Here is a 144,179-nt window from a genome sequence, read left to right on the forward strand (position 1 = left end):
ACCTTCGCCCTTCCTATCAACTACGTCTGCCTGACCGGGTCCTTTCTTTCACAACGTCCTTCCTACGTCACCATCCATAACACGGATTCCTACACCTTCTACCCCTCCGCTGGTGTGCACCAAGGTTCTGTCCTCTCCCCTCTTCTCTACCTTCTGAATACGGTGGACATGCCGCCGCCTTCACCCCCCATCCACCTTCTCCTGTACGCCGATGACACCGCCTTCCTTGCCCTCGCCCCCACCCTGCAACGCTCCCAACACCTTCTCCAATCCCATCTTGACCAGTTCACCACTTGGTGCAACCAGTGGTTGCTCAAGGTCAATTCTTCTAATACCCCGGAGATCACTGTCGGCAAAACCACCCCCTCCTTCCGTCTCCTCGATTTCTATATCACCATTTATGGCCATCCTAACGACCTAGGCCGGCCGCGGTGGTCTCGTGGTTAAGGCGCTCAGTCCAGAACCGCGCGACTGCTGCGGTTGCAGGTTCGAATCCTGCCTCGAACATGGATGTGTGTGATGTCCTTAGGTTAGTTAGGTTTAAATAGTTCTAAGTTCTAGGGGACTGATGACCACAGATGTTAAGTCCCATCGTGCTCAGAGCCATTTGAACCTAACGACCTCACCCCCACCCTTAAGTACCATGGCGTCACCCTTGACCATCGCCTCTCCTGGAGCCCCCATCTCCGGGCAATCCAAGCCAAAGCATGCTCCCGACTCCGTCTCCTCAAGCTCCTTTCTGGCCGCATATGATGTCTGGCCCCTCCACCATCCTCCACACCTGTAAATACCTCATCCGCTCTATCCTCTGCTATGCCCACCCTGCCTGGATCTCCACCCCTCCTACATAGAACACCATGCTCTCCACCTCGCCTATAGCATCCATGTCCCCTCCCCCACACGGATCCTGTATGACTTTATTCCGTTCCCACACTTCCTTCTTTTCCTCGAATGGGTACAGAGGCTCTGCAACTCCCATAAAATTGATCCTCCCTACCCGCTTGTCTCTTCCATCCCCTCCCATCCCCATCTGCTGCCGCACCTGTATTCCCATATCCCACCTGTTCTCCATCTCTCTACTCGCCATATCCTCTCCCAATGTGGCTTCCAGCAACTCCCTCTCCCTGATGATGCCCTCATCCTCTCCATCTACCCCTCCTATCAACTTTGATCCTCCCTATGCCCTCCCTTTGTTCTCTTAGGGCACCCTCTCTCCCTTCTCTATATCCTCCCTTCCTCCCTCCCTCCTCCCTCAGGCTTCCCCTACCCCCATACCTTCTTTCCTCCACCTCCCATCTCCACTGTCACTGGCATCTACACTCTCCCCTCTCCCTCCTCCCCCACCTTTTCCCCTTTTGGCAGGTCCCCAGACTCGCACATGTCAAGTGAACATTTACCCACCGGAGATCATCGCCATTGGTTCTGTGTATGTGCCGTCATGTTAGGGCTTCATTGTTTTCACCGCACCACGCTCCATCGTTCACGTGTGTTATATCAGTCATCAGTATTCGTGTGCAGTGCCTGTGAAGGGCTCCATGTTTTTACTCATGTGTCTACTGTTTTTTGTCCACCATTATGTTATATTTTTCTGTGTCTTCATTGTTTCTCTTTGTACTGACTGTGGCCGAAGAGCGATGAAATATTGCCCCTGCCAGCCCACCTTTTGTATAAGGTGTCAAATTAACAATAAAGAAAAAAAAAAGCTGAGCTAGTCAGTACCAACCACCTGGAGTGGGCTAACAAAGTGGTCTGCCTGCGGCTGGACGACCAATCGGCTTGGTAAGCAACGAAAAGCTTCCTATGGTACTCCCAGAGGATTCCTTCACTTCGTAATGGACAATACATCGTCTGCGACCCTGACGAGAAAGCTAACCTACTTGCCGACGCGTTCGCTGAAAACTTCCGCCCTATTGACGACCCTGTTGACGATTCTACCTTCCACGAGGTCGCCAACAGGCTACCGGTGTTCCTCGCTCAGCAGGGGGAGGGGGACGAGATCGACCGCACTACTACCAACGAGGTTGCCGCATCTCTGTGCCATCTCAACTACAGGAAAGCGGGAGGCCCGGATGGAGTCCCAAATGTGATCCTCAAGCAGCTTCCATCTCCCATCCATGCCCAACTTGCTGCGACCTTTAACGAGGTACACCGCTCTGGCTGTTAACCCACTGCCTGGAAACATGCCGCGATAGTGGCCATTTCAAAACCTGGAAAGGATCTCCGGGTTGCAAACAACTATAGGCCAATTAGTCTTCTGCCGTCTGTCTCCAAATGCTCTATCTGCGTTGTCTGCTGCACCATGTTGAAGCAGAAGCCATTCTCCCCGAAGAGCAGTTCGATTTTCGAAGAGGCCATTCTACAGAACATCAATTACTTCGTCTCGTTGAAGAAGCCTTCTATGCTGTGGGTCGCCACGAATACTTCGGAGCCATTTTGTTGGACGTCTCGAAGGCGTTCGACAGTGTGCGGCACAAGGGACTCCTGTACAAGCTCTTAGTGCAGGGGCTCCCTGTGCCACATGTTTGCCTCATCTGCAGCGACCTGGCACATCGGACGTTCCATGTGTGGACCCAGACTGGGACGTCCACCGACCGCCGCATCCGGACAGGCATGCCACATGGGTCAGTCCTTGGGCTGAACCTCTACACCCTGTTCACAGTGGATACTCCGAAGACTGACTGCGTACAGCTGGCTCTGTACGCGGATGATACTGCTGTCTTCACCCAAAGTATGGGGCCCTATCTTCTGCAGCAGAGGCTCCAGCTCGCATGCGACGATATAGTCCGTTGGGCGGTGAGATGGTGTCTCCTATTCAATGCAGCGAAGACCCAAGCCCTCATTGTTACATGCCATCGTGTTCCCTTGGACCTCCGACCACCGCCAATCGCCGGCAGTGCTGTTCCATGGAGTGACACCGCACGATACCTGTACGTCACGCTCGACCGCCGTCTTACGTGGCGCCAACATATAGCGGATGTCAGACGAAAGGCATCAGGAAGACTCAGTCTTCTATATCCCCTCCTTAACCCAAGCTCATCGCTACATCCTCCTCTCGGGATGACTCCCCTTCAAGGAGCGGCTCCGCTCTGTCCTTGAGTACGCTGCGGTGGTATGGGGAAATGCTGCTGACGATCACGTCCAGAAGCTGCAGACCCTGCAAAATCGAAGCCTCCGGCTTGCACTCCACGTGGATCGCAACTTCCCTTTGGCGGCTGCACACCAGATGGCCAGAGTCAACGACTGCGCGAACGTTTCCGCGAGACAGCGCAACTCTTCTATCAGAAGACGCAAGTTTCGCACAATCCAAAACACGGGTGCTTAGGAGGAAAATTCACTTTCGAGCGTCCACCCGATGGCCGGACCTGCTAGTCGACCGGATCGATTAGCCAGTGATGACCTCCACTGACGGATCACCCAGAAGACAAACATCCCACGACGCCCCCATATCTCACCAACTCAGGCTCGGGAGGGGAAGCCGCAAGACTGGTCATTCTTTACACACACGGGTTGAAGTCCACCCCCACTGAAGATCCATGGCGCGCTGAGCTAGGCAGTTTGAAATTCTAGGAGTCTATCGGCATCTCGGCAACAGACATCGCGTTTACAGTAGTTTGTTTTCGTTACTAGCAGACGTTGTGGATTCATTTGGTTGTCTCTTGTCACACCATTGCTTCTTGCCTGTTGTCGTCCGTCGTTGTTCATGTCCGTCCTTTCCCGTTCGTTTGTTGTTCGCGGGCCTCTCCCGTTTGTCCCCGCCGTGCTTCGTTCTCGGAAACCACGCGACCGTTCCCGTCGCGGTTACAACAGACAGAAGGGTGATTACTTCTGTTTGTGCAAATCAGTGGATCTCATAGATTCTTATTATGATAAAGCCGTCAGGTAGGTTGCATCTTTGTGCACATTTTAGGTCCACTGTTGATGCACAGATGGTGGAAGACCCCTTTCCACTCTCCAGCCCTCATTAACTCATGGATAAATTAGGTGCCGATTGCTTCATTTCAAAGACTGACGTACGAAATGCTTACATGCAGTCCTCATTATACGACCTGCCATTTGTACTTCATTGTCATAATCACCCATGTGGGGTTGTTTCAGTTTAAAAGATTGCCTTTCGGCTTCACGTCACCTCCAGTGATATTCCAACGCTTGCTGGAACATCTGAAAGCTTAACGGAGGTAAATGTTGCTTTTTTCAGACGGAAATAGAATATCAGACATGTCATGAACGCTCAAGGCATTCACCCGTTTAACTGCTATTATGCACATCTCCCCTCTCAATGTTAGAGAACTACAGCAGTAATGTGTACGCTGGCTTAATACATTAAGTTCATAACTTACACAGCGCAAACTCTAGCACCAATGCACCAGCAACACCGGAAACATATGCCGCTTATTTGATCTCAGGATTGTGAAAAGGCTTTCCATCACTTCAAAGTTAACCTGTTTCGTGAAAGATGTTTCTCTCATTATGATCCATAAAAAGCCAGCCATACTCGCAGTTGATGCATCTTCATACAGACAAGAGTCTTGCTATCCCACACAATAACATCTACAGAGAGAACTATTGGTTTTCCCTCAAAGCATCTTAACAAGGCTGAATGCAGCTATTATCCGCCGGAAGAAAGGCGCTCCCTGTTGTCTATGGTGCAATAAAGTTTCATCAGGACCTATAGAGACTAATGTCCTTCCATGATAGCTAGGGAGACAGATATCGACTCTGATCTCAGGGTGTTATTACAGTAACGGTATATTAGTGATGGATGACCTCGCAGTAAAAAGGGTGTTCGAAGTCCTCTAATTTCTCATATTTGGTGCAGAAGCATTCTCTCTCTCTGTCCACCATGGTGTTATCGTGGTCCATACGGATAACGACGAGTCACGGATTATTATTCCTCAGTCCCTCCAGCAGGAAGTGCTCCACTTGTTCCACCACGGTCATTGGAGCACCATATACACAAATCAATTAGCTAGGTGCCCATACACGTGGCCTGACATGGAGGCATAGATCGAACGTTTGACTGCCCACTGCACAGCATGTGGGGTACATAAATCCTCTCGTCCACAGTGTTTCTTTGTGTAGCCGTGGCCAAGTGGCTCATGTCGAAGACTCATGCTATTTACTTAGGAACTTACCGTAACTGTCATCGGCTAGTCACTGTTGATGTATTCACCAAACTGCGTTTCGTAGTTCACATACAGTCCACATGATGCGTGGGAGATAAATACCACATTATATCACCATATGAACCATCCGTAACATATCAAAGAGCTGCCTACAGACATATGTCATATTTCATTAGTAAATTATTTCTCATACGTGGCGAAAATGCTGTAGCATCAGGAGGCGTATTACGAGAAATATGTGTAGCACCAGAAGAAAATGTTTCGCGTATAAATAAGCAATCCATGTAAAACGGAACAGGCTGGTTTTAAAAAAGGCTATTACAATCGCTTCCTGCAGGTGACTATTACATTATGCATAAGGATATAATGCAAGTTTTTAACAAAATGGATATGTGTGAGTACTTATTACCAAACCGATACTTCAGTGTGTGCAAAAGGAAGACTGCTAGGGTTCAAACGGCTCTGAGCACTATGGGACTCAACTGCTGTGATCATCAGTCCCCTAGAACTTAGAACTACTTAAACCTAGCTAACCTAAGGACATCACACACATCCATGCCCGAGGCAGGATTCGAACCTGCGACCGTAGCAGTCGCACGGTTCCGGACTGCGCGCCTAGAACCGCGAGACCACCGCGGCCGGCTAGACTGCTAGGGGTAGAGAAATATTACTGCAGACAACGATGAGACCATTTAACATGAGTGAGCTCCTATTGTAAAGATAAATAACAACATATTTCATATGTCAATGATGATGATGTTTGGTTTGTGGGGCGCTCAGCTGCCCTGTCAGCAGCGCCCGTACAAGTCCCAAATTCTTCACAGTCCACTTTAGCCACTGGCATGAATGATGAGAATGATAATGAAATCATGAGGACAACACGAACACTCACTCACCGGGCAGATAAAATCCCCAACCCAGCCGGGAATCGAACCAGGGATCCCATGATCCAGAGGTAGCAACGCTAGGCACTAGACCACGAGCTGAGACCTTTACATGTCGATTAACAGGCATAGGTGTGAACAAATTTATCGGTAGCCATTTTATAACTCACTCACATACGCATCTACACTCCTGGAAATTGAAATAAGAACACCGTGAATTCATTGTCCCAGGAAGGGGAAACTTTATTGACACATTCCTGGGGTCAGATACATCACATGATCACTCTAACAGAACCACAGGCACATAGACACAGGCAACAGAGCATGCACAATGTCGGCACTAGTACAGTGTATATCCACCTTTCGCAGCAATGCAGGCTGCTATTCTCCCATGGAGACGATCGTAGAGATGCTGGATGTAGTCCTGTGGAACGGCTTGCCATGCCATTTCCACCTGGCGCCTCAGTTGGACCAGCGTTCGTGCTGGACGTGCAGACCGCGTGAGACGACGCTTCATCCAGTCCCAAACATGCTCAATGGGGGACAGATCCGGAGATCTTGCTGGCCAGGGTAGTTGACTTACACCTTCTAGAGCACGTTGGGTGGCACGGGATACATGCGGACGTGCATTGTCCTGTTGGAACAGCAAGTTCCCTTGCCGGTCTAGGAATGGTAGAACGATGGGTTCGATGACGGTTTGGATGTACCGTGCACTATTCAGTGTCCCCTCGACGATCACCAGTGGTGTACGGCCAGTGTAGGAGATCGCTCCCCACACCATGATGCCGGGTGTTGGCCCTGTGTGCCTCGGTCGTATGCAGTCCTGATTGTGGCGCTCACCTGCACGGCGCCAAACACGCATACGACCATCATTGGCACCAAGGCAGAAGCGACTCTCATCGCTGAAGACGACACGTCTCCATTCGTCCCTCCATTCACGCCTGTCGCGACACCACTGGAGGCGGGCTGCACGATGTTGGGGCGTGAGCGGAAGACGGCCTAACGGTGTGCGGGACCGTAGCCCAGCTTCATGGAGACGGTTGCGAATGGTCCTCGCCGATACCCCAGGAGCAACAGTGTCCCTAATTTGCTGGGAAGTGGCGGTGCGGTCCCCTACGGCACTGCGTAGGATCCTACGGTCTTGGCGTGCATCCGTGCGTCGCTGCGGTCCGGTCCCAGGTCGACGGGCACGTGCACCTTCCGCCGACCACTGGCGACAACATTGATGTACTGTGGAGACCTCACGCCCCACGTGTTGAGCAATTCGGCGGTACGTCCACCCGGCCTCCCGCATGCCCACTATACGCCCTCGCTCAAAGTCCGTCAACTGCACATACGGTTCACGTCCACGCTGTCGCGGCATGCTACCAGTGTTAAAGACTGCGATGGAGCTCCGTATGCCACGGCAAACTGGCTGACACTGACGGCGGCGGTGCACAAATGCTGCGCAGCTAGCGCCATTCGACGGCCAACACCGCGGTTCCTGGTGTGTCCGCTGTGCCGTGCGTGTGATCATTGCTTGTGCAGCCCTCTCGCAGTGTCCGGAGCAAGTATGGTGGGTCTGACACACCGGTGTCAATGTGTTCTTTTTTCCATTTCCAGGAGTGTAGTTGAAGCATTTGCATCTTCCTGCCCTTACATGGATGGCTTCTGGCTGTGATTTGTACCTACGAAATGCATTGTTCGAGTTTGACGCTGTGAAGGGCTGTTTACATGTATTGAACGCTAGCGATATGCAAGTGTATTATTAAAGCAAGGGAAACACTGAAGTCAAATAGAGAACTTATGATTAACACCTCCAAGCAGTATTATTCCGTACGTCTTACGGAAAGAACCAAGGTGTAGAACAGACTTAAACCACTCGTTATTAAGTATTCAGAATACACAAATGCGTATATAGCACTACAACTGTATCTTGATGTTTCAGTAGCAGTAAAAATAAAATAAAATAAAGTATATACTAATCCGCCAGAACACTATCAACACCTACCTAATAGCCGGTATGTCCAACTTCGGTAAGTATAATAGCGGCGACACTTCGTGGCATGAAAGTAATGGTCAGTCGCTGGAGGGAGCTGCCACCACATCTGCACACACTTGGAACCTAATTCAGGTATATTTCGGGGAGGGGGCGATGAGTTCTGATGTCACATTCAATTGCCGGCCGCGGTGGCCGTGCGGTTCTAGGCGCTGCAGTCCGGAACCGTGGGACTGGTACGGTCGCAGGTTCGAATCCTGCCTCGGGCATGGATGTGTGTGATGTCCTTAGGTTAGTTAGGTTTAAGTAGTTCCACGTTCTAGGCGACTGATGACCTAAGATGTTAAGTCCCATAGTGCTCAGAGCCATTTGAACCATTTTTGAACCACATTCAATTACGTACCAATGTGTTCCATCCTATTCGGATCTGATGAGTTGAAGGACCAGCACATCAACAGGAACTCGCCACTTTGTTCCTATAACCACTCTATTACGCTCCTGGCCTTGTCACATGTCGCATACGTATCTTGTTGAAAAATGTCACTGCCGTCGGGAAACATGATAGTCAGGAAGTTCTGTACGTGGTCTTCAATCAGTGGACGGAGCTCCTTGGCCATCATGGTGCCTTGTACGAGCTCGTCTGGACCCATCGATGCCCGCATGAAAGTTCCCCAGAGAATAATGGAGCCCACACCAGCATGTGTCCGTCCCGCAGTACAGTTGTCAAGGAGATGTTCCCCAGGAAGGTGACGGATTCGCTCCCTCCCACTAACCTGTGAAGAAAGTGGTGGGATTCATCAGGTTACGCAACGCTTTGCCACTGCACCAACGTCCAGTACCGATGGTCACGTGCCCATTTCAATCGTAGTGGCCGATGTCGTGGTGTTAACATTGGCACATGTATAGGTTGTTGGCTGTGGAGGTCTATCGTTAGAAGTGTTCCGTGCACTGTATGTTCAGACACACTTGTACACTGTCCATCATTAAAGTGAGATGTTAGTTCCGCCGGAGTTTACCGCCTGTCCTGCCTTGCCTATCTACCCAACCTAAGACATCGGATATCTGTTACCAGGGGTGGGCGCCCAACTGCACGACGTTTGGACATGGTTACATCTTTGTTTCGCCACGTGGTGGAGACACTCACCATAGCACTACTCCAAAATCCGAAAAGCCTTGCAGTTTCCGAAATGCCCTTGCGGAGCCTTCGGGCCCTCACATTCCTCCGTCGGTCAAACTCGGATAGATCTCGCGCCTTCCCCCTTCTACACACTGACAGCACGCTCACTGATGCTGCGTGCACGGTGCGTGTGTCTGACTAGCGGTCATTCCTCTCCAGGTGACGCTGCTATCGCCTAGACGGCTTGATATGGATAGTAGATCGATGGTCATGGTGCTCGATCAATGTGTATGGAACCTTTGAGGTATCGAGTGACAGTATGCACGTAATGGCAGTCGCAGTGTATGCGGATTCTGTTTAGTAAATCTGTCATTTGTTCTAAGTGTCCTGGTAGTAACACACGGTACCGGTGCTACGGAAATACACAAACATACTCTCTCTCTCTCTCTCTCTCTCTCTCTCTCACACACACACACACACATGGGAGATAATTAGACAATTTGGGTATTCTGCATTGCTGTATAATTTTATACGTCTAAATGATGTAGGCGTTTTTCTGTTCAGGTAATAGATCATCATTCCATATTGTGACAAGTTATATCTACACTGTGTTACACAATTAAATGCTCACTTCTCCGAAACACCGTAGCTGTCTCCCATTACGACGCAGAAGTTTGAAAGGTTTGTACAACCTTCCTCTGTAATGTTGCGAAAGCGTGGTGCCGTGGGACGTCACCCTCGGGCTCGGTGACCGTTCAGACAGCAATTTGTTAACAAACGTGAAAAATGCCAGAGCACAGAGGCTCATGTGAGCTCTAAGGTCGGTTAATAGCTTGGCACCAAGTTTCACCACAGTTCAGCCGAACATCATTTAAGACGTGTCATGCGTTGGGTGGGCAATCACACGTCGTCTTACCCACGCCTCTATGATAGAGGTCAGATATGCAATTCGTAGCAGCTGTTTCAGACAAACAACCACCACGTAGAATCGACATGAAAAAGCGTCAGAGGGTGGCTTAAGGGGTGTCACTGAAAGTACCCCTTTCCTTAGCACATTTATTCCCACACATTTTGCGGTCGAAATCGACAGTTTGTTGCTCGATAAGCAACAGGGTGGCGTTGTTGTCAGTATTCCACACTGCTGACACACCCAGGACAATTGAATCCTTCCCTAAGGACATCGTGTGGCTTCAACCCCATTGAACGTGATGTGACCTCTCAGGAGTGTACTGTGACCACAGTGTGTGTTCCGGTGTAGAAGATGGAACAACTAGGATCCGTTCAAAACCATGGACGATATTTGAACGTGATCCAAATCAGCAAAGGATATTAACGTTTTTTTCACCCATCCGTTTTTGCGTTATACTGGGGAATTATCACGGGGTGAGGGGTGCATCATTTACACGAGAACGGTTGAAAAGACAAAGGATCCCTCTGAGACTACACCAGGTTCAGAAACATTCTTCATGATACACAGTCGCCTTTATTTAGCGCTTTAGAAATGTAGCCGTACAGACATAACGATACACATTGAGTGGCGCTCCACTGCTGCTCTAGCACCTGATGGCAGGCATTCCCTTTGACACCCCTTAGATTCTGCTTGCCCACATGCAGACGCTAGAGCAACAGTGAAGTGCCACACAGCTGAATGGGTGTTCCGATACAGGTACATCATCAAAGGGCTCAACAAAATGTTATGGGTGCTGCTGAGGGTGTTTCGCACTGAGATGGCTAGAGTAAGAGCACTTCCCGTTTTATTCAAGCATGTCTCAATGTTGCCTCCCCCATGATCACACAACACGAAGATACTAAACAGGAGCGTTGAAAGAGCATTGACAGCCATTGGTGCTTTGGGTCAAGTTTAAAATCGTCAAATGGTTTTGAATGTTGTCCAACATATATAAAACAGCACATATTTTGGTCGTGCTTCAGCCCAAATACATTTGATCATGTTCTATGGGGTTGCAGCCCCACAATGTCCTTAGAGAAAGATTGAATCGTCCTGGGTATGGCAACCAGGCGCGTTCGCAGTGGGAGCGGGGGGGGGGGGGGGGGAGGGACAAATGGGTGCAGCTTCCCATAGTAGTGAGAATTCATTTACTTTACGAACATGAAAAAGGATCAGTAGCGGCGCTGTCTAGATTTTTATGCTTAAAATACTTGGAAAATATAAATAAAATGACCTGAAGATATAAATAAAATATCGTTAAAATTGATGTCAAACTTTTTTAAAGTGAATTACTAAATGAGGTAGTGTAATGATAAGCTTTATATGAGGTTGGCACTGAAACTGCAAATAATAAAATTACATTAAAATCACTACGTTTTGTATGTAGGAAACTTCATTCTTTGGAGATGTACAAAAGTTGTTGTGCAGTCATTTTAGAGTATTGGAGGTTATGACAGTCAGCATGCGGAATTTCTCGAAAGTGAAGGAACGTCCACTGCTGCTCTAGCAGCATTTCCTGAAACTAATGGAGCCTTAAATTTGATAATTTACTTTACTTTAAAAAACGATTATAAAAAACAGATGCACGGAAAGGATAGTACACAAGCGAACATCACATACGGTACAACATCGGTACAAAATTATGAAGCTGCATACCCATGGTACAAGTTAACAACAGTAAGTGAGTTGACAATGACAGCATGCAGATCAACCATCAATTAATCTTCAGCATGTATGAATACACTCTTGAGCATCGTTTCTGTATCTAGAAAAAACTGTAGTTCTTGTGAACATGAGTACCTCATAAGGAAAGAAAAATCGTCTGTGAACAAACTACTATTAAGCTACATTAAAACATTATAAAGCTGCGGATCGACAGAGTGACGAAACTACACGGCCTAGTAGCATTAATGTGACCACCGCCTATGATCAGCGTCAGCGCACAATAATATGTCAACGAGAGCAGGTGGCAGTACTAACAGTGGAGGGTACATAAAGCTCGTCGGGGGCATGTAGAAAGGAATGCAGTCGTTGTCACAATGCCGAATCGGAATCATTTATCTGACGTCCAAATACGTATGGTCATTGCCTTTGCGGCATAGGGTGCGGCCATTTCCAAAACGGCTAAGCACATGAACTGTTCGAGTGCCGCCATGGTTAAAGCATACCATGCTACGCAAAATGGCATTATTCAAAACCAACGCCGAGGAAACTGGGGTGTACCACGTGACACAGATAACAGGAGTAAACGTTGGCGGAGCAGATGTTGTTGTTGATGATCTCTTCAGTCCAGAGAGTGGTTTGATGCAGCTCTCCATGCTACTCTATCCTGTGCGAGCTTCTTCATTTCCCAGTAACTACTGCACCATACATAGTTCACAATCAGCTTAGTGCATTCATCTCTTGGTCTCCCTCTACGATTTTTACCCTCCACACTGCTCTCCAACACTAAATTGGTGATCCCTTAATGTCTCAGAACAAGTCCTACCAGCCGATCCCTTCTTCTTGTCAAGTTGTGCCACAAATTCCTCTTTTCCCCAATTCTGTTCAGTACCTCCTCAATGGTTGCATGACCTACCCATCCAATCTTCAGCATTCTTCTGTAACACCACATTTCGAAAGCTTCTATTCTTTTCTTGTCTAAACTATGTGTCGTCTACGTTTCACATCCATACCTGGCTACACTCCATACAAATACTTTCAGAAAAGACTTCCTGACACTCAAATCTACACGTGATGTTAATAAATTTCTCATCTTCAGAAACGCTTTTCTTGTCATTGCCCGTCTACATTATACATCCTCCCTACTTCGGCCATCATCAGTTATTTTGCTCCCCAAATAGAAAAACTCATCTACTACTTTAAGTGTCTCATTTCGTAATCTAAAACCATCAGCATCAACTGATTTAGTTAGACTAAATTCCATTATCCTCATTTTGCTTTTGTTGATGTTCATCTTATAGCCTCCTTTCAGGACACTGTCCATTCCGTTCATCTGCTCTTCCAGGTCCTCTGCTGCCGCTGACAGAACTACGATGTCGTCGGCCAACCTCAAAGTTTTTGTTTCTTCTCCATGGATATTAATTCCTACTCCAAATTTTTCTTTCGTTTCCCTTACTGCTTGCTCAGTGTATTGATTGAATAACATCGGGGATAGGCTGAAACCCTGTCTCACTCCCTTCCGAACCACTACTTCCGTTTCATGCCCGTCGACTCTCATAAGTGCCATCTGGTTTCTGTACAAATTGTAAATAGCTTTTCTCTCCCAGTATTTAACCCCTGCCACCCACATAATTTGAAATAGAGTATTATAGTGAGCATTTTCAAAAGCTTTGTCTAAGTCTACAAATGCAAGAAACGTAGGTTTGCCTTTCCTTAATCTGTCTTCTAAGATAAGTCGTATTGTCAGAATAGCCTGACGTGTTCCAACATTTCTACGGAATCCAAACTGATCTTGCTCGAGGTCGGCTTCTAGTAGTTTTTCCATTCGTCTGTAAAGAGTTCATATAGTATTTTACATCCGTGACTTATTAAAACGATAGTTCGGTAATTTTCATAAATGTCAACACCTTCTTTCTTTCTGATTGTAATTATTATATTCTTCTCGAAATCGGAGGGTATTTCGCCTATCTCATACATCGTGCTCGCCAGACGGTAGAGTATAAGGGTAAATCAGCAATAGCATATCATATAGAAGGACCACGGAACCACGAAATTCGTTTATCTTGTACTGCGGTTTTATTAAGACCTAATCAGTTCTATGCTATGATATACAGAGAGTATATAGAATCTCAGAGAATAAAACCCTTCAACAAGAAGGATTGAAAATAGACAAGTACTGAGCCTTAGTGCTAAATAAAGCAACCAGTGCCATCTCTTCCCCATTAAAAGCTCCATAACATACTCTCTAATACACATGGTATCATGCGAAAGGGGTCTTAAGGGAATGAAATCCACCTACGAAAGAAGTTTATGAAATACTGCAGTTAATAAAACTTGATTATCTGAGTAGATGTGGCTGACCTGCTAAGCGGTCGCATCAGTATAAATGGTGCAGTGGGTAGCTCTATTACACTGTAACATTACTAGGAGGGTATTACGTTGGTAGATGCGGTGCTTTCAACCGAGGCTTTAAACGAAGGAAGTTGAGTAACCAATGTCACCTAGTATCTTTTACGGCTTCCCAAGATTTTTTAAACTTTTCCTTAACTACAATAATGACAAGATAGTAGTCCACCTAGTATCCATTGAGTGCAGAGTAAGTCTAGTCCCATTGCATTTCATTGCTCAATATGTACTTACTTAGTTGAGCTGATCTAATTACGTAACTCAGAATTTTTTTTTATTATGAAATACTCTGTACTGAATAGGTTCATGCAGTACATACAGTACGGTCTTACACATTTAGTAAGCAATAGGGAAAATATTTCGGCATATTAACGCCTGTCAGTTGAAACCATTTATCTCCTACTTTTTCGTAAGATGTCTAAAATTATCTGAAACTAATTACCGTCCGAATTAATTAGCATTAAAATTTAGATCACTGCTGATTCTAGTTACAAAATTTGTCAATGTTGTTGTTACATTCTGAATTTTTGCAATATAATTTTGTTGATACATTATTTATATTCCATTTAATTTGCAACATTTGTTGATCAGCTCAATAACTAGGAAATTCAATGTTTTGAAGGTCACAAAATATTTTGTTTAAGATGGTTGCGGTCAATAATGAGTATCGTAAAACATATTGTTCATAGCTGAAACTAATAATGACGTACCACATTTGAGGTCATGCAGTCTGAGGCTGAGAGTAAAGGGAGGCAACACCAATTCTCTTGCCGTGACCAATTTGCCGTAGTCAGATAACTAACATTCTGAAATACTCGCATGTATTGCGCACAGTCCGTTCTTTCACTCTTGGTTTTATTTCATTACTCTTGTGACGGTTATTACTAATTAGTTCCGAATGAGAAGTTATTAAATGAACGCAATGATTTTTGACTCCTATGAACACTGACTTGTTAGCAGGGCGATGTTGACGTACTTAGTGATTATTTTTGTGCCCTCTCTTAATTGTTTCGAGTTCCTTAAATGTTCTTGAGGACATGACATGATAACCTAATACGTTAAATTTTTGCCGTATGTGAATCATTTTGAACCACTGGACTGTGTTGTATGATTACTGCACTAGGACACATTAATACTCTATGAACTAGAGTAGTAGGGAGCAATTCACTTTCCCTTAATTGGAACTATATGTGAGATCCGAAACTGGACATATCAGTGAATTCTTTATTCTAAGTGGGCAACTAAGGAGTTTTAAATCTACCTCTGGTGTCGACCACAGTATTGCTATAGACTGTTGGTTGAACTAAGACCATTCAACCAGTTTTGCAGCCAGCGTAGCTACCGAACAGAAGAGAAGAAGCTTATGCAGAAGGAAGCAGGTTTGCTCCAGGCTCAAACTGGTAATTCCATATGTAGAGTCATGCTCAAAAGTATCCGAACGACCTGAATTGCATTTCGCCTGATTCGCATGAAACCCACATAACGCAGCTGCCTAGCAGGTCCTCTAATCGCTCCTTGGTACAGTCGTTTGACTATTTAAAATGGTTCCAACAAGTCACCACTAGAAAACACTGCTCTGTATCGTAATAACTCAAGATGTAAACTAATACTACGATACTACAAGTATCAGGGAACACCTTATCACAGGTAAGACCGTCCTTAAGGCTTGTAAGCTCACATTTATTACAATAAATGACATACCTGAAATGTTAACACTCTCATTATTACGTCAGATAGGTAATGCACGTAGTAAGTTCGTCGTAATCATGATTTCCTCTTCAAAGAAACATACCGTACTTACTATTTAACACAAAATGACATTAAAAATTTACGTTATTCACGAGCAGCTAGTTGAGAATATGTATGAACTTCTAATGACACGACGAACCGTCTCCTTCTGCATATGGATTCAAACTCAGGTCATGCAGACTAAGCAAAGATTTTGTGACTGACGGAAAATAACAGTCATTCCTGATTGGGCATACAGAGAGTTATATACCTCGATTTTAGACAATATCAGTTAGCAAATACCAACTTTAAATTACACATCGCAAAAATTTCTAACGGACGCGAATTCCTACCCAGCACCTATTGTCCCTGTTAACGAACTACGAGAGATGTTAAATATTGCTTCTTAACAAGTAACTTATTTTAAATGCCGTGAGGTAAAGCTATGTGTTGGACAGGAATTCGAACCCAGAACCTAGTAAGATAGATATCGAAGCACAATCAACTGTGACATATCGGATTTTCTCGGCAGTAGCTAGATGCTTTAACTGAAATGACGAGACGAAACGTTAATTTTTTCCTTCCCAGGACTCTAACCCGGCACCTATCGCTGTTATATTCAAGAGAAAACGAACGTTAAATACGGGTTTGTCGCACCAGCAGCGACATGTGAGCATGTTTGAACTAGAAATAATATGACGAAGAGTTCAGTGCTGACTGGGAATAGAGCTCCACGCATATCGTTGTTGACTACACACAAAGAGACGTCAGCTACCGAATTTTTCTCCACCAGCAGCTCGGAATAACATCTTGAACTTACAGTGATCCCGCAAATAGTTCGGTGTCTCACTGAGTGTCAAAAACGTCAAATATCGTAAGTGTTGACAACGAATGAAAATACATTAAAAATCGAAAATATTATCCACCAGCAGATAGGTGTCCTCATGCTAGAGCTTCATAATACACAATGAAATCTTTAGTGCCAGGACTCGAACCCATTCACGCGCAATATGTGGAGATGTTGAGGAATCTGGAGTTTTGAACAAACAACAAACTGTAGCCGAGCTGTATTGTCACGAAGGGATCAAATTCCGCGTTAAGGGCGGTCTGAGTTGCATTCCCAGTTCAGAACCAATATTATCGACATACAGAAGCTCAGATAAAAGACGGAATAAGGGTCCTGTGAGCCTACATAGCGTTTATTTCGTCACTAGAAATAAATAACTAGTATAAGAAAGGTTAACGGTGATAGAGTTTCTACATGTCGCCACTCCAGACTTTATTGTGGGTCAACCTAACGTCTACTAGGTAGAGAACGAATATCATTTTTAATGTGAATTTCAGACCACAATGCCTTTATATCTTCTTCACTTGGTGTAGCCAGAAGAGAATGGAATCTGTCTCTCCATATCTAAAATCATTGACCGAAGTTGGAATCGAACCCAGACCATAGATATATAAACATATCACGAGCCCAACACACCACCAAATCCTCTTCTCAGGTGGGGCACATTTTTCTATCATAACGCCGTTGTACCACACTGGCTGAGAATTCTGACACACAGGCTCCCTGTATCAATTTGCAGCATGCTCAGTAAATTCATTTACTTGGTTGACCAAATCACCATGAACTAGCTGCCTCGGCCACCCAGTGCATGCATTCATCTTTATTTTGTAATCACCAAAATAAAATCACGTAACTGTCACCAACACTGAACTGCCAACAGTGTAGGATGCATAAATTAAAATAGGCAGTGTTCCTTTACACTTGAGCTACTCTATTGCGCTATCAGTTTGTTGCAAACGTCGTGCAGTGCAAAAGAAAAGGTATAACTGCTTGTCTCTCAGAAGTATTGACCTGGCGATATGCATTATCCCACAGCGCTGTGGAATGCAGAAGTTCTGGAGGAATTGTTCTTTACTTCTAGAGGTGTTTCGTCCACCTGTCAGCTAGTGGCGTAATGGTAAGTATCGCGCACAGTAGATAATATGTCGCGAGTACGAGTACATTCACTGCTACATTTTTTTAAAACGCAATTCTGTATTGATGACATCAGAGAATTCACATACATCGTTGATGATTAATTTCTCTCTCATGTTTACTATTGTTTTAACAACATTAAAGGAAACCTTACGAAAATTGTGAACTGTATTATAAAAAATGAAATAAAAATACCCACGATAACCTTACGACGAAAGTCTGTTTTAATAAAACTGAGTATCTGTACACAAGCATGCCACTATCGTCACGAATTGGTAAAATACTACTCACTTAGATATTGATTGGGTTTGTGTTTAATTGGTATGCTGTGTCATACTCAAGAGGTACGCAAATGTGGCATTTCATAAATAAAGTTATGTATTTCTAGAAACCCAAAATTTGCTTGTCAGCAGCGGAAAGAGGCGTTACCTGTTGTGCAGCCTTGTAAGTTTTTCGCCATTGCACTATGAGCCGAAAGTATTTTCTTGCGATTTTCTTATCGATGTTTGATCTGACTGCTCGTAGCTCTTTCAAAGAAGTGATAAAAACACCACACTCAGTGAGACTGGAACTGCGAACCGTATCAGACGCCGTTTCATAAGTCAGCACGTTACCACAGAGCTGACGAAGAAGTATGTGCCTTAGCTTCCTCTTACGAGACCAATAGTGGCTACAACTCGTAAACCGCTATTTGAAGGGCGAGATAAGTTGCGATTTCCACGTGTAACGACTTTCCTGGGCTTTAAACCGGAAATTTACAATCTTTTGTTACACCCCATCGATAATAACTCAGATTATTCAATGGAAATGACAGGTAAAATCAAGTGAACTTTGAGGCTGAATTCCGTGCACACCAGGAAATAACTCGTCGATCACAGAGTTCCCAACATACATTGCCTTGTTGCCAAGTCTCAGTTACAGTACCAGCAGGAAGAAGACGAACCGATGTGATCTTACAGCGGGCTGGGAAGTGACCACAGCTGGTGTCTCCAAGTCGCGGCTGCTACGGCCTGGAATACGTAATGCGTCTGATTCGCATTTCTGTAACTAGGTTTAGGGACTGGAGCGTAGTTACTAATAATTCCCAGAACTGACTGCAAACTAAGCATCATAAATCAGTAACTCTCATAGTTGTTTTTATATTTCATTCGTAAGTGTACTCAAAACTAAAACATGCATTCACAGACGTTTTCGTGCCTCGCCGATAGTCGAGCACAACAAACAAATAAAAATAAAAAAAGAATGTGTGTATGCGTGTGTGTGTGTGTGGGGGGGGGGGGTTGCCAAAAGGCAAAGAGATCTTACTGCCTTCCGATATACGTCGCTGTCAGTTCTTCCATATGATTTGGTCGACTTGACCTGTTTCAAGTTGTGTATGACAGACAATGTTTTAGAAAATCAATTGTTTTCCTTTGCAATAAACAGAAAGATTTTCATTCTAAGCTATCCAAGTACAAAATTTTCGCAATATTAGTTCAAATTTAATATTCGCTTCCATAATGTAGGAATGTATTTCACAGTTGCAAAACTCGCATCCGACTCATTGACCTTATACTTAGTCGCTGACCATAAATTCTAGCTCAGAGTGACACCAGTTTAAGTAACGTAATGTAGCGAAGACTGTTTGCCAGTGATCTCTCTCAACGGGAAATACGCAATTCACTCATTGGGCTCCATAAGTACACTGTAACAGTAATTTCTGTATGTAGGCAATGCATATGGATTAGAATTTAGTGGTGCTCTCTCTTCCACTTCTGCATACAATATGCCTGACCTAAACGGGCCCTTTGTCATTACAGGCCCTGGGCAGTGCAAAATCATAATGACAACAGTAATGTGCTTATACTGACAACCTGACTGTTCGTTTTACCTGATTTTGTAATAATTTAAATAAAACAACAAGACCTTTCAGTGGGAGACATTTCGTCCATCTTTTCCTTCTGGGAAATTTGTCAGTAAGTTTTTTGCCTTTCAGCCAGCGTAATGCTGCAGAATACGGCCGGTAAACGATTCACATACGACGATTTAGTGCCGTTAAGACGATTTCTTTAAACATTGTCGTAGCTGAAGAAATTTAGTTTCGTCCTAAGTCATCTCAAGCAGCAACGTTCACAGACATCTCATTTAGGAAAAAGCTCATTATCCAAGTACGAAGGTTGTAAAACAAACATCCCACAGTTTGAGTCAGGTTGATCTTTTCGTCTGTTAGGACTGCGTAAGTCAGAATCCATGTCCGGCAATATGCTCGATCTGGCAACATTGTAGACTGCGGCACATCCCAGAGGAAGTCTTGACTTCAGTCTTAGTACTTTAGTCTTGACTACGACCGTAGTCTTGAGGTAAAACGCGAGACTAGCTAATACGACGACTGGTAACTAATAGCACATTTCGACAAAGATTTTATCGCCCCTTTCCTCTCGGTGCTGCCGGCCGCGGTGGTCTAGCGGTTCTAGGCGCTCAGTCCGGAACCGCACGACTGCTACGGTCGCAGGTTCGAATCCTGCCTCGGGCATGGATGTGTGTGATGTCCTTAGGTTAGTTAGGTTTAAGTAGTTCTAAGTTCTAGGGGACTGACGACCACAGATGTTAAGTCCCATAGTGCTCAGAACCATTTGAACCATTTGAACCTCTCGGTGCTGAAGCTATGAGTGTAATTCAAGAGAATCTACAATAGATTTCGCTTTCTCTCATACTGGTAATAATAGTTTGGTCCAACAATGTTTTAGCGAAAGATTTCTTTGCCGACCATCTGCCTTTGAACACCGCATGCGTCTGAGTTCTCTGGGACCCGTTTACTGCCTACCGACGGGGGCTGAGGCACTGCATTGTCTCGCCTTTTTGCCGACAACATCTGCTCCACTCCGCACTCTCGACCAGGTAAAATGCTTTAATGTTGTTGAGTGGTGACCCATAAAATCTGTCTAAGATTTGTGTTTCACTCTTGATAGCAAAGGAGGCACAAAACCGTTTTTATTTGATGATTATTTTATTATACTAGAATGCAATACATCAATGTGGCACAGAATTAATTTCATTGTATCTGATCCAGTGCGCTACAATTAAAGCGGCACATTCTGTTCTTTTTCCTTTCACGGGAGGTTCCTCAAATAATTTATTATTGTCATGGATTCATATGTGTTAGTCAAGGCACAGAGAGTAAATGCAATGTAATGTGTTTGGTTTCTTTCTTTGATTCTCTATGGTAAATGGATGCAAAAGATTGTGTCAATACCTATCAGAACATGCTCTATAGCTACTCAGGCAAATTGCTTGTTTTGAGGTCTATACCTTAATTGATGCAGAAGTGAACGCTGTTCACAAGTGATATTTAAAATATTCAATTGGATTTAAGGCGACAAAATTGCCCATATTTGAAGCTATCTAGAGAAAAAGAAAAATGTTAGAGCCGCTGTTAGCAAATGTCTGCAGGGAGTTCCTAATTGCTACTGTGGAAATTTAGCATAGAGGCCCTATAGTAATCAAGAGGTTCATTTCCTTCATACTTATCACCCTGGCATGTGAGTCTTAAGTGAAAACGATATTGAAATCCCTATCGTTGATGGTCGATTTCTTCAGAGACGCTGGTATTGCGAAGCAGCTTGGCAGTCACAAAGCCAAGATCTATGACCCTTAACACAACTTACTGAGTCGAACTACCAAGAGGATTTCATGTGTAAAGGTTTTCTCCCGATTTCGATACAGAATTTTTTCTGGAAATTCGAAGCTCCATAAAATATATCAGAAAAAAAAGCTCGCAAACTCTGGCCCCTACCACGGTTAGAACTGACGACTGATTGAGCCGTTCTGGCCCGAGACACGGGCGGTACCACCGGGCTACGGACACACTGCTATCTGGAATCACTCTGGAAGCAACTGGAATCACTCAACAGAGGAAAGTCCACTGGACCTGACGGGATACCAATTCGATTCTACACAGAGTACGCGAAAGAACTTGCCCCCCTTCTAACAGCCGTGTACCGCAAGTCTCTAGAGGAACGGAGGGTTCCAAATGATTGGAAAAGAGCACAGGTAGTCCCAGTCTTCAAGAAGGGTCGTCGAGCAGATGCGCAAAACTATAGACCTATATCTCTGACGTCGATCTGTTGTAGAATTTTAGAACATGTTTTTTGCTCGAGTATCATGTCGTTTTTGGAAACCCAGAATCTAATATGTAGGAATCAACATGGATTCCGGAAACAGCGATCGTGTGAGACCCAACTCGCGTTATTTGTTCATGAGACCCAGAAAATATTAGATACAGGCTCCCAGGTAGATGCTATTTTTCTTGACTTCCGGAAGGCGTTCGATACAGTTCCGCAATGTCGCCTGATAAACAAAGTAAGAGCCTACGGAATATCAGACCAGCTGTGTGGCTGGATTGAAGAGTTTTTAGCAAACAGAACACAGCATGTTGTTATCAATGGAGAGACGTCTACAGACGTTAAAGTAACCTCTGGCGGGCCACAGGGGAGTGTTATGGGACCATTGCTTTTCACAATATATATAAATGACCTAGTAGATAGTGTCGGAAGTTCCATGCGGCTTTTCGCGGATGATGCTGTAGTATACAGAGAAGTTGCAGCATTAGAAAATTGTAGCGAAATGCAGGAAGATCTGCAGCGGATAGGCACTTGGTGCAGGGAGTGGCAACTGTCCCTTAACATAGACAAATGTAATGCATTGAGAATACATAGAAAGAACGATCCTTTATTGTATGATTATATGATAGCGGAACAAACACTGGTAGCAGTTACTTCTGTAAAATATCTGGGAGTATGCGTGCGGAACGATTTGAAGTGGAATGATCATATAAAATTAATTGTTGGTAAGGCGGGTACCAGGTTGAGATTCATTGGGAGAGTGCTTAGAAAATGTAGTCCATCAACAAAGGAGGTGGCTTACAAAACACTCGTTCGACCTATACTTGAGTATTGCTCATCAGTGTGGGATCCGTACCAGATCGGGTTGACGGAGGAGATAGAGAAGATCCAAAGAAGAGCGGCGCGTTTCATCACAGGGTTATTTGGTAACCGTGATAGCGTTACGGAGATGTTTAATAAACTCAAGTGGCAGACTCTGCAAGAGAGGCGCTCTGCATCGCGGTCTAGCTTGCTCGCCAGGTTTCGAGAGGGTGCGTTTCTGGATGAGGTATCGAATATATTGCTTCCCCCTACTTATACCTCCCGAGGAGATCACGAATGTAAAATTAGAGAGATTAGAGCGCGCACGGAGGCTTTCAGACAGTCGTTCTTCCCGCGAACCATACGCGACCGGAACAGGAAAGGGAGGTAATGACAGTGGCACGTAAAGTGCCCTCCGCCACACACCGTTGGGTGGCTTGCGGAGTATAAATGTAGATGTAGATGTAGACGTCGCTCTCACCACGGTATTGGTCGCTCTGCCTCATAACGCATCGTGAAAGATAATAAAAGTTGTCACTTATGTGAAGGATAGCATTTCTTTAGGCAAAAAACTGAATTTTCTGTCTCAGTGTCTTAGTTTACATGAGGATTATATAGCACGAGTCATTCAAATGGAAAGGGAATATCAAGCGAATTTAGCGAGTCAATTCAGTACCATACGCGGAAGTGATTGCCCTGTCACACTGTTGCCTAATTTTTGTGGCGATGTTGCCAATTCTCAGATGTGCTAGGAATAGCTCTGTAGCAGTATGCGAGGAGAATCCCGTGCGCGTGTCATAGGAGGATACGAAAAGCAGGCGCGGGATTTGGTTAATATGCAACGTTTTCTCCTACCAGTTATGTCAAACATTCAGGTGTATAATCTTCCATCACGATTAAAGTTTCCTACAAAATAAATACGAATAAAATACTTACCTTGTTATTTTGTGACAAAAGATTATTTCAGTACAATAAAAAGTCTTCGCAAATCACTTATTCCCACCTGTCACAAAAGTAAGATAACAAACACTTTGCACCTCGAAATCAATTGCACCTATGTACAGTCTTGTAACGTTTAAATAAATCGTCTTAACGGCACTAAATCGTGGTTTGTGAATCACTTACATCTACATCTACATCTATACTCCGCGAGCCACCTTACGGTGTGTGGCGGAGGGTACTTATTGTACCACTATCTGATCCCCCCTTCCCTGTTCCATTCACGAATTGTGCGTGGGAAGAACGACTGCTTGTAAGTCTCCGTATTTGCTCTAATTTCTCGGATCTTTTCGTTGTGATCATTACGCGAGATATATGTGGGCGGTAGTAATATGTTGCCCATCTCTTCCCGGAATGTGCTCTCTCGTAATTTCGATAATAAACCTCTCCGTATTGCGTAACGCCTTTCTTGAAGTGTCTGCCACTGGAGCTTGTTCAGCATCTCCGTAACGCTCTCGCGCTGACTAAATGTCCCCATGACGAATCGCGCTGCTTTTCGCTGGATCATGTCTATCTCTTCTATTAATCCAACCTGGTAAGGGTCCCATACTGATGAGCAATACTCAAGAATCGGACGAACAAGCGTTTTGTAAGCTACTTCTTTCGTCGATGAGTCACATTTTCTTAGAATTCTTCCTATGAATCTCAACCTGGCGCCTGCTTTTCCCACTATTTGTTTTATGTGATCATTCCACTTCAGATCGCTCCGGATAGTAACTCCTAAGTATTTTACGGTCGTTACCGCTTCCAATGATTTACCACCTATGGCATAATCGTACTGGAATGGATTTCTGCCCCTATGTATGCGCATTATATTACATTTATCTACATTTAGGGAAAGCTGCCAGCTGTCGCACCATTCATTAATCCTCTGCAGGTCTTCCTGGAGTACGTACGAGTCTTCTGATGTTGCTACTTTCTTGTAGACAACCGTGTCATCTGCAAATAGCCTCACGGAGCTACCGATGTTGTCAACTAAGTCATTTATGTATATTGTAAACAATAAAGGTCCTATCACGCTTCCTTGCGGTACTCCCGAAATTACCTCTACATCTGCAGATTTTGAACCGTTAAGAATGACATGTTGTGTTCTTTCTTCTAGGAAATCCTGAATCCAATCACAAACCTGGTCCGATATTCCGTAAGCACGTATTTTTTTCACTAAACGTAAGTGCGGAACCGTATCAAATGCCTTCCTGAAGTCCAGGAATACGGCATCAATCTGCTCGCCAGTGTCTACGGCACTGTGAATTTCTTGGGCAAATAGGGCGAGCTGGGTTTCACATGATCTCTGTTTGCGGAATCCATGTTGGTTATGATGAAGGAGATTTGTATTATCTAAGAACGTCATAATACGAGAACACAAAACATGTTCCATTATTCTACAACAGATTGACGTAAGTGAAATAGGCCTATAATTATTCGCATCTGATTTATGACCCTTCTTGAAAATGGGAACGACCTGTGCTTTCTTCCAGTCGCTAGGTACTTTACGTTCTTCCAGAGATCTACGATAAATTGCTGATAGAAAGGGGGCAAGTTCTTTAGCATAATCACTGTAGAATCTTAAGGGTATCTCGTCTGGTCCGGATGCTTTTCCGCTACTAAGTGATAGCAGTTGTTTTTCAATTCCGATATCGTTTATTTCAATATTTTCCATTTTGGCGTCCGTGCGACGGCTGAAGTCAGGGACCGTGTTACGATTTTCCGCAGTGAAACAGTTTCGGAACACTGAATTCAGTATTTCTGCCTTTCTTCGGTCGTCCTCTGTTTCGGTGCCATCGTGGTCAACGAGTGACTGAATAGGGGATTTAGATCCGCTTACCGATTTTACATATGACCAAAACTTTTTAGGGTTCTTGTTTAGATTGTTTGCCAATGTTTTATGTTCGAATTCGTTGAATGCTTCTCTCATTGCTCTCTTTACGCTCTTTTTCGCTTCGTTCAGCTTTTCCTTATCAGCTATGATTCGACTACTCTTAAACCTATGGTGAAGCTTTCTTTGTTTCCGTAGTACCTTTCGTACATGATTGTTATACCACGGTGGATCTTTCCCCTCGCTTTGGACCTTAGTCGGTACGAACTTATCTAAGGCGTACTGGACGATGTTTCTGAATTTTTTCCATTTTTGTTCCACATCCTCTTCCTCAGAATGAACGTTTGATGGTGGTCACTCAGATATTCTGCGATTTGTGCCCTATCACTCTTGTTAAGCAAATAGATTTTCCTTCCTTTCTTGGCATTTCTTATTACACTTGTAGTCATTGATGCAACCACTGACTTATGATCACTGATACCCTCTTCTACATTCACGGAGTCGAAAAGTTCCGGTCTATTTGTTGCTATGAGGTCTAAAACGTTAGCTTCACGAGTTGGTTCTCTAACTATCTGCTCGAAGTAATTCTCGGACAAGGCAGTCAGGATAATGTCACAAGAGTCTCTGTCCCTGGCTCCAGTTCTGATTGTGTGACTATCCCATTCTATACCTGGTAGATTGAAGTCTCCCCCTATTACAATAGTATGATCACGAAACTTCTTCACGACGTTCTGCAGGTTCTCTCTGAGGCGCTCAACTACTACGGTTGCTGATGCAGGTGGCCTATAGAAGCATCCGACTATCATATCTGACCCACCTTTGATACTTAACTTAACCCAGATTATTTCACATTCGCATTCGCTAATAACTTCACTGGATATTATTGAATTCTTTACTGCTATAAATACTCCTCCACCATTGGCGTTTATCCTATCCTTGCGGTATATATTCCATTCTGTGTCTAGGATTTCGTTACTGTTCACTTCCGGTTTTAACCAACTTTCCGTTCCTAATACTATATGCGCACTATTTCCTTCAATAAGAGATACTAATTCAGGAACCTTGCCCTGGATACTCCTGCAGTTTACCAATATTACGTTAACTTTTCCTGTTTTTGGTCTCTGAGGACGGACGTTCTTTATCAACGATGATAATGTTCTCTCTGGTAAGCCGTCAGGTATTTTATCGTTTCGCCCAAGGGGGGGTCCCTCTAACCTAAAAAACCCCCGTGTGCACGCCACACGTACTCTGCTACCCTAGTAGCTGCTTCCGGTGTGTAGTGCACGCCTGACCTGTCTAGGGGGGCCCTACAGTTCTCCACCCAATAACGGAGGTCGATGAATTTGCAACCATTATAGTCGCAGAGTCGTCTGAGCCTCTGGTTTAGACCCTCCACACGGCTCCAAACCAGAGGACCGCGATCGACTCTGGGCACTATGCTGCAGATATTAAGCTCAGCTTGCACTCCGCGTGCGATGCTGGTTGTCTTCACCAAATCAGCCAGCCGCCGGAAGGAACCAAGGATGGCCTCAGAACCCAAGCGGCAGGCGTCATTCGTTCCGACATGTGCTACTATCTGCAGCCGGTCACACCCAGTGCGTTCAATAGCTGCCGGAAGGGCCTCCTCCACATTACGGACGAGACCCCCCGGCAAGCACACCGAGTGCACACTGGCATTCTTCCCCGACCTACCCGCTATTTTCCTGAGGGGCTCCATAACCCGCCTAACGTTGGAGCTCCCTATAACTAATAGGCCCGCCCTCTGTGACTGTCGGGACCTTGCCGGAGAATCGGCCACTGGCCCAACAGGCGAGGCATCCTGTGGTGGCTCGGAAACGATGTCATCACCACTAGGAAGCACCCCGTACCTGTTGGAAAGGGGTAAGGCAGCCGCCACGCGGCCAGATCCCACCTTCGCCTTTCGGCCAGGCACGCGCGAGCCCACCACTGTCCGCCATTCACCCTGGAGTGATGGCTGACCGGTAAGATGCTCACTGCCGGAAGACGCAGCGACATCAGGGGTTCCATGTGATTCCAAGGCCACCGAAGTAGGCATAGGTCTCACCACAGTTGCCCCAACGCCACTACGAGCCGACGCCTGCGCCTCGAGCTCGATGAGCCTAACAGACAAAGCCTCCACCTGTCCCCGAAGAGTGGCCAATTCTCCTTGCGTCCGCTCACAACAACCACAGTCCCTACACATGACTATGTTTACCCTACTCTATACGGTGACAAATTCCCAAGATAATCTTCTGATGAGCTACTCTGATAATCAAGAAACACTCACTGAAATACGAGACGCGAAAACTACGCTAGGTTTTCCCAGAAAAACTATTTAAAAGCTAAGCGCAGCAAATAAGTACAAAAACACTGTTATTGAAATAAAAGGTTCTACCTAGTAAGCACTCGAACACGTACTCTACCGCATTTCACTGGTTGAAAGGCAAAAAGCTTGCTGACAAATTTCACAGAAGGAAAAGGGGACGAAATGTCTCCCACTGGAAGGTCATGTTGTTTTATTTAAATTATTACAAAATCAGGTAAAACGAACTGTGAGGTTGTCAGTATAAGCACATTGTTGTTGTCAGTATGATGTTGCACTGCCCAGGGCCTGTAATGATAAAAGGCCCGTTTAGGTCAGGCATATTGTATACAGAAGTGGAAGAGAGAGCACCGCTAAATTCTAATCCTTATGCATTGCATACACACAGAAATTACTGTTACAGTGTACTTATGGAGCCCAATGAGTGAATTGCGTATTTTCTGGTGAGAAAGAGCAATGGCAAACATTCTTCGCTACATTACGTTACTTAATCTGGCGTCACTCTGAGCTAGAATTTATGGTCAGCTACTTAGTGTAAGGTCAATGAGTCGGCTGCGAGTTTTGCAACTGTGAAATACTTTTCTGCATTATAGAAGCGAATATTAAATTTGAACCAATATTGCGAAAATTTTGTACTTGGATAGCTTAGAATGAAAATCTTTCTGTTTATTACAAAGGAAAACAATTGATTTTCTAAAACATTGTTTGTCATACACAACTTGAAACAGGTCATGTCGACCCAATCATATGGAAGACCTGACAGCGACTTATATCGGAAGGCAGTAAGATATCTTGTTTTTTGGTTTGGCAGTACTCGATAGCCATTTCTAGGCGCAAGTAAATGAAGAAACGCAGCGCGTTTTTATTATCAAGTAACGTCTTCATCAATTACTTTAGTTTTAATGTAATCTACGAGTTATTACTGATGACTGATATTGACATGAAAAGGATTCCGTCGACAGGGAAAGAACCTGTTCTTGGGAAACCACTTCCATAATGACCAAAAGGCATCAAATGATCTTCAAGTACAGTGTTCCAGCAGCGGTATGAAGAAAGTGATAGTAATAGTGACGCTAATAATCGAATTATAAGGTAACTTTACACTTCCCAGTGGATTTTCTCGAACTAAGAAATTTGCTGAATTTTTGAAAATTTCAAAATGGCTTCACATCGAGCCTATGATGCCTATAAGAGTCTTTACATCCTGCTGACATGAGAACAGCCTAATCTCCGCTTCAGAAGCTTGCTTCTACTTAAGCATTTAATAGTCTCGCGGTTTTTCACCTTGACTAATTTTGTAAGCTAAGCACATCACCTGTTACAGCACACTCCTGGGGCTGGGAAATGTGGCCACAGTGGTGTGGGGGAACGAACTATCACAGGTGCAATGCATGGGTTCAGGCATTTACTTTTAAGAGGCACAAACAGATTTACTTTACCCCCGGTAACATCAAGACAAAGACGTTATAATCCAGAATCCGCATTAAACATCACGTTCCTTCATTACCAACTGGGCAGAGCCGGTTTACATTGGGAAATGACATGGCGGAAGTCACGGTAAAGAGAAATACAGTCGCCAGTAAACTTACTTACATTAGAAAATTTTATTTTATTTGATGAACCGATAGCCATTTAAAGGAACAGGGCTCTTACTTTCTTGTACTTGATTGAACTAGAGACGTTGAAAAATTTGGTGCTGGACTGTGATTCGAATTCGTATCTCCTGTTTCGAAGATCTGAATCTCTCGGAACTGTATAGTTCAATCATTTTGTTCCTTTTCTCAAGACTGCAGTCTTCTGTAGGTCTGCTCCAAAGGTAAGTGGGTCCCAATCCTGATCCAGTACAAAATTATTCATAATTTCATTTCAAGCCCTATCAGGTGCACACCGGCCTGTTAGTGAAAATTAACGTGCATTTTTAAGGTCTGTTCATGTGTTGCCAACAATCGCAATAGGTGTCGTTATTTCTGGTCAAACACGCACACATCTTACTTACTATTGGTGAGTAAGTAACTGATACTTAAGCTATATTCGTGGATGCACGGTAGATGAGCGGTTCGATTGTCACTTGGGCACAAAAGTTTGTATCCTTATTTTAGAGTCAAGCACCTAGCAGATGATCAGAAAAACGGATACGTAACATTTGATTTTACTTAGTTAACAATCCGATCACGTGTTGGGTTCGTATCTCCGTCACAGAACTTCACATCATGCACTTCATCTTTAAATGCATGTACACTTGGTTACTTCAGAATAGAGGTATATCAGACATCTTTCGTGGTTCGTTAACAGGGACAAAGGGTCTTGATAGAAGTCCCGATTTATTACAAAAACTGTCGTCCTTTATTTTCAAGTTTAGATTTGGTTACTGGTATTGGCAAAATCTTTGGTAATTCATGACCCTTCATGGTTAGACATCAATATGATATGATTAGATTAGATTACATTAGATTAATTCATGTTTCATAGATCATGAATACGATATTTCGTAATGATGTGGAACGTGTAATTTTAATTACATATTTCCTTACATACCATGATTCAATTTCTTTACAATTTTTTACTCTCTCTCTCTCTCTCTCTCTCTCTCTCTCTCTCTCTCTCATCCTTTTTGATTTTTATATCTCTCTCTCTCTCTCTCTCTCTCTCTCACTCTCTCTGTCAGACACACACACACACACACACACACAACACACACACACATTCTTTTTTTTTATGTGTCTGTTGTGCTCGACTATCGGCGAGGCACTAAAAAGTCTGTGAATGAATTTCCTAGTTTTCAGTACACTTACGAAAGAAATATAAAAACAACTATGAGAGTTACTGATTTATGATGCTTAGTTTGCAGTCAGTTCTGAGTATTATTAGTAACTACACTCCAGTCCCTAAACCTAGTTACAGAAATGCGAATCAGACGCATTACGTATTCAAGGCCGTAGCAGCCGCGACTTGGAGACACCAGCTATGGTCACTTCCCAGCCCGCTGTAAGATCACATCGGTTCGTCTTCTTCCTGCTGGTACTGTAACTGAGACTTGGCAACAAGGCAATGTATGTTTGGCAACTCTGTGATCGACGAGTTACTTCCTGGTGTGCACGGAATTCAGCCTCAAAGTTCACTTGATTTTACCTGTCATTTCCATTGAATAATCTGAGTTATTATCGCTTGAGGTGTAACAAAAGATTGTAAATTTACGGTTTACAGCGCAGGAAAGTCTTTGCACGTGGAAATCGCAACTAATCTCGCCCTTCAAATAGCGGTTTACGAGTTGTAGCCACTATTGGTCTCGTAAGAGGACGCTCAGGCACATACTTCTTCGTCAGCTCTGTGGTAACCTGCTGACCTGTGGAAAGGCGTCTGATATGGTTCGCAGTTCCAGTTCCACTGAGTCTGGCGTTTTTATCGCTTCTTTAAAAGAGCTACGAGCAGTCAGATCAAACATCGATAAAGAAATCGCAAGAAAATACTTTCGGCTCATAGTGCAAAGGTGAAAAACATACAATGCTGCACAACAGGTAACGCCTCTTTCCCCTGTTGACAAGCAATTTTTGGATTTCTAGGAATACATAACTTTATTTATGAAATGCTACATTTGCATACCTCTTGAGTATGACACAGCATACCAATTAAACACAAACCCAATCAATATCTAAGTGAGTAGTATTTTACCAAATCGTGACGATAGAGGCACGCTTGTGTACAGATTCTCAGTTTTATTAAAACAGACTTTCGTCGTAAGGGTATCGTGGGTAAGTTTATTTCATTTTTTATAATACAGTTCACAATTTTCGTAAGGTTTCCTTTAATGTTGTTAAAACAATAGTAAACATGAGAGAGAAATTAATCATCAACGATGTATGTGAATTCTCTGATGTCATCAATAACAGTCTGAAAATGCACATGCAGTTTATTGACTACACGCATGTAGAAAACTAGTTGTGAGTTAAAGCTGTCAAACAATGTTTAAAGACGAATAAAATGCCACTACCAGACGACAGCTAATGTAGAAAATACTTTTCCGGCGTATTTTCGTACGATGCGCTCTACCCATACATAATACAAAAGTTTCGAGATGCATCTACTGTCTGGCTGTCTATTAACCTGAAATGAACAAAATGTCGCAGAGGTTAGCCCTTTCTACACATACGACTATTTTGGGTAAAGAAGTGAAGGAAATTATGTTACAAGTTCCATTAGATCGATAATTTTAGCAGACAGCAGAATTGCGATTTAAAAAATATAGCAGTGAATGTACTCGAACTCGCGACATATTATCTACCGTGAGCGATACTTACCATTATTTTTTTTTAGGGACTCCTTTCTCCCCTCACAGCCCTTCCAAACGCTCACCTTGTTTTGCCTTCTTCGGCTAGCTTCTTTGCTTTTGTCGTTTCTATTATTATTATTATCATTATTATTATTATTAAGAGTCCATCCTTCTATCAACTTTCTTTTACTTTTGTATTTTGTGTACTTTTTTATGTTTTTCATGCCAAATCTCATTTTTCTTACTTTTTGTGAGTGCTCGACCACTTTTTTTTTGGTCGGCTTCCTATTTTTTTCAGTAAGCTGGATACCTAAATTACCTTTGCTAACATAAACGAGAATAAATATTTTTTATTAATATTAATTAAAGGAAATGCTAATGGAAAGACAAGCATATTTAAAAAAACTGAAACGTGAAGTCTCTCATCTTCATAAGGAAACATAAAATCTTGCATTCCCTTGAAAAACGTTTTTTAGAACTTAAAACTTCTCTGCGTATGGCATAAGATAATTAAAACAATAAAAAATAAAATAAAATTTGATGTCTAATTTCTTCATGAGTATGTAGTCCGGTGCGTCTTGCAACGGACTTGATTTCTTTTCTGTAGTGTCTCGTGAAAGGATCGAAGACATTCCGGTTCCAGTTATCTGTAATCGCCGGCCGCGGTGGTCTCGCGGTTAAGGCGCTCAGTCCGGAACCGCGTGACTGCTACGGTCGCAGGTTCGAATCCTGCCTCGGGCATGGATGTGTGTGATGTCCTTAGGTTAGTTAGGTTTAAGTAGTTCTAAGTTCTAGGGGACTGATGACCACGGATGTTAAGTCCCATAGTGCTCACAGCCACTGTTTTTATCTGTAATCGTGCAAGGCTGACATCTCTGAATTCCGTACCAATCTTAATCTGTTATTGTTCTGTGTATAATTTTATTCCATGATTCTATTTAGGAAGTATGCATAATTTTTTGATGGTGCTGAGTCGTTAGATACACCCAGTAATCTTCTTTGCTTTTATTTTCTGCCTTCAAGGTATAGTGCACTGTGTGCCCTTTTAGCCAGTTAACAGCATTTCTTTTCGTATTAGGATATGACACTGCGTCTGGAGTCAGAAAATCTGCGGCGGTGAAAACAGTTGGAGATGTTCTGTTAACGGTCGCTAATTTCTGCTTAACTATATGCCATATGTCTCTTACTCTTTCACACACGAATCGGTGTTCTTCAGTGCCAAGAAGGTTGCATGACGCGCGCAAGGGCGAATTTGTCTGATGTATAGCATGCAATTTGGAATTAGTTGATATTTTCCTGTTGACTGCATTATACCAAATTGCTTTCACCTTAGAGGGTAAGTTCCGAACGTAGATATTTTTCCAAATTGCAGACCAGTCGTTGTTGGGGTATTTTCTTTCAATAATATTTCCTTCCTTAGCTTCCATCAAATATGTATAGATGTCCTTTACTTTCTTCAACTGCTGTTCTGAGAGCCTCGATGAGATATAACTGTACTCAACGAGAAAAGTTTTTAGGTGACAAAGACCAGCTGGTATATGCTGCACATCTATTGGCGGCTGCATGCTTGCTGGTTGTTGGAGCAATTTCATTGAGCAAGTGGGCCGTTAAGCTGTCGGGCATCTGTTTCCATTGCTTGCACATTCGACATCAACAAGGTTTCAACCTCCTTTCCTTGTTGGGAGTGTTAGTGTATTGAACTTCACTTTGAAAATGTAGCCTTGGCTTACAAAACTTCCTATCGCGGATAAAATTCTTCTTGCTGTTTCCAATGGCATCGGAAAAGCTTGGACAACATACTGAAGTTTGGGTGTTATATACACATTTAATAGTGTGGTTTTCTGTATCTCGTCCAGTTGCCTCATACTGTTTCCTTGTACAGATGCTCGTATGCTTGCAAGTAGTTTTTTATAATTGACGGCAATAGTGTGTTGGATGTTGCTCCTAAATTCTATACCCAAGCATTTCAATGTGGATACTTCCGTCAATTGTCCCCGATTTTGCATGCATATTCCTCTGCCTAGGTTCATGATGCCTGACTTCCTTTTATTTAGTTTGGCACCAGAAGCAAGTTCATATGTGTGTACAATCTGAAGAGCTTTCGCCACTTCATCTTCATTTATAACCAGGACGCCCACATTATCTGCGTAGGCGTTGCACACTATTTTCTTGCCGTTTATATACAATCGTTGCAGGTGATGCGTGAGTGTCGCGAGGAGAGGTTCTATTGCTATTGCGAAAAGGGCCATTGACATTGGGCAACCTTGACGTACGGATCCAGTCAATTCAATCTCTCTACTGAGTTGTCCGTTTATCATTATTCGTCCTACACTGTTTTTCAGAATTTGTTGAATAATCCTCAAGAACCTTGATGGGAATCCCATTCCACGGGGATACCACCAGGTCCTGGAGACTTATTTTTAGGACTCTGTGCTATTGCGTCTTTCAATTCGTCCTCTTCTATGTCAGATGTGAGATTTTCTACTTGCTCTGTACTAATTCGTCCTGATACTTTTCTAACAAGATCACGCCGCGCCTCGTCGACGGTAGGTTTGGTGGACATCATATCTGAGATATATTTATGAACAGCGTTTTGAATTTCATGCTGTTTTGTGTGACGGGTCCCATCAGGTAACTTAACTTCTGTCAGTATTTTTCTGTTTCCTCTCTTATTCTCACGCATTACATGGTACATAGCTGTTTCTTCCCCTTCTACAATGTTTTGCATTCTCGCTCTGACTTTAAAACCTTCTGACTGTCGCCGCTTCAGTGCTAAAAGTTTTGCTTTAACTTTCTAAATCCGGCTAAAGTTCTCCATTAATCGTGTGTCCAGGGTGTACAGGTCTCTAAGGCAGCTAAAATAAAATTCAGTCGTCTTTTTAATCCAGAAACTTTTCTGTCGTGAGTAATCGATCAGCATTCTTTTTATTTTAGGCTTAGCACATTGTAACCACCAAGCTATGGCAGAATCGTTTCTCGCATTCTTGCCACACATTAATAAATGCTACGCGACATTCCTCATTTTGTAGATGTGTAATGTTGAGTTTCCATATGCCCCTCGCTCGGTAAGTCTCTTGTTTTTCCAAATTTACTGCAGTGATGTACGCGGTGTGGTCAGAAAACATAGTGGGCCAGACTTCAGACTGGAGCACATGGTTCTTAAGGTCGGACGAGACGTAAATTCTGTCTAGCCTGCTTGTTGAGTGGCAGGTAAAATATGTGAAACCGGGCTGTGCGCCATGGGTATGTTCCCAGGTATCGGTTAACTGAATTTGGTGGATTATTCGTTCCAGTTCTAAGGACTTGTTAAAATTCGGTGTCTGGTCCTTCGGGCTAAGTACAGAATTAAAATCGCCGGCTAGGATTATATAATCTTGACGTGTACCGAAGAGATGAACGATTTCACTTTCAAAAAAATCACTCTAGCACGCCTGTTATTGTTGCCTGACGGTGCATAAACGTTGATGATGCGGGCATTATTAACAGTCGCTGCAGCCCCTCTGCTGTTTTCAAGTTTTGCTATTTGTGTGACACGGATGCCTTCTTTCGTGAGAATTGCGGTTCCCAGCTCTGCACCGATACCGGGGTTTATCATGGCGTTGTATCCACGTATCTTTTGTAATTTAATATCTGTTACTTTCTGTAACAGTAGTATATCAACGTCAGCTGCGTATAGAAAGTCTTTCAGATGTAAAATCAGGGAGGAGCGTATCTTATTAATGTTCAACGTAGCGATTTTGTAGGCTTGTGCTGCGTTCATATTGTCCTATTCATTACCGAAGTCAATATTCGTCATACTATGTGCTGTCGGAGGAAAATCCTTTTTCACATGTATGTTCCGGCAATGATGTATCCAGCGTGTTCAGTTGATCTCTTGGGGCAGGAGTCTGTTCCGTTCCTCCAGTGTCATTCAATTCTTCATCTTGATTCATTTCATCCGATTCATCGGCCCAGGTTTTGTGTTAATTAGCTTTCGATGTCTCTCTAGTATCAGGGAAAACCTTGTCTGCATCGAAATTTGCTATCAGCTTCAATCTCTCGTGTGACGAATGGTCCGTTGACATGGGGCATGGTGTATTTGATTTGGCTTGCAAGGGGTCAGGTGCCTGCATACTCAGAACCGGATTACAATGTTGTTCTTCATGCAGTTTGTTGCTAATCTGCTTTGCTTTTTTTCGCAAAGGCGGTGCTAGTTGTTCAGCGCCCTTATGAGCTAGTCTCCTCTTTTTATGTTTCCTTGGAGGACTGACTCTTGGGGAGGTTTCATCGTTTTCCATTGCCTCTTGGGTTTCTTGCGCTCCATCCTGTTCGCTGGCAAGTGATGGGTTGGTTTCCTTGTGGTTTTCAGGAGACTGCTCATTCTGAAGGACTATAATCGGTTCAGGAGTTTGTTCTGTTTGAACAGAGATATTTGGTTCTTTTTCTTGACTCTTTGGCTGTGTTGTCACCGTCGAGTCGCTAACTTCCATTATCACTTCATTGTCGCGAGCTACATCATCCTGAGTAGCGTCCCGATAAGCGTCAGGAGCGTCACGCGTATGGAGTTGTCCAGCGACTGCCGCTACATAAGTTAGAGGCAACATTGACATGGCTGTGGGTCTCACTGCTTTGCCCGCAGGTAGCTGGGCCACTCGGCGTTGTATACATGGCGAGCGGACATGGCCTGTACCGCCGCAAGACGCGCAGGTTCTTGGCTGCCCATCATATATTACTATAGCCCCATAACCACGAAAATTTATATACGAGGGTATGTGCTTCTGTATATCAACTGGCAGTTGCCTGATACCATTCAAGATGGGGAACTTGTGAGCAGGAGACCACTTTTGTGCAAAATTGCTAATTATTCTCCCATAAGGAGCTATCACCGAATTGATCTGCTCAGCGGAGATTTCAAAGATACGGACAGTCCTTAATCCAAAGCCAGCATGCGTAACACGAACTTCACTAATATTGCCATCGTGATGCATGAACTTAAATGTTCCGCCACTAGATTCAACAATTTTGTCACACAATTCCGTGTTTTTAAGCTTGACATACACCATGCTACTCACAATTGAAAGGTGAATACCTATAATATCGTCAAACGAAATTTTCACAACTTCCTCTAACCACGTCTCAATTTCGAACGAATTCGGTCTCTGCCCTTTCTGGTCAAAAACAAATTTCAACGTGTCTCTTCAATTAGGCTGATCCTTCTCTCCTTCTAATATGAATCCATCAAGAGTCTCAAATAACGCAGCTAACTACTGCAACAGGCGCTTGACTTACCGAGCGGGGCGCAGCAGACCGCAGCGCACAGCACACGCCGCAGGTCCACACACCACGGCCGCCAAAAGTCGACTGCCATTACGCCACTAGCTGATAGGTAGCTGTAACAGCTCCAGAAGTCAAGAACAATTCCTCCAGAACTTCTGCATTCCACAGTGCTGTGGGATAATGCATATCGCCAGGTCAATACTTATGAGAGACAAGCAGTTATACCTTTTCTTTTGCACTGCACGACTTTTTCAACAAACCGAAAGCGGAATAGGGTAGCTCAAGTGGAAAGGAACACTTCCTATTTTAATTTCTGCATCCTACACTATAGGCAGTTCTCTGTTGGTGGCAGTTACGTGATTTTATTTTGGTGATTACAAAATAAAGATGAACGCATTCACTGGGTAGCCGAGGGCAGCTAGTTCATGGTGATTCGGTCAACCAAGTAAATGAATTTACTAAACATGCTGCAAATTGATAAAGGGAGCCTGAGTGTCAGAATTTTCAGCCGGGGTGGTACAACGGCGCTATGATAGAAAAATGAGCCCCTGAGAAGAGGATTTGGTGGTCTTTTGGGTTGATGATAGGTTCATATATCTATGGTCTGGGTTCGATTCCAACTTCGGTCAATGATTTTAGATAGGGAGAGACAGATTCCATTCTCTTCTGGCTACACCAAGTAAAGAAGATATAAAGGCATTGTGGTCTGAAATTTTCATTAAAAATGGTATTCCTTCTCTACCAAGTAGACGTTAGGTTGAGGCACGATAAAGTATGGAGTGGCGGCATATAGAACTCCATCACCGGTAACCTTTCTTATACTAGTTATTTATTTCTAGTGACGAAACAAACGCTATGTAGGCTCACAGGACCCTTATTCCATCTTTTATTTGAGCTTCTGTATGTCGATAAAATTGGTTCTGAACTGGGAATGCAATTCAGACCGCCCTTAACGCGGAATTTGATCCCTTCGTGACAATACAGCTCGGCTACAGTTTGTTGTTTGTTCAAAGCTCCAGATTCCTCAACATCTCCACATATTGAGCGTGATGGGTTCGAATCCTGGCCGGCACTAAAGATTTCATTATGTATTATCAATCTCTAGCATGAGAACACCTATCTGCTGGTGAATAATAAATGGTTCAAATGGCTCTGAGCAGTATGGGACTTAACATCTGAGGTCATCAGTCCCATAGAACGTAGAGCTACTTAAACCTAACTAACCTAAGGACATCACACACATCCATGCCCGAGGCAGGATTCGAACCTGCGACCGTAGCGGCCGCGCGGTTCCAAACTGTAGCGCCTAGAACCGTTTGGCCACTCCGGCCGGCGGTGAATAATAATTTCGATTTTTAATGTATTTTCATTCGTTGTCAACACTAACGATATTTGACGTTTAGCCGGCCGGGGTGGCCGAGCGGTTCTAGGCACTACAGTCTGGAGCCGCGCGACCGCTACGGTCGCAGGTTCGAATCCTGCCTCGGGCATGGATGTGTGTGATGTCCTTAGGTTAGTTAGGTTTAATTAGTTCTAAGTTCTAGGGGACTGATGACCTTAGAAGTTAAGCCCCACAGTGCTCAGAGCCATTTGAACCCATTTGACGTTTTTGACTCCCAGTGAGACACAGAACTATTTGCGAGATCACTGTAAGTTCAAGATGTTATTCCGAGCTGCTGGTGGAGAAAAATTCGGTAGCTGACGTCTCTTTGTGTAGAGTCAACAACGATATGCGTGGAGCTCTATTCCCAGTCAGCACTGAACTCTTCGTCATATTATTTCTAGTTCAAACATGCTCACATGTCGCTGCTGGTGCGACAAACCCGTATTTAACGTTCGTTTTCTCTTGAATATAACAGCGATAGGTGCCGGGTTAGAGTCCTGGGAAGGAAAAAATTAACGTTTCGTCTCGTCATTTCAGTTAAAGCATCTAGCTACTGCCGAGAAAATCCGATATGTCACAGTTGATTGTGCTTCGATATCTATCTTACTAGGTTCTGGGTTCGAATCCCTGTCCAACACATAGCTTTACCTCGCGGCATTTAAAATAAGTTACTTGTTAAGAAGCAATCTTTAACATCTCTCGTAGTTCGTTAACAGGGACAATAGGTGCTGGGTAGGAATTCGCGTCCCTTAGAAATGTTTGCGGTGTGTAATTTAAAGTTGGTATTTGCTAACTGATATTGTCTAAAATCGAGATATATAACTCTCTGTATGCCCAATCAGGAATGACTGTTATTTTCCGTCAGTCACAAAATCTTTGCTTAGTCTGCATGACCTGAGTTTGAATCCATATGCAGAAGGAGACGGTTCGTCGTGTCATTAGAAGTTCATACATATTCTCAACTAGCTGCTCGTGAATAACGTAAATTTTAATGTCATTTTGTGTTAAATAATAAGTACGGTATGTTACTTTGAAGAGGAAATCATGATTACGACGAACTTACTACGTGCATTACCTGTCTGTCGTAATAATGAGAGTGATAACATTTCAGGTATGTCATGTATTGTAATAAATGTGAGCTTACAAGCCTTAAGGACAGTCTTACCTGTGATACGGTGTTCCCTGATACTTGTACTATCGTAGTATTAGTTTACATCTTGAGTTATTACGATACAGAGCAGTGTTTTCTAGTGGTGACTTGTTGGAACCATTTTAAATAGTCAAACGACTGCTAGACAGCTGCGTTATGTGGGTTTCATTCGAATCAGGCGAAATGCAGTTCAGGTCGTTCGGATACTTTTGAGCATGCCTGTACATGTTCGACCTGTGTTTATACCAGATAATCCTAGCCACATGCCGCGTATATGTTCTAAAATACAATTCGCTTCCGTCTTGAGGTAGATCTGTTACGTTTCTTAAATTATGCGCATGGGCACCGCCGATATGGTGACGTTGGGGGGGGGGGGGAGTTGGAGTTATACACAAGCGTGTCCTTAATATGGCATCGGAGATCCCTGATTTTGCGGAGGTTTAACGATGATTTGGCACCCATCGCCTCTTTGTAACTGCGCTGAGTCGCATTACTTGAAAGGCTTAAGTATCTGTTTTGGCTGGTCGGGTTCATGTCACGCCACAATGTTGTACAATATTAGTCCCCCAATCGTGATTCTGTGTCCCACGACTATAGGGTACCGAATCACACAGCTCGTATCTCCAAGGACTGTTGTTGTGAGCATGAGGATGTATTTTGGCATGTGCGTTCGCCACCTTGTCGCCAGATGACAATATTATTGAGCCTTTGGAGAGAAAGGTGCAAGAGCACTATCCACCTTCACCTTCACTACCTGTTCTTGCATCTATTCTGGAGGAGGAATGATACAAAATTCACTTAATAACCACAAAGAAGGTATATTTATCCATTCCGATACGACTGGAAGCGGCTTTGAATGACAACGTGTTCCGACATCGATTTAGGCATGATAACGTGTTGTGTTGTTAGTGTTAAATTTTTCCCCGACCCCTGGAGAATGTGCTAGAGATAGTACGTTCTACCTTGTGATAATTTTGTTTACTTGCTGCGAAGATGTACAGACCCGACTAAGTGTCTGTGGCCATTGTAGTTACCAAACCTTCAGCAGCGGTGTGGCCTGGCGACAGTATAGGGAAACCGTATATAACTCGATCTGTGGAACAAAAAACAGAAACCAGATATAATTATTGTGACAAGCTCTATGATTAAGCTCTGATGTAGTGACTGCGTCTGCATGTCAATAAAAGTCAGACATGTTCACAGTATATTAACAGCATGGTTTGATGACAACCTATGACAAGATTCGTTATTACACCTAGTCCTGCATTACCCAAATTTGGTCCTGTATTTATAACCATATGCTCACCTGACCAGAAGTGCTGTTCATCCTTCCATCAAACTCCGCCAATCCTCCATATATTTTACTTACACCTATCCATTTCCTTTTTAAGTTTCGTAACCTATCTTTTCGATGAAGGGATCTAACATTCCACACTCCGACCTGTAGACTGCCATTTTCGTTTTTAATGATGACGAGATCCTCCTGAGTGAAGCAGTGTTTGCATAACAGAAGGACCTGATATTAAGTAACTTTGTCTGAAAACACGGCTACAGCAAAAGTTTCAAAATTATGTATACATTATACATAATTTTATTTTCTCACAAGTTACCGACTTTTGAGTACAGTTTAACAGATGGTTGTTAGCAATTACAAAATCAGGTAATAACTTACTATGAGTTGTATTATCTAAACAGCTAACGTGTTTTCATACATTTTCCGCCGAGCGAAGTGGTGTAGAGGTCAGCACAATGGATATGCAATCGGGAGGATGACGGTTCAAGCCCACGTCCGGTAGTCCTGATTTAGGTTTTCCGTGTATTCCCTAAATTGCTTAATGTAAGTGACAGGATGGTTCATTTGAAATGACACAGCCCATTTTCTTCCTCATCCTTCCCTAATACGAGCTTGTGCTCCGTCTCTAATGACCTCGTTGTCGATGAGACGTTAAACACTAATCTCCTCCTCCCCGTTATTTTCCCTGCCACTTACAAATTTCGCACTAGGTCAGTGAATTTACTGTGTTGAAATCAAGAGACAGTGAGAATATTTCCAGTTTAGATCCCTTTGATTTGTTTGGACTTAGCATCCACCAGAACGTACTTTCCATATCATCTTGTGATCCAAAAGACAGTGTCTCTAGTTTTTTTAACAAATTTCCTGAAGTATTTTCAGAATGAATAGAAAAAGCTAATAATTTTGTAGGGCATGTAACATTGAAAGGCAATGCACAGCCTAATTATTTTCAGGCCTGCCTCGTTCCAATTGCTTTAACAGAAAAAGTAGCCGGGAAATTGAAAGAACTGCAAGATAATGGTATAATTGCTCCTATTCAACATAGTCAATGGGCAAGCCCTCTCGGTTTGTTGTCTAAGCTTTCTGGTCGCATTCTCATTTGTGTTGAATTCAAGTCTACAGTCAAACAACAGACAGTAGTTGACACTTATCCGTTACCTCGCCCTGAGGAACTCACTGACAGGCTTAGTGCAGGACGTTACCTTTCTAAGATAGATATGTTCTACGGCGTAAAGTCAGCGCCAGCACACCAGTCGGGAACTACCGGGAAGTGAGAAGAAGTCAGCCATTCGTACGCTGACCGTCCTCCCTTCCAGGGCGGCAACGCGACAGCAGTGGCCATTAGGTGAAGAGAACATAAGCACCGCGCCCGGCTGGTGGGACCCCACTTCGATAGCAGCGTCAATGTGTTAGGAATCTCTATGCAGCACAGACTTGTATTTGTGTATGCTGAAGAAGACTGATTATTTTGTATGTCACCCTTTGCTGGCGACACAATATCAGAATTAAGTATTTTTACTGTCTTTTTGCAGTGAAACTCATTAATACAAGTTCTTTGATTGTTTGTCTAGCGAACCGAGTATGCTTGCTTCCTATACACAACAACAATGACGACGAGGACGTACAAACAGCATTGGCGACGAGGTGAACAACTACCAACGTGACAACCTGTTAACGTTTCGCATCCAGAGCCGCTACCTGCTACAGCTTTGTTTTGTCGTGGGCTTTTGTGTTTTGCTGGCGCCTTATTTCTACTTTGTCTTTTCTTTGCAGGGGTGTGTTTACATGCTTTAACAGTGTCTGTTATGGTTTTTTTTTCTATTCACTGCTTTCAGGTGTGTTTGTGGGCTAATTTTTTTTCTTGCATTGTCTGTTTATTGCATTGGCCTATTCCAAAATGAGCAACCCACCTCTCCCACCTCCTGCTCAGGCGCCTCAGCTAGAAGTGATAGATGCAACGCAGCTAACACAAATGTTTAAGTTTCAGACACACCAGATTGCAACCCTTCTGAATGCGGTAGGGCAATTACTCGCAAACACAGCAACGAATTCTGCGCAATACGCAAGAACTGTAGCTCCGAGTGCCATACCGCCTTTTCGCCAGTTTAATGAAAAAGAAGAGGAGTGGCTCGAGTGCTTGAAACAGTATGAAACCCACATCATTGCTCATAAAGTATCAGGTACTGTGAAACTACGTTACTTTTTGTCATCGGTACAAAGTGCAGTGTTTCGCCTCATTCAGAAACTGTTTCCTAACGCCAGTCCCAGTGAACTTTCCTATGATCAGGTTGCAGATTCTCTAAATATGATGACCAACAAGTGAATGTGGTGGCAGCTAGGTACCAATTCTCTCATTGCAAGAAAGGATCAGAACAAACTTATCGCGAGTGGGCATCAGATTTGCAGGGTATAAAATGCAAATTCAAATGTGCTTGTGGTGCTTTATATTGAGATGTTATGTCGCGTGATACGATCATGTACAGTGTAACTGATGTCAACCTTAGGGAACAGATTTTGAAACAGTCGGATCCATTATTTCATCACATAGTTCATATTCTAGATCGGTATGATTCATGTACTGTAGCGGCTGATAAATTTGGGCAGCTACCAATTTGACGGGTGGAGTCAGCCCTTGCTCACAACCAGCCTAGTAGGCAGCTACAGCATGTGCATGCCAAGCTGCATAAATAGATCTCTGATACGACGGATACATCGGTGAACAGAAATAAGTCATGCCCTCGATGCTTTTCATGGCACACATACCAACATTAACATTCCAGACAAGGACAGTGTTACGCTTTTGACAATAAAGGTCACGTAAATCCATATGTTTGCAACGGAACAAACATAACAATTCTACCCACTCACAAATATCTAGTCACAAGACCCATGTAATCAATAAAGGATATTCAAAGCCTGCTGCGGGCATTAGCAAAACTAGCAACTAAACGATTTCTTCAGTGCTATGCCAGGCCGACTAACTTTTTGTTCATTTGCATTTTAGTGGCAAAAGTGTGAAATTTCAGTGGCATATGGGTGCCTCTGTTACATTGCTGATTCGTAACACATATGAATTGTTAGGCTCCCCACACCTGTCTAAAACTAGTACCCACCTAAGGGCTTATAATGGACAAGACATTCCCGTTCTCTGAAAATGTACTTTGCATGATATGTATCGCTCGCATACATGAACAGACACTTTTACGGTGTTACAACCACGCAATTGTGAGAACATATTTAATCTTGATTCGTTTGATGTGTTTCGTTTTAACATTCAGGACAATGTGTTGTCTGTGTGTATATTTCAGGCAAAAGACAGTGTAGCTATAGCTAAACGAATTCTCAGAACTCTTTTCTGAAGGTTTAGTCAAGGCTAACAACTTTCTTGCATGTATTATTATATAACACAATTCTCAGCCGGTATTTTGCCGGGCCACAACTGTTTCCATTGCATTATTGGGACGATGTGGCTGCTGAACTTTAAGAAGTGCAAGAAAGCGAAGGTATTGCGCCCATACAAGCTAGTCAGTGGGCAAGTCCACTGGTTTTGCTCCCCGAACCTTCAGGTCGCAGTCGCCTCTGTGTTGACTTTAATTCTACAATCAACCCACAAACTGTGATTGATTCTTATCCATCGCCACACCCAGAGGATCTCATGGACAGATTAGGCGCTGGTCGCTACATTTCAAAAATTGATTTGCGCAATGCATCTATTGAAATACCACTAGATGAAGAATATCAAAACGTGTTTGTTGTGAACACTCATTTGGTCGTGTTTAAATATTTACGTTTGCCTTTTGGCAGTGCTTCCGCACCCGCAATTTTCCAGTAGTATTTGGAACAGCTGACTGCTCAGGTACCAAACTCTTCAAACTATTTAGACGATACTGTCGTAGCAGTCTGATGCAGGACAAAGTCTAGACTGCACAAGTGTGATTTTTTTAAAACCTGAGTTGCAGTATCTTTGTCGGGCTATACAAAGTCAAGATTTACATCCTCTTCAGTCGCATATGTTAGCCATACGTAACCTGCCAGTTCCCCGCAATGTCACAGACTTGCAGTCAATCTTAGAGAAAATGAATTATTATATTCGGTTTAACCGAATGCTGCACAAATCGCAGCTCCTGTGCATCGCTTGCGTCGCAAGAATGTCCCCATTGTCTGCACAGGTGGGTGCCAAGAAGCTTTTCAAAAACTTAAACATGGATTGCTCGGTGATCGATGTTTGGTTAACTTTGATCCTGAAAAACCAGCTGTGCTGCAAGTTGACGCTTCCCCTTACGGAATCGGTGCAGTGCTTTTGCACGGATTTGGTGATAAAGACAGACCAATTACGTTCGCATCAAAAGTGTTATCCAAAGCTCAGTGTGAATATTCACAAATAGAAAAAAAGTTACTCGCTATTAGGTATGATGTCACCAAATTCCACCACTACTTGTATGGCAAAAAAATCTACTTAGTAAAGGATCACCAGCTATTGCAGGCCTTGTTTCATCCCAAGAAGCCGGGTCTTGTACCAACTTCCCAGTAATTGCAAAGATGAGCTTTGTTGTTGTCTTAGTACCGGTGCAAGATTGTGTATCGTCTGACAGCTCAACATGGCAATGCGGACGCATTTTCACGTCTTCCGATTGGCTCTGATACAGACATTGACGCTTCTGCTGCATTTTGTTGTCACATCAGTGCTCAGGATTCTGAATTGCTTCAATCCATTCCTCAGAACTATAGAAAAATTGCGCAGGCCATAGAAGCTGATTCAGATTTGAATTTTTTCAGATATCTCTGAGCACTATGGGGCTTAACATCTGAGGTCATCAGTCCCCTAGAACTTAGAACTACTTAAACCTAACTAACCTAAGGACATCACACACTTCCATGCCTGAGGCAGGATTCGAACCTGCGACCGTAGCGGTCGCGTGGTTCCAGACTGAAGCGCCTAGAACCGCTCGGCCACAGCGGCCGGCGTTGAACATTTTGCTGAAATACATTAGTACATTTTGACCTAGCCCATTGCACAGCATTAAGAATTCTGTAGTCCGCCGATACATTGCACGTCGGCATATTAACGCTATACAGCAAGGTGTGATTCTTGTTCAGAATGACAGAGGAAATTCACGTATGTTGATCCATAAAGCTTTGCAAAAAGAAGTGTTGCACTTGCTTCACCAGGGACACTGGGGGATTGTTCGTCACGGAAATAGAACACATGGCGTCATAGTGTTACGCATGTGCGGAAAATCAGTCCGATCCGTCACAAAAATTCCCTGCTTGGCCTAAGTCACATTCACCATAGCAACGTGTGCACATACACACTGCGGGACCTTTTTGGAACATTCGTTGGTTGACTGTGGTACAGTCCAGTTCATTGGTAACGCAAAAGGAAACTTACTATAAGACTGTACCACAGTCAAGCAACGAATGTTCCAAAAAGGTCCCGCCATGTGGCGTAATATGGATCAGGAGTTGTCTTCTATTTTTTGCCTCGAAGGTTTCCCTGAAGTCCTAGTGTCGAACACCGGCACTCAGTTCACGTCAAATGAATCTGAAACATTCTGTGAACGAAATGGCATACAACATCTAACTAGTGCACCGTTCCATCGACAGTCCAACGGCGAATCGGAACGTTTTGTCAGAACCTTCAGGCAGCGGATGGCCAAACTTAGCACCGCACACACCAAGGATCAAGCACTGCAACTTTTTCTCCTGCCGTTCACGTCCATGAGGTGGACCATCGCCAGCGGAATTGCTTCACAGCCGCCGCCGTCGGGCACTGCTCCACCTGTTCCACCCTCCTCAGCAGCCGGTGCCGAAGGAAGGCCGCAAGTATCGCTTCGCGCCTTGTGGTATTCTGTCTTTCAGGGTTTTAAAGGCAGCAGACGGTGGGTGTGAGGTGAAATCCTTCGTCGATTTGGTGCATGCATGTATGTCATTGCAGGCCCAGATGGATTGTAGCTCGTGGATGGTAACTACCCTTGTGAGAGGGGGGGGGGGGGGCTTGCAGGCTCCACCGAAGCACCTTATTCTGCAGGCGCTAGAGGGACTGCATCCAGGGTGAACTAATTGTAGCCAACGCAGTGGAGTCATAGGTGAGGGAAGGGTGGACAACCATCTGGCACAGCCGGTCGTTCGTGTCAAGTCTCCTGCTGGTGAGCAATGGGTACAGCGCTGTTAACAGCTTGTGTCCTTTTTGGGTGATGTATTCTGCATGTCGATGGAAGAGTAGCTTTTTATCTATCCAGACACGTAGACATTTAATATCAGGGGACCATGGGACCTTGACACCTGCAATAGTGAGGTTCTGGCGGAGGATGGGTCTCTGTTTAGTGAAGTACGCTGCTGTAGTTTTGACGGTATTAAGGGCAATCTTGTTTGAATGACACCAGGTCACTGTGTTGGTGGTGGGGTTCATATAAGATGCCATCAAAACCTGGAGCCCACTGCCCATACTTCCATTGGAGGATCCATTGGATTTTAGCTGGGGACGTAAGGTAAGGGGCAGCCAGATGTAGTCTTTGTCTTAAAGTGGCAACGGCCGCTAGAGTATCGCTTTCATCGTGGACTTCATCAGGCGTTAGGTCCTGGATGAGCAAATGATTCTGGGCCCCAAACACACTGATCACGGTTTCTTCTACAAGACAGTCATCATAAGTTAAGCTATCAACTGTGTGAACGAGATGGTTGGTCTTCACTGTGGAGTGCCATAGGGCTTGGTCAAAAGCCCTATCAGATTTATGTTGGAGGAGGAACATGGACATACTGTCCTCCCACTGTTCTGTTTTCCAAACTGTGAGCCAGTAGCAGAATTCACGTTGGAGTTGCTTTGTGCGATGCTTATCCTGAGAATCACAGAACTGCTTCCACTGCCTGCAGTAGTGGTTTCTCTGGATCTTGATTTCGCACAGTTGGGGAGGCAAGTCATCTAGTGTGGTTAAAGCCCTTGGGAAAATGGAAGTAATGGCCTTCATTGTCTTTTTGATTTTTATGGTAAGGTAATCAACAGCACTGACCAGATTGGGAGGCGTTGTCAGGCCGAGATGTTGAAGAGTGGTGTTATTAAGCATCATGGAAAATTTGTCCCAATCAGTGATGGTCAAGGTAGAACAGACATCTAAATACAGAGCGACTTCGGTAAGGTGCAGGAGCATGGGGTCGTGGTCAGAGGCCAGTTCGTGGAGTGTTTCCAACTAAAACTGCACCACAATGATGTTGAAAATGGCCACATCCAGCATGTCCAGCTGGCAGTCGGAGCACACTGGTATATGGGTGGGAGGGTAGGGAGAGGGTCATAGACCGACAGTACCACAGGATCTTCCAGGTCAATGAGGAGTCTGCCCTTGGGATCAGCAACACGAGAATACTATGCTGGATGCTTGGCATTGAAATCTGCCCCAAAAATGAGTTTGTCAAGTGATGTCAAGGTACTGAGGTCTGATTCAAGAAGTGGTAGGTTAGGCCTCAAATACGCTGCAGCAAAATTTATATCACCAAGGCAGGTAGAAACAGTGACTGCCGTAGCCTCCATACTTTCGAATGTTTTGAGAACCTCATGATTTTGGATTAGTATCTTATGTGGAAACACTGCTGTGCCCCCACTGCAGTGATGGAGTCAGTCAGTGCAATTGCAAACCATGTTGTGAAGACAAAAATCGTCGGTGGGTTTCCGGTGGTCTCTGAGACAAGTAAAACGTCCACAAGGTGGTCATAGAGGAAAGTGTTCTGTTTAGTCTTCATACCTTGAAGGCCATTAGCATTAAAAATATAGACAACTAGATCTCAACGGGGCTGATGGTTGTGTGGTGGGCGATTCACCATATAATAAAATCTGGGTGGGCCCATCAACAGGGCCTGTCCTACAACCGATGGATCTTTTGAGCCGTTTCACGAGTGACAGCACTGATGTGGGGCCACGTGAACTGAGGATCTGTGATATGTCACCCCAGAAATAAGTATGTGTCTCCAGCACTGGAGTAATTTCCCAGGTGGACTGCTTGACCCTTTGACAGGTGGGTGTGGTGGCTGGTGCAGAATGTGCCTCAACAGAGATTTGTTGCACTTCAGTAGGTGGGTGGGAGAAGGCCACAACCACTATTTCAGTTTGGTGGATGTTGGTATACATCACATAAGATTGATGAACAGGAGGAGACGGAGCTGCAGCAGCGAATATGGTCGTAGGGGTTGGAGCCAGTGGGGGCTCCTGTGTCGCAGATGTGTCAGACGCTTGGGCATCAGTGGTATACCCCATTAGACAGGGAAATGGGTAAGGTTCCGTGATGGTGGGGTTCGCCAATTCGTCCTTGGTTTCCTTCCTAGAGCGTGGAAAGACTTTGTAACCTTCTGGTATGTAGAACAGTCCTTCCAGGAAGGCACATGGCGGATATACTGAGAAGTGCCCAAACAGCAGGCACATGTGGGTTTCTCTGAGACTGGTAGTTTACAGCATCTGATGGATGCGAGCCAACACCCTTGACACACCAAAAAGGCCGTGAACCGTAATAGCCGTTGTGACGCAAACGTTGACACCTGCAGCAAATGGAGGGGCCATTGCGGCATTCATTTGGTTTAATACGCTCCTTGGTGCACAGGAGAGACCTGATTTGGTAAAAGCGTTCGACGTCCTCTCTCCTAATAAGGAAGACAACATGAGAGGGCATAGGAATTAGTTTCCAGGACTCAGGGTCCCTCTTGTCGTATTGGTGAACCGTAAGGTCCAGGAACTTCAGCTGGAGTAATTCATCCCTGATTTCTGTTTCTGTAACTTCGCAAGGAAGGTCTTTGATAACGATTTTGGTTCCCCTGTCGCCAGAAGCCTGGTTAGTGTAGTAGTCCATAGCCCTGGACTTCACAAAAATGAGATAGTCATCCGTTGTGTCAAACAGATTCTTGACATGGTCCTTCTGGTATATTGCCCGCAGTTGGCCCACAATGATGTGTTGCAGTTGAGTGTTCAGTTTAATGTAATTTCTGGGTTTGTAAACAATGACAGGAGGGATCTTCTCCTTCTTTGGTGGTGGTGGCGGTGTATTCTGAGAAGTGTGGTCGGCTGGTGGACCCACGTCCTGGTCCATGGTAGCAACAGATCTTAGACTGTCGGCCACGGGGGAACCTACAGGGTCGGAATCGCAGGAAGGTCCTTTGGGCTGACGAGATGGTGTAAACAAAGCAGCGCCCGACGCGGTGCCCACGTGGTGATCAGTTGTATTAATGCTGGGATCTAACAAGACTTGACTGTTACTAAGTCAGAGGTATATCACCAGGCGGGCATGGAAATCTTTGGAGGATGAATAGGAAGATCGGTCCCTCACACGAAGCTGTGTGCAGGGTTCACGTGTATTGGTATCCCTGTCGGCCGTTGAGCGGCCGGTGGCACATTGCCGCGCGCAGGGCCGGCGCAAGAGCAGCCTAGCCACGGATTCCAGTCCTTGTCCCTATTCATGCTTTGCCTCGGACCGACCAACGTAGTCAGGACGCTGACAAGCTATATACAATAACGCCTGTAGCCTATATACACCCGGTACAACGGGACGCGTACGAAACAACAACGCCGCCTTACAAGGTGAACAACAAATCAACGTCGAATCAGACACTACGACTAAAGAACACTGAGCTACAATCTTGACTGTAACGAACAACGCGCACGTACTCGCAAGTAAACACTGTCAGGGATCCAACCTGAATGACGGCCGGGGCCAATCGGGAGCGGCGCGTAAGTCCTCTTAGCATAAAGGCCGCTGCTGTCGCGTTGTCGTCCTGGAGAGGGGTCGGTCAGCGTGCAATTGGCTGACGTCCTATCACAGCCCTCTCTGCTCTATCGTTCCCGAATGGCGTTCCAGCGCTTGAATTTACGACGTAACTGATAAATACCTAGCTTACTGGTCTACTGATACATAAAAGACGAGATCTGGAGCCTGATCAGATGAGATCATATTACAACCGTTGTGTGATGTTTTTGGGAGTATTTTTCGCGCTATGAATCATTTAGCTTACCTTGAACATGAACCGGTATGTTAATATCAATATTCTCGGTGACTAACGGTTAACATATATTAAGTACTTTCATGATGAGTGCAGAATCGACGGTTTGTTAGTCGAATATACTCGGCACATTGCTCGTCTCTGTCATCTCCGCTGAAGAGTCACTTAAATCAGGTGGCACGAGCCGTTCTGTAGAGGGCTCGCCAGGCGCGGCCAGGTGGCGCTACACACGGCACCAGGGGATGCTGATTTCGCATCACTTCATTATTTGCAATTGTGATTGATCCGCACGTGTTTTTAAGCCCCCGCACTCAGAGCTTCATCTCAGATTGTCCTCAGATTATTATACACTACTGGCCATTAAAATTGCTACACCACGAAGATGACGTGCTACAGACGCGAAATTTAGCCGACAGGAAGAAGATGCTGTGATATGCAAATGATTAGCTTTTCAGAGCATTCACACAAGGTTGGCGCCTGTGGTGACACCTACAACGTGCTGACATGAGGAAATTTAGCAACCGATTTCTCATACACAAACAGCAGTTGACAGGCGTTGCCTGGTGAAACGTTGTTGTGATGCCTCGTGTAAGTAGGAGAAATGCGTACCATCACGTTTCCGACTATGATAAAGGTGGGATTGCAGCCCATCGCGATTGCGGTTTATCGTATCGCGACATTGCTGCTCGCGGTGGTCGAGATCCAATGACTGTTAGCAGAATTAGAAATCGGTGGGTTCAGGAGGGTAATACGTAACGCCGTGATGGATCCCAACGGCCGCGTATCACTAGCAGTCGAGATGATAGGCATCTTATCCGCATGGCTGTAACGGATCGTGCAGCCACGTCTCGATCCCCGAGTCAACAGATGGGGACGGTTGCAAGACTACAACCATCTGCACGAACAGTTCGACGACGTTTGCAGCAGCATGGACTATCAGCTCGGAAACCATGGCTGCGCTTACCCTTGACGCTGCATCACAGACAGGAGTGCCTGCGATGGTCTACTCAACGACGAACCTGGGTGCACGAATGGCAAAACGTCATTTTTTCGGATGACTCCAGGTTCTGTTTACAGCATCATGATGGTCACATCCGTGTTTGGCGACATCGCGGTGAACGCACATTGGAAGCGGGTATTCGTCATTGCCGTACTGGCGTGATGGCATGGGGTGCCATTGGTTACACGTCTCGGTCACCTCTTGTTCGCATTGATGGAATAGTGGACCTTACATTTCAGATGTGTTACCACCCGTGGCTCTACCCTTCATTCGATCCGTGTGAAGCCCTTCATTTCAGCAAGATAATGTACGACCGCATGTTTGAGGTCCTGTACGCGCTTTTCTGGATGCGGAAAACGTTTGACTGCTGCCCTGGCCCGCACATTCTCCAGATCTCACACCAACTGAAAATGTCTGGTCAATGGTGGCCGAACAACTGGCTCGTCACAATACGCCAGTCACTACTCTTGATGAACTGTGGCATCGTGTTGAAGCTGCATGGACAGCTGTACCAGTACGCGCCATCCAAGCTCTGCTTAGCTCAATGCCCAGGCATATCTAGGCCGTTATTACGCCAGATGTGGATGTTCTGGGTACTGATTTCTCATGATCCATGCACCCAAATTGCGTGAAAATGTAATCAAATGTGCCGGCCGCGATGGTTTCGCGGTTCTAGGCGCTCAGTCCTGAACCGCGCGACTGCTACGGTCGCAGGTTCGAATCCTGCCTCGGGTATGGATGTATGTGATGTCGTTAGGTTAGTCAGGTTTAAGTAGTTCTAAGTTCTAGGGGACTGATGACCACAGATGTTAAGTCCCATAGTGCTCAGAGCCATTTTTGTAATCAAATTTCAGTTCTAGTATAATATATTTGTCCAATGAATACCCGTTTATCATCTGCATTTCTTCGTGGTGTAGCAATTTTAATGGCCAGTAGTGTACGTAGATTATCATCAGATTACTCACGGATCACCGCGAGCGTACGGACGTCAGCGCAGTTTGATATTCAGGAACCTAACAAGACGCTAGTGCTACTATTATTACAATTCAATATTTTAAATTATTTATTTGTTTATTGCCACGTTATAGGCTAGTTACCTGATGTTTTAAAACAGGCCGTACATCTTACAATTTCCTTTTTTTATCTTTTTACAGTTTTCTTTTCTTTTATCTACAACATTTTACAAAGAATAATGCTAATCAAAATAACATTAACTTAAAGTTAAAAAATAGATAAAATTTTGTTGTCCTTTAAGAAGAATATAAATAGGTGATAGGAAAGAGGAGATTCGTTAGTGCCATCAAAGAGTGTGACTGACGGTGAATACCTCAGAAAGGATTCTTCGTGCTGTTGACCGCCAGTAACACACACACACACACACATACATACACACACACACACACAAAGTAGGTTATTAGTAAAGAAACAATATTGTTCATCCTGTGTTTTTCTAATCCTAAGTATTGCTAATCGTATTGAAAGGGTACAGTACCGCCCGACATTGAAAATAGGTACAACATTCTTCGTTATTCTTGTCAGAACAACATATTTTTTGTAATAATAACTCAATTTCACTTAATTCACCGAATCCGGATACCAGTGTAGGAAAGAATGACAATTTATTTATTTAATTGATCACATGTGCACGCCCACAAAATAAATCCCTACATCCAATTTTGTGAGATCTCTGAAATGAATGAATGTATGGTCGTCTGCTAACCGCAGATAGTGAATGTGCAATATATGATCATCTTTGAGACGGTCCTTTGGTCACCTTTGGTGACACCAAAGAGATGAAATTTACCTGAGCTTTGAGCGCCTGAAATGTGGCTGGCCGGTACGGTAGCATGGTGCTCCCCCCACCTCGGCGGAGGTGCGAGATGACCTGAAGAACGGCCATGTTTCAGCACTCTGGCGCTGGATCTTGTGTTGGTAAGACGTATCTTAGGTGTGCTCTGTAAAGACAAAAGAGTGGAGACAATGGTATGCATGTGAAATACTTAAGTGTAGTTTGGAATAATTATTTCTCTATTTCAGGAACTTTTGGGGGGGGGAGAATTAAATGTCAGGCAGGTAATATTAAGGGGATCGTAGTAATCTTCGCAAGTGACCAACGGTCACAATGAAACCACGTGTAGCAATAAGTTGAAATACTTGCGAGTGCTAGTACTAAGTTGAAATACTTCCGAGTGCTAAAGTTGAGCTGAATTACTGGCGTGTGTACTATAAGTTGGAAATATTTAAGAAATGGCGTGTGCAAGACTTGAAATTAGAGACGAGTACTTCCACGTGGTGAGTAGTGTGTGAGTCTCAATCTGTGTATGAGACAAAGGGTAAAGAGAAGTACTCGTCCAAGGTATCAGTTGAGGACTCGCGTGTGTGACGCTTGATTCAAACTCTAATACTCTGAGAGACAAGCAAGGTGAGTCATCCGTCTATCCAGCAACGCCACTTGGCTTGCATTGCACAGGAAGACGTGCATATATCCTCCAGAGTTCGTAGTAGGAAAGAAAAGTTACGAAGTGGGGCAGTGTCGTATGAAACTGGGATGAATACTAATTGAAGTGGGGAAGCTGAAAGTGAAGTGATTCTAGCGTTGTGACTATTCTTTATGATGCATTCTATGTATCCAGTGTGATGTATTTCATGTAATTTAAGTATGTGTGGTTTGCATGGGAGAGTAGCAAGATAGGTTCAGAGGCAGTGGGTTATGCATGTTCCTTTCCGTACCTCTCAGTCTGGAGTAAATTGTCGTGATGATGGGTGTGAGAGTCGAAGTGTGAGATATAGCAAAACGATCCACCATCCTATCCAGAAAGTGCACTGTAGCGTTAGATAATTACGAGACCATAGAGAATCACCAATGTAAAGCTATGCCCACTGGGCGGACTTTCTCATGTGTAATTGTTATATCAAATGTAATGCTGTGTGTAGATTATCTTTGAATCATGATAGAATTTATTGGAATAAAAAAGATAGTGAAAAGAAAAAGATTAGTGGCCTTGTTCTTCGAATACTGTGTAGTCATGACATCCAGAATTTATTATGTGTGCGCCATTCATATTCAGTGCGGTGGCCACGTGTTGATCAAAGCCGATGGGTAAGAAAGAAAATGTGTTATTGCCAGAGCGTAGTGAACAATCAGAGTTGTGTAAATTACTAATAGTCAGATGTGCGTGATCAATTTCCGTTGCGTAATATTCAAACAGGAGAATAATTTGTAGCTTAATTGTGGGTACTAGAGCTCATAATCAGTCGTTGATGTTACTCGATAAATAAAAATAAATCCACTCGCTTGGCAGACCACTCATCTTGCAGGCCTCACTGCTTCATGCCACAGTATCAGCAAGGCATGTGGGTGCCTCTCAGTATGTATTAACTTTAGGTGCTCATCCGTGTACATTTGGTGACTTCTTGGCTAGATCTCCGGCACCTTATGCTTATTTACTGTTGCATCTCGTCTTCCTCCTTCTGTTCCTCTTCGCTGTCATTGGTTTCGCCATCACTGTGTGTATCGGTACAACCCTCTGGAGACTGTTGTCTCGCTACTGACTACAGCAAAATTCTGCTTCCGCAAGTTTGCGCGCAGTGGCGTGACGTCACATGTTTTGAACACGCGTGCGAAATTGGCCATTGTCAACTGCCGTCGTCCGCTGTTGCTATCATCTCGCGGTGGTAGGCTCGTACACATCTTCTTCAGCACCGGAATCCAATTATTATTCAAGTTCACGCCCTTCTCCTTCCTATTGAAATTCCTGGCGTGTTTTGCAATCTCTATGGCCTCTCTGTATAGTTTTTCATGGCAACCGATTGTGGTTGCCAGTACTTGAGTCCTATCAAAATAATTGTGGTGGTCTCCTGATCGTAAGTCATGTTCCACAAAAGCCGGCCTCGGTAGCCGAGCGGTTCTAGGCGCTTCAGTCCGGAACCGCGCGGCTGCTACGGTCGCAGGTTCGAATCCTGCCTCGGGCATGGATGTGTGTGATGTCCTTAGGTTAGTTAGGTTTAAGTAGTTCTAAGTTCTAGGGGACTGATGACCTCAGATGTTAAGTCCCATAGTGCTCAGAGCCATTTGAACCATTTTTTTTGTTCCACAAAAGCTGATTTGTCAAGCTGCCCTCTCCTACAATGGCCCTTGTGCTCTTCGAGTCATTTTTTGACAGTTCTTTTTGTAGTACCCACGTACACCTCACCACAACTACGCGTAACTATAAATTCCAGCTTTCTCCAGCTCTTGGTGAGCAGCCTTGGCCCATTTTATGTGTTTTTGTATCTTTCGTGTGGGTATGTAGATTAGCGAGGTGTTTCGATTTTTCAGGATATTTACTATGCGGTCAGTCACGTCCTTAACGAGTGTCAGGAAAACATTACATTTGGCTCAAATGGCTCTGAGCACTATGGGACTCAACATCTTAGGTCATAAGTCCCCTAGAACTTAGAACTACTTAAACCTAACTAACCTAAGGACATCACACACACCCATGCCCGAGGCAGGATTCGAACCCGCGACCGTAGCAGTCCCGCGGTTCCGGACTGCAGCGCCAGAACCGCTAGACCACCGCGGCCGGCAAACATTACATTTCCCCGGCGTTTTAGCATTGTTATAATTTCTACGCTGTGGTCTTAACTCTCTTTTCATATCACTGAACATGTAACCAGTTATGAGAAATGCGTTGGTGAGATGTTTTAATTCTACGACAAGAAGCTCAATTTCACAGGTTTTCCTTGCTATATCCGCCAACTTTTGTATGATGCCTCGCTTTTGTTGTGGGTCGTGGTTCGAATCCCGCCGTAGGTAACGGCTTGTGTGGGTGCGTTTTGGGTAAACCGTGTGGCCCAATCTACCACCTTCTTTCTTGAAAACTAGAACGTCAAGATAATATAACCTTCCGCCTGTTTCCTCCTCCTTGGTAAACTGAATTTTCGGATTGCTTTTGCTGCACATTGTGGGCGACTTTACTAGTGCCAGCATTCGTGTAGCATGCGGGACAAAACATATCACCGAATGGAAAAGCTGCGCATAGTCCTTCACGTCTTCCTGCTATTCCAGCGTTTGATGTCTCCTAGGGTGTTCCTCCACTTGGTTATGCTGGGGATGCAAGGGACATTTATGTCGACGAGTTTGTGATTAGTGACTACCCAGATCTATGAAAGGAGATTTGGCATTTCTGCATACGCAAGAAATCAATATTTCTTTCCGTGTCGGCGAAACTAAACGAAATTTTTCATTTCTAGAAACAGGTAGGAAAAGAAAGATTCTATATAGGTTGAATTTTGCATTGTTATTATTATCATTATTATTGCAGTGTTCCTAGATTGGTTGTACCTTTTCTTCAAGTAATTTTAATTTTGTATGCAATGGCAGCGTCTGTAGAACAAACAATCAATTATTCAGGTTCAGAGCTAACATATTCAGTCTTCGCTAAACAGCATATGTAACCTTGTGGAAGCTCTACTACCGAAGAGCAGAATTCCTGAGGCCAGGTGCCGCGTCATCTCTTCCACTGCGTTCGTAAACAAGAGGAGGAGTGGAAAGAATACCGGATAGAGATGGAGCAGAACTTCACCATCTACAAAGTCATAAGATACTTACCACATTCTTTCTTTTTTTCTTAGCTAGTAGTGTCAATATTTTTGTTGTATGGAAAACTGTTCCCGCAAAAAGGACCCGAAACCTGCCCTATTAGGAAGTTATAATTAGCAAACTTGATGAATTTTTTAAAGAGCGTATTCGTGTAGGAGCTGCTAATTTTAAATTTTCTCTCGCGCGTCGTCGAGCTCAAGGGCATGACTCGGAACTGTAAATTCAACAGCACTTGTGGAGCTTCCTATCAAGAGGAAACGCTTTGCAGTCCAATTATTTAGAACCTTGCAGACAACAGAATACGGGGAGCGATTCTATAGCATCAAAATCCTTGTCGCAATGATATACCTAAATTAATCGACAAGGAGGTAGTATACGAATTGGCGGAAATAGCCTTACATGGTACTGCAGTCACAGAGATTCGTACTAAATGCTCTCCATGTGGTGTCACAGCCAGACACCACACGTGCTAGGTGGTAGCTTAAATCGGTCGCGGTCCTGTAGTACATGTCGGACCCGCGTGTCGCCACTGTGTGATCGCAAACCTAGCGCCACCACAAGGCAGGTCTCGAGAGACTGACTCGAGCTAGCGACTAGACGTACGAAGCCTTTCTCTCTCATTAGCCGAGAGACCGAATAGCCTTCAGCTAAGTTAATGGCTACGAACTAGCAAGGCGCCATTAGCCTTACAGTGATTGTAATTAGAGTCTCACTTGTGTTCACCATAGAGATGTACAAGAAGACATTAAAGATAAGTATATGAGAAGCTCCGTTCTTTTCTTCATAGCATTAATTACGTATCCTGTTCCAGTACTTCACGCCCGTCTGCGTTAGTCTAGCGTGCATTAAGCCACCTCTATCTACAAGGTGTTGGCCCAGCTGCCGACACATCACATGGCGACGAGTCTACAAAGGCTCTTGTGTTTTACTTTGCCCTAATTTCTTTGTGTCATGGCTTCGCCACAATCTCCAGATGTACTGTCCGAATTTTATCGCTTGCAGAATCAGCAGACGCAGGCATTATTGGATGCTCTTGGACAGCTCGTCCAGGGTCAACGTGCGCTGCACACCGATGCGGCCGCCGCCGCTTCATCGCTACCACCGCCACAACATGCTGTTGCACCTCAATTCAGACCCTTTGACGCAACCCAAGAGTCATGGCACGAGTGGTCCCGTCAGTTCGACTTCCACCTAGCAGTCTACAGAATTCAAGGTAATGAGCGGCAGCCGTTTTTGCTTTCTTGTGTCGGTGTGTCCACCTACCGAGTGATAGTGAAGTTGTTTCCCCGGCGCGACGTAGCAACTCTGTCCTATGAAGAACTTTTGTCTGCTTTAGATGCCTATTTCAAGGAAACAGTAAATGTCGTTGCAAAAAGGTATACGTTCTTTCGTACAAAACGTACGGCCGGTCAGACTAATAGGGAGTGGGTTGTGACATTGCAAGGACTTACTAGGGAGTGTGCGTTTGACTGCGAATGTGGACTTCCTTATTCAGATACTATGGTGCGTGATGCCATTGCACAGAACGTTTCTGATGTTCGCATACGGGAACAGATTTTGAAACTAGTTAATCCCTCCCTTCAACAAGTGATAGACATATTGGATAGGCAAGACACACTTGACTTTGCTCAGGACTCATTTGCAACTTCGCCGGCAGTGTGTCACATTCACCGGCCCGCCGGGCCTGCTGCACGGGACGCTCAGCGGCCCTCGCGCCCGTCAGCGCAGCGGCAGCCTAGCTCGCAAACACGTGCGCCGCGTACGCAAGCTACTGCAGTGAAATCATGCCCGCGGTGTGCAACTAGACATTCGCGTGAAAATTGCCCGTCACGCCAAGCTATTTGCTTTTACTGTCATAAGAAAGGACATGTCCAAAGTGTTTGTCAGAAAAAGCTCAGATCAGACACTCACACAAATTCCAGGCCCTTTGCTTCGCGCTGGAATCGAACCAAGGAAACTCAGGCTCGTGAACCTTCGCCCATGGATATTCATGTAGTTCATTCCACCCCATCCGGTGACAGTGTTCATTCCACAACAAGTGTGCGTCGACGTCGACGGAAGTCCCGTCATGTCGCACGTGATTCTGTCCCAGTGTCTGTTCCAGTTGCACAACACAGTCGCTTTTGTCGTCAGCAGGACAATAAACTTTTTGTAGACTTAGACTTTGCACGCAAAGTGATACCATTCCAGCTCGATACCGGAGCTGCAGTTTCATTGCTCAGTCACGACACGTACACCCAACTGGGTAAACCTCCGTTGCGTGCCGCAAATGTTCAGCTCAATAGTTACTCAGGCCAGAAAATACCAGTGTTAGGACAGTGCAGCCTTCTTGCAACATACAAGGGACAAACAAAACTTGTGTCATTTTACGTTCTTCGTTCTTCTACTGCAGTGAACTTGTTTGGTTTAGATTTATTTCAGTTGTTTAATTTGTCTATAGTAAATCAGGTCCTCTCAGTGAATCAGACTGTGCCTTCCGCCAGTGTTGCTAGTCTATGTGAAGAATTTGCGGACATTTTTGCACCGGGCCTTGGTTGCGCTAAGAACTATGCAGCACATTTGGAACTGAGAGAGAACGCGCAACCGAAATTTTTCAGAGCGCGCAATGTTCCCCACGCATTGCGTGATGCGGTCGCAAGAACATTAAACGATTTAGAATCTCAAGGTGTAATTGAACGTGTGCAGGCTTGTCTCTGGGCCTCACCCTTAGTAATTTTGCCAAAACCTTCCGGTAAATTGAGACTTTGTGTGGACTTCAAGGCAACTGTGAATCCACAACTTGTGACTGCAACTTTTCCTTTGTCCCGCCCGGAAGGTCTTTTTGACAAATTGTGCCCGGGAACATATTTTTCAAAGTTGGACCTAGCAGATGCGTACTTGCAAATACCGGTGGACGAAGAATCCCAGCGCGTCTTGGTGGTAAACACGCATCTGGGCTTGTATCGCTTCAAAAGACTGCCTTTCGGGTGTGCATCCGCCCCTGCATTGTTTCAGCAATATTTACAAACTATTTGTGCGTCGGTCCCTACTGCTGCGAACTATCTGGACGATATTGTGATCTCCGGAAAGACAGAAGCCGAACATTTGCAAAATCTCCGAACATTATTTCAGGTCTTGCGACAAAATGGTCTTCGCTTGAGGAAGGACAAATGTGTGTTTTTTGCTCGGGATTTACCCTACCTGGGCCATGTAATAAATGGCCAGGGGATCCATCCGAGTCCGGAGCACCTCCGTGCCATACAGGATTTGCCGTCACCGAAGAACTTGAAACAGCTACAGAGTGTGCTGGGTAAAATAAATTATTATCATAAATTTCTGCGCAATGCTTCTTCCATTTCAGCTCCGCTTCATCGCTTACGCCGTCAAGGTGTTCCGTTCGTCAGGACGACGGAATGAGAACGCGCCTTTCGCCAGTTGAAATCGGCGTTGCTTTCAAATACTTGCCTTACGCCATTCGATCCCCGAAAATCCCTTTTGTTGATGGTAGATGCATCGGATTTCGGGATCGGTGCTGTGCTTGCGCACAAAGATGGATCGCATGATCGCCCTATTGCCTTTGCGTCAAAATTGCTCTCATCTGCGCAAAGAAAATATTCACAGATAGAGAAAGAGGCTTTCGCTCTCGTGTTTGGTGTTACTAAGTTTCACGATTTCTTGTATGGTCGTCACTTTACCATCATCACGGACCACAAACCTTTGACATCGCTTTTTCATCCGAACAAGCTGGTACCTCCGCGTACGGCGCAGAAATTCATTCGCTGGTCTCTTTCTCTCTCGCAGTACCGCTACGATATCTTGTATCGGTCCACTGCTAAGCACGGAAACGCTGATGCGTTGTCCCGTTTGCCTGTTGCTGAGGATAAAGCATTCGATTCTTCCGAACTTGCTTGCATGTTCATTGATGCGGAAACCGATGATGTGGTCGAATCGTTTCCGATTGATTTTCGTCGTGTAGCTACGGCCACAGCTGTTGACCCTGTCCTTGCTCCCGTTTTGCGTTTTGTTGCTACGCAATGGCCCTTGTCCAAGTCATGGATCGAGGATCCGCTGGTTCGCTGATTTTTTGCTCACAAGGACTTTTTGTACTCCGTGGTGTTTTGTTGTTGCGTTCTGATAATGATCAGTCCCGAGTCGTGGTCCCACGTTCGTTACAGTCCTCTGTCTTACGGCTTCTTCACCACGGACATTGGGGTATAGTGCGTACGAAACAATTTGCTCGTCAGCACTGTACTTGGTTCGGAATCGATGCTGCGATTACGAATATGTGCTCCTCTTGCGTGGCGTGTGCCGAACAACACTCCGCACCGCCGCGGAAATTCTTTGCATGGCCGAAAGCCGCTTCCCCTTGGCAACGCTTGCACATCGATTTTGCTGGTCCATTCTGGAATGCTCGTTGGTTGGTTGTGGTCGATGCTTTCAGTAATTTTCCTTTTGTTGTCCGGATGTCTTCCACGACGTCTTCTGCCACAATCCCAGCCTTGTCTGCTCTCTTTTGCATTGAAGGTCTTCCGCAGAGTATTGTTTCCGACAATGGCCCACAATTCCTGTCTGCAGAATTTCAGTCATTCTGCAAGGCCAATGGTATTCAACATCTGACATCCGCGCCGTTTTCGCCTCAGTCAAACGGTGCCGCGGAACGATTGGTCCGGACTTTCAAGTCACAGATGTTGAAACTGAAAGAGTCGCATTCTCGGGAGGACGCATTATTGCTCTTTTTGTCCTCGTATCGCTCTCAGCCCCGCGATGGTCGCTCGCCGGCTGAGTTGCTCCATGGTCGTTCTCATCGAACCTTGATGTCTTTGCTGCATCCGCCACATCAGGTTCCCGTGCAGCGGCAGACTCCTGCTTTTGCTCCTGGCGACGTTGTCTTCTATCGCACCTATCGCGGTTCACGGCGTTGGCTCGCAGGGCGCATTCTTCGCTACCTCGGCCGCGCGATGTATTTGGTTTTGGGGGCCTCTGGTGAGGTGCGTCGGCATCTCAATCAGCTGCGCCTCTGTCGTCGCCCGGGTTCTGCCGCTCCCCGTCTGCTTTCAGCGACGGAGCCGTCAGGTCAGCACCCTGGGGACCCATCTACTGGCTCGCCTCATCCCCAGGTGTTACCGACGCTGCCTTCCATTTTGCCTCATGGCGTCGCGCCGCCGCCGCAGCCGCCGCAGCCGCCTCCGGCGCCGCCCGCAGTGGACGCTTCGCTGCAGCCGCCACGCGCCTCCCTGGGTCACGCGCCGCCGACCGCTTCCCGTGACCAGCTGTCCTCCACCATGGAACTCTTGCCCGCTCCGGACCAGATGTCTTCTTCGCGCGTCGGATTCTCCGACCACATGGAGGTCGACCCTTCGGCCCCTCCTGTCTCTTTACGGGCGCATACACCGCATGTTGACGTGCACCCTGGACTAGGTTTTCAGGCGTTTCCTAGCTCCCCTCGGACCGAATGGCCGGGTGCGGGTGGCACAGCCTCGCCTGTTGTTAGGCTCCCCACCTCATCGCATACGTCAACATCGGGTCCTCCCCACGGCGGGCGGAAGCCTTATCTCACGACCGTTCGCCAATTTGCGGGGGAGGAATGTGGTGTCACAGCCAGACACCACACGTGCTAGGTGGTAGCTTAAATCGGCCGTGGTCCTGTAGTACATGTCGGACCCGCGTGTCGCCACTGTGTGATCGCAAACCTAGCGCCACCACAAGGCAGGTCTCGAGAGACTGACTCGAACTCAGCCCAGTTGTACGGACGACAGAGCTAGCGACTAGACGTACGAAGCCTTTCTCTCTCATTAGCCGAGAGACCGAATAGCCTTCAGCTAAGTTAATGGCTACGAACTAGCAAGGCGCCATTAGCCTTACAGTGATTGTAATTAGAGTCTCACTTGTGTTCACCATAGAGATGTACAAGAAGACATTAAAGATAAGTATATGAGAAGCTCCGTTCTTTTCTTCATAGCATTAATTACGTATCCTGTTCCAGTACTTCACGCCCGTCTGCGTTAGTCTAGCGCGCATTAAGCCACCTCTATCTACAAGGTGTTGGCCCAGCTGCCGACACATCAGTCCACATCGTGTGGCTTTTGTTCACAACAGCTCAAGCCAAGCGAGTTCTTATGGCATGAGGCGCGTCGCCAATTAAACTGATAAATTCACGGGCTCTGAATTCTTGTGTCAAGTGTTATGTCATGCATGATCACAAACACTGTTTTATGCATAATCACAAACACTGTCCGAAATTAGGACAAATGTAGCAAGTTGTATCTGCAGAAGAAGCGCAAAGCAAACTCTATTAAACTCAATCCACACTGGTGTCCTAAATTAAGGCAAAAAACCGTTATTTCCCTGTTCTGTGGCTAATTCGCGATATAATCATACAAACTGTCAACCAGATGTGCGTACGAGCTTGTTCTGCAGAATGGAATTCCGGTCAATGGACAACCATGCCAACGATGACGTCAGGACATTATGAAATGAGGATGTGTTTGCTGGGTAATCTCACATCCACAGTCGCTGTGTACAGTCACAGACGGTGTAGTGTGGCACACTGAAGATGCCTACCAGACTCTCCACGGTGGAGGACCATACAAAGAATGGAAGCAGGTCAGTCGCATGCTCATGTGGCCCGATTGCTTAGTGTGAATCGTTCTGTTCTTTATCGGATGTGGCGACAGTTTATAGAGACAGAAAATGTATCCCGGCTACCAGGGCAGGGCCGACCTAGTGTGACTTCGGAAGAGAGGACCGTCATTCGGCTGTAAGGGCACGACAGTACCGCCTTAGTACTGCACGGCAACTGGCATGTGAGCTCGCAGCATCGGCTGGACGTGTTGTATAGAGGCAAACGGTGTGCATAAGGCTTCGGCAGAGTGGCCTTTATTGCCAGAGACCTCATGTGTCTACCTCTGATTCGTCTTCACAGAAGCGACCATCTAGAGAGGAGTCATCAACATGCCACCTGGACGGTTGAACAGTGCGCCACTGTTGCTTTCACAGATGAGTGCCATTTTGGTCTGGTGAACGATTCTCGACGGATTCGCATCTGGAGGGAACGTGACACATTATTTCGGGACCAAAATATTGTGTGGAAAGAGACCAGAATCGAGGAGGATCTCTAATAGTGTGCGCAGAGATCATATTTACCGCTCGAACTCCCTTTCATGAAATTTTGCGGGTGAATCGTCTAGGTTTAACAGCTGTCAGGTATCGTGAAGAGATCGTGGGACCTGATCTGCGGGTGTCGCGAGGTGCTGTGAGCCCAGACTTTGTATTGATGGCCGATAATGCTCGACCACATAGAGCACGGCTGGTTGATGTTTTACTGGAAACGGAAGATATTGCAAGCATGACGTGGCCTGCTTGCCCACCCGATTTGAATTCCATATAGCATGTCTGTGATGCACTAGGGAGGCGGCTTGCGTCACGTCTGCATCCACGCCTGCTCTCCAAGACTGCGAGCAGCTGTGTAGCCAGAATGGGCGTTATTCTCTCAACGTGCCCCGTCATTGTCAGGCCTGTATTACTGCCACATACGGTCACACCCCATACTGAGCACATTAAGTAGTTGTCGAAATGTATGTGCAAATCCGTTAAGTTGGAAAAAAGGAAGAGCGTTTTTGTCTATCGTTATGCATATTGCAGTTGTTTACGTTCTGAATTCTTTGCTTTATTTCTGCTTTACTGTCACTCATTTATACTTTTTTGTGACAAAATAAAAGCAACTTTGCAAAATATCTTTCTCTAATTTTGAACACCAGCGTAGATTTGAGCAAATCGAGGGTACTATGATCTTACATTTTGAGTCTTTACTCCCTCATCCTGGCTATACTCACATGAACCGTAAATAAATCCGTAAAACGCAAAATTTGGTAATTTAAATCAATATTCCTCACATGGACGAACTACAGAGGCTCTGTCTCTCACAAAAATATTAAAGCAGTCTTACAAAAGTGAGAACTGGCAGTTACATTCAGAGAACAATCCGCAAACTATTCTTATCATTACAGCATTGCTATCAGTCTATACCAGTTCTGAAAGATGCTGGTGCTTCAGTCACTCTGATTAATGAAACTGCTTACGAGATACAGGGACACTCTCACAATAAAAAAATCACTTTTACGCCTTACAACCTACAACGGCGACAGTTTCTCTGTTCTTGGAAGATGAAATTTGTAGGCGAAATATCGAAGTATGACAGTACCAGTGCTATTCACAGTAGTTCGATCACCATCGAGTACCAATATCTTTGGCAAGGATACTTTTGATTGGTTAGCATTAGATATTTATGACAAAGCGCATTCTGTTGGTACTCAAATATCGAATGCTAAAATTCAGCAGTTGTGTGAAAAATATGTAGATTTATTCAATGGTACATTGGTATATGCAAAGAATTTTCAAGTGCACATTACGCTCAAAGACAATGTTCAACCAAACTTTCACCGCGCACTTCCGTTGCCTCACGCCATTCACAGTGAAGTACCTTCTGAACTCAAGAGAACATATTGGTCTCTTGAACCCTGTTTTTGCTAGTACAAAAATCGAATGGAAAAGTATCCTTTGTACTGACATTAACGCTCAGTGGTTATGGTTCTTTTCCGCTTCCGCGTTTTGAAGACCTAATGGATCACCTAGAAGGTGGACGACTCTTTCTAAAATTGATGTAGCCAATACTTCTGAGCCTCCCTTGGATGCGGAAACGAAGTAATTTATGGAGGTCAAGAAACACGTCGAGCCGGCCGCGGTGGTCTCGCGGTTCTAGGCGCGCAGTCCGGAACCGTGCGACTGCTACGGTCGCAGGTTCGAATCCTGCCTCGGGCATGGATGTGTGTGATGTCCTTAGGTTAGTTAGGTTTAAGTAGTTCTAAGTTCTAGGGGACTGATAACCACAGCAGTTGAGTCCCATAGTGCTCAGAGCCAAACACGTCGACTTGTATTAGTACCAGTGTCTTCCCTTCGGAAGCAGATCCGCTCCTAAGTTATTTAGCGCTTTCTTGAACAAGTGATGTTGAAAGTTCCGTCATGTTAAAATTATTTGGATGTCATCATTGTTGCCGAAAAAATACCGGAACAGCAAATCAAATACCTGGAACCTCTTTTCCAAGTATTAACCAATGCAGGGCTTGAGTGTAATTTAGAGGAGTGTTCATTTTTAACACTGAAACTGGTTATTTGGGACCGCTCAAGAACGTAGAATACAGGCAGTTCTGGCCAAACCGACCTACCATATGAAATTTATTCCGAGAGCTGCACAAATTGCTACTCCTTATATGATCTTCAGCGTAAAGGCATCCCGTTTCAATAGAATGGAGAATGCGAACATTAATTTTAAAAGTTTAAAGATGCATTGCTTAGTCGCCCATGCCTTAACTCGATCCGCTAAAACAAGTGGTGCTTGCAGCTGATGCATCATCACATGGAATAGGAGCAGTCTTATGACACATAGTTAGTAGTACTGAAAGCCCCATACCACTCGTGTCTAAGACTTTGAATAAAGCCGAAGTCAACTGAACTAGACTCATATGGAAAAAGAAGTCTTGTTAGAAATCAGCAGAAGGAAACTGCCCATCGTCCTGTGACACAGCGTCCAAACTCACACACTTTGTCTCGCTTGCCTATTTTAAAATATCTGGAATTCGATGCATCAGAAGCTTTTGATCAATCTAATCAGCAAGCACTGCAAGCTTTCCCCATGGATTGTCGGTGGATTACACTAGGTACTGAACGGAATTAGTCATTACCATTGCTCAAGTATTACATTCTCATGTACCAGTATGCAAATACTATGCGCAATTCATAAAACCTTCTGCTTAGAACGTTATAATTTTATGAAATGATAATTAAATAGACACCCTAGCTGCAAGCAGGCGTTGATACACTTCATTGGGGACATGTTGAAAATGTGTGCCCCGACCGGGACTCGAACCCGGGATCTCCTGCTTACATGGCAGACGCTCTATCCATCTGAGCCACCGCGGGCACAGAGGATAGTGCGTCTGCAAGGACTTATCCCTTGCACGCTCCCCGTGAGATCCACATTCACAACATGTCCACAACACTACATTCGTAGTGCGCCTAATAGATGTTTGCCCATCATACTCATTACTCGTGGCAGATTAATCTACCAAGTCCCGTACGAGTTCGGACATAGCGTGTGCGTTCGCACAAGAAGGTCGAAGGCCGGGAACCCATATTTTTTTAACTATATATATGACGGTAATATCTGTTCCCGAAAGAACAGTTACCGTGGATGACCATGCAGCTTTGCTAGAAATGAAATGATAATTAAATAGACACCCTAGCTGCAAGCAGGCGTTGATACACTTCATTGGGGACATGTTGAAAATGTGTGCCCCGACCGGGACTCGAACCCGGGATCTCCTGCTTACATGGCAGACGCTCTATCCATCTGAGCCACCGCGGGCACAGAGGATAGTGCGTCTGCAAGGACTTATCCCTTGCACGCTCCCCGTGAGATCCACATTCACAACATGTCCACAACACTACATTCGTAGTGCGCCTAATAGATGTTTGCCCATCATACTCATTACTCGTGGCAGATTAATCTACCAAGTCCCGTACGAGTTCGGACATAGCGTGTGCGTTCGCACAAGAAGGTCGAAGGCCGGGAACCCATATTTTTTTAACTATATATATGACGGTAATATCTGTTCCCGAAAGAACAGTTACCGTGGATGACCATGCAGCTTTGCTAGAAATGAAATGATAATTAAATAGACACCCTAGCTGCAAGCAGGCGTTGATACACTTCATTGGGGACATGTTGAAAATGTGTGCCCCGACCGGGACTTGAACCCGGGATCTCCTGCTTACATGGCAGACGCTCTATCCATCTGAGCCACCGCGGGCACAGAGGATAGTGCGTCTGCAAGGACTTAACCCTTGCACGCTCCCCGTGGGCAAACATCTATTAGGCGCACTACGAATGTAGTGTTGTGGACATGTTGTGAATGTGGATCTCACGGGGAGCGTGCAAGGGATAAGTCCTTGCAGACGCACTATCCTCTGTGCCCGCGGTGGCTCAGATGGATAGAGCGTCTGCCATGTAAGCAGGAGATCCCGGGTTCGAGTCCCGGTCGGGGCACACATTTTCAACATGTCCCCAATGAAGTGTATCAACGCCTGCTTGCAGCTAGGGTGTCTATTTAATTATCATTTCATTTCTAGCAAAGCTGCATGGTCATCCACGGTAACTGTTCTTTCGGGAACAGATATTACCGTCATATATATAGTTAAAAAAATATGGGTTCCCGGCCTTCGACCTTCTTGTGCGAACGCACACGCTATGTCCGAACTCGTACGGGACTTGGTAGATTAATCTGCCACGAGTAATGAGTATGATGGGCAAACATCTATTAGGCGCACTACGAATGTAGTGTTGTGGACATGTTGTGAATGTGGATCTCACGGAGAGCGTGCAAGGGATAAGTCCTTGCAGACGCACTATCCTCTGTGCCCGCGGTGGCTCAGATGGATAGAGCGTCTGCCATGTAAGCAGGAGATCCCGGGTTCGAGTCCCGATCGGGGCACACATTTTCAACATGTCCCCAATGAAGTGTATCAACGCCTGCTTGCAGCTAGGGTGTCTATTTAATTATCATTTCATTTCTAGCAAAGCTGCATGGTCATCCACGGTAACTGTTCTTTCGGGAACAGATATTACCGTCATATATATAGTTATAATTTTATTACATACTTTTAACGATGAAACGCGAGTCATGATTCTCATATCATTGCGGCAACATGTTTTGAAACTGTTACGTAGAGGACATACAGGAATTGTTCGAGCGAAGCTAGTAGAGGGCCTGCATTGTAGATGGCTCTGTCTCGACAAGCCCATAGAACAGATAAGTGCCTACTGTCACGCATACACAAATAACTACGCAGAGCCGCACCAGGGTTTTTCAATTGGCGTCGACCTTATGGTCCTTGCGGAAGCATCGACACTGAGTTTGATGGTGCTTTCTGAAACATAATTACCGGGGATATATGCAGTGAATATCTAATACTCGCTGCAACAATGAATTTTACAATTAGTACCAGCACTACAATGGGATAACAAAATGGGACTCGTCACATCCCAACGGCACCACTATCTCCTCAATTTAACTGCGAAACCAAACGTTTCGTTCGTACTTTCACGTTCATATTTCCAAAACTCGTGCTTCGCACTCGAGGGAAACTGCTTTTTAATTGTTTCGCAGGGCCTATAGCTCTCTGCCTTTTCGTGATACCTCACCGGCAGGGTTATTACATGGTCGTCGTCACTGCTTTGCATCAATTTCAACCTCGACAGTCTAGTTCAGACACGAACTTCGCAACGAAGTTCTTCACGAAGGACAAAGTTTTCTATCGTGTTTTTAACATGCATCAAAACTGTAAATCAGCCATCGAAACTCAGGCGACTGGTAGAGCTCATTATACCACTGGAGGCCCATCAGATACCAATCGACTACACCAAAATTACCTTTTGGTGATTTTTTTATACTGCGATAAACGTTCACGTTTCAGAAACGCTACCCGCATCGCAGACTGCTGCCCCGAGGAGATGTTGCTGGTGCATGACGTGTAGATCCTTGGGTCGTCAGACGACTCTACCATGGGACGGCCACTGCCTGCCCACGCAGCCGCCGCCACCTCCACAGCCGCTGGAACAGCATCCACCGCAACTCCCAGCGACGCAAGAGGAGGACGTAGAATGTGCATGAACTGCCAAGCCCTCTGCTTTCACTGCAGCACCGATAGTCGACCAGATTCTTGCCGCTGCATAGGCGTCCTCCCTCCAGATTTTTTGAACGTTATTTGGGACATATGCAGTTTTATCAGCAGCACGACAATACAACATACACCTTGTTCGTCGTCTTTACCCGCGCTATGCAAAGAGGGTTTGCAATGTTTTCTTTTTTTGCGGGGGGGGGGGGGTGGAGGAGGGAGGAGTGCTGTACCGACTGTACCTTCGTCTGCTGCCCTCGGCACATCACGCACTGACCTCATCTACGCTGTCAGCTGATAGAGAGGTCTCGAAGCCGACAGACTCAGAGCTTGGCTTTACGTTATGTTACGATTATCTTCATATTATCATATCGAACGGACAACAGTGCTATGAGTAATTTCCGCCCCGAAAAGGACTGCTACGACTGCCAGTGACTATTGTAAATCCAATACTAGTGGAATAGAGGGAGATACAGCAGAGAGACTACAGGATACAATGCTATGTATGCTTTCTAGCAAATATATTGTAAACAAATAATTTATATTTTAGTCCTTCTACCGTGTATGTTGAATTCCGAAGGGTTCATCCATCTCGTTACACTGCAGGAAAGACAGTGAGTAAAATGTGGACACTCTCATTTTTCTAGATAACATCAGTCATGTTCACAAGTAGTGGGAATAAGAGTGAACGAGGTCAGTCGGCAATGTTGACAGATTCCCCCACCCACAGCCCCTCTGATGTAGCTCAATTGCCTTACATATAATGTGATGGAAAATTAGAAGAAATATTGGGAAACTGAAAATAGCCAAACAGTGCCACATATTTTTCCCACCACTCTGATATCACTGTGGAAGTATCCCACTAGACGTGAGCGTCAAACGGTGGGAATTTGAAAAACTAATATGAAAAATAGTCTTAATGATGCGAAATTGAAATAACCAAGGTGGTGACCTGGAGACATGAGTGCAGCCTGTAAGACATCAGAATCGTACGTAGGTCATCTGGCGTTATGAGAACACTCTGCATGGTTGTCTGGCCATTTAGGTCGAAGGTGGTGGACCAAGGGATACACATCGTTTTCCGATATCGTAGGTTGTGAGTTTACGATCATAGCCTAATGGTAAAATGGTGGGAAATTCAAAAATCCTTGGATTCAACCACTCCTGTGATACTACAGCTCTGAGTCCACTTGTCGCGAGTGTAAGTCCACTTGTGCTATGCTCATATTTAATGTGTAAACAATTTCCTCCACCTTTCTAACACTGTAAAGTGACACTCTAAGCTTAAAAATTGCGACAGAACAAGGACAGCAACAACTGCATCTTTTTTTAAACAAAAAATGTAAGGTAGAACTCTGTTCTGTGTTCAGAGGGTCAATGTGCCAAGTCCTCTCTGGTAACGTATTCATAAACGTGAGCACCATGGCAGATGGCTGCCGTAATGTCTCCAGATGACTCACCACAACCAACTGACACGCATGCTGTGCAGTGGAAATGGACGCTAAAAATAGTACCATCTCGAAGATACCCGGGCCACATTATGAAACTTTCCAGCATATTTGGCTGACGGGCCGCAGCCTGCCTGTGCTGACATGTCTGTACCTACATTTTGGAAGTGTTGACCAAAGTATGTTGTTTATTATGGCTCTACTGTCATCCTCACAGCCCCTCTGGTGACAGAAGACAAGAGACGTAAGTTAAAAGAGCGGAGAAATTTGAAATGGTTAAAAGCATACCTATGAAAATTTTGCGACTTTAATGTCAAAATCCAGTCTGTGGTTACACAAGGGTAACTGAACCAGCGATCCTTTATTACAACAGGTCAGTTCTTCGCATGCCTAGAAAAGATGGATCCATACACTGGTTCTTGACTCACAGCAAATCAATACAATAACACAAACCCGGACGGACTCATCAGAGACACGCGTTTTCACGAATAAGGACGCTCACATCAGTGAACCTCCAAAAAAGCTATTGGAAGATCGAGTTACACCCACCATGACGAAAATACACGGTTTTCCTCTGGTTTGGTCACAGTTATCTGTTCCAAAAACAGCATTCAGGGTGACTGTGTCATCTTCCTCCTTCGTATGAGGGTTCAATACCGTAATCCCAGAGAGTTTAATAAAATACGTTACGCTTTATGTAGACTTTGTATTGATAGGGAAAAGTCGTGGGACGTGCATAATGAGGCCCTTGACTAATTATTAGAGTATTCAAGAAGCGAAATTTTTGGGGCATGTGGGCGTCAGTGTCGAGAAATTACAAGCCATCCCACATTATGCGGTACCCGTCTCAAGACAAGGAGGTCCATATTTCTTGAATTAACTAAGTCCATAAGAGATTTATCGAGAACATCATAAAGGACCCCAACCTTGATCCACCTAACTGTCAAAGATGTAAACTGGTACCGGAATGAAGAGACGCAAAGAGAGTTTAAAGCACTGAATTAGGCATTAATAAACGTTCCGGTCTTGGTCCATCCGGGTTAGGAACTGGAAGAATTACTCATCTCTTCAAGAAAGTGGAACCAGATGGCACAATACTCCCATAGACCATTGCATTCGCAATTGTTTTGAACAACACCAGGAGGAATACCGATGTGACGTAGTTGGAGCCTCTCGCAAATGTACAAGGATTTACTAAGTTGTGGTATTTTCTGTTTGGTACATCTACTAACGTATTTTGCAGTCTTAAGGCTCTGCAGTGCAATGAAGTTTATACTTGGGCTGCTGACCCACTGAGTAGGACTAAAATGAGGAAATTACAACAACTTATCTGAACACCGTCTTGATTTGTCTGCATACCATTTGGGAACCACAATGGTGTAACTGTAACGAATGTTGCCCATTAATACGATAAAGACCCCGTACTTAACGAAGTGAAGAAAAAATGAAACGATGGAAACCAAGCGAATATTCACCATTTATCTGTGGTTAAAAATTGAGTTTTCATCTGAAAACTAAGTCGGGTAGATGATAATTGCATGCTGTGTAACCTAGAGGAATTCATAAACAATAAGAAGTGGAACACACACTTGAGTTGGATACACTTTAATACGTGGAAGGGCTACAGCGAAATGTGGGAATCTGCATATTCCAGTGAGATGGAAAAGAGATATAGAAGGGTTTCTGCGTCCTGAAATTCCTGCCAGGAGACAAAACTGCCAATTGTTTCACTCAACAGTTAATTTTTTCCGATTGTGCTGGTGATATTATGGGAAACTGCTACAGCCGGCTTGTCTGGCCCTTTACGTTGAACACAACATGGATTTCAACACGTGTTGATGGACTTCCAAGTTGGTGACTTTTGTCCCTTTGAGTAGTGGCATAACAAGGCCTGTGACCACGGCGTTTAGGGATAAATTACTAAGAGAAATAGAGAAAGTGGAGAAGGTCATTTTCAACAGTAGTGCTGTGCTGTTAAGTTCTGGTCGCATAGATGACTGAATATATTGCTGTGGAGGAAGATTAAGGCCGTCTGTTCATCTCGGTATTATATGTCTACCAATGTGGCACAAAGAGTTATGAAGATCTAAGAAAGCTATTCCGACTCTGTTGCTAAAGACAACGTGGGGTCTGGAATATCTTCCTCAAAGTGTTTAAAAATAAGGTCAATGAACTGCCACGCGATGCTGTGGGGTGGGTGCCATTCTTTACAGGAAAAAAAAGTGACCAGCTGATATGATTAGAGAATCAATTCAATCTCCTACTGTGTGGAGAAACTGGCATTCAGAGATTATAAGATTGGTAATGGAGAAGAATATCGTTGCTGACAAAAGCACAAAGATCATCAAAGGTGTGTGTCATGTCAGATGGATCTTAAGGGTGGACAGAAGATGTTAGTCAAATCACAAGAATTGTTGAAGAGACACAAGCCTCCTTGCAGTATTTTCTTTAATGTGTTTTGCCGCCTATTTCGAGAATGAAGGATATTACATCCGAAAGTCGTCGACGTGGAAATATCAAATATCAAAAGGTTACAAGTGGCTCTACATTTATCGAAGCTCCAAGAGTTTTAGAGAGGGATGTGAGTGGGAATTTGGCAGACAAAGTGTGAGAAATCTTTCCAGGATATTATAATAACGAAGTATGTTCTTCTGCTATGATGAGGTGCAAGGTTTCCAGTAGGAATAACTTGACATTTTGTGTTATCATGTGAGCTGAGCTGTGCAGATTTAATTTCCTCCTTGAATTTTTGTTGGTGGAATAGAGTTGGCTAAGTCACATGTGAGGAGGCTTGACTGAAACCTTCAGAAGAAATTCTGTGGGGATCGCTATGTTATGACAGATTTTTCATTAAAATGGCTGGTACAGAAGTTGCGTTGTGCATATGAGCTACCAGATGCCAAAGTTGTGTGGTGCCCACGCATGGATTGCCAGATACGGAATTTACGCTGTGCTAATGTATTTATTAGCAGATGCAGAAGTTGCGGTGTGCTGCAGAACTGGCCTGACAGATCAGGGAGATCAGTGAATCGTAGGGAACTGAGGTGGTTTAGGATTTGTGGTGAAGATACTTTTTTTCAGAAAGGAGTGGTTCGTTCAAAGATTTTAAGGAGGGTGTCGTGGAGAAACTACAAATCTGTGATGCATCATGACCAAAGATGCCAGAGGCTAGTTCGAACAACAGAGGAAGAAAAAGACAGAGGCATGGACACAATATGGGATCATTTTGCCCCATCAGAAGATATTTATTAAAGAAGTTCTTAAATGAAGGATCGGTCAGGTAAGATATGTATTTTGACACAATGTTTTAAGGCAATCCGAAGTGAAATTCTTATTATAATGTTTTATTCTAACTGTGAAAACTGTATTGATTGTTATTGTTATATTTAGAATCGTGTTTCTTTCGACTAAGTGTAATGAAAAACAATTCATTTGCTTGACTTTTCGTTATCGAGATGATGATTTTTTTTTCAGGATGGCCAACACAAAAGGTAAAAGGTCTACTGCCATCTCTGCTAAAGGGTTAGTTTTCATTAGAGTGAGGTCTCGCAGGATGTGGGTACAGTGATGTTTGCATACGTCTGGTTAAGGTTAACCATTAATACGCGCTGATCAGCTGATAGATTAGGTCGGAAATTGAACGAAGGGTAGCGGTTTGAAGGGCGCAGGGGGAAAACTGCCGAGGCAAGAGACGAGGGAAGAAACCTCTTCGATTTGGGTCGGGTTGTAAGAGCAGTAGCGGTTTTCTTGCTGCCTGCGACAGGTCACGGAAGGGTGGGTAGTGGGTATCATGCTGAACCTTTCACGTTGTGCGGTGCTGTTACTCGGAGGCTGCCGCTGGGTGCCGGTGTTGATTTCTCGGTCAGCGTCAGCATACTTGTAAAAGTTAGGTTCATCATAGTTTTGTGTCCGATAGGTCATATATCAGATTCACAATGTAGGGCGATGTTGGCGGTTATTTTGTGCGTCGGTCTCCCTGGTCGGCTTTAATAGCAGCTGGCATATCCAGTAAACGTTACTGATATGCAGGGGCTTGCCGACGTTTGTCGCTTGGGAGTTTGTATTAGCGTGCCATAGTTGATTATGCCATACCTAGTAATGTATAACCACCTATGGCAAGCTAACATACACCAACAAGAGACAAATATAAATTAAATTTTCTCTGTGTGCTTACTTGTTGTCGAGGTTGTAAAGGTGCTTATGCATGACTTGATTTCCTATGGAGCAGGATGGAGGACACTTGATGAGGAAGAGGAGAGTTACAATCACAAGGAGTGAGTATTGAAATAGTATTGGAAGTGGATAGGTTACCTCTTTGTGTATAGTAGTTAACATGTGGAAGTGTAGTGTAGCTGGCACGGGATAACACGATACAGTGTAACTAAATGTTTGTGGTACCACAGTTTTTACTTATTATGTTGGGCGATTAACATGTGTTTGGCGGGTATCGTACCATCTAATCATGGAATTGGGAGGTTTGTGAATCCATTTCCTGTCCCTATCATAGGGTGTCTTATTTTCCTGAACCTCCATGAGATTATCCTATGAAAATTTTTTAAAATCCAGAATCAGTTTTGAGGTATCTCAAATATGTTCTACATTTTCTCTAGGTGGAAAACTGTACATCTCATACAAGTGATGGAACATTATAAGGCTCTGTCAAATGAGCTTCCAAATTCTGTGTACCCTTTAGTGTTTTTATACTATGACGTGACACTCCTAATGTAAACTTCTATTTCATTTCATTTGTTCTTGTTGTAAATCTTGTATTTCACTCTACGTTTTGTGTGTGACTGGGGTTATGTCAAAGGTCTCTCGTGTCAGGCATGCCTTGAAAAACACTCTTCTTACTATTATGAGGCTTTGTAGGTCGAATTCGAAAGATACGGCCTGACTTACGGCTGAGATGAAATCATTGTTCTCAGACGACCTTGTTTCCATTTCCCTTGTCGGCCACACGGTGGAGGTTGCTGCCACTGCTGATGTACACGCGAGGAGATCCTTCCTCGGCCCTAGCTGCTTGAGGCTCCGTGTAAAAAGTACCAGCATAGCGATTACCGAGGCGAACGGTGGTTCAAAACACATGATAATCCGTCTCCTCACTCGACCATATGTAAACACGCTGACAGAGCAGCGACAAGCTGGTCTACCTGTGGTTATGTGGCCGGCGATTGCATGAACAGTTGGAGCTGATCGACTTCCTGATGTCATATGAACAGTTGCTTGGGGGCATGAGCTATTATCAAAAGGTTCCGAACAAGTTCATCGCAGAGAAGGACTTGAAAACCGCTTAGTCAAGGGGACTTACTGTGAGAAGGAAAACTGAGAGACTTGACATCTATCTGCGGAGAGATGAAAAACGGAAGGGCAAGTTGTTCTTGGTATATATACATATATGGTGCAGCGTTATCTTAACAACAAAATGCTTCAAGGCTGTTACGGTCGCCGTTACGCAAATGCTGCAGTAACTGCAACTTAACGAAGCTTTATGCGCACGTGTCGTTTCCAAACACACCGGCCGTTCTTTGAGGAGGCTGAAGTACACGGCCTGCCCGTCTTGTAGACTTCAGAGTCATATTTCCGGACTAATCGACGTTTCCTCTATCGGGGGAAGTAAACCGGCATACTGTAAAAATTTAGAGGTCGCAAAATGCTTGTGTCGTAATCGAACATGAAAGAGACTCACCGGAACGGTATGTGTTTTGTGCCGTTTCTGATCACACAGTTTATGGACCTTTCTGTGGCAGGAATGTCATACTTGGACATGCCTCATGCGTGAAGAGTGAGCACATGACGATCATTTTCTGCCTACAGTCAGCTTGTGCCTCACGCTTGAGTGTTAATGATTGTTAGATGAACTCACTCACAAGGATAGATGAGAGGGCAATCACTAAAACATAGTGGTAGAAACTATGAAAATGAGTCAAACTGGAGCTCATATTATGTGATCATTAATGAACAATACTATTCTTGTGGAGCCACAGTGAATTTCAGGACGACGGAGTCTGAGCTATACTTTATAGATGGAATAATATTAGATGGTGTCTGATATGTGCTGGAATTAACTAATGAATGTATAGAGCTGGAGAGAGCCGAGAGGCTGCACTTCAGGATGCACGGAGGTGAGTAATATTTCGACTGATGTACCGAGTCATTCAGCAAGAAAGATTTCAATGGTTTATTACTGACGAACTGTAAAAGTAGATACACATAGTGCATGTGTATTGGATAGAGGAAGGTTCAAAGTTTTTTCCACAGCTACGTTGTTGCTTGTTTGATCAACACGGAGACTTCACCACAAGCGAATTCATTTTATGTGTCATAATTTGCGCTCATTCAATCCATGGTTCAAGCGCAATGTGCATTCCTCTGTCGATTGAGCCTCAGCACAAGCAGATTTATGACTTGCACACAAAACTCTCGGAAGTTGATTACGTATGCTAAGGAGAGAGCACTTGCCGGCTACGCACGTCTGATAAAAATGACTAGGTTGTCAGAGATGCGTTCACACGGAGCACTCTGAAGTCTACAAGATGGGAAGGCCGGAAACTTCAGTCTCCTCAAACAACGGTCCCGTGTGTTCGGAAACGACGCTTGTTCACGAAGAGCCATAAATTGCGGTTACTGCATCATTTACGTACCGGCGACCGTAAGAAAATATACTAGTTTAGCATTTCAGTCTCCAGGATATGGCAGGGGATACTTTTTCCGAACTACTCATATTTCCGGACGAATCGGCGTTTCATCAATTGGGTGGAGTAACCCGCCATACTTTAAAAATTTATGGGTCACAAAATGCTGGTGTCGTAGTCGAATATGAAAGAGACTCACCGGAATTGTTTGTGTTTTGTGTCATCTCTGTTCACAAAGTTTATAGACCTTTCTGTGGCATGAATGTCATATCTGGACATGCCTCAAAATTGGATATTGCGTCAACTTCACGAAGATTCCAGTCATTTCACTGTTACGCATGACAGAGTCTAGCTTCACTATCACCATGTGGTGCAGAATTATCTTAACAGCAAAATGATATAACCTTCGATTTGAAGAACTGGACAACAAGCCCTTTTTCATTGTTTTTGGCCTTCTAGGTCAGTAGACCTTACACCATGTGATTTCTGTCCGTGACGATGTGTAGAAGACATAGACTTTGTCGTATCTGTGGCAGCTACTCTTCAATAACTTAGAAATCGAACTGTTGAATCTGTCGATTCAGTAACCAGGGACCTGTTGATTCATACGTGAAATGAAATATCTATATATGTCGAGCAACTCATGGTGCTCATGTTGAGTGTATGGTATAGTTTCTGTGCGAAAATAAAACTCTGTACCTTCCTCCGTCCAGTGAGAACAATGTGTATCATAGTTTCTCGACAGTAAATATCTTAAATCTATTCGTCCTCTTTGAATAAATATTTACATTGTCTTCGTAAAATCGTGAAAACGAAGCTTACTTACATGCCCTCCAACCAAGATATTGTAGCAGAGAATTTCACGTCAGTGTCTACTCTATCTTCCAACCAGTTTGTGTTTCAGTTATACCCAGTGTAGTGCCATGATAAAACAAGCATATTATTTGTGTCTCAATAATAGTGCCTTCAGTGTTTCGGTGATTAGATTTTTCTGTAGACAATTACATTTAAATGTTAATTTTCAAATGTTTATTCAAATGTATTCAACATTTTTCCTTTTCACTGACGTCCTATTGTCTACACCTCTCCTTATTTGTGAGTTCTTTTTTTTATACGAATACCTGGTGTTAAGTTTTGTGTGTCCGTCTCTTCTTAAATATTCGTTACCTAGATATCAGTTAATGTTATTGTATCATTGTGAGACAATTGCTAACATTTCTTCTTCCCTTTTCGTTCTCATATGATTGTTTTCAGATTGTTCTCTATTACGAGACCCATTATTAAATGTATACACTACGTGATCAAAACTATCCGGGCAATCCCAAAAACATACGTTTTCCACATTAGGTACATTTTGCTGCCACCTACTTCCAGGTACTCCATATCAGCGACCTCAGTAGTCATTAGACATCGTGTGAGAGCAGAATTGGGCGCTCCGCGGAACTCACGGACTTCGAACGTGGTCAGGTGATTGGGTGTCACTTGTGTCATACGTCTGTACGCGAGATATCCACACTCATACACATCCCTAGATCCACTTGTTTCGTTGTGATAGTGATGTGGAAACGTGAAGGGACACGTACAACACAGAATCGTACAGGGTGACCTCGTCTGTTGACTGAAGGAGACTGCCGACGGTTGAATACGTTGAATACGTTGAATACGTTGAATACTTAATGTGTAAAACGGCATACGTCTATCCAAACCATCACACAGGAATTCCAAACTGCATCAGGATCCACTGAAAGTAATACAACAATTAGGTGGGAGGTGAGAAAACTTGAATTTCATGGTCGAGCGGTTGTTCAAAAGCCACACATTTACATCGGTAAATGAAAAACGACGCCTCGCTTGGCCAGCCGGAGTGGCCGAACGGTTCTAGGCGCCTCAGTCTGGAACCGCGAGACCGCTACGGTCGCAGGTTCGAATCCTGCCTCGGGCATGGATGTGTGTGATGTCCTTAGGTTAGTTAGGTTTAAGTAGTTGTAAGTTCTAGGGGACTTATGACCTCCGATGTTAAGTCCCATAGTGCTCAGAGCCATTTGCACCATTTCAACGTCTCGCTTGGTGTAAGGAGCGTAATCATTGGACGATTGAACAGTGGAAAAACGTTGTGTGGAGTGACGAATCACGGTACACAATGTGTCAATCCGATGGCAGGGTGTGGGTATGTTGAACGCCCGGTGCACGTCATCTGCCAGCGTGTGTAGCGTCAACAGTAAAATTCGGAGGCGGTGGTGTGAAGGTGTGGTGATGTTTTTCATGGAGGAGGCTTGCACCCCGTGTTGTTTTGTGTGGCACTATCACAGCACAGGTCTACATTTATGTTTTAATCACCTTCTTGCTTCCACATAATGTATGGCCTGTGGCGGAGTGGATACACAACAATAACATCCCTGTAATGGACTGGCCTGCACAAAGTCCTGACCTGAATCGTATAGAACACCTTTAGGATGTTTTGGAACGCCGACTTCGTGCCACGCCTCACCGACCGACATCGATACCTCTCCTCAGTGCAGCACTCCATGAAGAATTGGCTGCCATTCCCCAAGAAACCTTCCAGCACCTGATTGAGAACGTATGCCTGAGAGAGTGGAAACTGCCATCAAGCCTAAGTGTGGGCCTACACCATGTTGAATTCTAGCATTACCTATAGAGGGCGCCGCGGACTTGTAAGTCATTTTCATCCAGGTGTCCGGATACTGTTTATCACATAGTGTATATTCAATGTGTTTGTAATCCTACTCTAGTGTTAAGAAAAAAAGCAGAACATTTTCAAAGACTAGAGACAAGACGTTGATATTCAGAGGATAAATATAGTAGCATGTTCTGCAAATATTATTAGCATTTCAGTCACCTCGGTTCAGCATGTGTCCTGTTGCCTAGTAGGCACAGGGTCCTCCATGGTCCCTGATAACTTGTTCCTTGCATGATGGCATCGACGCGTAAAAGGCGGAAATGGCATCCTGTGGTATAGCCATCGATGCTGCATTCACCTGATTCCAAAGTTCATCTGTGGTGATTGGCATTGGACCAAAGCACTCTACCTATCGTTTCACCATATTCCACTCACTTTCGATAGGCTACAAGGAAGAGGCTGACATACTGTGACACCAAGAAGATATCTGTTCGTGCAACAACACGTGGTCATGCATTGTCTTGTTGAAAAATGGCGTCTGATATGTTACGAGGAAAGGGTATGGCTGCAGGTCACAGGATGGCATTCACGCAGGGCGCAGTGGTCACAGTGCCCTCAACAGGCATCAACTTTGATTTGTGATTATACCGAACAGCACCCCATACCATGAGGGCTGCAGTTGATGTTCTGTGTCTTGTGCGGATGCAGTGAATGTGATTTCGCTCCACCTGTCTGCACCGAACCAAAACGCGGCTATCACTTTCAAAGAAACAGAATCCGGATTCGCCGAAAACACCATGTGATGCCATTCCTGCTTCCAGTGACGTCGTTCCACACATCATTACCGCTTAGCATGTTAATGCACATTCGTCAAAGGTAGGCGGAGGAGTGGAAGACGCGCACCTAACGCATGCCGACGGACTGTCACCTCTGGTAGCGTACGATGTGTTCCACTGTTCCACTGTTGCGACACAGCCAAGGACGCACGTCTTGGTTGTGCAACCTGATCCATCTCGTCGTGTTCTGCCTTCCGTGAAACATTCTTCATACACCCGTTGTATTGCCGAAACACTTCGTCCCATATGAGCAGTCATTTCCCGAATGGATGCATTACATTCTCTCACGCCAATAATGCGCCCTCTTTCAAATTCACTGATTTGACAGTACGGTTCGTGCATAATTCTGCGAGACATCCTGCACGTCTGCTCAAGTCACACAGATCCATTACCTTCAGATTATAGCGACAACGAGAGCCGCAGACAAATTTTACCGGTAGGTGGTGTTGCGCCGAGGTATCGATGTTGACCTTGAACCCACAGGCCGACATGGTTTGAATGCTAATCATTTCTGCCGAACGTACTAATGTACATGTCCTGTGAAAATGAGCGTCGTATCTCGAGTGGTTGAAGGTGTTCTGTTTTTTTTTCTGAATTTGAGTATATCTCTCTGTTTATAATTAGTAATGATCGGCTATGACTTATCAGCCTATGCTCGTAATTTGGAATTTATGTGAGTTTCCACTAACCCATAATTAATATTTGTGGACACGCTACAGACAATCTCAGATAACCATTTTGGTTGATAGTATTAGTATTGTCTCCTATGGTTTAATACTTGTTTTAATGTTTTTGCCAGTGTGATTAGTAATGATCAGTTACTCGTTGTATATTTTTGCTATTAGTGTTTTGCTTCTTATAATGTCAGTTTAATTGTAAAATTGATGCTATTAATATATTCATTATATGATCACCCAATTTGTAATTTTATAAAACTTTTAATAGTTCGTTCTTTAAAGATTTGACACAACTGTAACTTTGCATTTAATGTTTTATTCCTCACGCAATTACCCAAACGATAATCTTGCTTTTAATATAGTTTTCTTTACACAATAAACATGCAGACCAACTAGGTGAAGAATAGTCTTCTCTATTTAATCTTTTCAAGATACTGGAAATATATCAGTGGTGTTCATTCTTTTTTTCGTCAGAAGAAAAATTACCTTGTTCCTAATTCTATACGGTAAACTTAAAAAGAAACTGTTACGGTGTAAATTTTTCCCAAGCAGAAATGGGATGAAAGAGGTATTACTTTTGCTTCCTTTCATAACTTAAAACTTCATGGACTACTAATGTCGAAAGTTTTTTGTGCTTCTGAGGCTGTACAGATACTTGGGAAAGGGACAGAAGAGAGCCGTTCTATTTTCAACTCATTTGAGATCAATAAACCCTTTCCTTGTCTCTTACCATACCCGGGATGTCGGTTTGTACAACATGGATGGACAAGTGAGTGTTTCTCAAAAGTAGCGAGATATATAAAAGCAGTTTGGAGAGCAGCAATACTAACCTAAACGTTTCTGTTCCATAGACGTCCTCTAACACAGTGTGCTGCAAACATAGAGTCTTCACGCTTTTCTGTGTCGATTCTATCAAATGGCTCTGAGCACTATTGGACTTAACATCGATGGTCATCTGTCCCCTAGAACTTAGAACTACTTAAACCTAACTAACCTAAGGACATCACACACATCCATGCCCGAGGCAGGATTCGAACCTGCGACCGTAGCAGTAGCGCGGTTCCGGACTGAGCGCCTTAACCGCGAGACCACCGCGGCCGGCTCGATTCTATCGGCTAACAGAATGACATCGTCCTCCCCCATACAAATAAACAAGGCTCCATCTTCAACGGACAACTTGAGACTCGTTTTTTGAGTTATTCTTGTGCCCATCATCTTAGCGTGAGTATGCTTTTTCCCCCGGGGTACGACCTTCCTAATTCAGGTTGGTTTGTGTGGGTTTGCATGTCAACAGATGTGACTAAACAGCGTTTTCATGAAGTAACTAATAATTAATGCTTATGGCGTAAGACACATGCATTCAATCAAATTAAATTCGTGTATTAGGTGAAATCTTGCAGATATGTCCTTTCCTTAGTCCATTACTAACCATGCGCTATGTTAGTTGTTGCAAAGCTTAGTATTTCTTGTTTGGATACGACTTTTCAATGCTAGTGTGTTCACTGAGTATTAATTTGTCACGGCATGCAACGTGAATGAATTTTTTTCAATGTAGCAAATTTTTTGTGCATTATGTGTAATCATTTACTGTACTATCCCCTTGCAGTCCCAAAGTCCACTTACTACTCTTTCATGTAATCATTTTCGGCAATATTTCGTCTTTATATTCAAGAACGGTCCTGTTGGTTTCCAGTTTGTATACGATATGCCCTGTACTTCGAGCCCATCCTGTATGTGGCACTGTCCACCATGTGCTTTCGTATTTGGGCTTTACAGTAAAAGATCCTTTCTATTAGAAGCCGTGCAACTAATTAAGTCTAACAAACACTGTTACATGCTTATAATTCTCAGTACGTCGAATTTATTGGAATGAAAGTGCTTTTCTTCGCTGAGTGATTCTGTCCTTCCCTTGACTTTTCGTAGCATCCTTCTTTAACTACGTGATAATAGCTACATTCAGTACTATTTATCCCTATATGCACGATAAACACATCCGGCACGATTTCTTTCATTAACGTCCAAACCACCAAATTCCACAGTCCTTGCTGATCATGTAATTAATTACATACTTACTTATTGAAATCGTGGTTCTTCGTGACGTATTGAACATGTCGGATTTCGAGAGGTTGTTCTTATGTAATAAATGTTCAATTGATTAACTGGTTCCTCCTTGATTCACCTGTTCTACGCTCTGTAGTCCTCTCAATACTGTCATATGTGTTAAATGAGTGTGAAATTACATTCCCCGAGAGATGTCCCTGACAGTGAGAGTAACCGAGTAATATAGTTGCACATAGTATGAGAAATGAAGCCTTAGGCGTGACTTAAAGTCTTTTTTACCAAATTAAGTCTTGGTCAACTATCATTTAATGTTGATTTGGTACTGCTCTTGCACATACAGTGAGTGAGATAGGGTCTGTATAGGAGTAACAGAAATGAAACATTTTATCACGAATGCCTGAGGAACTTCGATAATCAAACAAAATTCATTCATCATGGTGATAGCGGCAGCTCCTTCAGCAGGCTGGTCGAATGCTACAAAGACAAGAAGTCAATCTTTGCGGCCCCCAGGCTGTGTTTGAGAATGTGGTAACAAATAGTCAGCCAGAGTGGCCAAGCGGTTCTAGGCGCTACAGTCTGGAACCGCGCGACCGCTACGGTCGCAGGTTCGAATCCTGCCTCGGGCATGGATGTGAGTGATGTCCTTAGGTTAGTTAGGTTTAAGTAGTTCTAAGTTCTAGGGGACTGATGACCTTAGAAGTTAAGTCCCATAGTGCTCAAAGCCATCTGGTAACAAATAGGAAACTTATTCTCTTTCACCATTATTTATAATACCGGCTTCAAAAATTGGCGGCTGTTTCTTAACCTAACACATTAATTTAAAGAATATTCGTAAAGATATTTACAGCGGTGGAGAAGGAATTTCCTAACAGAAAATTATTTGATTCACCCTGAAGCGCTGTTATACACTCCAGGAAAATATGCAACTCTCTCATGGACTAAGTCATTTTCTTTTTCAAGTGAAGTGTCAGGTTGTTCATTATTGTTGGAATATATGATAGCAAATTACGACGAAATTAAACTCACATAACACAGTAAAGCGTGCCAAAACAGTCTCAGCGTAGCCCCCTCTAGCAAAAATGCAAGTGTGTATTCTCACAAGCTAAAGATCATAAAGATTCAGAATGGTATCCAGCGATAAATTGTCCACAAATATATTGCGCCTTTTGTCGTATTTCGGCAGTGGTTGTTGCAGTCCCTGGAGAACGAGTAAGGTCCCGCTTAATCATGTCCACTTATGTTCAATTGAAGAGTTATCTGCTGGTCTGGATGACCATAGTAGTTGTCGTACACGACGAAGAGCATGTAAGTCTCAACAGCCGCATTAGCATATGAATTATTCTACTGAAAAATCACATTACCTTCCTGTCGAAGAAATGGTAGTAGCACGGGGATAAAAACCCGTGTAGTATAGCGGGTACTGGTTACTTTATCCTATAGAAACAACAAATGTGAATATGAACTGTAAATGATCCTCCCCCGCCCCTCACACCATGAATCGTGGGGTGGGACCTATGTGTCATCGGCGAATGCACTCTGGAAAAGGTAGCTCAACAGATCTACTACTTACACGTGAACGTCCATTACACGCATACGTACGGATCCTACTCTCGTCAACACACTGACGACACAAGAGTACCCATGATCGGCGGTGTTGTGGTGTCTGTGGTAGGCTAGCCAGATTCATGTATGTTCTTGGTCCCGCTGCTAGCAGACGGTCCCTAATGGTCCCTGGTGACACAGCAGGTGCGACATGTGCCCAGATGTCGTACCTGGAAAGTGTTGGGTTGGCCACCACCGCTCTCGCTCGCACAACGCGTGGATCTAAAAGTGTGTCTGTACAAGGCAGACGTCCAGAATATGGTCTACAGTTATGGGAATATTTCAGAGCCCACTGTTGAAAGTAGCAACACACCACTGATAGACTGTGATAGACATGTGCAACAGACGGTCGATACATCTATCCGGCTTGCTGCAGTCCCACACTTAAATGGCTGAAGCTGTGGGACAGTCGCCGGTGGGGCGTGTTAGTGCTGAAAAATGATTGCTGCAAACGCTGTTTGCCATTAAGCTCAGTTCAATTAGTGACTGTAGACTCAAAACTGAGGGGGCACAAATAAACTCCTGTGCCCTATTCGATCGCCGACGACCGTGACAGGTCATTCAATAAAACTATAACCTCACAGTATACACGTATTATATACAGCCGTATCTGACTTCTTTCCGTGCTAATGTCATACCTTAGAAGTCATTACAGAGGCTGCTTTTGGTCCTTGTATTATACACAGGGCTTTCGCCATGTTTTGAGACGAGATAATTTTTTTTTATTACTATGGGACTTAACTTTTCAGGTCATCAGTCCCCTAGAACTTAGAACTACTTAAACCTAACTAACCTAAGGACATCACACACATCCATGCCCGAGGCAGGATTCGAACCTGCGACCGTAGCGTTAGCGCGGTTCCAGACTGTAGCGCCTAGAACCGCTCGGCCACTCCGGCCGTCGAAGATAATTTCAAAGAACATTAATGAATGCATTCACTGTCACACAGTTGTGTGAGTACTACGTTTTATGAATAGAACACTACAGAATGTTCTAGAGGTAACACCAGCAATAGTTTTTTCATACGCTCCTGTATTCTGCCACTATTATCCCTGTAAATTGTGTTTGCCTACTAACTATCTCTATTTCTACTATCGTAAGACTGGCACAATTTTTCTGTCGCTGCTCTCAGTAACTTAGGTTTGAAGATAACTGCTAATAAATCAGTGGAAGTGTATGAGGGAACGGTTCACACTGATCGACATAGGCTGAAATCCTACCTTTCCTTGCTTATTATTAAGGTATGTATAAAGTAGAAAATTGTCGTGGTGTTGTTTATTATCAACAATTATTTAACTAAAATTTCCATTTCATAGTTTATTATTTAATTGATCATTATACTTTGTTAATATTTGACATGTTCTGAAATATTTTACATTCATACATGTGTCCAGTGCAATTAAAATATAATCATTTTCAGTGCGATAGAATCCTCAGCTGCGATGAAGTTTTTGAAAGATTTCTTGATGCCTTCAGTTGCCATTTTCTTTATTTCATGTACGATTATACAATTTCGGCCTGAGGACATTCTCAAGTATTTTATAGCTGATTTTTTTATTAGTAAATTATGTCATGTATGTGGTTGCTCCTGTGATTCCAGGAGCAACGACACACGTGACATAATTTATTACTAAAAATCATCCATAAAACACTTTAAAATGGCCGAAAGCCGAAACTGTACAATTGTACATGAAATAAACAGAATGGGAGCTGAAGGCATCAAGAAATCTTTCAACAAAATAAAATATGCAGAACGAATACGTGATTGATAAAGGGGATGTGTTATTATCAAGGAAAACACCAAGGGAGAGACGATACTTTTTCAGCAAACTGAGATTAATAAGGTACAAAGTAAAACACATTTTCTCTCTCTCTTTCTCCATTCAGTTTTTATTTAAAATCATCAAATACATACATTATGAGTGTATTTGTGCTTATGAAAACAGAGCAAATAAATGAAAGCTAAGAAACAGTGGTTTTCTGCAATTGTTATGAAGTTCTAGAGCAACCCAACGGAATGCAAAATCGTCAATTGGAATTAATCATCAGACATTTTTTTGTTAATATTTATTCCTATCGATAACTGCCAATCTTATTTTCCCAACTGTGTACACTCTGTCAATAAATCCTAAGTACAATGTGGTGTGTGCATATATGCGCTCAGTACCATATATTATATGCAGCAGATGAGAGACTGCTGGGATTTATTGTTCATTATCAATATCTGCACCACAACACCTATCCTTTAAATAAAACACTAAGTACGTTATTGATATGGCAGCAACATACACAAAAACAGTTCCTAGGAAAAAGGAACCAATTACTATGTATGTATGTACATGCGAATACGTTGAACCATCAGTTTCAACAGACGGAGAGGTGATCTTTGAAGGTTTCTGAGTAGTAATCCAGAGAAACTCAACCTCTTCAAATGTAGAACCAGTTGACTTGCATCCTGGTGGTGGCAGGGAACAGTCACTCTTTTGCAAAACATCTGACACATCGACAGGTTCACTGAACTTCGGTTCCGGTGTGTTTCTTGAGGTGGTTTCATCTGAAGTGGATACGTCTCTGAATCATAAGCAGATAAATATATTAATATTTGCTACCGGTGTGACAGTGAGTAGGCATCTTATTTATACTATACAGATGGATAGGGTTATGATTAAACTTCCACTACTTGTGTCAGTGTGAACAGAAATCCATTTACTGTGTGTTTACCAAACTTTATAGGAATGATGTTCAGACTGTGCTCTGCAGCATTTGCTTTGTTAGTAGTGTTAGTGTCACGTTTTGCCGTCTGGCGTCTTTACCGATGCGGCAGTGTACGTGTGAAACACAAGCATCAGTGTGTGTTACAGCTGCAGACAGTGAACATGGGTGTGGACAAGCTGACCAGGGCTTTGCTCGTAACGCTGTTTTATCAAAACAACAGTAACAGTGCTGTTGCTCTTCACAAGTGTCGAAGTATTGAAGGAAAACCGGGGAGTCCTCTCTCCGCACCGGGATTGAAGAACATGATTCAGAAGTTGGAACTATGTGGCGTTTTCAGAATTGTTCTTGGGAGAGGTCGACGGCCAACTGCGCAACAAACTGTCGAAGAAGTTACTGTTGCCATGACTGAGAATGCAGTGTGCAATGTGCGATATACAAGTAGTGCACGAACTGTGTTATGAGAGTTGTACATTAAATGTTCCACCGTTCTATAAGTGCTGCGAAAAATTGTGAAATGGTATCTGCATTGTGGTTCCAAGCTGTCGTGGATGCAGATTGTCATAACACTGAGCAATGTTTGCAACCTGAAACGTTGCCATGGTAAGCAACTGACAAATGTTACCATCTAACGTGAAAATTAAAATATGTTGTTCTCAATGGCTTATTCGATATTTATCTTCTGCGTGTACTGACCAATGTTAACCCAAAGTTTCAATGTCCTACGATCACTTGTTTGTCCCAGGGGACATCACAAGCAGTGAAAGCTTCGTTAAAATCACCCCGTATATCTAACTGCTTTCCAGGCATTGCAGTCACTACTTAGTGGAAAGTGGACGATGATCTACATTCCAGTTACCACTTCCCTGTCTGAATAAATCTACCCGACCGATATGTTACCAAAAGAAAGCCGCCAAAGCAGAGGCAATATTGGGCCCGCGAGTTCGTAGTGAATTCCTCTATCGTAAGTAATTAAATAAATAAGATATTAGGAACTAGTTTTAAGCGTTTGTTGTTGTTATGAGTATTACATGAGTGTAATTACGTAAGTGTAAGTGTTATTTGAATCGCAAACAAGTTAAAACTGTGTGAAAGTGCATTTTCTTCTTGCACCTACTTCCTAATATTAGGACTGATTTTGCATACAAGAAACATATGAAAATAGCAATATACATTCATATTTCATTGCATCTGTTGCGTCTCATCCAGGTAACAGAAAGTTTACACCATTGTGTAAGGATTGTACCAAAGATGATCAAGTGCTGCTTGGAAATAAACTGGTTAAAAGCGGAAAATTCATAATAGAGGTGACCGAGACGAAATCGAAGCAGCTGCTGAGCACAGAAATACGGCTTTTGTGGAACCACGATCAGTCCCGTGTTTTCTCTAGTATTACGTGAGTAAACATACTGCTTAGGATGCTCCTTTAAACACATGCCGAGTATCATATGAGTGCTGTTCCAGTAGTTGCTGTAGGAAGATATGAGACACCACGCTTAGGTCAACATCAGCGTTAATACAGACAGTAATAATCTAAATCAAATCGATAGAAATGTCAGTTAATATTATAAAAACAGAGTGAAACGTAAACTCAGTCTACATCATCAGAATACAAGGGGATAAAAAATAGAGAAAATTATTTTTGTTACGGTGTATAGATGGTCTTAATACTTGGAAAGAAATTGTTATCATTCGTCTCAAAACTATAAAATGAAAAGGATAGAAAATTTATATGTAGGTAGTTATAAATTAGCTGCACACTTATGAAGATACAGTATCGGTAGAGGAAGAGCTGTCACATTCATAAAACGGAAATATAAATTTAAAAAATTAGAAATAAATGAATTACGTATAGATCAGTGACAGAAATATGTTCTTGTGAGTTAATGTTGGGAAATGATGTATCTGTGTTTGTCTGCGTAACTGCGAAATGTCGATAAAAGTTTTTGATGCCTCATTGTGATATTTGTCGCACAGAATGACGGTTTTATTGATTTTTTGTGACTTTAAAGTCGATTTCTCGAGGGAATTTGACAAGGTAAGTGATCTAGTGGTACTTACAGCTACTTGTAAATTAGTCATAAATTTCCTTGCTCGACTTGCTGAAGATAATAATACCCTTACGGATAATGTATTCATACAACAATTGCAATTTAAGTGGTAAGCGGATTATCAGATCATGATGTGCAGTGAATCATATTACACAACATTGCTCCATATGCAACTAAGAAACAGAATGATTTATGGAAAAACAAGTGAATATTTTAAAGAAAGCATAAAAATATTATCTGGAGTGATGTTTGCAATGAACCTAATGCTAAATTTAAATATAAAATATTTCGTAATAAATATGTATCCAATTCTGAATGTAGTTTTCATGGAAGGATAATTAAATGCAATATTTGTAAGTCATTAAAGAGACCTCAGAGTACTACAGGTATCATAGTATGTTCCAAATGAAAAAATAGGAAGAACTGATAATGTTTCTAAAAGAGATTGATGTTGTAAACAGTACTGTAACAGTTTAAGAAAAGTTGTAGTAAAATCCTGGAGCATGTGCCTGCTGTCTAATATTGACTGAGGAGTCAATAAAATCAAATCTTTATGGAGTATCATTAAAAGAGACATGGAAGGAACTCATGGCATATGATATCATTTTTCTTAAAAGAAAGTTCTTGCGTAGCAGAAATTTTTAAAAGTTATTTTTGAGCAACTCGTGGAAACAGTTCAGAAGAGAAAGCAAATACAAATTAAAGAAACGATAGAGGAGGTATTTAGTGAAATCACAAGTGATCCTACTCTCTCCTCTGTAATATGGAATATTATTATGATTATATAAGAGTCAGGTCTCTCCGCATCAGTTGTAGAATATTTCAGAAGAAATGTAAATTTATACCACACCGGGACTCCAACCCGTATTCCCCGCTTGTCGCCAGCATTTGCCTTAGCTACTTCGGCTAACGCCTGCACGAGCGGCGGAAGTCTCAATTTTTCCTGCTGCCCTGGTATCTTCAATCCCTGCTCGAGGCCTGGTCTGGTAAAAAATTTTATTTCTTCTGAAATATTCTGCAGCAGATACAGAACCATAATCGCAGTTTTCGATTTCATTCTTAATCGAATACAGCTGCTGTTCGTCAATGCAGTGTTTCAGACTGCGCTACAACATGTCTCGGAAAAGTAAAGTTTCCTGTTGGGTGATTAAGGTCACCTACAAAACAATACGAGTTCGTGGGCGGGTAACATGTACTACGTTACTATGGAATGTGTAATTAATTCAAGACGCTTTCCAAGATGTGTTGAAATATGTCGCTGTTAGGCCTCTCTGTGCGAAGAGTGACTCCACAAATGTCAATAAACATCGCACAAGGACCCTCCTTATATCATACTCCACATTTCTGTTGAAGGCCTCTTTTTGCTGGCATACCTTTAAGCAGCTGCGAATATTAACCACAAGCACATTCTACTTTCATTTACTTATGTAACTTATCAACAGTCCACATAAATTGGAGAGTGACAGAGACCTTCATAACTACAACACTAGAAGAACAATACTGATCTGCACAGTCTGTGACTTCGGCGCTGGTAGGTGTGAAACATAGAGCTATAAAACTCTTTGTTGGCACACCAATGGAAATATGACCTTTCATAGACAGAAAATGTCAATAATTAGTAATTTATGCGTAAAATACCTGTAAACGACCAGCATGTAATCAAATAAATTTTTTACTACTTGATCAGTTGACACGTTCCACATCATAACGTTTATCGTGAATATGAATTAATGAGTCTACGCTAATGTATTCTAGATATCTGTGAAGAGCACCAGTTCATTTATTTCCTGTTGAGAACTGCGGAAAGCTATTTATAAAATTTCTAGAACCAACTTTGAGTAATTAATTTAGAAATATATTACAAGCTCCTACGTATGGCTCCAATATTCGTCGTAAAGACAAGAATAGACCAATTACCAAACGCAAAGAAACGTTTAAGTAACCATTCTTCCCATATGTGAATAGAATGAGAGGAAATCTTAATAACTGATACAATGGGACGTACCATCTGCCGCGCACTTCAGTGGGGTTTGCAGAGGAATTATGTCCCAGAAATATTGAGAACAGACTTCGATGGGTAGCAGAGGCTGTCTTGAGGAACAAATCTAGGACAGGAACCCGTGTCCGGAAACGTCGTCCAACGGCACTACTGGGCATCGAAGTTACATGCACCGGAACCTGCTACTACGCCTCCCGATCGGCAGCAGACACCATGTACGCTGACGGACTGTAGGCGGAACATTTCGCAATGTTCTTTGACTGTTACGATGACCAGTGTACAAGGCATTGCTAGCTGCTGCGTAGAAAGGCCTTACCTCCTACTGATGGAATGCTATGTTGCTCTGGTATATAACAGTTTTGGACACAGGTTTCCATCCGTAGTACAGTTTTCTCCTAGAACCCTCTAAAATCTGAAATATTTTTCGGTATACAATGGAAAAATAAAGTTCAGATGGAAATCAGTGTCAGAAACTGTCATCTACCAAGACAGAAGACAATCGCATTCACAGGAAATAAGTCCTGTCTTCGCAGCAGCTAGCTCCATCTTCACCACAGGTCATAGTGACAATGAGCCGCGATAACTGAATGGTAAACAAAATTGCGAGACATGCCGACTATGGTCCGTCAGCGTACAAAATCACGTTTGCTGGCGACAGCTGATCTAGCGGCTGGCGCCGGCACCTTTAACTTCGACGCTCTGTAGCGTCGTTGAATGACTTTCCTGACACGAGTGCCCATCATCAATTTGTTCCTCAAGCCACTCTCTACCACCATTCGAAATTTGTTGCAACGTTTTTAGGACACCATGTATATGTAGATCGACACTGCGATTTGTTGCTCAGGGCAAAATGTTGTGCGATACGATACTACAGATGTGTACCTAATTCATTTTATAATTGGTGTACATGGTTGAAGAGTTATATGAGATCGAATATTGTCCTTAATCGTTGGACAAACTCGTTTACTTTTTACTACTCGCACGGATTCTACCAAATCGCTAAAACAGACAAATGTGTTTTCGTTAACATGTGCTGCTGAAAGTGAATCACATCATCTAGGAAATCAAAAGAATAGCCCAGTACCTCGCCTGTGCCCATGGCTAAATTCTCTAATAGAACAAATGACGGCACTTTGAATACACGGCTTGCTCAGACGTAATCAGAACTGCGCCAGCGATGAATGCTGCCATGAGAATACTCACAACGGAACTGCATCTGTGGACTCGCCACCTGGGAAGTCATCAAAATATGGAGCAGTATCGTCAATGATAGGGAACTGTTCTGCACCTTGGAGTGCTGGAAACGAAACAAAAGAATGCTGTTCAGCCATTTATAGCACTGTTATGGCACGTTAATAATAGCGCACATTAATAGAGCTACATTTGTAAAAAGTAACTTGGTTTTACCTGATATTTCTCCGATGTTATACTTACCTAGTGAAAAGCAGTCATGTTAGTTAAGTGAGAAGTCATTTAATGCCAAAGAAGTCACCTATAACTCCATGCAAAAAAGAACAGTGGGCATCATTTTAAGAATCTCAAAAATACGTACTGACAGCAACATTTACGAAGATGGCATAGCGTCAATTGATATGTGGTTGAATTCTTTACCTTGAACATTCACTGTGGAGAAAACTTCTGCGAACGTAAACTAAAGGTACTATTCTCTCCATAATCGCACTCTGCCCTCTATCTATCTGCTACCATTACTCAGTACAATCGTTAACAGTCATGTTTAGTATTTTGCGACTTTAGCCTATTTCTCTATATGTGGTTACTGAGAGTCCTTATTGCATGCGACAGCGAGTGACAATGAGGTTAACGTCAGGAAAGCATCGTAGGAAGGAACTTTTTAAATTATGTGACATTGTCATATCCGAAGATCCATGGATCCGTTGCAACACGTGGAGGACTTTGTAACATTTTTTGTCATTCACCATTACTGCTGAACATGTCTAGTGGTTTAGTGGTCATTGCATTCTACAAAGAAAGTAAAACCGGTAGTACTGCTTCTTCGGCACGTTTTTATATCTAGTTAGTAAAGCAAACATTTCTCGTCGTAATTTTGTACTTATTAATCGTGTTAATATAAGCATAATATCCCCAAAGTTTCTACACGTATTTCAAACTCGGTAAGATTGTCTGCCGTGAGTAATGAGTGTAATGGGAAGAACCACTACGAGTGTGGTGTGTGGACATTATGTTGGGAATGTGGGTCTCACGGGGAGCGTGCTAGGGATAAATCCCTGCAGTCGCACTATCATCTGTGCCCTCGGTGGCTCAGTTGGATAGAGCGTATGCCATGTAAGCAGGAGATTCCGGATTCGAGTTCCGGTCGAGGCACACATTTTCAACTGTCCCCGTTGATGTATATCAAAGCCTGTCGCAGCTTAGGGTCTTATTTTATTCATCATTTCATTCTAAGAGAGCTGCATGGTCACCGATGGTATCTGTTCTTTCCGACATGTCCGAAAGAACAGATACCATCCTCATACAGAAATGTGTGCCTTGTGAGAGGTTCCTCGACCACTGCACACCATAATTTTTAACTCTCTGCGCAAAATCATTGCGCTAAACCAACTGCTGACAGCACTTTCGAACTCACGAACTATTCGTTCCGCTGATTTCATGCGATTCCTCACAACCACTAACCACAATTCTCGACTGTAGATATACATCGACATATACGATCTATCTCAGCTTGATTTAGCTGCGACTGTTTCTTCGTGTTTCCACTTCAAAGTCACAGCATCAGCAGTAGACTTGGGCAGCTTTAGAACTGTTGAAATGTGACTGATGGATTTGTTACTCAGGTAATATCCAATGACTAGTCCAGTTTCAAAGTCACTAAGCTATCCGGAACGACTTATTCTGCTGTTACTGCTTCTGTACTGAAAACACAATACTCTTGCCTCCTTTCGTACTGCTGGGTCAGCCTCTCGTGATAACTAGTGATCAGTTCCGTATTACATGGGGTTGCCTGTATAGTTTTGATCAGAAAGTAAATGAATACAGGATGAGTCGTCAGAGCAATTGTACGCAAGTAGCATTAGCATATTGCAAATCTGCGATAGTATACTGAGCCTTCCGGTAGAAATAGTAGACGATTGAGTGGAAAAAGAGGACACGTTCTGACTGAAGTATAGTGACAGCCAACAGGATTACCGGCAAAAGTGAAAATTATTGTTAGATCTAAAGGAGTTCCCTTCTTATGGAGACTATTACTGGCAAGAATGATAGTAATTTAGTCAAGATTTCACCATGTAAACATGTGTAGCACTTGTTTAGGTAGGGTATACAAGGGCATTAACAGCCTCAGACATTGAGTGATCACTGTGAAGGACACGGAGGTGCCGCGTAGCCATTGATGCGGCACTATCAGCACCTGACTGAGTTTAAAAGTGGTCACATGTTGAGCCCTCATTTGTCCGAGTGGTCGAATCGTGCAACATACATATTTGTGGGGTTTTCGGATGTGGCAGTGGCTAAATGTTGGACTAAATGGCAACGGGATGGCACCCATACTTGTCAACTTTCTAGTTGACGACATCTGACCAGTACAATAAAAGAACACTGCGCTGCACGTCAAACAAATCGAACCCCTTCACATCTGTGCCCACCATCCGAGAGCAAGTAATGTAATCCCTGCATCATTCTGTTGCATACCGGACCGTTGCACGTAAACTAGCTGCAACTGGACAAGGGAGTTACTGTCTAATGCGTGAGCTGTTGTAAACACCACAACACATACAGCTGCTTTTCAAGTGGTGCCTTAGCCACGCAGCATGAAGAGCGGATGAATGGCATCTCGCTGTAATCAGCGATGAATCATGTTGTGCACTACCCCTGATGTCGATCTTGAATATGACGGTGACCCAATTATTTCAGTGTTTTTGAGAGGCACAGAGGTGTTATTCCTGGCGTCATGGTGTAGGGGAACCATCAGGCACAGCTTTATGTCACGGCTGGTAGAATGGAAGTGACTGAACGAACTCTGACGACGCAACGCTACGACACGTGCGTCTTGCTTTCTAACGTGTTACCGCTCATCAGAAGGTATTGTGGTGCCATTTTTAAACACTCACCTACACTTGCCACATATCTCTATGAACAGTTTGCAAGATGTGGAGGTACTCCAGCAGCCAACAAGATCCTTACATCAGTCTGCGATGGAACATTTGGGGACCCAGCTCAGATGTCATCTCCGTCTCAGAGCCAATATCCGCGATATCAAGTAGCAGTTACAACAGTTGAGGGCCATCTTGCCTCAGGAGATGATGGAACTCGTCTCAGCCGAGTAAGTGTGCGCATCCAAGCCAGAGACATCTACATCTACATCTACATTTATACTCCGCAAGCCACCCAACGGTGTGTGGCGGAGGGCACTTTACGTGCCACTGTCATTACCTCCCTTTCCTGTTCCAGTCGCGTATGGTTCGCGGGAAGAACGACTGTCTGAAAGCCTCCGTGCGCGCTCTAATCTCTCTAATTTTACATTCTGGATCTCCTCGGGAGGTATAAGTAGGGGGCAGCAATATATTCGATACCTCATCGAGAAACGCACGCTCTCGAAACCTGGACAGCAAGCTACACCGCGATGCAGAGCGCCTCTCTTGCAGAGTCTGCCACTTGAGTTTGCTTAACATCTCCGTAACGCTATCACGCTTACTAAATAACTCTGTGACGAAACGCGCCGCTCTTCTTTGGATCTTCTCTTTCTCCTCTGCCAACCCATCCTGGTACGGATCCCACACTGATGAGCAATACTAAGGTATAGATCGAACGAGTGTTTTGTAAGCCACCTCCTTTGTTGATGGACTACATTTTCTAAGGACTCTCCCAATGAATCTCAACCTGGAACCCGCCGTACCAACTATTAATTTTATATGATCATTCCACTTCAAATCGTTCCGTACGCATATTCCCAGATATTTTACAGAAGTAACTGCTACCAGTGTTTGTTCAGCTATCATATAATCATAAAATAAAGGATCCTTCTTTCTATGTATTCGCAATACATTACATTTGTTTATGGTAAAGGTCAGTTGGCACTCCCTGCACCAAGTGCCTATCCGCTGCAGATTTTCCTGCATTTCGCTGCAATTTTCTAATGCTGCAACTTCTCTGTATACTACAACATCATCCAAGAAAAGCCGCATGGAACTTCCGACACTATCTACTAGGTCATTTGTATATATTGGTAAAAGCATTGGTCCCATTACACTCCACTGTGGCACGCCAGAGGTTACTTTAACGTCTGTAGACGACTCTTCATTGAGAACAGCATGCTGTGTTCTGTTTTCTAAAAATTCTTCAATCCAGCCACACAGCTGGTCTGATATTCCGTAGGCTCTTACTTTGTTTATCAGGCGACAGTGCGGAACTGTATCGAAAGTCTTCCGGAAGTCAAGGAACATGGCATTTGCCTGAGAGCCTGTATTTAATTTTTTCTGGGTCTCATCAACAAATAAACGAGCTGGGTCTCACACGATCGCTGTTTCCGATATCCATGTTGATTCCTACAGAGTAGATTCTGGGTTTCCAGAAACGACATGATACGCAAGCAAAAAACATGTTCTAATATTCTACAACAGATCTATGTCAGAGATATAGGCCTATAGTTTTGCGCATCTGCTCGACGACCCTTCTTGAAGACTGGGACTACCTGTGCTCTTTTCCAATCATTTGGAACCCTCCGTTCCTCTAGAGACTTGCGGTACACGGCTATTAGAAGGGGGGCAAGTTCTTTCGCGTAATCTGTGTAGAATCGAATTGGTATCCCGTCAGGTCCAGAGGACTTTCCTCTATTGAGAAAAATCTAGTGAGCTGAACCATGAAATTTCCCAATTTAAATATATTTATAATGGACCGTATATAATACAGAACATTCCACACGATAATGCTTACTACCTGATCTACCCGAAATCCAAAAGACCTTTAGGTGTAAGAAACGTTGTGGACCTGAAACTGTATGTTCCTAGGAGTGAGTGTCCTAAGTACTCTCAGAAAGCAATTTGCAGTAAATATGCTGTACCCTATGCTGAAACTATTTTATTCTGAATGTGACAAATCTTTGTAAATGTATGTATACAAATGTCAGTGTGTTAATGTAGTTATGTGAGTTTCAGATTACGAAACGTCCTATAAATGTAAAGATGTGTGGAGAAAAGGGTTGAAAAGAAAAAGCAAATGCTGCAAGCCAGATAAAAGATGGGACTGTCAAAAACCAAAGTAGGCAGTATATGAGTCATAATCTAAAGGACTGCCAGAAATCAAAGAGGGCAGATAAATAGTCAATGTAGAATTGTAAGTGTGGTACAGGTGATGTGGTAAAATGATGCGAAATGGACTGCCCAAATCTGAATAATAGGCAGCAAATATATGTAGTGATTTTCTAAATTTTTTTATTTTATTTTTTTTATTTTTTGTAAGTAAGGAAATGGACTGCCATTCAATGCAAGCAGCAACAAATTGTCTTATAGTGTATATAGATATTTGCATTTGCGTTTGTAGTTAAATGTTTGTGTTCCAGATTTTGAAATTATTTCTTTGAGAAATTTAGTAAAATTGAGTAATTTGCTATTTAAATAATGTTGTGATAGGAGGTTGAACTGTGCCAAAGGCACTTAAGCAAACGATAGGTAAATGTTCTTGATATGTTAAAAAGTATAGACCTAGATAATGTGAGTGAAAGGAAGTCTGTGGTATAAAATTTTTTATGATGGGACATTCGCACAAAGATTCAGAACCACTGTATAAATATAAAATTTAGTATTGCCATTAAATTTGCACTTAGTGAAATTTACTGGAAACAGGGGCATGTGTAACAACACCAACGCTATACTATTGTACATAAAATAATTTTTTCTTCTGATTTTCGAAAAATTAGTGTAAGCGATGTTCTGATTTCATTTCTTTTTTCTTTTCATGTCATTATGTTAAAGAAACTGTAAACAATTTTCGATGTGAATATTGTTTATGTCAAATTGCAAGCAATATTATAACAAAATGGTAATATAAGAAATGTTGAAACTGTTGTAAGATGTTAAAGTTTTAATTGTGCGCCTGGTCCATACGTAGGCAATGTATTAGGATATGTAGAATGCAGAACCTTTGGTGAATACCCTGTCTGTAGGGGAGCGGTAAAAGGTGGATGGCAGGCGAGCGCGGGAAAATGCACACGGGCGCGGCACGGCATAACGGGCTCAGCAGTGGTAGTCGGAATTGGGCTTTGATCTGAGCAACACGTTCTGGATCGAGGAGGCTCTCCTGGAAAACGTGATTTCGTTGAGCCTCGGATGTGCCGTTTCCGACGACTATACAGCATGGCAGTATTCCATAGGCACTAAATGGAAAAATATTGCGACGCTATGAAGAAGTAAAGTGCCGATACATCAAGAGCCATAGCTGTGGTTGTATGTGTGCTCTGCGCCTCGCCATCTCGCCGCTCGCCAACCGCCGCATCAATACGAACAGGTTGAAACTTTTAGTACTGTATTCGTGCGGACCAGTGTTACTTTCGTTCCTGACTGTTCAATAACAACTTAACTTTTACCAGAACTGTCCTATCAATTAATTATCCTCATCACTAACTTAGACAGGGTCCTTTCCACATGTTGTGCAATCCGAGTGTCCCGAAATGAAGATTTAAAGTTTATGTTAATGATAATTACCTGCAGACCTATCTATGTTAGAATGATGTTTAAAGAACTTTGTTGTTAATGAATATATAGGCAAATAATATAGGTCTGACAAAGTTGGAAGATAATGTTGAAATTGGTTTAGTAATGAAGTTTAATTAATTTGAGACAAAATTAATGGTAGTTAAATGAGCAAGAAATAAGACAAAAAGAGTTGTAACTCATATATTGGAAATCTTGAGTGCTTAACGATTTCAATAATCAAAATTTTCAGTACAGTGATCATAACAGTTTCAGGGTCCCCCCCCCCCTTTTCTTTTCTATTCATTTAAATTCTGAAGTGTACTGAACTGATTTGACCAGCAAAGCTAAAGTAAATATAAAACCAAAATTTATTAGTGTTTTACCTTTTTCAAAATTGACATTGTATGTGTGTTTCGAAAGTGCCATTTCTAGGGTAACCGATGCCCGATTTTAATCAGATCAATAGACAGTACGAAGTTTGCAGTAAACATTATAGTGTATTGTTGTGTATTTATGGCTTGTCTATATTAGTACAGAAAGTGAAATTATTAGTTCAGTAGATTTTCTGGTTCTAAAATTTAACATATTATGCAGTGTCATTACGTGTTTTTTTGTATGAACGTACGTCAAATTGTACTGGGAAGAAACTCAGTTAATGCCTAATTAGGGTGGCGACCGTATTATTAACAATTTGGTAGCATCTGCTGTGTTGTTTCTTGTCCGTCCTAACGTGTAGTTGCACTTCAGACTTGCTTGACGTATCAATGTTGTTACTGAGTGGGTGAAAGTCTGATTTTGCCTCCATTCAGGTACACGCGGTCAACATATATACCAAAATCCCTTCTTATAAGGTGAAGCCCGTCAACTTACCATAGTACAGGCTTTAATAAGTATCGTGCGCAGTAGCGTAGTGTTACAATGGGTGCACCGTGTACCCTTCATGGCTTCCGGAAGGACCCTTTCCACATCTGGAATGACTCCCCCTGTTATGCACACGGAGTGCACATTTGTTGTCTTCCCATCCCTTGCAGACATATGCCGAAGGGGCCCATTACGTTGTAGCTCCCACCTGCCAGTAAGCCGACCCTCTGCGGCCGCCAGGATCTTGCAGACTGAGGGGCAACCTCTGGAACAGGACAAGCAGCCATGTCCTGCTGAAGATCAGTATCAGTCGGAAACAGAGCCTGAAACCGGTTCGTCAGACAAACTGGAGAGGCCTTCCATTCAGCCCTCTGGAATGTCTTTCGCCCCCTGCCACACCTCGAGACGACCTCCAACTCTACCACGGGTGAGAGGTAAGCCTCAATGTGGGCAGTATCCCGGGCAGCCACAGCCATAGTCCGATCGGGGGATGCGTGGAACGAGCTGGCTGTCAACGACAAACCCCCAGACAGGACCCTCACAGTGATGCCCATTGGCAACACCCTCAAGCTGTGTGACCGAAGCCAACACTACCAAAAGCTGGGAGCGAAGGGATGCCAACTCAGCCCGCATTCGAACACAGCAGTCGCAGTCATGCTAAATACTGTTGTGCAAAGAACATCTGAACTAATCTACAGAGAGCACAAACAATTCGACACAACATTTAAACGGTTATTAAAATACAAGACTGCCTAGTAAATGCAGTAATTCTGCTACTTGCCCAAAGCTGACACACTGCTCGGCAGCATAAGGCTAACTGTACTGTCAGTAAGGTATAAAGACTATTTGAAAGAAATAAACAAATGACAGACGATTACGCAACTTTACACGTCACAGATATTAAAATGCAACTCTGCCCCTGCTAAATACTAAACTACACAATGATTTGACGGGTTTAACTAAACAAGTGCGCTAAGAACTCTCAAACAAATTTTCAACTTGACTGCTACACTTATATGAACGCTAAATAAGCCAGTTACTGCTACTTGCGCACTGCTGACACATTGCTCGGCGGCGGAAGACAGTGCAGCATCTTACCGATATGTGGCCTCATACTGCCAAGTTTCCTAAATTTGTTTTTTAAGTTTAATTGCCTTTGCTCCTGCTCTTCTGTGCGGTTAACTTTTTTTTTCTGGCTGTGTGTTTCCATTTCGCTCTACAGCAAAACCTGACTGATTCGCATGCGTGTCCTGCAACTACCGTATCCTTACATACAAGATGAATCCAAACGACCTGCAGTCAAAACGTATTGAGGAGAAGCTGAAACCAAATACCCATGGTTCCCATGGTATCCACAAAATGTTAAAGAGAACTACTAGGATAGTTTCTTTGAAAAGTCCACAAAATGTTCCTTTCTGCAGCCATGCCCAATCCGACTTCGTGCCCCATTTAATTATTTCGTTGTAGATTGGGAAGTGAATTCTGAATTTACTGTCTGGAAACGATCGCATCGCAGAATGATAAAGTTATGTGCCACGAGAATATATCGAATGTATGACAACAGTGAAATGAAAACTTGACTATAGTGACACACCGTTACTGAACCGTTGTTCTCTCAAATTTAATATCGGCAACTAAATATGATGGCCAGTATCTTAATCCAACAGGGATGGAAGAAACGAAATATCTAGTGGCACATAATGTCACCAGATTAAAAGGATACCTTGTAATGTATTTCATTTATGTCGCCAGAAAGACAAGTGTACACAAAGAGACGGTTGGTACATAAATAGTTGTTCAAGTTGAAGCACTCATGTACCTCGTTACAAGTTACTATCGTTTCTTATATTATTAATCTAGTGAGAGACACACTCCGGTGATTTGGTTGGCAATGACTTCAAATTCATCATCATTTCTGCAAGTTACGAGTAAGCTTCACAATTTAACATACCATCGATCTCAAAGTTACATGTGTTAGACCATTAGCTACTGTAGATATTAATGTGGAAGGAAATCTGTTCGAGCCTCGAATCTCAGCTTTAGCCAAAGACATATTGCGTGATGACAAGTACACGTATCAGAAAACAAACACTTTATAACATACCTTATCAGACGGGAATAAGAAGTTATAGTTGTAATGCTGTAAAGAGACTTACCGTTGACAAGAAGAAAGGCGACGATCCAATCGAAGACTTTCATTTTAGCTGAGAACTCCTTCGCTGCGATGATGTACGCACTGCAGGGCAACTGACAACCAAATAAGCTTAACTCTCTACATTCACTGCTGAATGGTCCGCAGCTGACTCACTGGCGATGTGTCACAACTCCGTAGTGGAGCGCAGTATTCCTCGTTCCAAAGTTTATCACGTACTTCCCCGCCACTGCGATCGTGACTCACGAAGTGAATTCCACAGAACTGATAATCAAGTACATAAGAACTCAGTTGAATTTAAGTTATAGTTACCATTGAGCATATTGAATCTAAAAAAATCAGAGCGTCTAGATAAATTTTCCAGTTCAGTTGGTCGCATTTTTTCCCACATTCAGTAATTAAATATTTACTTTTCACATATCTACGTTTACACGTATTGCATTCATGACCATATGTATAAATTCTCAACACTTCGTAACGAGTAGCTACATTGTGATGCATACTGATTATAACACCTTTCGAATGGCTTAAGCAATGATCGATTGACAGTTTGGCCATCTAGTTCAGCAGCATTGCCTTCAGGAAAGAAAAGATGTAATAAATACTAAAAAAATAATATAGCTCCGCCAGAACAGGTCATGAAGGCCCAACAGTGCCAACCGACCGCCGTGTCATCCTCAGTCCACAGGCGTCACTTTATGCGGGAATGGAGGGCATGTGGTCAGCAGACCGCTCTCCTGGCCGTATGTCAGTTTACGAAACGGGATAATCCTGAAATAAATAGTGAATATTATTTATCATTCGTCAGCAATATTACCATTTAGCAGTCTTAGGGAACAAAAGACACAAAGCTAACAACAACTCATGTGATGTAAAGCCACAGTAATTTGTAGCTCTAAGGTTTACGCTTTGCAGAGTTTTGAGACTGCTTTACCGGTGGACGCATTTCCACACTAAAATCGTATTGTAGAGCAGTGAACTGTGCAAATAGAATGCAAACAAAAAAAAAAACTTTTAACAGAGTAACAACTTACTTCTGTAGTAAGGCAGATCGAGGATGGTGTTAAAACTGAAGGAGATTTTCAAATCAAACATACATCTTGTAACATATTACATTATTTAATTGCCTAATTTCATATCAAATAGCAATAAACTATAAGAATCACAGAGATAGAAAGTTTCTTCCAAAATGGAAATAAAATAGGACCAACACTACCATATATAGCTAACACATAAAATAAATAGAATAAAACTCTTTCTACAGAATACAATGCATAAGATATGTATGGCAAGCATCAGACTAAAAGTAAAAAGGAAAAACAACAACAACAGAGCAGTCCAGGTGACGCTGCGCATATCGGCTGTGTTGATGATGGTTGAAATAACGAGTTTTCACGTAGACGTTATAAATGCATAAAATCCTTTCCGGAAATTTTAGGAATTTCTATGGGTTCATTGGTTCTTTTACCAGAAACAGGCACTTCCCCATATTCGACTGTGCTTTACCCAAAATGATTCCTAAGCACAGATAAATTGAACAATTGAAAGAAACGTATCTTGCATTCAGAGAATCAGTATTTTCTTAGTTTTGGATAATGCATGGGGGCTTAATTAATATTTAATGAAAATAATTTTAATTTTTTTTGCTTTAGTAGCTGTCTGTTCGGTTACGAAGTCTCGTAACGGTTGACCCTGACTAGTATTATTACGCAATCTGACTGCATAGAACAACAACAAAGAATGAAATGGAAATTTTCATTAACACAATTAATTAATTAAGTCCCCAGCAACGATAAAATCTACGAAACCAAAGCACAAGTGTAACCGTTCTGTGTGTTGAAGTATGACTCAACGTACGCATCTGGCACGGTTCTTCTTCAACAACTCAAGAAATTTTAAATATCATTTATACTGAATTAATTAAAGAAAATAGAAATACCATAATTACTCAAGAAAACCAGAATTACACTCTAATGCAAGAACACAAGCCAGATGCTTTGTTGACTGAACCTGTAATGACGCATTATTCAGGACATTGAAATAATGAGAAAGAAAAGAAAAGTAGTTTGTTACCTTAATTTATATTGATGAAAAGCACTCTAGACATTACAATCTCTCCACACCGACTCGCTACTATCATATCTCAACTAGAACTTTTCAGTATCACATCTCAGCAAGCACTGCCTACTAGCTCAACTCAACAAACACTCCTCACTACGACATCTCAGCACTGACTACCACGAGCTCTCCCCAAGCACTGCCCACTACGAGTTCTCAATAATCACTGCCAGTGGAGGCGGCGGAACAATACTCTCTAGCGCGATCTCTGGCGCTGTGGCTCAGTGTAGCCACCTTTCATATGCCCTTCCTCCACAGGCTAGAATTTGATGGTATTTTTGCCAGCATTGGTGGTGAAAATACCACCAAATTCGTCAAAAAAATACAGACAAAAATAAAAGATAATATTAATGCGTAAATATCATATAACTATATAAAATTTTGGCTTTGCACTGACCTTTCAATAACCTATTATATAGAATACAGTAAGCAATACAAATTCTTTCATACATGTGACTTTACGTAATAGTTTACACAAGTATTATGTGGTTAAACAATTCAATCAATAGCGTCAGCAATGACGAATATGTGCAGGTAAGAGTCTCATAGCTTTTCACAAACAGTAATACACAAAAAATCAGTTTATACAATTATTCACATAAACTCTTTCCATAGCCCAAGAAACAAGTAGTTGACAGTTCCAGCAGTAGCACCCAGCAATGGTCAACAGGTGCAAATACCAACAAGTAACATTATTTCAATAGAAGCAGTCCATAAGTGGCACCCAGCAATGTTGAACAGGTGCAGACACCAACAAGTAACATCTTTTCAGTAGAAACAGTCCATCAGTGGCACCCAGTAATGTTGAACAGGTGCAGACACCCACAAGTAACACCATTTCAGTATAAGCAGTTCCATTAGTGGCACCAGCAATGTTGAGCAGGTGCAAACAGCAACAAGTGACATTATCTCAGTAGAAGCAGTCCATCAGTGGCACACAGCAATGTCGAGCAGGTGCAGACACCATCAAGTGACATCATTCAGCAGAAGCAGTTCCATTAGTGGCACCAGCAATGTTGAACAGGTGCAGACATCAACAGGTGACATCTTTTCAGTAGAAGCAGTCCACCAGTGGCACCCAGCAATGTTGAGCAGGTGCCGACACCAACAAGTGACATCATTTCGGTAGAAGCAGTCCATCAGTGGCACCCAGCAATGTTGAGCAGGTGCAGACATCAACAAGTAACACCGTTTCAGTATAAGCAGTTCCATCAGTGGCACCAGCAATGTTGAACAGGTGCAGATATCAACAGGTGACATCTTTTCAGTAGCAGTAGTCCATCAGTGGCACCCAGTAATGTTGAATAGGTGCAGACACAAACAAGTAACACCATTTCAGTATAAGCAGTTCCATTAGTGGCACCAGCAATGTTGAACAGGTGCAGACCGCAGTCCATAATATTCACTTTCACTAATCACACTGTTCATCAGCAGAAATTAAACATGACTAAATGTCACACATCATGTTGAAAAGTGCAGCACCATCACTAATCAGACAGTTCAGGCATGAACAATAGTTTGAATACACATACAATGCTTTTACACTAAACATACAAATCATAACAACACACAAATGATATCAGATAATTGTCCTATTAACTATTACAATACACAAATACCAGTAAACCTATAATATTTATGGGTGTCAGTGCAAGCCACAACAAACAAGTAAAATAATATTTAGGAGATAGGTTGGGATCACTTCTCTGGGATTATAAAAGGAAAACACACAAAACACACTCACTCATCTTTCATCCACATTAGTGCTACTGTGTAATTGAATAGTGTTAACTGTGTAAATGCAATTCTGTCAAAATTTTATGTTCATCATGTGTATCAAGTAGTAGTGGCAGCAATGTATAACAGTCAATAATAGTTAGTCAACGTCATAGTCATCATGTCAAGACCAATGTTTGCCAAGCCAGATCAAAATGTACGGTTGCTGAACAACTGTCAGTGAGCCAAGATATGCAAATACTTCCTCTCTTCAAAAAAAGTATATACTGCTTAGTGATTTAACAAAGTGTGTGTGTAGACAATCTTCCTTCTACTTGAGTGTTCTGGTCTGCCATCTTTATCCTCCTTGTTCCATATAGACCAAAAAAAAAAATTATGCTCCTCACTTACTTCACCTCTTATCCACCAAAACTCCAATAATCATCAGCATCACATAATCACAATACTTCAATAATACCTCTTCAATACGTCGATCATCAATATCATTTACCTTACCTCTTGTCCACGAAAACTCCAATAATCATCAACTTCACATAATCTCAATACCTCAATCATACCTCTTCAATACGTCGATATATATAACCTCATTGCCAATATCATTTCACTTCCATAACGACTCTTTCCTCTAGTCAGTCTCCTCGAACAAGTGCAGACAAAATCCTAATGCATACCTCAATTCATCATCTCATACAATCCGAAGACACAATGTCAACACACAACCTCTCGTGTAATCCATCTGATCCAAATCTCCTACTCATTATAAATTATAAGATACATTTTGTTTACCTTGTCCATCATTAAATAAAAGAAATGCATACATGACCTCTAACAGACTTAGTTCGAATAACTCTCAGTAATTAAGTACGATTACGGAGTGTGAATGATCATAATATTTCACAGTGTGTACACCACTTCAATAATTATGGCAAACAGAAGCAAACATGTGGAGTATTTCTTGTGTCAAGTGTCACTTCCTATTTCAGTTACTCACGAAAAATGCAGTGTAATAACTGTCGATGGTCTAAACCTAGTGTTGGTATGTCATGTCGTTATCTTCCTTCCTATTAGCATAAATTTATACAGCTTCCATAAAACCTCCAGCTCATGTGACTTCTATGAAGTTTCTCGTACTAATGTCGTTCGTCGAATTATAGCAGTTCATTTTCTTATCTTAAAAATATAAAGCACTGAGCGTAAGCAAAACATGCAATAGCGAGTAAATATGCCAGTAGAGAACAGAATGTCAACAAGTGGATGCAGCACAATCCCTACAACGAGGCTCTGCCAAGCGAACAATCTATAATTAATACCATAGTGTGACCTATACTCTATGTTTGTACACCTCATATCAGCATTTCTATATATAGCAAATTAAAGAATAGTTATGTCAACAAACAGAAATGTGTAAATATGCAATCCATACGCAAAGCAGCAAATATGTATCTTACATAATAAACAGGCCATTATCATCATATCAGCATAAGCAAATAAATGTTCATACGTAATCTTAATAAGTAAACATGAAGGCGCAAGCAGATAAATCACAAAGTATAACCTACATACATAACCACAGTCAGCACAATTAATCAGTTGACAATTACAATGTAAATAAATAAGCACATCAGGCACATAATAAAAAAATATGACATCAGTGAAAAGGCAGTGCAGCCAAGCGATGCATAATATACGCAAGTAATAACACTGTTCATTAATAAAACATTGTCAAAATCAGTTAATGTACGCAAGCACGTCGCTTCACAGGTAAATTCATAGAACATGAAATTTAGCACAAAGTATGAGTCACGTAATCGCAAGCAGCAAATTACGTCTAAAGTACGTACCTAAGTGGAAATATGTTACCTGAAAAATAAACTCAATTAATCGTTAGCTTTTTGGTTTTTTACTTCTTTTTTTTTAAAATTACATTCTTCCTGAAATTTTCTCCATAGCAAGTCCTTTTAACGTTGGACACACACAGAATTTACCTGAAGGTCTTAAATATTTTACACAACCGTATCCTGAAAAATACTGAACGTTAATAACATAATTTATAAAGTCACTATAGCTTTATACAGAATTTAATCCGAGAAATTAGACTGTTTATTTGTTTACGTCTGTCAGTGCATTCGCACTGAGCGCTCGATCAGCTGTAGGCGCGTGACGTGGGAAGTGATTGTTTGCGGTCAACGACTGCCTTGTGCGGCGCGCAGACTTCACTGTTGCTTTGAGTACGCGCCGCCGCCAAAACACAGCGCGGTATCCTTGCATTCTCCGCATGTTTACGTATAACTGTTGGTTTCTCAAAAGTATGTCATTCCACAAAAATTTTTACGTTCGATATATGATGTATTCCCTTAGAGCGCCGAGATTTAAGAGTTTCTACTTCAACAGTGTTATCATGAATAATTTTGCGAATCCTATATGGACCGTTATAAAGCAGAAAAAATTTGCGACATAAGCCTTTTCCTTTATGAGACAAACGATGAGACTTAATTAACACCTTTTGACCAACTGACAAGATTTTTAAACGACCAGGACGTTTAGCTGATTTCTCTCTTCTTGCAGCCGCAGATGCAATATTTTGTAGAGCCAGGTTGACAACTTCAGAATGCCGCAGTTTCCGTGAAGGCGGAAAAGGAACGATTTCAGAAATGCGATTTGTTGGTACTTTATTTTTTAATATCAATAGAGGCGGTAAAGAAGTTGAGTCATTTGGAAGTTCATTCAGAATGTTTTGAAAAATATGAAGATACTGATCCCAAGTTCTGTGATTCTGATGACAATAAAGACGGCACAATTTATTGATTTCCTTCATCCATCTCTCTGGAGCGTTAGATTGAGGGTGAAAAAGTGAAATAAAAACTGGTTTAATCTTACGACGCCGTAGAGTACGAAGCCAAATTTTAGAACGAAACTGTGATCCATTATCTGATATAACCTTATCAACATGACCAACTTCTTTAAGAAAATGTTTGATGAAAGCATTAGATACTGAACGAGCTGTTGCCTTGCGTAAAGGTGTAAAACACACATATTTTGATGTCAATTCCACTGCTACGAAAATGTACGCAAAACCATTAGTAGAACGAACCACTGGACCGAACAAATCGACTGCAGCCATCTCCTTTAATTTCGCTGGAATGATAGGAAACAACGGTCTCTGTGAGAAACAGTTGGCGGCTTAGCCTTTTGACATAATTTGCATTTGGCAAGAACAGATCGAATACGTTTTTCCATATTACTGAAGTAGCAATTTTCTCGTAATTTATGAAAGCATTTTCTGGGACCAAAATGCGCATAACTGAAATGTGTAAACGAGGTGTGGCCAAATCATCCAATCTAACTAAGCGTCTAAAAAAAATTACAGACACCAAGGAAACTACGAACATCACGTTTTGTGGTAGGAACAGCATAATTACGAATAGAGTCTAATTTTTCTGGATCAGGAAGAATACCTTGTGTAGAAAAAATGTGACCGAGAAATTTCACCTGAGAACGACCAAATTCAGATTTTTCCAAGTTCTCTGTAATGCCAACTCTTGCAAAAATACGTAATAATAAATCCAAAATTTTGTTATGCTCACTCCAAGAACGTTTAGCAATAAGAATATCGTCAACATATGAAGTAATATTGTCACGAAGATAAACAGGTAAAATTTCATTTAAACTACGAATGAATGCTGCAGAAAATATAGTAAGTCGAAATGGTCAACATATGAAGTAATATTGTCACGAAGATAAACAGGTAAAATTTCATTTAAACTACGAATGAATGCTGCAGAAAATATAGTAAGTCGAAACGGTATTTTCCAAAGTCACTTTTGGGTAAAACAGTCAAATCCGGTTATTGTTTACCTACTGTCTAGATAGATTGATAGTAGAAGAGTTCTTTTTATAGATGCAAAGAATAGTGAAAGAGTAGGCAGCGGTGCAGAAAACTAAAAGGGAAATAGCACCACTACAGCTCGGGGCCCTGTGAACGCTACGACACATATTCACTTAGTGTAGTGAATCCCCTGAGGACTTTAATAGCTGCACATAAATTTCAGTTTGTGACTTAGAGGCAAATTTGGTGGAAGTGCGTACGTAAATTGATCTAACCATGAACATGGATGTATGTCATTCTTAGAATTGCGGAAGATCTTAAATTTCCGAACAGTCAAAAAGTGTTTATAGTCAAAGTTTTCGCCTCGTGGCGACTAAGACCTACCGCGTCTGTCCCAGTCCCAATGTTGATTGTTGTCAAGTTCGCGCGCCTGGCGCTCTCTTGTTGCTTCCCGTAAATGAAACAAATTATTTTCTTCAAACCCCTCTGGTATCTGTGATTCTAAATTTCTTTTGCTGTCTTTTCCTACGATTTTGCCTTCAATTTGTTTGACTTGCTTTTGTAATGCCTCAAATTCCCTTTTCACGCGTTCATTAAATTTTCCCTGATTTTCAACATGCTTATTTATGTTCTGGTACTCTTCGGTTTCTGCAAATGGTAATGGAGCTGTATCATCTGAATCTCTGTCCCCATGTAAACTAAGATTTGTCAATTTATCTGAAATCTCCTCAACTCTTTCCGATAAGTCACCTATTTTTTCTTTCTGTTTATTTACGTCTTCCGTAAGTGTCGCGACTCGGGTTTCAGTATTGACACATTTGGTAGTTAACTGTTCATATTGTTGTGTTAGATTATTTATTCTGTCATTAGGTACGGATTCCTCGATTCTCTCAAATATTTCTTCCTTATCGTGTGCACGTTGTAAATTTAACTCTGAAAATTTCTGTACTATCACACGATCTCTTTCTTCCTGTTCTCTATCCTGTTCCCTTTGTCTAATCTCTACTGCAATTAATCTATTATTGTGAGAATTCAAAATCGGTTGTACTTCTTCTCTAATTTCTTTCTTTAATTCATCTTTCATATTTTTGAAACATGTCCCTATTCGTGAGTTTAACCGTGTTTCCATTGTTCCCATCTCAGTTCTAATTGTTTCTATTTGTGATCCCACTGAGTCTAACCGTGTTTCCATTGTTCCCATACCAGTTGTAATTGTTTCTATTTGTGTTTTAATTGTTCCTATTTGTGAGTCTAACCGAGATCCCAAATTTAATATTGCACTCATCAACTGCTCCATATGATCTGGTTCGAAATTCCTTTCGCCCCTAACATTTCCCACAAAACCAGCTTCCTTCGTCATAGCTGTAAAGCTATCTGTGTTCGATACTATTTCAGAACCTTCTATCGTTAATCTCGTATTCTGTGAATTTTCTGATTGAGAAAAATTTTGAAATGGTTCCTGACTATTTTCCCGACTTATTAAATTGTTTTCAACTTCATTATCCATCACACTGTTCTCCTGTGTTGGCGAGTTCGCCATGTTAACAATTTCGTCATTCTCACTATCCATCATTTTTGCCTTCTTCATCGATCGCGTAATCATTTACAAAATATACAAAACTCGTCACTATATGAAAATTACACACAATGACACTTTATCTCCAACAATACCATTCACACGAAATGTTTCCCTCAAACACGATTAATCGAACAATTGAAATAATAGCACTAATTGTCAAACCCGTAGACAAGACAACAGAAATGAAATTTTGCAAAATAAATACCATTAGAGGAATGACAATTACCAAATCTACACATGCAATATAGACTACAATTACTAAACTACAAATTACTACAACAATCCTACAGTCTACTATTTCTACAATCAAAAGAATTCCAAGGGACGATCCGAAGCAGCGGTCGCCACGTGCATGGGGGCTTAATTAATATTTAATGAAAATAATTTTAATTTTTTTTGCTTTAGTAGCTGTCTGTTCGGTTACGAAGTCTCGTAACGGTTGGCCCTGACTAGTATTATTACGCAATCTGACTGTATAGAACAACAACAAAGAATGAAATGGAAATTTTCATTAACACAATTAATTAATTAACTCCCAACAACTATAAAACCTACGAAACCAAAGCACAAGTGTAACTGTTCTGTGTGTGGAAGTATGACTCAACGTACGCATCTGGCACGGTTCTTCTTCAACAACACAAGAAATTTTAAATATCATTTATACTGAATTAATTAAAGAAAATAGAAATACCATAATTACTTAAGAAAACCAGAATTACACTCTAATACAAGAACACAAGCCAGATGCTTTGTTGACTGAACCTGTAATGACGCATTATTCAGGACATTGAAATAATGAGAAAGAAAAGAAAAGCAGTTTGTTACCTTAATTTATATTGATGAAAAGCACTCTAGACATTACAATCTCTCCACACCGACTCGCTACTATCACATCTCAACAAGAACTTTTCAGTACCACATCTCAGCAAGCACTGCCTACTAGCTCATCTCAACAAACACTCCTCACTACGACATCTCAGCACTGACTACCACGAGCTCTCCCCAAGCACTGCCCACTACGAGTTCTCAATAATCACTGCCAGTGGAGGCGGCGGAACAATACTCTCTAGCGCGATCTCTGGCGCTGTGGCTCAGTGTAGCCACCTTTCAATAATAGTTACTCTCATTCGGGATTCGATGAAAGTAAATGCATTATTAATTTCCTCAACATAAGAACAAAACATACTTCACTCTAATTCCACAGAATCTCTCTCACAAACAATTGTCATGGGTGTACAACACAAGAAGCAATCAGCTAATATCTTTGGAAGAGAGTTAGTTTCAAGCGAATTGTTAAAATAGCTCAAATATCGTAAATGTCCTAAGTGTAAACTTGTGGGAAATTTTTAAAAAAATGTGCTTTTGCCCTATTCGTGGCAATTAAAAGTAGATCAGTTGCGCTAAGTATAGAATCCTAGATGACGCACCAGTAGATATGGATGTAGACGGCAACACCGAATACGTGCTGCGAACTCTACTACAAGAATGGAAATTGAGACCGCAATCAGTGATCTCCCACATCACCACACAGCACATCCAGCCTAGATTAAAGGTTGCGAGAAATTTAAAATCCAATATAGTACTTCAGCTAGCAATATGTGAAGCTTGAGTTTGCAACTGGATACAGTCACCCGCCAACAGCGATCCGGATCGAATGAATACATTGTTCTAAATAGCGAAAGGTGGCTCCTGTGATGTATGACAATGAAAATGATTTTATGAAGTAATGAATAACGCAAACAAAACATATGGAAATATCAGAGAACACTGTGAAACTCGCTTAGTCACCCATTGGAATCGTCGTTACGAAGCAAGAGCCTATATCACCATGTCAAATTTTAAACCAACCACCATCTTCAGTAAAGAATTCGTCACTCTCACGATGGCAATAATTTCGGTAGCGTACATGAAACCTGTTGATGTAGTGTATGTATATTAGATCAACCGAAACTCCACATGTAGCAGTATCATTACGAGTTTCCAAAACGTGCTTTTTTGTCCCAAAGTAACTTTATGGTCATTAGTGGGTAAAGACGCATTTGGAGACAAATAACGCTGTACACAATTAATGTTCATGCGAAAGAAATTATCTTATATAAAGTGAATCAGACTTCGAATTCAGATGCAGGTTCCACTTTCAAAAAGTGAAGTAAATAAGGACAGAACGCTTACGGCGCTCGATCGTTCCATCACCAAGCTAATCACTTCCAGCCAGAAATTACTGGCATTATATAAATAAAACAGGGAACCTGGGAGGTAGATCATTTTGGAAAATAAAACAAAGTGTAAAATACAGTGTTCCAATTACTAATGACAAAATGTACAATGAATTCACTTATATCTGTATAGAGCCGGTGCCAGAAAGCAAAGAAGAAAAGATTGTAATGTCGCTTTCTTTATAGATATAGTAATTAAAACTTTTCCGGACAAAGATTAGTATTATATAAGGGATTTACAAACGTTAACCTTTCCAAAGAGTATGCCTTTTTATAATCCATTTAAAAGAAATAGTTCCATACTGTCCACTCGATTCAGTTGCCATAATTTTGAAATATTTCTCTTAAATAACATCAGGGGTTATTACATAAGAGTCCATAAACAGGAATATTACACAGTGGTTTCAGGTATGTTATACAGCAACCTCTACTGGTTAGGGCAGTGTTCATTACTGTAACCAGTGTATTAGCATTGGACTGGATATTATTCGCTTCAAGTTTTATGAAAATATTTGGAAACGCACAGAAAATATTAGTCACTTCGCTACTGTAATTGACTAGTGTTCGTGGTAAGAGAATGATTTGACTGGACAATACTAGCTATCATTCGAATGTGGCTTTGCTAAACAGACTTTATTTTTAAGTCCTTCCACGGCATAGTATTCACCTCATTAGATAGTTACAGATCTTATCAGGTTTACGCTGGATAATTAGAGATCATAGTGGATGGTTAGAATATAGATTACTTTACCAACGCTTAGAATCATATTTTACATGTTTATCCCTGTATTCAGGCGAAGAAACCCGAGCGAAAAGGCGCCACAGGGCCTTCAGACAATAGCGTAGATCATGATAACAAATAGAATGGATCAGAAGGTGCTTGTCACAGAACGTTTGGAATTTTCTTCTCATACACCGAATTTGAGGTCTTTGAAAAATGGTGTATGGATTTTAGACGTACTTCATGTGATTCAAACAGGATTAGTAAAAGTGGAGAAATTTTGGTGTATACAGCATCCAACAGAACTTAACTTTCTCCCTAAGCAGGGAACATACTGCTGTGCCCAACGTGTTTTGTCTGGAATAAAATACATAAATTTCATGGAATTTATTATGTAATGATGTTGTTGTTGTTGTGGTCTTCAGTCCTGAGACTGGTTTGATGCAGCTCTCCATGCTACTCTATCCTGTGCAAGCTTCTTCATCTCCCAGTACCTACTGCAACCTACATCCTTCTGAATCTGCTTAGTGTATGCATCTCTTGGTCTCCCCCTACGATTTTTACCCTCCACGCTGCCCTCCAATACTAAATTGGTGATCCCTTGATGCCTCAGAACATGTCCTACCAACCGATCCCTTCTTCTGGTCAAGTTGTGCCACAAACTCCTCTTCTCCCCAATCCTGTTCAGTACCTCCTCATTAGTTATGTGATCCACCCATCTAATCTTCAGCATTCTTCTGTAGCACCACATTTCGAAAGCTTCTATTCTCTTCTTGTCCAAACTATTTATCGTCCATGTTTCACTTCCATACATGGCTACACTCCATACAAATACTTTCAGAAAAGACTTCCTGACACTTAAATCTATACTCGATGTTAACAAATTTCTCTTCTTCAGAAACGCTTTCCTTGCCATTGCCAGTCTACATTTTATATCCTCTCTACTTCGACCATCATCAGTTATTTTGCTCCCCAAATAGCAAAACTCCTTTACTACTTTAAGTGTCTCATTTCCTAATCTAATACCCTCAACATCACCCGACTTAAATCGACTACATTCCATTATCCTTGTTTTGCTTTTGTTGATGTTCATCTTATATCCTCCCTTCAAGACACCATCCATTCCATTCAACTGCTCTTCCAAGTCCTTTGCTGTCTCTGACAGAATTACAATGTCATCAGCGAACCTCAAAGTTTTTATTTCTTCTCCATGGATTTTAATACCTACTCCGAATTTTTCTTTTGTTTCCTTTACTGCTTGGTCAATATACAGATTGAATAACATTGGGGAGAGGCTACAACCCTGTCTTACTCCCTTCCCAACCACTGCTTCCCTTTCATATCCCTCAACTCTTATAACTGCCATCTGGTTTCTGTACAAATTGTAAATAGCCTTTCGCTCCCTGTATTTTACCCCTGCCACCCTTAGAATTTGAAAGAGAGTATTCCAGTCAACATTGTCAAAAGCTTTCTCTAAGTCTACAAATGCTAGAAACGTAGGTTTGCCTTTCCTTAATCTTTCTTCTAAGATAAGTCGTAAGGTCAGTATTGCCTCACGTGTTCCAGTCTTTCTACGGAATCCAAACTGATCTTCCCCGAGGTCGGCTTCTACTAGTTTTTCCATTCGTCTGTAAAGAATTCGTGTTAGTATTTTGCAGCTGTGGCTTATTAAACTGATTGTTCGGTAATTCTCACATCTGTCAACACCTGCTTTCTTTGGGATTGGAATTATTATATTCTTCTTGAAGTCTGAGGGTATTTCGCCTGTTTCATACATCTTGCTCACCAGATGGTAGAGTTTTGTCAGGACTGGCTCTCCCAAGGCCGTCAGTAGTTCCAATGGAATGTTGTCTACTCCGGGGGCCTTGTTTCGACTCAGGTCTTTCAGTGCTCTGTCAAACTCTTCACGTAGTATCGTATCTCCCATTTCATCTTCATCTACATCCTCTTCCATTTCCATAATATTGTCCTCAAGTACATCGCCCTTGTACAGACCCTCTATATACTCCTTCCACCTTTCTGCTTTCCCTTCTTTGGTTAGAACTGGGTTTCCATCTGAGCTCTTGATGTTCATACAAGTGGTTCTCTTATCTCCAAAGGTCTCTCTAATTTTCCTGTAGGCAGTATCTATCTTACCCCTAGTGAGATAAGCCTCTACATCCTTACATTTGTCCTCTAGCCATCCCTGCTTAGCCATTTTGCACTTCCTGTCGATCTCATTTTTGAGACGTTTGTATTCCTTTTTGCCTGCTTCATTTACTGCATTTTTATATTTTCTCCTTTCATCAATTAAATTCAATATTTCTTCTGTTACCCAAGGATTTCTACTAGCCCTCGTATTTTTACCTACTTGATCCTCTGCTGCCTTCACTACTTCATCCCTCAAAGCTACCCATTCTTCTTCTACTGTATTTCTTTCCCCCATTCCTGTCAATTGTTCCCTTATGCTCTCCCTGAAACTCTGTACAACCTCTGGTTCTTTCAGTTTATCCAGGTCCCATCTCCTTAAATTCCCACCTTTTTGTAGTTTCTTCAGTTTTAATCTACAGGTCATAACCAATAGATTGTGGTCAGAGTCCACATCTGCCCCTGGAAATGTCTTACAATTTAAAACCTGGTTCCTAAATCTCTGTCTTACCATTATATAATCAATCTGATACCTTTTAGTATCTCCAGGGTTCTTCCATGTATACAACCTTCTATCATGATTCTTAAACCAAGTGTTAGCTATGATTAAATTGTGCTCTGTGCAAAATTCTACCAGGCGGCTTCCTCTTTCATTTCTTAGCCCCAATCCATATTCACCTACTACGTTTCCTTCTCTCCCTTTTCCTACACTCGAATTCCAGTCACCCATGACTATTAAATTTTCGTCTCCCTTGACAATCTGAATAATTTCTTTTATTTCATCATACATTTCTTCAATTTCTTCGTCATCTGCGGAGCTAGTTGGCATATAAACTTGTACTACTGTAGTAGGTGTGGGCTTCGTATCTATCTTGGCCACAATTATGCGTTCACTAAGCTGTTTGTAGTAGCTTACCCGCGTTCCTATTTTCCTATTCATTATTAAACCTACTCCTGCATTACCCCTATTTGACTTTGTGTTTATAACCCTGTAGTCACCTGACCAGAAGTCTTGTTCCTCCTGCCACCGAACTTCACTAATTCCCACTATATCTAACTTTAACCTATCCATTTCCCTTTTCAAATTTTCTAACCTACCTGCCCGATTAAGGGACCTGACATTCCACGCTCCGATCCGTAGAACGCCAGTTTTCTTTCTCCTGATAACGACATCCTCTTGAGTAGTCCCCGCCCGGAGATCCGAATGGGGGACTATTTTACCTCCGGAATATTTTACCCAAGAGGACGCCATCATCATTTAATCATACAGTAAGGCTGCATGCCCTCGGGAAAAATTACGGCCGTAGTTTCCCCTTGCTTTCAGCCGTTCGCAGTACCAGCACAGCAAGGCCGTTTTGGTTATTGTTACAAGGCCAGATCAGTCAATCATCCAGACTGTTGCCCTTGCAACTACTGAAAAGGCTGCTGCCCCTCTTCAGGAACCACACGTTTGTCTGGCCTCTCAACAGATACCCCTCCGTTGTGGTTGTACCTACGGTACGGCTATCTGTATCGATGAGGCACGCAAGCCTCCCCACCAACGGCAAGGTCCATGGTTCATGGGGGTAATGATAGCCTTTCCAAAAGCATCTCGCGTACACATGGTGTGAAGGGAAAAATTTTTTCTTGGTCGATAGAAAAGATGAGCTTAGATTTTACAAGAATCATGAAGTTCTGTGAACGTATGGAAAAGAGACACACGGGTTAATATCGGGGTTATAACAGTGGGTTTGAAAAGTTTGGACATTTTGGACGGTACCTGTCGACGTGATCTTCCTTGTTGAGACGAGATGAACTGGATCCCCGGTAGAAAAGAAGTGTCTATCGTTCACGCAGAATCAATTGTAGAGAGGAAGCGATCCGTCAGCCAAACCAATGATGTGGTAGGATGTTACGGACCTCAGGATAGGTTGCTGTCACTTCAAGGAGACACCTCATCAGATATGGATAAAAGGAAACAGTGGTGCATTTGCATCACTAACACTTGACGTGACACCTATGGTAGGCTGTTCAGAAGTAAAAATCTTATGAACACATACACTGACAAAAAAACATTCACAACACCAAGAAGGAATTGTCCAACATAGACGAAAGTTGGGAGGCGTGTTCCTACATCTAAAGGCTGATGTCCACTCAAATTTTGCGGCAGTCGCATAAGAGTGGTGCTAGTAGCGCCACTATAAGAATGCTAATTCTTAACTCTCGGGACCATTACAGCGTATATTTAGTTACTTTCGAGACCGGACGTGGTGAGTTTATGTAAGTCAAGAATGCCTCTAAGGCGACAAAGACGGCTTCGTCAACACCTTATTCGGTTTGATTGGGGTCGTGTAATAGGGCTACGAGAAGCTGGAAGTTCCTTCTGCAATACTACAGAAAGACGAAGCAGTAATGTAGTCACTGTACATGGTTCCTGGCAGTGGTGATCACTGGAATGAACGACCGCAAGGCTAGGCTCCGGACGACAATGTAGCATGAGAGGAAAGACCATCGTGTTCGGTTTTAACCTCTGGCGCATCGTACAATATCTGGAGCAGAAATATAAGCATCAGCTGGAATCACAGTGACAACGATTTGCTACAAATCGGTCACATCGAGGAGTGCTCCGACACAAACACCCTGTAGCGTACTTTCCACTGACCTTGAAGTACCGCCATTTGTGACGTCATTGGTGTCAAGCGAGAAGCCATCGAAGGGCAGAGTGGAAGTCTGTTGTACTTTCCAAAGAAAGCTGATTCCACCACTGTGCCACCACTTGAGTACCTGCAACCAACCAGTCTGCGTGCTCGACACCTGGCATAACGGTATGGGGTGTGGTTTCGTATGACAGAAGGCAAATTTACACGTCAGGCTGGTGATTCGATCTGCTGTGCTGCCATTCATAAAAAGAATTCGGGGGTATGTTTTCTAACTGGAAAACATTCGCCCACATACCACTGTTGTAACCCAAAATGACGCACAGAGCGTCGATATGTTGCCTTGGCCTGCTCGGTCACCATATCTTTCTCCAATCGTACTCATATGATACATTATTGGACGACAACTCTAGCGCCATTCACAAACAGCATTAACTGTCCATGTATTGACCGACCAAGTGCCTCAGGCATAGAACACCTTCAAACTAACTCATGCCTGGTACCTTTACAATACAATGCATGCACATTTGTATGCTTGCATTCAACATTCTGGTTCTTACACCGGTTATTACTGTACCAGCATTTCACATTTCCAGTGGCTTATCTCGTGCTTACATTGTACAGTCATCTTCCAATGGTGTTTCATTAAATATGTGACTTAGATAAACATATCCCGAAAGTTCATTACTCTACATTAACTATTTTTTGGTGCTGTGTTTTTTTCCCTCCCTGTGGGTAAGGTACCCGTAAGGACAAAAACAAATTGTTAGTCACATGATTATATTAAACAGATCAGCGTTTCGGTTGGAGGCCATTTTTCTCTTTTCTTTAGGTTTAGCGGTCTGTTCACTGTCCATTGAACCGTATACTGAGGTGTCAAAAGTCAGTGGGTAGCGATATGCAAATATACAGATGGCCGTAGTATCGCATACACGAAGAATAGAAGAAAAGTGCATTGACGGAGTTGTCATTTTTACACGTGTGACTGATGTGAATTGGTTTCCGACGTGATTATGGCCACACGATCGGAGTTACCAGACTTTGAACGTGGAAAAGTGGTTGGAGCTAGACTCCTGGGACATTCCAATTCTGAATTCGTTAGGAAACTCAGTATTCCGAGATTCACAGTGTCATGATTGGTATTCTCGGCACAAATTTCAGACATTATCTCTCACCATTGATAGCTCCCTCTCAACGAATGAGAACTGCGTTTCCTTAGTCAGTGCTAACAGACAAGAAACACTGCGTCAAATAACCACAAAAATCAACGTGGGACGTACGACGAACGTATCCGTTAGTACAGTGTGACGAAATCTGGCGTTCATGGGCTATGGCAGCAGACTACCGGCGCGAGTGCTTTCACTAACAGCACGACGTGGCCTGCAGCGCCTCTTCTGGGCTCGTGACCATATCGGTTGAACCATAGATGCTGGAAAACCGTGATATGGTCAGGCGAGTCCAGAGCTGACGATAGGGTTCGAGTGTGGTGAAGACCCTACGAAGCCATGGACCCAAGTTGTCAACAAGGCACCGTGCAAGCTGGTGGTGGGTCCGTAACGGTGTGGGCTGTGTTTGCATGGAATGGGCTTTGTCCTGGTTGTGTTCGACTACTTGGACATCATTTGCAGCCGTTATTGGACTTCATGTTCCAAACAACGATGAAATTTTTATCGATGGTCGTGCGCCGAGCAACAATTGTTCGCGATTTGTTTGAAGAATCTTATTGGACGATCCTCGTTGACAATCTTGTTGTGACTAGGAATTCTGCGTACTCGTTTCGCTAGACAAACAATCAAACAAGTCAGATTAATGAGTTTTATTACAATTAATCAAATACAGTACTAACTTTGGCGATTACACATATGTGTGGCAAGCAAAGGGCGACTTACGATATAAGTCTTTGCAGTGACTGCTGATCTGTAACTGACAAGTCTGTCCTGAACTGCTATCGAAGTCGCTATCATTGATGCTGCTATGCAGGTAGCTAATCTTGAATTGGCTATTGAAGTTGCTAACGTTGACGCTGCTATCTGACTGACAGCCACCAGTCGGGCGCGGCGCTTATCTTGTCTTCACATAGGGGCTGCTGCTGTCGCGTTGTCGTCCTGGAAGAGGGCTGGTCATCGTGCGATTGGCTGCCTTCTTCTCAAATCTTATGACATAGCCAGTCTTTGAATCTGCTAAACGCCATACCTTGTATCCTCGTTTTACTGGCTTGGGAGGCATATACTGCTTGAGCGAAGACCGTCACTAGAAATATCGACGTCCACAGAGCAAGAATTGTTTGCATTGTTATTGATATTAGGTTGTGGAACCAAACACTCATCAACGTCAGGAACAAATTCATCTTTTGGTGCTTCATCACTTCCTATTTCAGAATACTGAGGATCGCTAGGTAGTGAAAATAGCAACTCCAATTCTTCTTCTGGTGTGTATTGCTTAGGGGGCTGGTCAGCGTGCGATTGGCTGACTTCTTCTCATAGCCTTCTCTTCTTTGTCGTTCCCGACTGACGTGACGGTGCTTGACTTTACACCGTAACAAAGAATATTCTGGACATTTAGAGCGAATGATTTGTTTACCCAGATCGCCCGACATGAATTCCATCGAACATTCATGTGATATAATCGAGAGGTCATTTCATACACAAATTCTGGCACAGGCAACACTTAAGGAATTATCGGCTGTTACACAGGCAGCATGATTCCATATTTCTGCAAGGGACTTCCAGCGACATGTTGAGTCCATGTTACTTCCAGTCGCTGCACTATGTCGGGCAAAAGTAGGTCTGACACGACATTAGGAGGTATTCCATGGCTTTCGTCACATCTGTGTGCATTTTGTATATAGATTCATTCATTGTCTGTTATTCAGGACGTGTCCTATATTTCACGGGGAAGTTTTATGAATGTGCATGTCCACAACATGCACTGGCTGAGTATCTCTAGCAAGCTAATTTTAAAATTTGGCAGTGCAAAGTTTAAGTCAATAATAGTTATCCGCTCAGCACTCCATTTCGACAGTCCTATACAGCACAGTCAGTATTCCCGATAAAGCGAGCCGGAAGCAGTGGCTGCTTACCGTTCTTTCACAGTGGCCTTGCGTGCGCTAGCTTCCATAAGAGTTTATATAACTCGTGTTAAGTTGAGGTGTGACGTCACCGCAGATGTGAAAACAATTGGCTACAGACTTGAACAAATTGAGCGAGGAATCGCAGTTTATCCATTTATGTCATAGACGTGTTTATGTCAGCACTTGCTAGCATCGCTTACAGGAGAGTCATTAACTGTTCTAACTGTAAAACTTAAAATCAAGCACTTATACATGAAATTCTTAGTATTACGTTCTTACATTTCCTAATTTAAGTAAAGAGATGTTTTAAATATTGTGCCTACGGATCGTAATTATTCAAAATACAGAGTGCCACCAAATATACTTACATTGTATTTGCTTGTTTCATAGGACACAAGAACCTTCGTCCATAACGATCACATACATTTATGTGTTTGGCAGTTTGACGTGAACTGTACAGACACATGCACTCTCACAATATATAACTGTTTACTTTCAAAGATATTGGGTAGTTATAATTGAACTGAGAGTATTCAGAGTGCTGTAGTGCTTCCTGTATACTTCGCAGGTCACAAACATTGTGGGTATGCTCAGTAATCGGTGCTCACATACACACATCAACAGAAGTTTTGCATCACCTCCGTTCCGAGAGTTCCGGAACTTGTACACAAAATTGGAATAGAGATTAACATAAACATAATTTCCGCCCTTTCTATGGCTCATGAAAACCACAAATTGCATGTTGTACCACCATACAACGAGACCATCAGAGGTTGGTTGTCCAGATTGCTGTACACACCGGTACTTCTAATACCCAGTAACACCTCTTCTTGCATTGATGCATGCCTGCATTCGTCATGGCATACTATCCACAAGTTCATCAAGGCACTTTTGGTCCAGATTGTCCCACTCCCCAAAGGCGACTCGGCGTAGATCCTTCAGAGTGGTTGGTGGGTCACCTCATCCATAAACAGCCGTTTTCAATCAATCTCAGGCATTTTCAATAGGGTTCATGTCTGGAAAACATACTGGCCGCTCTAGTCGAGCGATGTCGTTATCCTGAAGGAAGTCATTCACAAGATGCGCACGATGGGGGCGCGAATTGCGTCCATGAACACAAATGCCTCGCCAATATGCTACCGATATGGTTTCTCTATCGGGGGATGGCATTCACGTATCGTACAGCCGTTACGGCACCTTCCATGACGACCAGCGGCGTGCGTCGGCCCCACATAATTCCATCCCCAAACTGCAGGGAACCTCCACATTGATGCACTAGCTGGACAGTGTGTCTAAAGCGTTCAGCCTGATGTGTTGCCTCCAAACACGTCTCCGACGATTGTCTGCTTGAAGGCACATGCTGACACCATCGGTGAATAGAACGTGATGCCAAACACAAGCGGTCCATTCGGCATGTTGTTGGGCCCATCTGTACCGCTTTTCATTGATTCGCGGTTGCAAAGATGGACCTCGCCATGGACGTCGGGAGTAAAGTTGCGCATCAAGCAGCCTGTAGCGCATAGTCTCAGTCATAACACGATATTATGTGGCTGCACGAAAAGCATTATTCATCATGGTGGGGTTGCTGTCAGGGTTTCTCCGAGCCATAATCCGTAGGCAGCGGTCATCCACTGCAGTACTATCCCTTGGGCGGCCTGAGCGAGGAATGTAATCGACAGTTTCTACCTCTCTGTATCTGTCCATGTCCCAACAACATCGCTTTGGTTCACTCCGAGACACCTGGACACTTCCCTTGTTGAGAGCCCTTCCTGTCACAAAGTAACAATGCGGACTCGATATAACCGTGGTATTGACCGTCTAGGCATGGTTGAACTAGAGACAACACGAGCTGTGTACCTCCTTCCAGCTGGAATGACTGGAACTGATCAGCAGTCGGACCCTCACAGTCTAATAGGCGCTGCCTGAGCACCACCAGCTGGGGTGCATAACGCTCTACGCTGCTGCAGCACTACAGAGCCCTTGTTCAATCCCGCCATGACTATGTATGTATGGTTTATGTTTTGGCGTTTACTCGAACCAGTGCACCATTGTGGCTTTCGCCTAGGGACAGGAGCTTTTAGGACGAGCCAGGTAACCAGCGTCTTGGTGGAGGCCGGAGTCTTTCCATTGCAGGATAGGCGTGCACAACTGCTGGCCAGTCACATTGCACACGTTCGTAAGTCTCCTGCGCATTGGAATTACCGTATCCATTTGCCACCTATGGCCGTTCATCTCCTGCATTGGCGGCCAAGGTATGGGCTTCCAATTGCAGTTCGTGGACCACCCCTTCTTTCCAAACTGGAGTCCTTGCCTTTACCACACTGCTGAGACATTACTACTTGAATCTAGAAGTGCATCTACCATTTCTTTGCCAACTTTTATTTCAATAATTTTCTGTACATTTACCATTTCCTTTCTTTCCAAATATTTTTACCTTAATAAATCGTTTTCTACATCTCGTCCCTTGTCTTCCCATTCTAGCGTACACATATCCTGTTCTATCCATCCTTCAGTCTCATGTTCATCCAAAAATAATTCATTAAATATTTCCTTCGCCCCAAATTCCTTCCTTCCGTTTTCTAAACCTCTAACAATTTTAAACTTCTCTCTTTACCACATATGCGGCGGTAATGACCGTAATTTTCTACCGTACGAACGCATATCAGTCACACTAAAATCACACTCCTCCTTCATATACCAGTTCGTACGAACTTCATTACACAAATTACCCTCATCCACACTATTCACTTCAGCCTTCTGCAAATTTTCTGTTAGTTCTCCCACACCTTTCGCCGATTCACTACCCACAGCATGCACAACTTTACTGTTTCTCCGCTCCAAAATATCGACACTTGCAGCTTCAACGAAACTACACATCAATTCACTGTTAAACGCTTTATCGTCCTAAAACAATACATCGATGCCTAAGCCATCATCGCCGTAAATATTCTTCTCAGCAACCTTATCTGCTGATACACCATTTAAATCAACAGAAAATTCACGTCAGAAACCTTACTTTCCTCCGTCGACAAATTAACATTACGTGAATCGTACACAACTTTATCCTCCGCCACTAGATTACGCAAATTGCTGCTACCTTCTCGTACAGTTTTGGGACTTCCAGAATTGTTACATTCCGATGTGATTCGACAACAATCAGCATAGACGGCCATTTTTACACACTCTTCATCCAGATTAACCACCAATCCTACTTTACATACATTCTCACATTCAAACTCTGACAAACGTTTTAGATCCACACATTCACCAATAAGTTTCGTTTCGCCTTCATTCGTAACTAGAAACGCATAAATTCCTTCCTCCGAAATATCGCTATCAGTATCTTTTACATCATTACATAAATTAACATTACACTGTTCCTTTGAACAGAAATCATCTACTTCCGCCGATACATTTTTAACTTCAACTGCTGGCGAGAGCAATGGTAAGCCTCCCTTAGTAAAATTAATTCTTTCTGCCGGAACACAATCACCCTCTCTTGCAGCTGGCGAGACCAAAGCTAAGCCGCCTTCACTAACATCGACGTTTTTCGCCGATTCACAAATACTTGCTACTACGACACCTTACTTACTGCAATTGCTACTATTTGCTAATACCTCTTGAGAACCCTCCACACAATTTGCTTTCACATAATTCATCTCCTTTTTTACTTCTTTTTCAACCACTGAATCTTTCCATTCATCACCATTCACACTCACATTCATTACACATCCATAACTTACATCATTCCCAGCAAATTTATTCCCATTACTTTTACTTAAATCTCTCACAAATCTATGCTTCCCCTGTTAGCGCCTGCATTTATATAGCCTTTCTCATTAACGTACTCCATATTACATATTTGTTGCCTTTCTCCAAACCTACCATTACCATTACCATTATCTCCAGTCCTTTCCATCGCCTGTTCAGATCACCATCGCCAAATCTGAGATGAAGCGAACATCAGTTTCCCGACCGGTTGTTAAGCGATTGCACTTCGCGCGAATTTCCCCCTTCAAATCTGCGTTCTTTACTTGGGTCCTATTCACTGAAGTTATCACTCCCTTTCGTTCTCCGATCGTTCTCCTCCTTCCATCTACTATCTCCATGAGAATTCCTTTGATTCCTCTCACGATTATTATTTTGGTGATGATTATTAGGATTCCCATTTTGATAACTACCACCCGGTTTGCTCTGAGGTTTGAACTTCAAAACCCTCTCTAATTTTTCTACATATTCTAGAAATTCGTCCATGGAATCACATGGACTATGAACAAGATACAACCGCAAATTTTCGGGTAATCGCCTTTTTAAGGAGGTGATTTCCGTTAAAACCCCCAACAGATGTTTCACATGCATAAGCTTGCCACGTTCGCGCTTGCAAAAATCTCTCATCGTCCCATTACCGTACCTGTAACTTGGCACGATTAAAAATTCATTTTGGATCCTTGTTTGTTTTGCCTTGCTCCAAAATGCATCCAAAAAACACTTTTCAAACTCTTCGTACGATTCGCACGAACTACATTTAATATTTGCCCAAGACTGTGGGTCTCCCTCCAAATGCCATTTAATGTATTTTAGTTTCGCTTTGTCCGACATGCCGAGAACAAAGGCGTCCCTACACGAACTAATAAATTTTCTGAGTGATATCTTCCATCATCTGTGTAACATTTCGCAGGTCCGGTATTTGCCCAAGAAATATTTATAACCAGCGTGGCTTGTTGGGCGGCTAACGAATTCAGATCACTTTTTATGTGTTGTATTTGTTTTTTAAATTCATTTTCACTAGTGATACTGGACTCTATTTTATCTTTAATTTTGCCCACTTTTTTCTCCCCCTCACCTACACGATTGGCAATGTCACTAATTGCTAAATTTACATCGCATTCATTAGTATCTTGTGCTTTTATTCAGTCGCTTACCCTGCCCCCAAGTTCCGTCTGTATCTTATCCATTTTTTCCCCAAAATCTTTTTCCACTGATTCGATTTTAGATTTTCCTATTACAACGTCGTCTGTAATTTTCCCCGTATCCACTCGGACACATTTTAATTTATCATATATTGCTATTTCTAGATTACCGATAATTTTTGCACCTTCCTCTTTCATAGCGGAACCAATACATTGTACCCTTATCAGTCCAAATTGTATCCATAACTGTTCGAATTGTACTGCTATTATTTGCCATTGTATTCATATTATTTCCCAATCCCTGGATCATTTGCATTGGCTGAGACATCATATCTCCCCTACATTCTTTCCCCTTCCCTGGATTCCTTCTAGTTACACTCTCGCGCTCTGATCTGAGACTAACCGGCTCACTTCCGTTTTCAGAATTACACATACTAGGTGACTGTTTTATATTCGCGAGATCTATAAGTGGAGCTTGAACTTCAGAATTAAACACTGTCTCACTATTTGCGCAGGCACTTGTCTGATCTGAGATGGATCTCTCTGCCATGATGATGCCGTCAGTTGTAGTAGAAGTGACAATGAAGACTGCCCTGGAGTACACGAAGAAGTTGCTGTCGTACTGCTGTTGAACTGCGTCCGCCACTGGAGAACTCGTCCTAAGTAACTGTAGCTGCCACTGGTTACTGCGTGTTCCAACCATTTCTGATACCGCCGTCTGCTAAATGCGCTAACCGCTACTTTTCCCTGCACTTAAACTTTTTTAGACTCCTAGCCACCACGCAAATTGCCTTTAATGTGACAGATTAGGACCTCTAGCGATAGCATGTGTTAGTTGGGAAAATTACTGCGTAATTTCACTAAATCCAGAAACCTACTTTGGAAGAAAAAACGATCTCACACTGTGTTTTGTGAGAGGTTCACTGTAAAGGAATCTCTACTGGTTTTGCAAAGGTTTTCACACTTCACATTGTTGACTGAATAGCAGACAGTAAAGGAATTACCACTTTTCAGGGCACAAATCCCGGACGAGCCCCCAATTACGGGCTTTCAAAAAACAAAATGTGATGAGTGATGTGGCCCTCAACTACGTACCCTCAGACTCAGAGTTGAAATATTAAAAGTTTTGGCTGGTTACGTTGTCTAGGGGCTGGGATACGTAGTTGCCGCTTTACAAGCCAAATACTGCTGAGTCTACAGTATACAATATGAATATACACATGAATCGAATGGTAGAAGTTTCCTATCACTTTGCAATTGCGAATTTTGAATGTTACATAGAAATTTAAAATTCAAAGACTGCAATTAAATAAAATCTGCAGGTACTATTTTAATGACTTTAAATGATGAGTGCGATATCAGAAGTACCTTCAAGAATGCCTTTTATTACTGAAAAACACTTATTGGTGTCGATGGTCCAGCAATTAAATGAAATATAAGTTGAATAACAGGGAAACAATAGATTCCTACTGGACGTAATTAGTTATGAGCAATAACATAACTCACGAGATATTCACTTCTAAACGTATACTACGTCTTCACTGCAGAAGCCACGAAAATCTCACAAGTGCACACGTCGACACTACTACCATCTCTCGTGGCCACACGTAAACTGCTCCACACTTCAAGTCTTTCCCCAGACCGCCCGTCGCTGCCTCCCGTCCAGCACTGTCTGTCCTGTCTAGCACTCTATGCTCCTCCCTCTCTTGCATACAGTCTCTTCCCTATCGAGCGCTGTGATTGGCTAGAGTGCTCCCACCATGTCTTCAAGCCAACGCACACTCAAACACATATTAAAACATATACAAAATCCTGCTTTTACATTTAAATAATTTGAAATTAAATAAATATTCCTACCGCTGGATCATAAACACGCTCTAACACGCATTATTAAATACATAAACAAATCAAATAAACATTTATCAAAGAAATAGAAACAACAGGTAGGCCAGTAGCCTAATGTCTCTTTGCTTACTAATACACAGTAAATATTTAACCAATTTCTTCATGAATAGTATATATTGGATATAAACAAAGACATACACGAATAAATATATTTATAAGCATGCTGCTACCGTTTTTTTGTGTAACTGTGGAGTACTTATAGTCTGACATGATTAACAGTAATCGGCCACTTTGACCTTTAATAACTCATACAGCATTCAAGTTACATATATCAGTTAAGGTTACACTAACATCTTTCTAAAGGCACGTCGATCGACAAAATTGGAGGAACCGTTTAGATTTTGGAAATACGTTGCTGGGTGGTATTTGTGTTATTTACAGTCAGATAGTAAATTTTAAACTAATAAAGATGTTGAAAATCTGATTACACAATCAGAATCGTCATGCAAATAACGGTTATGTACATGTTTCTTTTTAAAATATCATGATCCCTCTGGCTGTTATTAATTTCTACATGAGCTGTGTAACGTCTGCCATTATGGTTTCACAAAGTCCTCCATTTTTGGCAATCCCAACATACACATCTCCTTCATCGACACAAAGCACAGTCCTCATCAAAGCGTAACATGGAATTCCCAGCCATGTGGTTGGCCTGGACCATGCGCTGGGGCTACCCCTCTAGCCCCCGCTAACGTTCGGCACCATACGGCACCGACGAGCCGTGGCCGCCGAGAGGCCCCCGCGCGGCCACGCCAATTCCAAACTTAGAATATTTTCAGGGCGCCACTACTCACCCATTACCTCACAGTACGCACAACAAACTGCGTGTCATTAAGGAGACTACGAGTGTATGGCAGTCCTCCATGCAGGCCTCTTGCAGGGACTCTGTGGTTCTCTGCCGGCTCCACATTGGCCACGCTTTGGCGACCCACGGCTACCTCCTGCGCTGTGAAGATCAGGCTCAGTGTCAATGCGGCGCCCGGTTGACAGTGGCCCATATTCTGGTCCACTGTCCCACTTTGACGGCCCTGCAACGAAATCTTCGGTTACCGGTCTCGTTGCCGCTAATTTTACCTGATAACACCTCATCGAGTGATTCAGTTTTACGTTTCATTCGTGAGGGAGGGTTTTATCATTTGATGTAAGTTTTATCTCGTGTCCTTTGTCCCCCTGTATCCTCCAGCCTAGTGCTTTTAGAGTGGAGGTTTTAATGTGTTGCAGAGTGGCTGGCTTCTCCTTTTTCTTCCCATGGTCAGCCATCCATGGCAATCTGTTTTGTAGTTTTCATCTCTTTTACCAGATTCATCCGTTTCTGTAGTTTTCATCTCCTCTTTAGTCCATTTAAGTGTTTGTTACCCTTCCGTTTTTCTTGTGGTTTTTCTTTTCTCTCCGTTTTGTGTTGTCAATCTCTCTTGTTTTACTCTCAACCTTGTGGAATTGTTTTATTCAGAACAAGGTACCGATGACCTAGCAGTTTGGTCCCTTCCCCCTCTTTTAAACCAACCAATCGTCCCCTGGTACACACCGTCCTTCAGATAGTCCCACAACCAGAAACCACAGGAAGTGAGGTCAGGTGATTGTGCCGGCCAAACATTTGGAAACGATCGACTGATAATTCGATCGTTTCCACATATGTTTCGGAGAAGCAGGTGAACTCCACGAGTGATGTGTGGTGGGGCCCCATCTTGCATGAAAGCTCATGTTGACACGTCAACAAATGCAGTGCGACTGGTCAGGTGTGCGCAACTACGAATCACGTTGACTGTTAACGGCACCTGGTGACCATAGTTGGAACGCGACGACAGCACTGTGACTCATAAAAATCATGCTCCCCATACGCTGGACATTATTGCTACGAAGTTTGGTACCCTTACGTAAATTAGTTTCCTTCCTATAGTGTGTTAAATAGGAAAAGTTTAATTACAATCATCCGGTATGTATTTCCTATTTCACGCATTGTGAAGTTCCTCTTGCATATTGTGAAAATCTAATGTTCAAGTGTATGATGATTTAACGATCTTTTGAAAATGTATCACTTTTGGTAAGGATTTATTTGCTAAAGGGTCAGAAACGGTAATGCTGGTGTATAGAACACCAGTGGTACATAACTGCAAGTATATAAAACCAATCCAAAAATTTATTTTAGTGAGGCAATAACGTGAGTTAAGTTTTTCTACTGCAGAACACGATTTATTATCTTCTCCTCACCCCTCCTTCCCGAAATGCTGTTGCTGAGGTGCTGCATTACTGGAAATGTTGGGTGATTATAGTTTGCCCTTTGTACCCCGTGTAAAATAGCTTCAAGTATGGCTAAGATCGAAGTGCCAATAACGTTAGGTATTGTGACACTTAATTTAAGAGCCCACTGTCATATTTAGGAGTCAGTTGTTAGTTAAGCAATACGTGCACTCTTCCAGTAGTTGACCATCGTAGAAAAGTAATTCAGACTGCATCTTTGTTTCCAGAATGAGATTTTCACTCTGCAGCGGAGTGTGCGCTGATATGAAACTTACTGGTAGATTAAAACTGTGTGCCAGGCCGAGACACGAACTCGGGACCTTTGCCTTTCGCGGGCAAGTGCTCTAACAACTGAGCTACCCAAGCACGACTCACGCCCTCTCCTCACAGCTTTACTTCTGCCAGAACCTCGTCTGCTACCTACCAAACTTTACAGAAGCTCTCCTGCGAATCTTGCAGAACTAGCTCTCCTGAGAGAAAGAATATTGCGGAGACATGGCTTTGTTATTGTGATTGACTGTAATACTGTAGGTGACATGACAGGGACGAAATTTACATTTGTTTCATAGCGTGTTTGGCTAGATGAGGCGCGCAGGATTGTGGTGGTTGGTTTGTGTGAGCATGCGACCGTATATATATATATATATATATATATATATATATATATATATATATATATATAGAGAGAGAGAGAGAGAGAGAGAGAGAGAGAGAGAGAGAGAGAGATGAACTTCTTTCTTCTCATGAGTTGTTTTGGTGTGGGTGTTATTTTTATAGTTATTATACAATTACAACACAGAGGGTTTCATTGCACAGTAATGTGAATTCATTTAGTACTTTCTTTCCTTGGTCTACTTGTTTCTGCATTTGATAGTTTTCTTCTATAGTTAATTTTTGGTATAAGCTCCTAGTAGTTCTAGGATGTGTAAGACAGTTTCAATGTTTGTTGGGTGGTGATTGTGTGCTATCTGGTAGTCTGCGAATGTTGAATGTGAGCTATTGCTTTTCAGTGCTCTAAGATGTTCTATAAACCTGGTTCTGAAATTCCTGAATGTTCGACCCACATACACAGATTGACAGCAGTTGGAAGTAAGTTGGTAGATACCGGACTGGCTGTATTTGTCAATGTTGGTGGTATTTCTACTTCAAATTAAAGCACGTAACTTGTTTGGCACAGTAGTGAAAGACTTCAAGTTCCTCAATCCTGAAGCCAGTTCTGCAATGCCTTTAAGCCCCCTTCAAGAACAAAGCTGTTGAAGCAGATGCCGTTACGTGCAAACTTGGAAAACGTGACGGGGATACCTTTCTAGCAGTATAGGCTGACAATTATTGAACTAAATGAAAAGAAACGTAAACTAGTTACTAAGTACGCAGTGCACACACTTTAATCAACATGTAAACGTTACTACATATAATCAGATTTAGGTTATGATGTGTTCGATATGACTGTCATCATTGGCAATGATGTGGCGCAGACTAATAGCTAAATTCTGGAAGATCCGCTGAAGTGTCGGGACATCGATGCTGTCGATGACCTCCTGTATGACTCTTTTCAGCTCAGCAATGGTTTTGGGGTTATTGCTGAACACCTTGTGTTTAATATAGCCCAACAAAAAGGAGTCGCATGTGTTCAGATCCGGAGAACATGGCGGAAAATCGAGGCTCATAACAACGGCCTCTGTGTACCCCAGAGCCAGCGGTCCCACAGATCCTGTTTTGGAATGCCAACGGGACCGCAAGCAAAAAAGCCGAGATGGCCGCGTTCATGGAGCGAAAGGGTATCCGAATCGCTCTTGTGAACGAAACACTGCTTACGCCTCGCAAACAACTAAACTTCCCAGGTTATTGCGTCTATCGTACCGACCGAGCGGATGGCAGGAGCGGAGGCGGCACGGCAATCATCATACACAGAGACATCGATCACACGAACATCGAGCTCCCAGCACTTGAAAGACTAGAGGCTACGGCCGTCAGGGTCAAGTTCAACGGAGCCAACACCACACTAGTATCGCTATACAATCCTCCTAAAAACATAGTAACATGCGATATCAGCACAGTACTCAACATAGCACCGCGGGTAATAGCCGCTGGAGACCTCAACGCAAAACACCCTGATTGGAACTCACGAATACGAACCTCCAACGGCAAGAAATTGTACGAACACGCACTAGGCCGAAACTACATTATACTTGGACCGGACGTTCCCACGTTCGTGCCTACACAGGCCCGACATAGGCCAGACGTGTTAGACATAGCCCTCATAAAGGGCATCACATGCACACTCAACCTAACGGTTGAAAACGATCTGGACTCAGACCACATGCCTGTAATACTGCACATGGAAGAGACACTGCAGGACATCGAACCACGCAGGATGCTTAACTACAAGCGTGCGAATTGGACACTGTTCAAGGAAACGCTTGATAGTCGCATTCCTGACACCCACGGAATTAACAACACACAGCAAATCGATGAGGCTGTGGAGGCTCTCACAACTGCCGTCCAAGACGCAATGACTGACGCCATTCCATTTACAACACCAAGACAACACTCGACTGCCCTGCCCCAGGAAATCCTGGGCCTTATCTCAATGAGGAACCGCCTCAGGAGATACTGGCAGCGTACCAGGCGCCCGTTCTATAAACTGCACGTCAACAGACTCCAGGGCATAATACGGAATAAAATTCAAACATTCAGAAACGAACAATGGGGACAGAAACTCGCTGGGCTGGATACCACACGTCCTGGCGTGTGGCAGCTGGCCAGACACTTCACCAGGGAGAAACATTACATTCCCACTTTACAAGGACCAGACGGCCCAGCCTACTCCGCGACGGAGAAGACAGAGCTTATGGCCACAACACTTGCAGCGTCCTATATGCCGAATCTGGTTCCTTCAGTCCCAGCAGTCACACTTGAAACGGACCAGGAGGTTACACGACTTGTAGCCCAGCCCTCGCGCAACGAAATAAGACGTACTAGCACAAATGAAGTCACATGGGCTATCAAGTACACCAACGCTAGAAAAGCCCCTGGGCCTGATGGCATTCAAAACCGTGTCCTCCAGGAGTTCACGGATAAAGCCGTAGAATACCTCACACACTTAACGAATGCTATCCTGACACACCAACACTTCCCTGACTTTTGGAAGGCGGCCAAGGTCCTGATGTTCAGGAAGCCAGGGAAAGACCACTCCCTCCCACAAAATTACCGACCCATTAGTCTGCTGTGCTCGCTCAGCAAGATTGTTGAGAAGGTAATTCTAAAACGTATCACTAGGCATTGCATCGCCAACGACACCCTAAGACCGGAGCAATTCGGCTTTAGGAATCACCACTCGACAACACAACAACTCCTCCGCGTAGTCGAACATATAACACACGGCTACAACATGAACAAAGCCACAGGGGCCGTGTTCCTAGACATCGAAAAGGCTTTCGATCGTCTCTGGCACAACGGACTCATACGCAAACTAAGCGAAGCTGGTTTCCCGGACGGACTCGTACGTCTCATACACTCATATCTCACGAACAGATGTTTCAACACTAACGTGCAGGATAAACAATCAACACAACACGGTATCCAAGCTGGAGTACCCCAAGGAAGCATCCTAGGGCCCATCTTGTTTAACCTGTACATTAATGACTTCCCAGCGACACGAAACACGACGTTAGCCGTCTACGCGGATGACACAGCCATCCTCGCGCAAGACTGGAAACCGTCGAACATCAACTCACGAATACAGACAGCACTCAGAACAGCTGAGCCTTGGCTGGAGCGATGGCGTATTAAAGTAAACGTCGACAAGTGCGAAGCAGTTCTGTTCACACGCAGACCGAAACTACTGCGCAAACACCAACACTGTAGACCGATAACACTACATACACGCCCAATACGTTTCCGGGAGAAAGTCATCCTTTAAACGTAAACAGCAACTTAACACTCGCACTCCTCGATGTAACATACCGTTCAAAACAAAGGACAGTGCTAGCGAAGAGCGGTTGAGAAGCGCGAGGGCGAGTCTGGGAAACTACGATCACAACCACAGGTGGAAACACAAGCGGCCAAAGACACTGCTAGCTAGGGCATAACCACCTATGGTAAACTAACGCACGCAAACAGCGACAAACGTCGGTAAGCCCCTGCATATCAGCAACACTGACTGGCAACTACCAGCTGCTATTAGAGCCGACCAACAGGCCACAGCAGGGACACCGACGAGCTCGCCCACAGACGCACGAACAATCTGCCAACACTCCCTCACACTGTGCCTCCGGTATATGACCTATCGGACACAAGACCGATAACAAACCTAACTGTTGCAGGTTGCAGGACGCTGAACGAGGACTCTGTACCAGCACCCAGCGCCAGCCGCCGAGCAGCACAAACGCACAACGTCAAGGTATCGACATGCATGATACCCACTACTAACAAAGCCTATCCTTGCACAACCTATCGCAGGCAGCAAGACAACCGCTACTGCTCTTGCCGCCCGACCTAACTTTCGCAGAGGTTTTTTTCCCTTAGCTCTTGCTTTGGCACTTTTTTCCCTCTGCCCTTCAAACCGCTACCCTTCGTCAGATTTCGACCAATCTATCTCCAGATGAGCGCGTATTAATGGTTAATCCTAACCAGACGTACGCAAACATCGCAGTACCCACATCCTGCGACACCTCACTTTAGTGAATACTAACCCTTATGCAGAGATGGCAGTAGACCTTTTGTGTTGGCCATCATGCCGGTGTGGGCGTGGAGGGGCTCCACTCGCGCAGTCTGCTGGCGAAACTGAGGCCCACAACAAAGACAGGCAGTGGCGCGTGTGTCACAGCACGTGGCACTACAGGTCTTATGAGTGCCATCAGCCATCTCCGGCGGGAAGCGAGTAACTATTTGAGACGAATTTTGTAATTCCTGAATGCGTGGTTACGTGCTTGGAAGTTCTCGATAGCATACGACGAAATTAAGACCTTTGTTGGACAACTTTTCAATTAAATATTGATTTCCCATCGGCCCTGCACGGAGATTCGCGTTTACGAAGTGTGGCGGATTAGCTCACAAGTGTGACATCACAAGTTCGGTACATGGCCCTTAAATATCATTGGCCCTGAAAGAAACGGCGTGTAGCCGTTCGGAATACTGGAAACGAGAAGCTGGTGGCGAGAACGCTACGCGTGCGTTATTAATGCGCACAAATTCTCAAATTCCCCATTAAAATTAATAGAATGAAGTTCATATTAGCTATTCTTTGTGCTGGTCGAATTAAATTAATAGGATGAATTTCATATTATCTACTCTTCTTGCTGGTCGAATTGTCATAATATGAGCAAAATTAGAAATTATTGTGCTACTACTGAATGCAAAAATGTTTCATATAAAACTGCGGATGTCTCTTACCATCGATTACTTAAAGATATGAGAACTACAGCTCAAACGAGTGTCACGCTGTAAAAGAACTGACCCTGTTAATGCGAATACTGCAAATATTTATTGAGATGATTTCATTTCCGAAGATTACGAACAGGGCTTAGAAAATGAGCTTCTGCGGATTCTTTTGAAATGATAATTAAAGGGTGACTTTTTGCACCAGAAAAAACTCCCAGTTGACACGGATATGCGTCCAAGGCTGTCTCAAGCACCAGCAAACACAACGTTCATATAATTGGCAGATATTCAGCTTCTCTGGAAACATGTTTCTACGTACTATCGTCTTTAGAATTAATGTCGCATTGTTTTTTATAGAGATTACCGGAATGGAAAGAGAAGAGTATGCTGTCAGCTTTGCAAGCTTTGTAACCAAATAAAATTAATTTAGATCCGGCGACCAGCACAGATGTAGTTTTAACATTGACGCTACTGCTAAACACAAAATAGACTGATTAAAAATTAAGACACAACTGCTGAGGAGAGAAAACTACGTATTGAAAAAAAAGAAACAGGGTCCTGTTGTCGAAATAAACAGATGTGCTTCTTTTACATCCACATGACTGCTCTACTTTTCGCAATTAAAGTGTCCAGCATAGGATTCATCGAAACACCTTTAAGCTATTTCTCTGCCATTCCAGTCACAAACAGTGCGTGAGAACAACTAGAATTTAAATCCGTCGGTGCGACCTCTATTTTCTTCTATTTTATTGCGATGATCCTTTCCTACGTCGGTGGGCGTCAAAAGAAAATAATTTCGCATTCGGAGGAGAAAGATGACGGAAATTTCATGAGAAGGTCCTACCGCTACGAAAAACTTCTTTGTTTGAATGACCGCCATCCTAGCTCACGTGTCATATTCGTGGCACTCTCTCCCCTATTTTGCGATAATACAAAACGATCTGCCCTTCTTTGAACATTTTCGATGTCCTCCGTCAATTCTGTCGAAAATTTTTTTATCCAGAGGTTGAATCACACTGTAAATTCCCTGTGGAATGCCAATTACGTTAACAGTCTTTTCATCGCCCTCCTAAGGACAGAGGTGTCGTTACGTCCAAGCCAAGAGTCCAACAAAAGCAATAAATTATTTGCTTTAAATAGTAATGAGAAGTTTCGGGTGTAACATTGTAAGTTATTCTCTCCCATTATTACAGATTTGCTTACGTCGATTACAAGATTTTTGTAAGTTACCAGTCCTTTTTAAAATTGTTGGTCCTTATTTGCCTTGATATTCCTGGAAAGAGATACAAAACAGTGGAAACGATAAACAACTGATATTTATCATCGGTACTGTTGAGTACTGATGTGTGATAGGTTTCATCGGCTTTGCAGACGTCGTTGCCCCTTTTTCACTTGAAATAGTTAAGTGAGCTTTGCCTTGAATCTGACTGATTGGCTTTATAAACAGCATTTTACGGGACAACAAGAAGCTCCATCTTCACATCAGCTACGAATGTCTCTAGAGTACTACTTATTAATGATATCTCCTCTGCAGATTCAATTCAGACAAATTTCGTAAGACTATAAGTCAGTAATGTTCATCCCATTTGCAATTCAGAGGGTCCAGTCTCCTGGATCTCCCCCAAAAATAGTGCACTGACTCTCAAGAGGTGTTCCAAATTGTTCGATTGGTTTTAGTCTCACACTTTTGCGTGTTTTATTTTTGTGCATTATTTTATACGTTTAGAAATTTCTTATTCATATTTTACGAAACTAAACCGTCTTACACACCGATTATGTGCAAGTGTTTCCTCCTTCTGTCGTTTAACTAAAAATATATAGCCTGTTATTTTTCACTGAAAGCTTATACTGTACATGGTTGCTTTGAGCATGGAAGATACTGTGTTTTTGTTCCCCGACTTTAATTAGCAAAATATCACCGTTAGAATCACAATTCAGAGAATATCCTGTTTCTTCCAATGTTCAAGCAATTTCTAACGAAATGTCGACATCATTCGGATGGATGTAGAAGGAGTTAACTAATAAATAAGACATGTATATATCTTCAGCAGAAATGAATGATTTTGACTGCAAACCACGTTCTTCATATTTTATCTTTGCGAGGTCGAAACGATTAATTGGATTGCACATTATTGCGCACAAAGCCAGAGGCTATCATCGAGTATATACGAAGAAATCCCATAGAATATCAATTCAGTTTCATCTCCATTCTTAACACTTAGCTATACAACAAAGGCCAACTGCTAATAACTATGGATATTAAATTAGAGCGAATAGTAGCTGTGGACAATTGTGTCAGAGAAACTACCAATGAAAACAGAAATTACCTTAAATTATGACCGCGTTTTGCCAAGTTACCTGTATACCGATGTTCCGTCAACCAAGAATGGGTACCCACCGTGTTGCGCATGTGCTGTCTGATAAAGTAACGCCAGGGGTATACAGTTCTCCTGTCATCTCGAAAGCTACGAATTTGACAAACTTCACCATTTCTTAAATACTTATTGTGTGTCTTAAAACTAAAGTAAATTCCACCAAAACCGGCCATGAAGGCCAACGGTACCGACAGGCCGCCGCGTCATTCTCGGCCCACAGGCGTCACTGAATGCGGATGTGAAGGGGCATGTAGTGAGCACACCGCTCTCTCGGCCGTTTGTCAGTTTGCGAGACAGGAGCCGCAACTTCTCAATCAAGTAGCTCCTCAGTTTGCTTCACAAGGGCTGAGTACACCCCGCTTGTCAACATCGTTCGGCAGACCGGATGGTCACCCACCCAAGTCCTAGCCCAACCCGACAGCGCTTAACTTCGGTGATGTGACGGGAACCGGTGTTATCACTGCAGCAAGGCTATAGGCTACAGCGTGTCTAAGTAGCTAAAATTTTGACATTGTCTTTCTTTCGGTGTAACCTTCCTGAATAAAAAAAAAATAAGGGCAGATTTCGTCTCGTTGGATTGGACAGTCGCCTTGTTGCGGGTGAGGGTGCCTGGAGATAGAGGGGGCAGGAGGGAATGGAATAAGAGAGCGAAGGAGGAGATGGACAGAGGAGGAAGGAGCAGATGTACAAAGAGGGGAGGAATAGATGGGCAGATAGACTGGGGAAAAGCAGATAAGTAGAGAGAGGGGAATAACAATTGACTTACAGAATTGGAATAAATGCATACCTAGGTAACGACAGGAACTCATCTACCACAAATATTTTAGAATGTGGTACTATAGACTGTTTCCAATAAAGTGTTCTCTTTAATTTGTGCACAGATTTATTTGTTGCAGTGGTGCTGATGAAAAAATGTAACCAAGACAAATACTCTCGAAAGTGTTAAGGAAAGGCAAATGATAATTCTGAATTTGATTTTCTTAAATTCCACATCCCACTTCAATCTTGTTTTTAACTCTTTTCACAACACGAGTTTTATGGGGACATCACTATTAATAATCCAAGCCAACAGTTGGTCTCTTGTATTTAATTTGCTTATGTAGACTTCGCCTTTCAACCAGTCTCACAGCCACAAATCGAAAGGTGTCAAGGAGCGGCAATTTTTATATTAAAAGGAAGGTCAGCGCTGGCCGTAATATTGATGGTTTATTGATAGCAAAATCGATTTTCAATCACATAGTGATGATCTTCAGTGCTGAAAGTTAAAAATTTCACATAGCGATCAGTGAATAAAAAACAAAAACCTCAATTACACCTGAGCATAAACCAACTGTTGGAATGAACATACCTGTGGTGTACAAATTAAACTCATAGGCACTGATATCAAGTTATTATCAGTTACTAAAACTGAGAAACAATCACAATAACTGAAGCCGCTGTTTACATTCACCTGTACAGCAGACCTCGGTGTGACAGGGTCTTGGAACGCCCTATATGTGGTGTGTGTCACGTGAAGACGTAACAATACTCTATTTGGCAATATTACCACAAAATGCCAACGTGAACTTGCAAATCATTAATTGAATATTTCAATTTTAAAATTGTACATTAAAAAACGCATAGCAAAAAAGAATGGGGAAATGCACATCTTCCCAACATGAGCTGGCGTGTTATTTTCAAACAACTTAAAAAACATGTATCAACTGTAAATGTATGATGGATTCTGACCCACCGCTTGTGCGAAAGGGTTGTAACTAGAGTGTGATCTATTTTTTTGGGACAAAGCTTTCATACCTTAAAGAGAACACTCTTTCCTTATACCCAAGTTCTGTTTGTATCGTACGAGAAATTCTTCTATAAACAATAGGTGCGATAATGGAGGTATCTACTAAGCTAGAGTATTTCGTACACTTGTCTCTATCCAACATATAAATAATTCTTTGCAAATTGTGACAGTAGTTTTTACTCACGAGTGCGCTAAACGATCTTTGCTCCACAATGTGTTTTTAAGACATTCAGCTTTCACAATGACGATGATTTTTTTAATTTATATAAAGTGTTCACATGTCCCAACGGGACGAATTAGAAGTGTGTATCATCACGCTGTTAAATACGATAAAATCTTGTTAGTCTGCACCCGAAAAAAAAAAAAGTTATAACACGTAATCTTTTTCATGGCATTTTGACTTGCTATATTGTGACATACATTGTATAATTACCACTATTTATGTATTTAATTTGGCGGTTACTGTGTTATACCAAATTCTGTTATATTTGATGTAATGTTATTTGTATATATTTCTTCTTTACTAATCCTGTAATCTGACACCATATAACTTTAACTGTTGATTTTTATTCTTACATGTTTTTTTTAAGTTGTTTGAAAATAACACGTGTAAGTAGGCTGTTTAGGTTCTTATATTGGTAACGCCACGTAGCGCCCTGTATGAAAATCACTGGCTGTGCTGTGTGCAGTCTGTGGCTAGTTTGCATTGTTGTCTGCCATTGTAGTGTTTGGCAGATGGATGTGAACAGCGCGTAGCGTTGCGCAGTTGGAGGTGAGCCGCCAGCAGTGGTGGATGTGGGGAGAGAAATGGCGGAGTTTTGAAATTTGTAAGACTGGATGTCATGAACTGCTACGTATATTACGATTTTTCAACACTTTTAAGGTAAATACATTGTTTGTTCTCTATTAAAATCTTTCATTTGGTAACTATGCCTATCAGTATTTAGTGCCTTCCGTAGTTTGAATCTTTTATTTAGCTGGCAGTAGTGGCGCTCGCTGTATTGCAGTAGTTCGAGTAACGAAGATTTTTGTGAGGTAAGTGATTTGTGAAAGGTATAGATTAATGTTATTCAGGGCCATTCTTTTGTAGGGATTTTTTGAAAGTCAGATTGCGTTGCGCTAAAAATATTGTGTGTCAGTTTAAGCACAGTCATGTATAATTGTTCTAAGGGGACGTTTCATATGTCGACCCTTAGCCGAGGATACCTCACTGGAATCTTCTGATTTTTTTTCTTGTAGTTTGTGTAATTACTGTAGCTATTGTTTATTGCTAGCGCGTAATTGTAGAGAGAATCTCCTTTGTAGTTGCTTTTTGTTGTGACATGCATGTAGATTTGCACCAAGTATTTCGCAGCTGCGCTTGCAATTAACTAGATATTAATTTCAGTGCTATGTTTATGTGTTCTCTTATTTTTGCTCTTCAAATTGTGCTTTTCTGTGTTATCGTGTGAAATATTGTGACAATAATGGCGTGTGAAAAACGTAATACTAGGCTTCAAAGTAAACAGAGAAATGACAGTGAAGACGAAAGCAGTGTATTAGCGCCGCAGAGTAATGAATTAACTAATGTTCAAAGTAGTAATTTGGTAATTGTGCATAGGGAAATGGAGCGGGCTGCAAATAATGGTGTAGGCAGTGAAACAATTAGTGAACGGGGAAGCATTATCGATCGATCGGTCGGCAACAGCTCGCCTCAGGAATCCGAAATGACAGAACACCATATTGCAAATACTGTAG

General features: G+C 42.9%; 1 protein-coding gene and 4 non-coding genes across 5 annotated transcripts; 1 reads left to right on the plus strand and 4 right to left on the minus strand.

The window, feature by feature from the left end:
* Positions 1-67,654: 67,654 nt before the first annotated feature.
* Trnat-ugu (transfer RNA threonine (anticodon UGU)) lies at positions 67,655-67,729 on the minus strand. Its single transcript has one exon. It is a non-coding gene; the product is annotated as a tRNA-Thr (tRNA).
* A 370-nt stretch (positions 67,730-68,099) lies between these two features.
* On the minus strand, positions 68,100-68,174 carry Trnat-ugu (transfer RNA threonine (anticodon UGU)). Its single transcript has one exon. It is a non-coding gene; the product is annotated as a tRNA-Thr (tRNA).
* Positions 68,175-68,544: 370 nt separating this feature from the next.
* Trnat-ugu (transfer RNA threonine (anticodon UGU)) lies at positions 68,545-68,619 on the minus strand. Its single transcript has one exon. It is a non-coding gene; the product is annotated as a tRNA-Thr (tRNA).
* A 160-nt stretch (positions 68,620-68,779) lies between these two features.
* Positions 68,780-68,854, plus strand: Trnat-ugu (transfer RNA threonine (anticodon UGU)). Its single transcript has one exon. It is a non-coding gene; the product is annotated as a tRNA-Thr (tRNA).
* Positions 68,855-88,343: 19,489 nt separating this feature from the next.
* Positions 88,344-103,953, minus strand: LOC126249655 (uncharacterized). The gene is made up of 3 exons (XM_049951333.1): positions 103,821-103,953; positions 94,343-94,436; positions 88,344-88,948 (listed from the first exon to the last, which is right to left on the minus strand). The coding sequence occupies exons 1-3, from the start codon at positions 103,861-103,863 to the stop codon at positions 88,582-88,584; spliced, it is 504 nt and encodes a 167-aa protein (XP_049807290.1). The 5' UTR covers positions 103,864-103,953; the 3' UTR covers positions 88,344-88,581.
* Between the last annotated feature and the right edge of the window lie 40,226 nt (positions 103,954-144,179).

The sequence above is a fragment of the Schistocerca nitens genome, chromosome 3, assembly GCF_023898315.1.
Source record: "Schistocerca nitens isolate TAMUIC-IGC-003100 chromosome 3, iqSchNite1.1, whole genome shotgun sequence".
In the NCBI taxonomy this organism is placed as follows: domain Eukaryota; kingdom Metazoa; phylum Arthropoda; class Insecta; order Orthoptera; family Acrididae; genus Schistocerca; species Schistocerca nitens.

What these genes read in the sequence shown, in the direction of transcription:
- LOC126249655 (XM_049951333.1), bottom strand. Translation starts at nt 103,863, where the DNA reads ATGAAAGTCTTCGATTGGATCGTCGCCTTTCTTCTTGTCAACG. An exon ending in CGCCTTTCTTCTTGTCAACG is followed by an intron (nt 94,437 to 103,820) that starts GTAAGTCTCTTT and finishes TTTCGTTTCCAG; the next exon opens with CACTCCAAGGTGCAGAACAG. An exon ending in TCCACAGATGCAGTTCCGTT is followed by an intron (nt 88,949 to 94,342) that starts GTGAGTATTCTC and finishes CTTATGATTCAG; the next exon opens with AGACGTATCCACTTCAGATG.